We start from the raw sequence: 144,179 nt of genomic DNA on the forward strand, positions 1-144,179 counted from the left end.
TATCAAATGTGTTTATGAGGGATATGTGTCTATAGATTCATCATCCACGTTAAGTTGTAAATGATTACTTTCTTAAAGTTAAGTACATATTTTATTTCAAAAAACTTTTTTTCAATCTACTATACAGAGCTCCACTTTGTTATAATTGGTTAATGTTGTATGCAAACCAAAGTAAAATTATTAAAAAAGCAATTTGGGATGGCGGAAACAACATCAATCTTGGTATATTCCTGGTTTTCGTGATTTCTGTAAATGGGACAGAAATTACTTTGTTCCTTCACATTTTCTAATCTGTCACCACTGAGAATATAATCAATTAATCGTTCTCCAATCTAAACTGGACACAATTACAATTTACCACATTCAACTCTATTTGCCATTTATTTCCCTCTTCTATTGATGTTCCTGTATAATTTCCTCTAATTTGCGAAACATACTTCAACTCCCAACTTCGTGTAATCTCTAACCCTGAGTATAGAACTCTCTGTTCCTTCTTTATGTGTTATCATCTCCATGAATTCGATAAAACTAAACAAATAAATTCACTATATATCTCCAATTGGCACAGAGCAGGGCCGTGGGGGGAAGCAGGGTGATTGGCATCATTTCACTCTTCGTAAAATTAATTTCACTTTATAATCCCACCATAATCAATATAAATTCAATCAGAATTAACAGGTAAATTGTGGTGAATAAAACTAGAAATCACAGTTTGAACAGTGGCTATAATAAAAACGGATGTCAGATTTTGCGGGTAATATACTCAGTAGATGCAGCAACAACTTTGGTCACAATTTCCCTCAAAATTGGAGTAGATTTCCATTTCTTTTATTTTGAACAACTAGCCATCAAGTTCGACCAGGCAACAAATTCCATCGGGAGAATTTCCACTGGAGACACCTCTGATTACAGATCCAACCCTTTGCCTTATTTTCCAACTAACCCTATTCAAACAGGTATAAAATTCTCACGTAAAACCAAAAAATAAATGAAAGATTAGTCGACTTTAAAAATATGCTGTGTAAATCAAAGAGAAAGCGCACATTTGACCTTGTCCACACTTATTGATGCGCGTGGTCCACTCCTTTCATTATTCACAAAGTGAGGAACTGTTGGTATAAGGGAAGGTGAACAAGCACATGCAAGTTATGCTTCCAGCAGATGCAACCCAATTAGCTTTAAAGCTTTTAGAGCACAGAAAAATGCCCTTTTGCACATCGCATCTGAAATGTAAATCAAGTACCTATATGTTCTAATTCCATTTCGATTGCTTGCTCCGTAGCCTTGTATGTTATCACATTTCAAGTGCTCATCTAAACGCTTCTTATATGTTGTGAGAGTTCGCGCCTCTGCCATCCTTTAAAGCAATGAGCTCTGCATTCCTAAAGCACTCTAGGTGAAAAGATTTATTTTCTAAAATGTCCTCCAAATCTACTGCCCTGCCTTAAACTAATATCCCCCTGCTTATGGACACCTCTACTAACCGTAAATGTTTGTACCTATCAAATTAATCTATTTCCCTTATAATTATGTACAAATCAGTCACTGCCCCCACCAAATTATCTGCTCAAGGTAAACAACCATAATCTAACCAGCCTCTCTGCATACTTGCAATGCTGTGGCGCAGACAGCATCCTGGTGAATCTCCTCTGCACCCTTTGTAGTGCAATGATATCATTCACCTAATGTGGGGATCAGAACTACACACAGTTCTCCATCTAATGAAAATTGTACTAGTGGAGTCATAGAAAACAGCTTCTGGTCATTCGTCTCTTTCAGCCTGCTCCACCATTCATTATGATTACGGCTGATCGTCCTACTCAGTAGCCTGACACTGCCTGCCACGCCATTCTCCCTCCGCCCCTCCCCCCGCCCACACCCCTCCCCCAATTACCTTGCACTTGCTTCGGCCCAAGAGCTATATCAAACTGCTTCTTGAAAACATATAAAATGCTGGCCTAAGCAGCTTAAAGTCGTAGCCACAGTGTTATTATTCTCTGGGTGAAGGATTATTTCCTCAACTCAGTCCAAAAGGGCTATCTCCGTTTCCTTAGACCATGAATGCTGGTTCTGGACAACCGCAACGTCGGGAACGACCTTCGTGTATCCACCCTCTCTAGTGCTTTTCGAACTTTATATGTTTCCATGAGATTCTTCCCCATTCATCTAAATACGTGCAAATATAATCCCAAGCGACTCAATGTCGTCTCATACAACAGTCCCACCATCCCGAGAAACAGGCTGTAAACCTTCTCTGCATTCGTTCATAGCAACAACATTCTGCCTCTTTTAAGTAGTTCAAAACTGCACACAGTATTACAGGTGTGGTCTCAGGAAGTTCCTGTACCGTTGCAGTAAAGCATCCCTGCTCCTGCATTCGAATCCTTTCTCTATGAAGACGAATATGCCATTTGCCTTCTTTGCCGCCTACTGCACCTGCATGTTTACTTTTAGCTACTGGTTCACGAATGGAGTTGGGTGGAGACAGCAAGTTCACGTGATACGTTATAAGGAGGTAAGTAGTCATTAAACTTGCTTTCAGTGTTAGCTAAATTAGTTCTTTTTTGGGAAGTTAAATTATGTACTTTAGTGCATTCCTGCAACAGGCATCAGCTGAGTCAGGTCTTAAGTGAACTTGGCAGGTTAATTGGAAACTAGTTCAAACCAGTTCCAGGGCTTTGTCAGTTGGGTCTATAAAAGTAACGCCTCACAATGCTGCCTGAACTGCGCGGGGAGTGCTGCCTGGCTGTGAGGAGTGCTTTTGAAGTTGGGTGGAAACTGGGATTTTGGTAAAACAGGCAGCAGAGGCTACAAAGGGGAGCGCTGATTATTAACTGAGTGCTACTGTTGATTCTCTGAAACTGATAGTGAGTTCGGACTGAAAAAAAATAAAAAAACGTCATCACAGGAGGGCTGTGAATTGATTGGCTAACAGAGAGCTGTGCTACATTTGAAAATCCATTTAAATTACTGGTTAGAAGTTGCGTTGAGACTGAGGTAACAGGAGATCTAAAACAAAAACAAACAAATAAAATAAAAACCAATTTTAAAAACTAATTAAATAAAATAGAGTTGGAGGGTCAGATTTGTTCATGCATGATGGATCTGGTGGATCCCATTGTGGTTCCCAGTGAGCACGTCTGTAGTAAGTGTTGGTTGCTTGAGGAACTCCAGCACAGAGTGGATGAGGTGAATTCTGAGTTTCGGACGCTGCAACATATCAGGCAGTGCGACAGCTACCTGGACAGGAGGCAGTCACATCCCTGAGAGTAAATACCTTGAATTTGGCAAGCGGTCAGGGACAGGAGGGTGTGGCTGCGAGTGAGGCATGTAGATGGATCCAGGAGGTAGGGTTGCAGGAGCCTCAGTCCCTGAATTTGTCCAAAAGGTTTGAGATTCTTGCTCGCGGTGTGGATGGGAACGGGTACTGCAGGGAGGATGAGCAAACTGACCACGGCACGGTGGTACAGGAAGCCGTTCAAGTGGGGGGAGAAAAAGGAAATGTAGTCGGAATTTGGGATAGTATAGATAGGGGCATTGACAGTGTTCTCTGCGACCACGATTGAAAATCCTGAAGGTTGTGTTGCCTGACCGGTGCTCACGTTCGGGATATCACATCTGGGCTGCAGAGGAACTTGGAATGGGAGGGTAAAGATCCAGTTGTTGGCGTCCACGTACGTACCAACAACATAGTTAGATCAGGAACGGAGGTTCTGCTAAGGGAGTATGAACAGCCAGAAGCTAAATTTAATAAAAGCAGAACCAAAAAGGTAATAATCTCTGGATTATTACCTCAGCCACCAGCTGAATGGCACAGGGTCAATCGGATTAAGGAGGTAAATGCGTGGCTCAAAGATTGGTGTGGGAGGAATGGGTTTGACTTCATGAGACATTGGGACCAGTAATACTGTTCCGATGGGACAGTGTTCATCTGAGTCATGCTGTGACCAGAATCCCGACGATTCGTATAACCAATGCTGTAAATCGGGCTTTAAACTAAACAGTGAACTAAATAGTGTGTGACGAGGGAGGGAGGGACTGACGAGGGAGGGAGGGAGGGACTGACGAGGGAGGGAGGGAGGGACTGACGAGGGAGGGAGGGAGGGACTGACGAGGGAGGGAGGGAGGGACTGACGAGGGAGGGAGGGAGGGAGGGACTGACGAGGGAGGGAGGGAGAGACTGACGAGGGAGGGAGGGAGGGAATGCCGATGGAGGGAGGGAGGGAGGGAGGGAGGGACGAGGGAGGGAGGGAGGGAGGGACGAACGAGGGAGGGAGGGAGGGAGGGACGAAGGGGGGAGGGGGGAGGGGGGAGGGGAGAGGGAGGGACGAGGGAGGGGGGGAGGGGGAGAGGGAGGGACGAGGGATGGGGGAGGGGGGAGGGAGGGAGGGGGCAGGGAGGGGGAGGGACGAAGGGGGAGGGGGGAGGGGGGACGGGGAGGGAGGAGGGAGGGGGAAGGGAGGGAGGAGGGAGGGGGAGGGAGGGGTAGGGAGTGAGGGACGAGGGAGGAGGGAGGGACGAGGGAGGGACGAGGGGGGAGGGAGGGACGGGAGGGGCGGTGGCGGGGGCTGGCGGGCGGGCGGGCGGGCCGGGGGCGGGGCGCGGCGGGCGGGGCGGGTGGGGGGGGCGGGGGCGGGGCGGGGGCGGGGCGGGCGGGGGGGGGCGGGGGGGGCGGGAGCGGGGCGGGCGGGGGGGGCGGGGGCGGGTGCGGGGGGACGATGGGGGGACGGGGGGGATGGGGACGGGAGGGGCGACGCGGACGGAGGCGGATGAGACGCGGGGGGGACGGGGGGACGGGGGGACGGCGACGGGGGGGGGGGGGTGGACGGGGACGGGAGGGGGATGGGACGGGGGGGAACGGGGGGGGGGACAGGGGGTGGACGGGGGGGGGACGGGGACGTGGACGCGAGGGGAGACGGGGTGGACGTTTGGGGGGGCGGGGACGGGGACGGGCGGGGGACGGGGACGGGGACGGGGGGGCGGGGACGGGGACGGGGGGGCGGGGGCGGGGATTTACCGTCTCTCAATCAAACACTCGCAGGAAAGATGCAGTATGGGTTTAGATGCAGAGGAGAGCTCTCTCTGCATCGCATTCCCCCTGTCTCTCGCCTTAAACAATTACTGTCACTTTTATCATTGAATCTATGCCGACGTTGCAAAAGAACATCAGTGATTTTTATAAACCATGCTAATAGCGTGAGGCTCGAATGCTCGTAGGACATGACTCAAGATTTACGGTTTGCTCAGGATTCTAAATACCTGACAGTGAGCTAGTTTACATCAACCTACAGGACACCTGTATACGTCAACTAAGGCATTAAATGTTCCGAAAGCATTTGAAGTAATTACTCAGATTTGTAAGAATTAACATATGCTAAATGATTTTTTTCGCTACTGAGGCTTGTACCGGATCATAGAAACCCTACAGTGCCGAAGGAGGCCATTCGGCCCATCGAGTCTGCACCGACCACAATCCCACCCAGCCCTACCCCCACATATTTACCCGCTAATCCCTCTAACTACACATCTCAGGGACATTTTTTAACCTGGCCAATCAACCTAACCCACACATCTTTGGACTGTGGGAGGAAACCGGAGCACCCGGACGAAACCCACGCAGACACGAGGAGAATGTGCAAACTCCACACAGACAGTGACCCGAGCCAGGAATCGAACCCGGGACCCTAGAGCTGTGAAACAGCAGTGCTAACCACTGTGCTACCGTGCCGCCCTACATCGTTACACAACAGAACTTAAAATACAATGTATTAATTTTTTCTAACTTTACTACCCCAGCTTGTAAGGATCAACATAAACTACAACACTTAAAATACATTAAATTAAAATGTTCTTAAATATACCAAACTGTAAACTACACGAGATAGATCTCCGGCTTCTCTGGTCGCTGATTCATGCTCGATCAGATAAAAAGGAGTATCTTTTCCACGTTAAAACTCCCATCACATCCGGGCAGACAAACATAGTTGGAAATCTCTCCGTAAAGTATATTCAGCGCTGAGCCGTCAGGACTTGCGTCGGAGGTTTTTGAAAAGCACGCTTTCCGTGCCCGTGCTGGTACAGCACAACTTCCGCCTTGTTGCGTTGAGGATTTGCGGTGCACACAAGGCATAAGACGACATTAGGACCAGAAGTTACAGGCCAAAGTATGGATTTACTGCTTCGGTTTCAGTGTCGAAGAAGCATGCAGCTTGTCGCTGTGGATAGACTATGGATGACGGACAAGGAATAGCCACAGTTGCAGGGATGTCAGTCAGTTAGGTGTCTTCTGAGCTAGCAACTGGTCCAGGGCACCGAGTCTGTGTGAACTGTATAGTTCCTGAGCCCAAATTTTCAAAACAACAATGAAAATATTATTTTAAAAATCTGTACCAAACAAAGGATATGCCAGCTGAAGATTGGACTTTCGACATCTGAGATGCGGAATATTCTGACTCTGATCTAAATATATTTTCCACTTTGTCACCAGCTCCCACACCACTGAGTGAAGTATCTGTCCACTGATCAAAGTCGTCCTTTAACTTACAAGTGCCATGCAGCTCGATAGACTAACTGTTTCTCTTTCTCCTGGTGCTGAAAGAGTACTGCCCTTGCTCAGATTTTTTCTGAACCCTCAGGATGTTTCCAGTATTTCTGAATAATTCAGTATCTAACACTAACTGCAGTTTTCATTTTGTTGGTGCAGTGCTGCCCTGGTAATAAATAAAGAAAATGCAGAGAGTGGTAAATATCGAATTCAATGAAATTCTATGCATTGGTCTTTCACTAATACGACATACAACTACCATGTGGGAGAGCGGATTGAATTCCTGATCCATACACATTCTATTGCAACATCGTATTTCATAATTCAGCGGAAACCTACTTTCTCATGGAGCCTTTAATAGAGCTATTGTGGGATCTCGAGTTTGGATCGGATCAGGTTCCGAATGTATGAATATTCATAATTAACATGATGACATTTGCAAGTGGATTTTCTGTGTATCTGTGCTGTTTCTAAAAAAAACGTTACGCCTGAAATCAAAATAATCTGAAATGGGGAAAGAATGCAAATCCATGTAACCAACATAGGGATCAATCACATTTATATCCAGCACATAAGTCAAAATCACATCACGCTGAGACTTTTTAAAACATTGTTTTAAGCCATGATCTACAGGAGCTCATTGAGCAGAGTAGTCGCGGCCGAGGTGATGGGCTAAATATCCATTGGGGTCTTCCTGCACAGGTTCGAATCCTGCCAGCTATGCTTTCCTTGTTTCTCGTTCAGTTTCACCACTTTCCTTGTGCACTTATCACGCCTGATGGGGAATGGTGACACACACCTGTCAACAACAGGGATTGTTGTTCTTATTCTTGAAATCTGTACTATAAATACAGCAAATATCTGCCAAATTAATGATAGTCATCTTCCTGATCCTCTCTTCTTTTGTCAAAGTCAATTATATATGTGTCTGCATGTATGTGAGTACTGTAAGATGCTTGTCTTCAAATACCTGAGTATAAGTGATGTCTCTGATCCGGTCCTCTCTATCTTTTGTCACTGACTTAATATCCACGATCCTTAGCTATTGACCTACAAACAGAGGGATTGTTCTCCCTGTTTATTCGCTCCAAACTGTGTTTCATCTGGAAACCCACTAATGGTTCATCCTCTAATCTTCTATGTTCTCAACAACAACTCAAACTTCTCCAACAATTCCTCATCCTTGGAAACCTCCCAGAAAGCGTCCTCTGTCCTATTTCTAATGTCTTTACTGAAATGTGGTGACCAGTATTGACTACAAGATTTCATCCTCACTTACATTCCGCTTGTCCTATTTCAGTCCCTCCCCCATTCCCATAGCATACATCTTCCATGATTTTCTTTGAACTCAGCTATGATGAAGGGTCATTCAGATTCAAAACGTTGGCTCTACTCTCTCTCTCTCCACAGATGCTGTCAGACCTGATGAAACCCATTGTTTGTTCTGAATTTCTAGACACTACTAACAATGATGAATTTTGTGAACACTTTACACAAGGTGTTAAAATTGAAGGATTCTCCGGTGCAAAACTGAAAACAAAACCAAAATTGTTGAGTCACTTGATTATTCAGGTCTGAATATCATCAGGTCCGATTGTGGAGGAAGAAATGTTTGCCTGTTCTGTTTGTGGAAGAATGTTGCAAACATCGTTGTGATTGGAAAAACCCTGATACACACTCCCGAGTGAGAGCTTTCCATTGACTGTCTGTGGAAAGAGCTTTACACTGCATGAAAAAAGTAGCACTATTCACAGCGGAGAGAAAACTTACGCATGTTCTGTGTGTGGATGTGGCTTCAATTGATTGCCCAATCTGGAGAGACACAAGACCACTGGAACAATGGTGAAACTCTGGCAATGTGAAGAACCTGGGAATGGATACATTTATCGACTCTTGCTGCATATCTATCGACTTATTCACAATTGAGAGAAACCGTGGAAATGTGAGGATTGTGGTAAAGAATTAAACCATCCATCTCTGATGAAAACCCGTAGTGACACAGTCACACAGGTGAGAGGAAGTGGAAATGCGAGAACTATGGTAAAAAGACTCAATTATGAACATCTGCTGGCAGTTCATCGAAGAAGACACACTGTGGAGCCACCATTTGTCTGTTCTGTATTTGGGAAGGGAAAGTCATTCTGCTTCATGATACATCAGCGAATTCACACTGAGGAGAAGACCTTCAGCTGCACTGCCTTTGGGACAAGGTTCAGGCTTTTAGCGAAGCTCAGTTCACATCAGCAAGTTCCCATTGGGGAGAGACTCGGTGTGTGGGGAGGAACTCATTCAGTCAGCCAGCCTCACGTCGCACAAGCAAATTTACACCGAGGAGAAGCCTCATACTGTGGAAAAAGTTACAGGCATCTTTCCACCCTCAGTCACATTAAAGTATTCACAACGTGGAGAGCCAATTTCCCTGCTCTATCTGTGTGAAGGGATCCATTCAGTCATCTTAAAATTCTTGCAGTGCAGAAGGAGGTCATTCGACCCATGCAACCTGCACGGACTCTCCGAAAGTATATCTTATTCAGTCTTTTCTAAAGGTGCCTGAAGGCGCAAGACATTATGTAAACACGCTCAGAGCAGAGTGAACCAGAAATCAGTTGGTCAGAAGTCAGTAGACCGCACGACCATAGCAGCAGAATTAGGCCACTGGGCCATTCAAATCTGTTCCGCCATTCAATCACGACTGATACTTTTCTCATCCCCATTCTCCTGCCTTTTCCCCATAACCTCTGATTACCCTATTAATCAAGAACCTATCTATCTCTGTCTTGAAGACAATGACTGGCCTCCACAGCCTTCTGTGGCAATGAGTTTCATAGATTCACCACTCTTTGGCTGAAGAAATTCCTCCTCATCTCTGTTTTAAACGATCGTCCCTTTAACCTGGGGTTTTGCCCTCTGGTTCATCTCTGCCAAGGACATGCCTGCAACTCATACTTTGAAAAAAGCCAAGGCTCAAAGGGCGAAAGTCTCATGCTCCAATATGTAAACCAGCTGTCTGCATCAATGTTCAGCATTTGGTTGGATTTATTGTTATCGCATGTATTAGTATACGGTGAGAAGTATTGTTGCTTGCGCGCTATCCAGACAAACCATTCCGTACATCGGGAAGGAATAGACAGAGTGCAGAATGTATTATTACAGTCAGAGCGAGAGTGGAGAGAAAGATCAACTTAATGCGAAGTAGGTCAATTCAAAAGTCTGATGGCAGCAGGAAAGAAGCTGCTTTTGAGTCAGTTGGTAAATCATGTCAGACTTTTTTTCCGATGAAAGAAGGTGGAAGAGTGTATGTCCGAGTTGCGTGGGGTTCTGAATTATGTTAGCTGCTTTTCCGACGCAGCAGGAAGTGTAGTCAGTGTCAGCTTATAGGAGGCTGGTTTGAGTGGTGGACTGGGCTTCATTCACCTTTGTAGGTTCTTGTAGACTTTGACAGAGCAGGAGCCATACCAAGCTGTGATGCAAACAGAAAGAATGCTTTAAATGGTGCATGTGTAGAAGTTGCTGAGAGCTGTAGCGGACATGCCAAATTTCCTAAGTCTCCTGAGCGTCAATATATAGATAATAATGAAAATAGGAACGGCACGTGGCACGCCGCTGCCTTACAGCGCCAGGAACCCGAGCTCAATTCTGACCTAGGCGACAATCATACAAAGAAGAGTAGAAACCTTACAATACAGAAGAACGCATTCGGCGTATCGAGTCTGCACCGACAACAATCCCACCCACAGCCCTATCCCCACAACCCCACACATTTACCCGACTAGTCCTTCTAACCTGCAAATCCCGGGACCAGAAAGGGTAATTTTGCATGACCAATCAACCTAACCCGCATATCTTTGGACTGCGTGGACGTTGCACGTTCTCCCCCAAACTATGTGCCTCCCTGGTTCCCACATACAAGATTGCAACTAGTGAGCTGGGCGGCACGGTAGCACGGTGGTTAGCACTGTTGCTTCACAGCTCCAGGGACCTGGGTTCGATTCCCGGCTTGGGTCACTGTCTGTGTGGAGTTTGCACGTTCTCCTCGTGTCTGCGTGGGTTTCCTCCGGGTGCTCCGGTTTCCTCCCACAGTCCAAAGATGTGCGGGTTAGGTTGATTGTGCATGCTAAAATTGCCCTTAGTGTCCTGAGATGTGTAGGTTAGAGGGATTAGTGGGTAAATATGTTGGGATATAGGGGCAGGATATGGGTGGGATTGTGGTCGGTGCAGACTCGATGGGCTGAATGGCCTCTTTCTGTGCTGTAGGGTGTCTACAATTTCTATGAGCTCGCTCTCCGGGTTATTTCACCGCGGGGTAAATGCAAGAGCTGTGGCCTCGTATTTGGGTCCTCAGACTTACACCATAAGCTTGTAAAGTTCCCAAGACCTCCGTCGTTTCTATCCCTGCACTGTGTTCACAATCCCCTTCCCAAACCGTCCGCTGTCCTCCAGCTTTTCAACATGGCTGACATTGAGCATGCTCAGAGTACACACCGTTCCAACACTTGCGCGCTGGCGTCCTATAGTCATTGATAGGGGATTTGCTGCTGCTCCTATTGGTCCACCATTGATCTACCATTGATGACATAAAAGTGATTGGCATCCCAATCAAAATCGGTTCCAGAGCATAGCCATAAATTAATTCTGGATCCGAATGAGTTGAACACCACCTCTGATGCAATCTGTTCAATTCACTATCCCTCTATATTTTAAGATCCAAAAGTGCCAGTATTCTGATCCACAAGCATCAGGGTTCGTACCACTTTATTCATCTTTTACATTCGTGATCTGGACTTGGAAAGACGTACTATCACAAATTGCAGTGGAAATCACTTTTGTGTTGTATAGCTAATTATTGATTGATACACTGTGGAGGTGGTGATGTAGTTGTCTCATCACTTGCTGAATCATCTAGCGACACAGCTTCAAATTCTACCGTGGTCGGATTCCACCCTCCATCTCTCCACTCCCTTACTTGCCTCACTCTTTCTCTCTCCTCCATCTCCACTCTCTCTCTCTCCGGTACCTCTGCCCCTGTAAATTCTACCCTCCATCTCACCCTCTCCGCCCTCTCTCCCGTCCCCTGCCCTCCCTCGCTCTGCTGCATCTCATCCTCTCTCTTTCCCTTCCCTCTATCTGCTTTCTCCATCCTCTCCCACCCTCTCTCCTCTCGCGCTCTCTGCTCTCTCTCTCCCTTATCTCTCTCCCCTCACACCATGAGCTCCCACTCTACCCTCCCTCTCCGTCCGTCCTCTCGCCCTCCCATCTTTCCACGCCCTATCTTCAACTGCAGCTACAGACAATTGTTTTGAGCATATTCCAGGCAACTACGTTAAACTTGTCACTTTGTATTGTACCTATTCTAGTCACAGAATCACAGCATATTCCAGTGCAGAAGAGGCCCTTCGGCCCATCGAATCTGCACCAACGTATGAAATGCGCTGATCTGCCCACCTAATCCCACTTGCCAGAACTTGGTCCATTGCCTTGATTATGAAAGCGTGCCAATTACTCATGTACTTATTTTTTAAAAGATGTGAGGCATTCGCCTCGACCAGCCTCCCAGGCAGTGCATTCCAGAGCGTCACCACCCTATGGGTAGACACGTTTTTCGTTTAATCCCCGCAGACCTCCCAACACTCACTTTTAACTTGCCTCCACCCGTATCTGACCCTATAAATAACAGGGACAGCTGACCCCTATCCACCCTGTCCATGCCCCTCATAATCTTGAACACATCAATCAGGTCGCCCCTCAGTCTCCATAGAAAATAACTCAAACCTATCCAACTGCTCTTTATAAATTAAATGTTCCATCCCAGGCAACATCCTGGTGAGTGTCCTCTGCATCCCTCCCAGTACGTTCACGTCCTACCTATAATGTGGTGACTAGAACTGCACACAGTACTCCAGCTGTCGCCTCACCAAAGTTCAATTAAACTCCATCATGACATCTCTGCTTTTGTAATCTATAACCCTATTGATATAGGCGAGTGTGCCGTCAGCATTTTTCACCACGCTGTTAACCTGCCTTTCCACCTTCAGAAATCAATGGACAAACACTCCAATTTCCCTTTGTTCTTCAGAACTTCCTAGTGTCAGACCTTTCATGGGAAACTTCCTTGTCAAATTACTCCTTCCAAAATGCATCGCCTCACACTTTTCTGGATTAAATTCCATCTGAAACTTATCCACACATTTTAACATCTCTACTATATCTTCATGCAACTCAAGATAATCAAACTCACTGTTAACCACCCGAACAATCTTTGTGTAGTCGCAAATTTACTGACCCTATCCCCCAACATAATCGTCCACGTCAATTATATAAATGACCAACAATAGGTGGACCAGCACTGATCCCTGTGGTACGCCACTCGTCACTGTCTCCAGTCACTAACTTCGGAACAGGCTGTTGCGAAAGGGAGTGGCTTTTGCTACCAAATAAACTTGTTGGACTTTAACCTGGTGTTGTAAGACTTCTTACTGTGTTTACCCCAGTTCAACGCCGGCATCTCCACATCCAGTCACTAAAGCAGCCATCTGTTATCACCGCCTGTTGTCTACCGCTAAGCCAATTATGAATCCACCTTATCATATCACCCTGTGTCCCATATGCAGTTGCCTTCTTAATAAGTCTTGCATATGAGACTTTGCCAAAGACTTGCTGAAATCCATGAAAGTTACATGAACTGCACTACCCTCACCCACACACTTGGTTGCATGCTCAAAAAGTCAGTTAAATCTGTTATGCATGTCCTCCCTCTGACAAAACTATGCTGAATGTGCAATCTCCACACAGATAGTGACCCAAGGCGGGATTGAAACTGGGACCCTGGCGCTGAGAGGTAGCAGTGCTAACAACTGTGCCACCATGCCGCCAAATTGATTTCTTAAGCTCCATCCTGCACTTTCCGTGCTCCACTATTGCCTCCACAGACTTACTCTTCATACTTATTAAAAACTTCTCTTTTCCTTCTCATTATATCCTGAATATCTCTGGTTACTTTTCATAACCACTATGCCAGCATGCCGTGGCATGGACCTACCTCGCATTTAGTGGAACTTTCTCGACAACCTAGCTATGCCTGCACCAATGCACTCTTCATTCTCTCCTTTCCTTCTCTATGTATGGTATACTTTGTCTGTTTAGTGCGCGACAAAATCACGTTTTTCTGTATACTAATTGATGTAGCAATAATAAATCAAATCAAATCAAATCAAATCATGGAGAACTGGCTTGGTTATAGAAGACAGAGGGTGGTAGTGGAAGGGTCTTTTTCCGGCTGGAGGCCTGTGACTAGTGGTGTTCCGCAGGGCTCTGTATTGGGACCTCTGCTGTTTGTGATTTATATAAATGATCTGGAAGAAGGAGTAACTGGGGTGATCAGTAAGTTTGCGGACGACACATAACTGGCAGGACTTGCAGATAGTGAGGAACATTGTCAGAGGCTACAGAAGGATATGGATAGGCTGGAAATTTGGGCAAAGAAATGGCAGATGGAGTTCAATCCTGATAAATGCGAAGTGATGCATTTTGGTGGGAATAATGTAGGGAGGAGCTACACGATAAATGGCAGAACCATAAAGGGTGTAGAGACGCAGAGGGACCTGGGTGTGCAAGTCCACAGATCTTTGAAGGTGACGTCACAGGTGGAGAAGGTGGTGAAGAAGGCATGTGGCATGCTTGCCTTTATAGGACGGGGCATAGAGTATAAAAGTTGGGGTCTGATGTTGCAGATGTATAGAACGTTGGTTCGGCCGCATTTGGAATACTGCATCCAGTTCTGGTCGCCACACTACCAGAAGGACGTGGAGGCTTTGGAGAGAGTACAGAGGAGGTTTACCAGGATGTTGCCTGGTATGGAGGGGTTTGGTTATGAGGAGAGATTGGGGAAACTGGGGTTGTTCTCCTTGGAAAGACGGAGGATGAGGGGAGACTTAATAGAGGTGTATAAAATTATGAAAGGCATAGATAGGGTGAACGGTGGGAAGCTTTTCCCCGGGTCGGTGGTGACGTTCACGAGGGGTCATAGGTTCAAGGTGAAGGGGGGGAGGTTTAACACAGATATCAGAAGGACATATTTTACACAGAGGGTCGTGGGGGCCTGGAATGTGTTGCCGGGCAAGGTGGTGGAGGCGGACACACTGGGAACGTTTAAGACTTATCTAGACAGCTATATGAACGGAGTGGGAATGGAGGAATACAAAAGAGTGGTCTAGTTTGGACCAAGGAGCGACGCGGGCTAATTGTTCTTTGTTTCTCGTTTCAAGGCTTCATTCTATGATCATCTTGCTGGTGCCAGTCCAGAGCGAGACTGCGGATAGTTGGGAACCTGTTTCGGGGGCAGGGAATTCAGATGGCGTTCGTAAAGCAGAAGTGGAAATGAATAGGGTTGGGAAGCATTTTCTGATCAGGGCCAGTGTGATCTCCTGGACTCGTTTCGATCGCCTCAGGGGGTCGGAGTGGAATTTCCCAGATTTTTTTCCCCCATATTGGCCCTGGGGTTTTCACTCTGAGTTTTCGCCTCTCCCTGGAGATCACATAGAAATCATAGAAATCATAGAAACCCTACAGTGTAGAAAGAAGCCATTCGGCCCATCGAGTCTACACCGACCACAATCCCACCCAGGCCCTACCCCCATATCCCTACATATTTACCCGCTAATCCCTCTAACCTACCCATCTCAAGACACTAAGGGGCAATTTTAGCACGGCCAATCAACCTAACCCGCACATCTTTGGACTGTGGGAGGAAACCGGAGCACCCGGAGGAAACCCACGCAGACACGAGGAGAATGTGCAAACTCCACACAGACAGTGACCCAAGCCGGGAATCGAACCCAGGTCCCTGGAGCTGTGAAGCAGCAGTGCTAACCACTGTGCTACCGTGATGGAATGGGGGGGGGGGGTGGGGGTGAGTTAATAGGTTGTGATGAACAAAACATCGTGGCTGTGAGGGACAGCTCGGTGGATAGGATATTAGGATGTAGATAGGCTGGAAAATTGGGCGGGGATCCTTGATTCAGGATTCAATCCTGGACCGGGGAGCGGCGCAGGCTTGGAGGGCCGAAGGGCCTGTTCCTGTGCTGTATTGTTCTTTGTTCTTGTTCAATCATTATATTACCCAGCTGCACTTCCATGGCTTATCCCGTCACTCTGCATATTTACCATGCCTACCCAACCTAATCTACACATATTTTGTCACTAAGGGACAATTTAGCACGGCCAATCCACCTAACCATCAGGCCATTAGGACTTTTATTATTTCTCCGGAATTTCAGAGTCGATGCTTGCAATGGCCATGGAGAGGACCTAAATTTCAAGCACGGTAACAAGTTGAACTTTCTTGAGAAATTTCAAGTTAACAATGCTAGATTGTTTCAATAACCTTAATCTTACAGCCTCTTGAAAATATTGCACACATTACAGGAAATAAAAATGTTTTGGCTGAATTGTTAGCCAGAACGTACGCTTGCCTCAGTTTGCAACCAGCCGCAGAAACTCGAAAAATAGTAGATTGCTATATGAAGGTCAGAAGGTGTGCACAGCATGCATGTATGTTTTTTTTTCCTGTTTAACAGGATAATCAAGAAAATATGTTTTCAAATATATATTTCCAGTGGGGAAAGCATGTCGTGCTCAGTACAAACATGAGTTGATTGCATATTGTGGACCGTAAGATTATACTTTCTGGAAATGGCCTCAAAATGTATTAATATCTCCGGAATTTAACATGAGACAGCAGATAATTGAACTGTGGAGAGTATTTGATGGTGTGGCAAAAGTTTTGTTCAGCCTGGGTCCGAATAAAGGAGTTCATACCCACCTATGATGTTTTACCATCTTGGAATAATAATTCAGTGCTTGAAAGATATGTGATCAGGTGATGAAGGAGCAGGGCTTTGAAAGCTCTTGATTCCAAATAAACCTGTTGGATTTAAACTGGTGGTGTGAGACTTCTGACTGATATAAAATTGGGGGCTAAGATAAAACTGATATAACTTTGTCAACTGATATTTTATTGTGCTGATCTGCAGCCAGAGTGTTAACCCTGTAGTCATATATTCCAAAATAATAATCAGGAACGGCAGTATGAAGCAAACTGAATAAAGCAAATCATGTGTGCAAAACACATCTGAACGAAAAGAAACACCTGCAGCAGTTGAACCATTGTCGCTGAAAGCCTACAAATACAGACGAAATGTTCTCATTGTTCCAGCTTTCAAGTATACAGAGATCCAACTTTTAGGCTCTTCGTATTGAAGGATCTTTGAAGATTCGTGAGAGCCTTCGTTTCTAAAAGACCTACACTAGGACTGAAGTATCACCTCAGCTAAGAAGTCATCAGGCCTGCATTTATACAGAACCTGAGTCACAATTTTTATTTTTGTAATTACAGTTTTAACTTCATTGGTGTCTAATCTTTGTGTGTGTGTGACTGGCATGTGAGATGAGTGAATGAGGATTTGCCTTGGAAACATTCGGGATACGTGTGTGTGATAATTAATAACTTTTATGGACATTTTGTATTCTAGTGCATAATACTCTGAGAGTGAGTTAAAACACACAATTTGCTTAAACATATCCCGATTAAGAACTTGAAGGGACTACACAAAATCATTTCTGGAAAACCATTTAGCCCTTGATCATGATGCACAGGGACATGAACCACAGAGGACGGTTCCTTGGAAGAGCAAGTAAGCCATTCAACCGCTTGACTGACAGAAAGGAACGGGCGGGCAGCCATATCACCATCCATTCAGTTTCACGCGACAGCAGGAGGTAATTATTTCCTAAAACGTGCTAAACAAAAACGGAAGAAGGCTATTCAGTCCTTCTTCTTTGCTTTACAAGATGGGCAGGTAATTCGGCGTCCTGAATTCATCCAATTTCATTTTACGGGTTGCATAATTCATTTAAATCATGACTAATTTACACCTTAATAGCAAACAATATATTTTATTTTTGTTTAATTCATTGTATGGGATATGAGGGTCGCTGGCTGGGCCAGCATTTATTACCTATTCCTAATGACCCTCCATTCCGGAGTGCATTTGAGAACCAATCACACTGCTGTGCATCTGGAGTCACATGAAGGCCAGACCACGTAAGGAAGACAATTAATCCCTAAAATTAAGTAGTGAACCAAATGGGTTCTTAAAACAATCGGCAATAGTTTTATGGTCAACATTAGACTTTTAATGCAGGAGTAGTTATTGGAGTCAAATTCCACCATCTGTCGTGGTGAGATTGAAACCCTGGATCTTGTCCTGGGTCTCTGGATTACAAGTGCAGTGACTACGTCACGACGCTACTGTCTCTCTCTTTACTGGGCCAGTCTCATTACTTATCCTGATTGGCATAACACATTGATCCATTACACCTAAATCTCTTATGTTGAACAAAATATCAGTATAGTCAACTAACGTATTCCCATAATTGAACACCTTTAGCAGCAGCTGTAACCATGTTCCAGCTATATTCACTCAATGCCTATGGTGCATTAAATTCCACCAGGAATCGTTTGAGGCTGTCGTTTGTCATATTCCACAGGAGACTATTCAGTTTTTCATGCCATGCACCATTTCCAACCTCATTGTCAGCTGTCGCAGACTTCCCACTCTGTCTGGGACCCGGCTGGTTCCTCTCCAATCCACTCCCCTCCCCTTGATTACCAGAAAAGGAGCTAGCACAGAATAAGCTTGAAAAGTTAAATTTGAAGTGAATGGGAACACCCGCTCCATCTCTGGGGAACTGAATTTCTGAGTTTTGAAGTGCCTCAAGTATAGCTGGTGTTTGACCATCACACGACGTGACCATGACCTGGGGAATGATTGTGCTATCCTCAAAATAGGGTTTAATATAATTGAGGTTCACATTCTCCAGCAAAGAAACTGCTGACGATGTTGTCGTTACACACAGACAATTACATTGTTTAATACTGGTGTGATGCGCGAAAAATAGATCGAAGTAGAACAGTAAATCTTCATTAAATTCCACAATGGTGAGAGAATATGGAATTCGGAAACCCTCTTGGTGATTGATTTCATATTGAATAATTGAACAATCATTCTTGCTCCCTGCACTCTGATCCTCAGAACTGCCAGCTACTTTGAACCTGATCTGATCAGTCCACTCCACACCCAGGATGTAATTGATCAGTCCATTGATCAAGTCATATTTCCCTGATTCCTCTTTCCCAATGACAATGATGGTCCGAGAATTGGCCGGGCCCTTGTCTTCTCCAAAGATAAACTTTCTCCAGCATTTCAACTTCGGTGACTCGATCAGATTAATAATCCCATTGTTCCACAGAGGGTACACATCTGGCATCGGGCCGGGTGGACGGAGAGGGAGATAATACTCTTCCTCCATTTCCTCTATCAAGGGAAGCTGGTAGACTTCTGGACACCCAGCATTTATCAGCTTGCTCATTTTGCGTACACGTTCTACCAATTGAGTTGGGACCCTCTCTCTGCAGGTTACAATCACCTTCTCCTGACTTGAAGTACCGATGCCAGCTTCTCCGCAAAGAGCGGACACCTGGACCCTGTAGGAAATGTCAGCGTCAAGGTTGCCCAATGTACATGCACAAACCGGACCTTCGGTTCTTTGCTCCGACCATTTGTCCTGCTGACAATTCTGTTTCTGATATTTGATTAAGTAACAGTCAATGTTCACGCCATCACCAACCCGTACTGGAGGGGCCCAGGTCATGGTTAGTGATGTTGGTTGAACATTGGATACGGAAACCTCAGTCGGCGAAGCAGCAGGAAGAGTCAGGATAGAGGCAGTGGGATCGCTGAGCAAACCTACCCATGCCTTATAAATATAGGCCGACCTGAACTGGTACTGACGGTATGGTTGCAAACCAGACACTGTAAAGGTCTCACTACAATCCGCCGTGCTCTCCACAGACCAATCCTCATCTTGTTCACACCTGTATTCTACCCTAAACATTAGCACTGGTTCAGTATTACCTACAGGAGCCTTGAGATGTAGCGTGACAGTGGAATCGCTTGTCCCTATAATCTGTGGAATCTCAGACTCCTGTGGTTTAAACGCCTTATTTACCAATATTCCCTGTTCATACAGGAAAATTGATGCTCCAGTGCAACTTTTATCATCTATTGAAACGACTGCGATCTTGCAGCTCTCAGCGTGCAAATTTCCCCCATTAGATATGTTGGATTTGGTGAATTTCAGGAACAGTCTCGCCAGTTTTCTCATTTGTTGGGAGACTGAAATGACATCGAACCAATCCTCATTCGGTTGACATGTGTCATCTTGCGATGTGTGACCTGGCTCCTTTGAAGTTGGTGATGCGTTCAGGTAATTGCCCAATACCTGTAGATATGTATCTTTATCACACAGTGAAGTGAAGGTGAAACAAACAACGTTTTCAACCATTGGATTCACCAAGAAACTGTCCAACTGTCTCCTTGTCAGAATGTCCACTCCTTGCAACATAGCCAAATATGCGCTCACTGTGATAATCTCCTTCTCTCTCTTCCCAATCCAAGTCGTCAGTGAATGGTTGCTGAACGGAGATCGCTCTTTCTTTTGCAATAGATCGGCCAGACTGCTTTCCTCTTGTCCTGTTCCACGGATGGATGGCAGAATTGTTCCCAGAGCTTTCTGAAATACTATTTTGTATTCCATACACATTGCCTTGAAAGCTTGAATTTTTGTCTCTAACTCGGGGAATTCTTTGGCGGCTGTGCTCTTAATTAGATCATTGCATCTTATTTCTGTGTCATGGAGCTGGTCCAGAAGTAGCTGCGAACGATTGACCAGGCCAATACTGATCTCCCGCACTAGCTGGGCAGCTTTTGAATCTAGCATCTTAAGAGGATACAACCATACTCTGAGGGGCACAGCGTTCTCCCCGTTTTCGCCCAATAATTTTGGGAGTGTTGTGTAAACGCGGAAAGCATCTTCATAGCTCACCGGATTACTGTTGAGTAGAAAATCCCCATGAAATGTACAACTGAACTTCTCGACAATTTTCCTTTCATTATCCGATAGTTTCAAAGAACCCTTTCCCTCGATGCTAACGAGTGGGATCTTTTTAATCATCACCTCCAGACTGCCTTCAATTTCCTGCTTATTGTCGCTAGAATAATATTCTCGGTCGAAAACGAAGAACGCCTGTGCGCCGTACATCACGGCTGTAACAACGTGAGTTGCTGAGCCCTGGTCAAAAACATACGGATAAGTGATATTATTGGGTCCCAGTTGACTCATGGTTAGCTGCTCGAAACGAGTTGTCGCTCGATAGTTGAGGGTGACTCGAGCTTGCTGCTTCGATTTCTTGCTATCATTCAGATATTTGGCAGAGCCGCTCACCTCCACCAGCCCCCCGAGAAAACTGGCCTTCAGTGAGGCTTCTACATCTAAATAGGACGCTTTTTCATCCATGGCGTCTGAACAAATTATGTTAAAGTTTGTGTTAGGTTTTGGCTGAATGTCGAGGTTCTTCAGGAGTTCATCCAAATCCCACAAGGTGACGCCTGAAACAATAGAAGAGAAGATAACAATAGAAATGTAACACTGGCTAAAGAGCATAACTAATGGACGGCTGTACTATTGAATTAATTGTACTGAGTGAGTACGACACTAACCGACAGACGACATTGAGATAATTGTGTATTGAAAGAAGGCTCATTCTGAGGGATTGCCGAACTATTAGAGGAGCAGTGTTGAGGGTGTAATGCACGTCCTACGGGTCACTACTGGCAAAGATTTACACTGTCAGACCACAATGGCATTGTGTTGCCATGTTGAGAGGATGTACACTGGATGATTAAAATGTCAGGGAATAGTACTTGGATGATCTGAACTGGCTGATGTCAATAGTCAGAAGTGCTGCACTTGGGGTGAAATTATTGAGGGAGTGCAATTTTTCATTCTTGAGGATATTACCATCATTTCCTGGATGATTGTAACTGATATTTTTTTTAAGTTTATTTAAGTCTTCCTAAATGATAAACATGTTCAATGCGAGAAACAGCTATAGCTAACAAGTCATGACACTAAATAGAATTATCTCCCCAGTGAACAGGATTGAAATGTCTGCTATTCGATGGGTAAGAGCAGATGGGTAAGCGGACACATAAAGGAAGACTTATAAAGGTAGAAGCTCGAGAAATACTGCAGAGGAACGAAGTGCTTAACATGGGGATTGGTAAGTGAAGGAGCGTTAAGATTGATTTATTTCTAAAATTGAGTAAAGTTTGCATTTCGCATTAAAATTATGTTTAACAGTTAATTGCAGTTTTTTTTTCAAATCTTGGTGAGCAATCAATAGGCGCAATGCTGGAGTCAGTTGCAGTTAATCAATTAGGCAGTTAGTAAGAATTAGGATCACAGAGAGCAGTGATTGACTCAGTTTAATGGAATTTAAGTGATTAGAAATACAGGAGGTGCAGCAGTTGCACAAAGTAAATTGCACTAACGTGACTGTTTAATAATTTGTGCAACAAGTGTGTAACTCTGGAAATTTGCTAAGTGATGCAGGAGATGCAGGGGATGGAGTCTGTCATGACATTTCGCAAATTAAGAGCGACCCAAGAGATGGAGCGAAAGCAAATTAGATGCAACAGCTAAAACCCAGAGACATTAATTCGGTGAGAAGTTAGTGGCTTAGTGAGATTTATATTTTTATTCTCTGAAACCTTAGGCATTATTCCAAACTGGTGCTGGAGTGGTTAAAGCATTATATTAAATATATGACATGTCGAGTGAAACGCCACAATATTATTATGGAAAATCCTTGAGTGAAATTTCTAAAATAAGAACATAATTAGTTAAGTGAAACATAACAAAGATGGCAGGCAGGTGATGCATTGCACCCACAGCTTGCAGATTCAGAGAGTGCTATAACATTCCGTGCTATATAATTTTATAGTTAATGGAAATTAACTCAGAACTGATGGAATGCAGAACAAATAGTAGACACTGCGATGCATCACGCAATGGCAAAGCTACCGAAATACTTCGTTCCTGGAGCAGTTACAAGCCTTATGTAACGTAAATCATATTACTCTATTCTGTAGCACTGGAGACTGTGGCTTCAGAGAATCATGTATCTAAATTCAAAAGTTAGAAATCGATAATCCCCAGGCCTTGAAATTGTTGAAGATAATTGGATTTCTTGCAGTTTACGGGATGAGAGAAGGACCTGGAAGGAGAAGCAAACTGACCACAGCACCATTGGCAGGGCTCTATTCAAGTATGGACGTAAAACTAAATGTAACTGTGTTCGGGCATAGGAGTGTAATTAGGCGGACTGATATTATTCTCCGCAAGAACAAATGAGTTGTCCGTGTTTGCCCGGTGTCAGCGTTAAAGGCTGGAGACGAAACTGGGATGTGAAAGGAATGATCCAGTTTTTGGGGTCCATGTGAGCACCAATAACCTAGGTATAACTAATCAAGGCGTCCTGCTGATGGAATGTGAGCAGCTAGGCAATAAATTAGAAATCACAATCATTCAGATAAAATCTCTGAAATACAACCTAAGCCAAACGCAAATTGCCATAGGATTAGGGAATGTGACCCACGTCCCAGCCCTTGTTTTGCGAGAAATAGATTTTGATTCAGAGGGCACTGGCACAAATATTGCTGACTGAGGAATCTATCCAGTGATGTCGACCTTCATCCAAACCATGCTAGGAACAACGACCTTGCAAATAATGCCATGGGCACTATAGAGAATTATAAACTAAAGGGTAGAATAAGAGTAGGTTTTTATAAAGGAAAATTTGAAAGTTTACAGAACAAGGACAAACCATAGTTTTTTTTCTGAGCAGCAGGAAACAGGAAACCGGAAAAGGTACTTACCTTCGAGGTTTCGACCTCATTGTTCCACCGGAGCAAGCAGAGAGGGGAGCGATTCTTTTGAAGAGAGCTGGAAGGGAAGAGACTTTGATTTTGAACTCACTTTTTCAGAGTTTTGCTTCCGAGCAGCAGGAAACAGGAAACCGGAAGTGGGCCTCGGAGAGGCCTGGGAAGGTTTTTGCCCAATAAATTTGAACGGGGAGGAAACCCGAGAGATTATACGTGAAATGTCTCCCCCCCTCCCCCACCCCCCTCATCTAACCTAAAAAATGGATTTCGAGTGAGAGACCGTAAGCTTTTTTTTTCTCTTTCGATTCTTAGCCAGGGAAGTTAGCAGGGATGTCAGTGTAGGCAGAGCAATGTTCCTCCTGTGGGATGGTTGAGGTGAGAGACACCATTAGTGTCCCAGCTGAGTACACCTGCAGGAAGTGCACCCAATTCCAGCTCCTTGAAGACCGTGTTAGGGATCTGGAGCTGGAACTGAATGAACTCAGGATCATTCGGGAGGCAGAGACACTTATAGTTAAAAGCTACAAGGAGGTCGTTACTCCGAGAAATGAAGAGACGTGGCTGAATATTAGAAGGGGTAAGAAGCAGTCAGCGCAGTGATCCCCTTTGGCTATTCCTCTGTATAACAAGTATACCGTTTTGGATGCTGTTGCAGGGACGACTTATCAGGGGTAAGCCATGGGTAGAGGGCTCTGGCACAGAGTCTGTCCTTGTTGCTCAGAAGGGAAGGTGGTGGGGGGGAGAGGAGTAGAGCATTATTCATTGGGGACTCCATAGTTGCGGGGACAGATAGGAGATTCTGTGGGAATGAGAGAGACTCGTGGTTGGTGTGTTGCCTTCCAGGTGCCAGAACAAAGCACAGAAGATCAAAGAACAATACAGCACAGGAACAGGCCCTTCGTCCATCCAAGCGCGCGACGCTCCCTGGTCCAAACTAGACCACTCTTTTGTATCCCTCCATTCCCACTCCGTTCATGTGGCTATCTAGATAAGTCTTAAATGTTCCCAGTGTGCCCGCCTCCACTACCTTGCCTGGCAGCGCATTCCAGCACCCCCACCATCCTCTGTGAAAAATATGTCCTTCTGATATCCGTGTTAAACCTCCCCCCCCCCCCCTCACCTTGAACCTATGACCCCTCGTGAACGTCACCACCGATCTGGGAAAAAGCTTCACACCATTCACCCATTCTATGCCTTTCATAATTCTATACACCTCTATTAGGTCTCCCCTCGTCCTCCGTTTTTCCAGTGAGAACAACCCAAGTTTACCCAATCTCTCCTCATAACTAAGCCCCTCCATACCAGGCAGCATCCTGGTAAACCTCCTCTGCACTCTCTCTGAAGCCTCCACGTCCTTCTGGTAGTGTGGCGACCAGAACTGGATGCAGTATTCCAAATGCGGCCGAACCAACGTTCTATACATATGTAACATCAGACCCCAGCTTTTATACTCTATGCCCCGTCCTATAAAGGCAAGCATGTCATATGCCTTATTCACGACCTTCTCCACCTGTGATGTCACCTTCAAGGATCTGTGGACTTGCACACACAGGTCCGTCTGCATATCTATACCCTTTATGGTTATGCCATTTATTATTTATCTCCCCCCTACATGAGCTCTACAAAAATGCATCACTTCGCATTCATTTGGATTGAACTCCATCTGCCATTTCTTTTCCCAAATTTCCAGCCTATCTATATCCATCTGTAGCCTCTGACAATGTTCCTCACTATCTGCAAGTCCACCCAATTTCGTGTCATTCGCAAACTTTACTGATCACCCCAGTTACACTTTCTTCCAGGTCGTTTATATAAATCACAAACAGCAGAGGTCCCAATACAGAGCCCTGCGGAACACCACTAGTCACAGACCTCTAGCTGGAAAAAGACCCTTCCGCTACCACCCTCTGTCTTCTGTGACCAAGCCAGTTCTCCAGCCATCTAACCACCTCCCCCTTTATCCCATGAGATCCAACCTTTTGCACCAACCTACCATATCAAACGCTTTACTAAAGTCAATATAGACGACATCCACGGCCCTTCCCTCGTCAACCATTCTAGTAACTTCAAAAAACTCCACCAGGTTAGTGAGGCATGACGTCACTCTCACAAAACCATGCTGACTATCGTTAATGAGTTTATTCCTTTCTAAATGCGCATACATCCTGTCTCTAAGAATCCTCTCCAACAACTTCCCGACCATGGACGTCAAGCTCACCGGCCTATAATTACCCGGGTTATCCTTCCTACCATTCTTAAATAACGGGACAACATTAGCTATCCTTCAATCCTCTGGGACCTCACCTGTGTCCAGTGACGAGACAAAGATTTGTGTCAGAGGCCCAGCGATTTCATCTCTCGTCTCCCTGAGCAGCCTTGGATAGATTCCATCAGGGGATTTGTCAGTCTTTAAATTCTCTAACAAACCTAACACTTCCTCCCTTGTAATGGAGATTTTCTCTAACGGTTCAACACTCCCTTCCGGGACACTCCCAGTCAACACATCCCTCTCCTTTGTGAATACCGACGCAAAGTATTCATTTAGGATCTCCCCTACTTCTTTGGGCTCGAGGCATAATTCCCCACTTTTGTCCCTGAGAGGTCCGATTTTTTCCCTGACAACCCTTTTGTTCCTAACGTATGAATAAAATGCCTTGGGATTCTCCGTAGTCCTCTCTGCCAAGGACATTTCATGACCCCTTTTTGCCCTTCTAATTGCTCGTATGAGTTATTTCCTACTTTCTTTGTAATCCTCTAGAGCTCCCTCCGTTTTTAGCTGCCTGGACCTGATGTACGCCTCTCTTTTCTTTTTGACCAGTTCTTCAATTTCCCTGGTTATCCACGGTTCTCGAATCCTACCCTTCCTATCCTTCGTTTTTACAGGCACATGCCTGTCCTGCAGCCCTAACAACTGTTCCTTAAAAGACTCCTATGTGCCAGTTATGAATTTACTCTCAAACAGCCTCTCTCAATCAACAGCTGCCAATTTCTGCCTAATCCCACTAAAGTTAGCCAATCCAACACCTTACCCTTGGGACACCACTCATTCTTTTCCATCGCTATCCTAAAGCTAACAGAATTGTGGTCACTATTTGCCACATGTTCCCCTACTGAAACTTTGAGGACCTGACCGGGCTCATTCCCCAGTATTAGGTCCAGTATAGCCCCCTCTCTGGTCGGGCTATCTCCATATTGTTCCAAAGAACCTTCCTGTACGCATTTTACAAATTCCTCCCCATTCAGAGTCCCAGCTCGCAGCGATTTCCAGTCTATACCAGGGAAATTGAAGTCTCCCACTACAACAACCCTATTTTTCCTGCACCTATCCAGTATCTCCTGACATATCCGTTCTTCCAGGGTTAGTGATGTCTCAGATCATGTTTTCGGTATCCTTAAGGGGGAGGGGGACCAGCCCCAAGTCATGGTCCACATAGGCACCCAAGACATAGGTCGGAAAAGGGATGGGGATGTAAGCAGAAATTCAGGGAGTTAGCGTGGAAGTTTAGAGCTAGAACAAACAGCGTTGCTATCTCTAGTTTGTTACCCGTGCCACATGCGAGCGAGGATACGAATAGGGAGAGAGAGATGTAGAGGGAAGGATTGCAAAGATGATTCTGGATAGGAGCGAAAGTAGCAGGGTAGTTGTCATGGGGGACTTTATACTGCAGGGCAAGAGTTATAGCTGGGGGAAAGCAAATTATGATACGAATAGGCAAGATTTAGGATGCATAGGATGGGGAAGGAAACTGCAGGGGATGGGCACAATTGAAATATGGAGATTGTTCAAGGAACAGCTGCTGCGTGTCCTTGATAAGATGTACCAGTCAGGCAGAGAGGAAGTGGTCGAGCGAGGGAACCATGGTTAACTAAAGAAGTTGAATCTCTTGCGAAGAGGAAGAAGGAGACTTATGTAAAGATGAGACATGAAGGTTCAGTTAGAGTTCCTGAGAATTACAGGTTTGCCAGGAAGGACCTAAACAGAGAGCGAGGAAGAGCCAGGAGAGGACATGAGAAGTGTTTGGCAGGTAGGATCAAGTAAAACCCTAAAGCTTTCTATAGGTATGTCAGGAATAAAAGAATGACTCGGGTAAGATTAGGGCCAGTCATGGAAGTAGTGGGAAGTTGTGCGTGGTGCCTGAAGAGATAGGAGAGGCGCTAAATGAATATTTTTCGTCAGTATTCACACAGGAAAAAGGGCCGGATGGGATTTATCCTAGGATTCTCTGGGAGGCTAGGGAGGAGATTGCAGAGCCTTTGGCTTTGATCTTTATGTCATCATTGTCTACAGGAATAGTGCCAGAAGACTGGCGGATAGCAAATATTGTCCCCTTGTTCAAGAAGGGGAATAGAGACAACCCTGGTAATTATAGACCAGTGAGCCTTACTTCTGTTGTGGGCAAAGTTTTGGAAAGGACTATAAGAGACTGGATTTATAATCGTCTGGAAAGGAATAATTTGATTAGGGATAGTCAACACGGTTTTGTGAAGGGTAGTTCGTGCCTCACAAACCTTTTTGAGTTCTTTGAGAAGGTGACCAAATAGGTGGATGAGGGTACAGCAGTTGAGGTAGTGTATATGGATTTCAGTAAAGCGTTTGTTCAGGTTCCCCACGGTAAGCTATTGCAGAAGATACGGAGGCATGTGATTGAGGGTGATTTAGTGGTTTGGATCAGAAATTGGCTAGCTGTAAGAAGACAGGGGGTGGTGGTTGATAGGAAATGTTCATTCTGGAGTTCAGTTGCTAGTGGTGTACCACAAGGATCTGTTTTGGGGCCGCTGCTGTTTGTCATTTTTATCAATGACCTGGATGAGGGCGTGGAAGCATGGGTTAGTAAATTTGCGGATGACACTAAAGTCGGTGGAGTTGTGGACAGTGTGGAACGATGTTGCAGGTTACAGAGGGACATAGATAAGCTGCAGAGCTGGACTGAGAGGTGGCAAATGGAGTTTAATGCGGAAAAGTGTGAGATGCTTCACTTTGGGAGGAGTAACAGGAATACAGAGTACAGAGCTAATGGTAAGACACTTGATAGTGTGGATGAGCAGAGATCGCGGTGTCCATGTGCATAGATCCCTGAAAGTTGGCTCCCAGGTTGATAGGGTTGTTAGGAAGGCGTACGGTGTGTTAGCTTTTATTGGTAGAGGGATTGAGTTTCGGAGCCATGAGTTCGTGTTGCAGCTGTAGACAACTCTGGTGTGGCCGCACTTGGAGTATTCCTTACAGTTCTGGTCGCTGCATTATAGGAAGGATGTGGAAGCATTGGAAAGGGTGCAGAGGAGATTTACCAGGATGTTGCCTGGTATGGTGGGAAGGTCTTATGAGGAAAGGCTGAGGGACTTGAGGTTGTTTTCGTTAGAGAGAAGAAGGTTAAGAGGTGACTTAATAGAGGCATTTAAGATGATCAGAGGATTAGATAGGGTGGGAAGTGAGAGCCTTTTTCATCGGATGGTGATGGCTAGCACAAGGGAACGTAGCTTTAAATTGAGGGGTGAGAGATATAGGACAGATGTCAGTGATAATTTCTTTACTCAGATAGTAGTAAGGGCGTGGAATGCCCTGTCTGCAAAAGTAGTGGACTCGCCATCATTAAGGGCATTTAAATGGTCATTGGATAATCATGTGGATGATATTGGAATAGTGTAGGTTAGATGGGCTTTAGATTGGTTTCACAGGTCGGCGCAACATCGAGGGCCGAAGGACCTGTACTGCGCTGTATTATTCTATAGGGCAGGATAGAGATAGGTGGGATGACAATCAAAGCAAGCCAAGGCGTGAAGGTCATAAAACAATAACAACATACAAATACATAATTTCGGAGTATTATTAGGTGATAAAATGAATCAGAATAAAGTGGGTTTTTTGTAATGCATACAACATTCGTAACAATGTGGATGAGTTGATAGACAAATAGAAATAAATGAATCAGAATGAACCCATGAGAGATATGGTTGAAAAGTGACCATGCCTAGAACCTGAATATTAAAGGATATTTATCATTTTCGCTTGGCAGGCGGAAAGTAAAATGAGGAGGTATAGCTCTTTGAAATCAGTATCATCATGAGAAATGGTCTTGGTTCAAAGGGTGTAGAACTGCTACAAATGTAGAAATAGTTTGGGTGGAGATAAGAAATAATAACGGCAATACTCACTGATGGTAGTGGTTTCTAGTCCCCTTGACAGTAACTGCACTGCAGTACAGAATATCAAGGAATAATGTGATCTTGAAAGAAATTTGCTGAATACTCACAAGGAATTCAAATATTCATATACCATAGATAATTCTGATTGACAAAGTTAGCTTGGAGGATGAATTTATAAAATACATCTATGATCGTTTCATTTTAAAACAGCACATTATCAACTCAACTGGAGAAGAGCCTATTTTAGATCTGATAATGTGCAATGAGACAGAGTTAATTAACGACCTCATAGAAAAAAAAAACGCTTCCTCTCCATAGAAGTGATAATAATATGATAGAATTTCACATTCAGCTGTCAAAGGAGGCTTGGTAACTTATCTCATGTCCCTTTCCCCAACACCTCCCTTCCCCACCCACTCCCAAAGCGTGTCCACAATCTACAAGGCACAAGTTAGGAGAATAATGTGATGTTCGCCAATTCTCTAGATGACTGCAGCTCTATCTAAATTCAAGAAGCTTGACACTATTCAAGGCAAAGCAGCCCGTTTGATCAGCAGCCCATCCATCAGCTTCAACATTCAGTCCCTCTATCTCTGACGGCAGTGTGTACTATTTAAAGATACACAGCAGAAACTCACCAAGACACTGCCATGACTGATAATCGCCTTCCATTTACAACTGAAATATTCAACCGATTAACAAAAAGATTAGGAAATTCACCACCACCTCATTTCAGCACTATCCAGAATAGAATGGAAAGCAGATCTGGCAACAAGAAATCGAGCAAACCCTGCACGACAAAAGCAAGCTGATCCCCGAGTAGAGACACACACCGATTGAATGAACGGGAAGTAGGCCAGTTGAAAATTTAGTATCACCCTGCGCCCAAACTACTCTTCCAACAGCAAAAAACAAACATGAAGCATGAGGTAACAATAAATGCGATTGCAAATCTCAAGCTAACATTTCATTTTGATGAGACTCACAAACTATTTCCAGTGTTACGCATTGGAGAGCCAGAAACGATACAAACCTTTATGCTCTCACCCAAATCTGCCCATGCGGCAACTTGGGACTTTCGTGGAGAAACTGTCATCTCATTTCTACATTTGTACAAGGAAATATACTGGCATATATGTCGGTGTCTACAGATAATGAAAAAAAACTGTTCACTCTCAACGGACGGCTGAACAGGAGAATGCGATCTCACCAGTTGCACAGAATACAGAACGACTTGCACTCCAAAAGGCCCAATTGGTCCCAACAATCGAAATGAAACAACAGAAGTATGGAAGCCAAAAACCAGTGCCATGGGAACGATACTCTCCGGATAAGAAATATTATCCAGTCAACGGGGCGGCACAGTGGCACAGTGGTTAGCACTGCTGCCTCACAGCACCAGGGACACAGTTTTGACTCCCAGCTTGAGTGACTGTCTGTGCAGAGTCCGCACATTCTCCCCGAGCCTGCATGGGTTTCCTCCAGGTGTTCCGGTTTCTTCCCACAGTCCGAAGACGTGCCGGTTAGGTGGATTGGCCATGCTAAATTCTCCCTCAGTGTACCCGAACAGACACCGGAGTGTAGCGACTGGGGGATTTTCACAGTAAATTCATTGCAGTGTTAATGTAAGCCTACTTGTGACACAAACGTATCAACGTTAAACTTAAGAAAACAGGAAATAACAATCAACAGAGGTACCATTCAGTTATTTCAGGATTTAACGACTTTGTATGCAATGCATGTGCAGGAACTGACGAGAATATGGAACAGTTTGGAATGCATTGGAATGGTGGATCTATAAGGGGTAAATTGCATAATCTGGTTACATATGATTGCGCATGTAAATATGCCTTATGTTCATTGGGATTGAAATACAGACAAGTAGTAAAATGTATGTACTGCTTGCCGTAGTCATGTGACCGCTGTCATGCGGCAGAGAGCCCGGGTTTGGCCTTGTTACAAGCGGTTCGACCCAATACCTTGAATTGAAAGCAAAACACTCTTTGAGCTGGTAGAAGGGATGGATGACGGAAATTACGGAGAAAATGTCATGGTGGGTGGGCAAAGAGGACAGTTTGGTGAAGGGGACAGAGGAAATGAGGGAGTATTAGGCTAAACGGGGAGTGTGAACTGAGGGCTGGGGTAAGGGAACATGTGGGGTGAAGGGGAGAGAGATAGCAATGTACAAAGTTTTAAAGTTTATCATTAGTGTAGGCTTACATTAACACTGCAATAAAGTTTCTGTGAAAATCTGCCAGTCGCCACACTCGGTGCCTGTTCGGGTACACTGACGGATAATTTAGCATGGGCATTCCATCAAGCAACACGTCTTTCCGACTGTGGAGGCAAACCGGAGCATCCGGAGAAAACCAACGCAGGCACGTGCAAACCGTGCAGACTCCGCACAGTCACCCAAGCTTGGAATTCAACTTGGTTCTTGGCGCTATCAGCAAGCGGTGCTAACCACTGCAATGAGTGAAACACTCGTTGAGAAGGAGGTAAGTGGAGGAGAAGCATCTCTTCCAAGAGTGGAGGGAGCGGGGAGAAGTGGCCGTTCTGGAACGGAGGTGCTGAGTCTAATTTACCATTGTCACGCTTCGGAGTTCATATCTGCTTTTCATTTTTGTGCGCAATTGAGCAGGGCCATACTTGTGACAGGCAGCTGCGTGTCACGTCATTAGCAGTGGGTTAGCGCTGGTACTGGCGCATCACTCACTGCATATGCGAATGGGTGAGTGCTCCACAATCTACTGATTCCCTTGCCAATCAGCGCTGAATTTTAATTTTCTCTTCTGATTCTCACAAACCACTGATCTAATTCTCATTGGCTGTTGGTTGCACTTATGGCCTCGTCTCTTCTCGTCTTTGCATTTTCACTCTTAATGTCAATTTCCATTCTTTTTTGTTCCCTGCTCTGTCTCTCATTTCCATTTATTCTCCAGAAAACCTCAGCTCCTGTTCTTTTACATAATAACAAAATTATCAATTATTCACAAATCCCCTGAAGCTCCCCTAAAACCAGAAGTAACTATGGGATATCGCAGTCATGTTCTGGACTTCTTTGGAGTTAAATCATGTCTGATGTTGGGATCATTTCTTGGATGGATCGCGTCATCTGGGATTATGTTTGTTTTATATCTTGGGCAATTATTGTCGTTATGACGTGTATGAAAGTAACATTTTCCAGTGGATGGCATTGGCTTTATTTAAGATATATCGTGAAGACGTTTTGTGTTATATCTTCAGTGATATTAGGATTATTTGCTGAATTATATTGAGGTTATATCCTGTTTGATCTTAGCAATACCTGGGATGAAGGTATCACTCCGTCGATCATATAACATTCCTATGCGTAGGGGTCTTCCAAGAGTTGGCATTTCGAATATGTCATTGCTTCCTTCAGCCATTGTAGCAGAACTATTCACTGAAATGAAGAAAAATATTGTCTCTCACCCTTACAATTCAATGACTGTTTTAAACAAATTACATCAGTTGCAAGGTGTATCCTTGCTCTGAATTACTTTAAAAAAACATTATCATGCTGATTAATTATCACAGACACACATGATTGTTACACTGCCAGAGGAGACCATTTGGCCAGTCGTGTCTGCACTGGTCCTCTAAACGAACAACATGACTTCGTGCGATTCTCCTGCCTTTCCCACTACATGTGCACATTGTTTCAATTCAAATCATCATCTAATGTTCTCTTGAATATCTCGATTGCACGTGCCTCACACATTCGTCCAGGCAGTGTACTCCAGAAAAGGTCCACACAATGTCTGAAAAGGGTTGTCTTTTCTCCCACCACATTTGCTTCTTTTGAGCGTATGAGGGTTTGTTTATTAGAGCAACCTGCCATGGAGCCAAACAGAGAACTGGCTATTTTAGCTTTAGTATTACGCGACGAGGAAGGGTTGATAAATGCTTTTGAAGGTAATGATCCTCTTGGAAAGAGTGATCATTACATCCTAGAGTTTCAATCTAAGATAGAAAGAGTGAAGACAGAGTCGCATACTAGAACTTTACCATAGGGCAAAGGTACAGGCCTGAGGAAGGAGTTGGCCCTTGTGGACTGAGCAAAAAAAGCAGGACAATGGGCGCCGACAATGGGCGCAACGTCAACCTAAATCTTTTAAATATCTCACCATATCGGTAGCGAATTCAGCAGGGCAGTTTATCCCTCCCTTAAATTTCCCCCCTCCTTTATATATCCCCCCGCCCCCCGTCTCCTGCATAACGGAGGCGTCATTTAAAGCTTCTCCATGAAAGTCTGCCCTTGACGTGGCAGTAGTGAAAGGGACAGAGGGGGGAATATCCATCGAGCTTCAGTACGTGGAGTGCGGGAACGGGAGGGTGTCGAGCGGGAAACCGGAGATACCTATTAACAGCAAAGTTGCCGGGTAAGTTGGGGGACTTGCATGGGTGCTGCACTTTTTTTTTTTGGGGGGGGGCTATGTTGTTCTCAGGCTCTGCAGGCCGGTGGTTGCCGCTCGCACCAGGTTCATGGTGAGTGCACTGTCCTGGCTTCAGATAGAACGCCGAAAGTGTGACTCAGGTCAATCAGCAACCTCATGACAAATGACGAGCTTCTCTGCTACCTGTCTTCTTGAACTGCACAGTGGCTGACTCCAGACATTAGATCCCAGGCCCCATTAACTGTAACATGCAGCACCGCTGGCAGCTGCTGCCCAATCAAAGAAGTTCACCAGATGTTAACACAGATCCTCTGACTGCATGGACTCTGCAGTGCTGCCTTCGATGGGTACCCGTCTCCTGATATTCACGAGCTTGCCCTTCTCCTGACTCTGAATTACAAATCATACCTGCAAGGCAATGCAATGTTTGCACCCATGTCAATGCCTCATGTGTCCGCAGTGAGCATCCCTGCACAGTTACCCATACGCTCTCTCTGCGTGCCCTGGCCAGTATGTCAACGGTAGGCAAACCATTCAGGTGATGCATAGCACCCCGGATGGCGTTGGGTTGGCAGCATGCACACGACATTGGACACTGGCAGCGAGTGGGCGGCAGGGATGTGCAGCCATAGGAAATGTTTCTCACCAAATCCCCCTCTCTGTCATCCGCACCCCCTTCCCCCCACTGGTTAAATGGACTTAGGATTCTTAGCCAATGGGATAGCCATCATTGTGGCGGCCGATGAGGAGAAGGAGGAGGAGAGAGCCGTCCTGTCACTGCAAGGTCAGGCAGGGCCCATTGCCAAACCAGGAGGGTAGGGTCCTGGCAGCAAGGATCAGGGTGAGAAAATGGGTGGGAGACAGAGGAAGTAAGAGACAGAGACCAATGATCTACAGCATGCACAGGTTATTGGACGGATGACAGAAGCTATGTGCCAGTATAGGCTCCGAGTAAGTAAGGAGACAACGTGGCAGCCGTGTCAACCCTCCCAGACCTGGAACCTCGAGTGACTGTAGGACTGTAGGACAAAGGCTCCCGGTGGAGTTGAAGGTCAAGGCAGCACGCAGATTCTACACCACCGGCTCTTTCAAAGCATGTAATGAGGAAATCCGTGGCATATCGCAAGCCTCTATGCACAGTTGTATCCGTCAGGTCACGGATGCCCTTTATGCCCAAGTCGACCGTTACAGACACTCCACCGTGGGCCAGTCCCAACTAGAAGGTCTGGCTACAGGTTTTGGCGCCATTGTTGACTTGCCCTATGTGCAGGCGATTGTAGGTGGCACACACGACACCATGCGTCCCCGCTCAGTTAGGGAGTGTAGTTCATCAATAGGAAAGGGTTTCAATCTCTGAGTGAGCCGATTGTGTACGACTGCAGGCTGATCACCTTGCACGTGTATGCACACCACCCGGGGAGTGCGCATTCTCCGGGTTCAGGCATACCTGGGCTCTTTGGGAACCAGCCCAGGCTGATAGGATGGCTCGTGGGGACGAGGGATACCCACTGAGGGCTTGTCGGAGGCCAGAGACCGAGGCAGAGACCCACTGCAATAATGCCCATGTTGCCACCCAGACCATCATGGAGCAGTGCATCAGGCTTCTGAAGATAGGGTCCCTGGACCTCTCTGGTGCTCGCCAATACAGCCCTGTGCCGGTTTCCAATATGATTGTGTTCTGCTGTGCGTTTCACAAAGTGATGCAACAGTTGGGAGGAGAAGAGGAGCAGGAAAATGACGGACAGCACTAGGGGGTGTGTGGAGAAGGATGCAGTGGAGGAACCGGAGGATGAAAGACCCGCAGCAATTCTATGGGTTCGGCAGGGCAGTTGGTGAGGGAGGCATTCATCGCAGCCAGGTTCCCAGAATAGCTGCCATGCAGTCCGGCAGCTACTACTCCCACCTGCCCACCATACCCTGGGGTCACCCCACCCAAAACAGCCCCAGCATCTCCCTTTCCCAGCTTCGTGCCACCCCTAACCCACACCATACGCCAGAATGGCATCACACCACGGTGAGGGGGAAGGGTTGACTGTGCTAGTGAGTTTTTGGTCCAGGCTGGATGCTGATGGCATGTCACTATGAAGCACACTGTGGTGCTGTCCTGGTGCCACACAAGTCTGACTTCTATTCTCCGACTGCATACTGGCACCTGTGTCCACGTATGAGTAAAGGTTGTGTGTATGATGGTCGCGGGCAATAGGTCGGGGAGGGGGTGCATATTCCTGGGGGTGGGGTAATGACATAGGGTCTGCTGGATGCTAGGAAATCCAGGGCAAGCTGCCTGTCAGTTTTGGCTGAGGGGCCGATATCACGCAGCATGACTCTCCGCACCACAGTGCGTGGGGTTGGGCGGCGAGGGAGGGGGGGGGGGGGGGGGTGCGGAATCAGAGACAGAGCGATGGAGTGCAATAAAATTTGAGAACTGAATTTCAAACTGACAATTTATAAAACCCACCTTGTGCTGCTGGTCAGCCGTGAGGCAGTGCACGCAGCAATACCATACAGCCGTAAATTGCACCAGATCATAGGCTCCCCAGAAAATTGGCCGATTTATGATTTCACGGAGTCTGTGGGCCACATTTATGTTCAATGTTATAGGCTGCACTTATTTTTTGTTGTCTCAAAACCCTTTTTCATGTTTTGTTTGGACTTCAGTCCCATGCTTCTTATTAATGGGTACTTGGTGCGGAGGCGGGCGGAGAAGGCAGAGGACCTATTCGTGAATCTGCTCCTGGGTCCAGCGAAATGAACTACGAACAGATCCGTCAGAGGGCGACCGGTTGGGAAATTAGGTAGTCGTCCGACCCGACTATCTATATTCGGGGCCGGGGGTCACTGAAGAGGGAGCTTGTATGGCCTGAAGGCACAATTCAGGCATGTAGTGCTCGGTGGGCACTTCAGGGACTGGGCTGTGCCGTCGACGACCTTAACCACATGTTGATTTAATGTTTTAAGTTTCCTTTTTGCTTTGTCTTTTGCTTTGGGCGCTTCCCTTCTTTTTGGCCCTGCCCTTTTTGATTTTTCCATGAGGTTAGTTAATTTAGTTTATTCGGTTGGCTCAAAAGAAATGCCATCTTGCTGCATGAAGGAAATTGGAGACACCTGAAACCTGTTGATTGCTGCAGTTTGCAACTGAAACTTGAGTAGTTTGTTTTTGTTTTGCAACTGTTCTGCTGCTGTGCCCGTTGCTGTGAGATTATTTGCTTTTGCAACTGCTGCTGTGGGAGTTTGGAGCATTTGGCTTTTGCTGGAAGTTTTCCATGCAATAATCAATGGAAATACAGAGGAACTGAAAAATGCACCTTACATGGAGGCGGGGTGTGGGGGGGGGGGGGGGGGGGGGTGGAGGGGGCGGTGGTGTTGGGGGATGTTGGGGCGGGGGCGAGGTGGTGGATCTCAGAGGCCAAGGTTAGAAACATAGAAACATAGAAAACTACAGCAAAACAGGCCCATCGGCCCCACAAGTTGTGCCGAACATATCCCTACCTTTTAGGCCTACCTATAACCCTCCATCCTATTAAGTCCCATGTACTCAGCCAGGAGTCTCTTAAAAGACCCGATTGAGTTTGCCTCCACCACCACTGACAAGGGAAAACTTGGGATGGGTGCAGCACAACCCAATGGCGATGACAGCATTTTCGCCAGTGGTTGGGCACTCTAAGGCCACCTATGTGGGATTGGCGGCATCCTTAACCACCGCCACTCCCGCAGTGCTGCTACCTTTCATGGCTATTAACCAAGCACCTGGTGGTGACGTGCTACACTAACCCCATCAAGGCCATTGAGTCTGTAAAGGCAATGGCCGTGGTAGCGTCTTTTGGTACGCGTACAGCGTGCAGTGCATGCAAATAGGAAGGGCACGTATGGAGGTGTTGCCCCACCTTCAAGGCCACCGATACATTTGTGCAGCCGCAGCTGGCACCGCCGCCCCCTCTTCCTCCACAAGAGGAGAACTTGCCCATGGCAGCTACAACCTTGACTGCCATGCGGATGGGGCGGTGGGCGGGGGGGGGGGGGGGGGAGGGAAGGCGGTTGACTGTTCACATGGCTGAATGGTGCGTCGGAAAGAAAAGGGGGCACTGACACACCCGATGGAAAAACCCCCAACACAATAACCGTTTTAAACTGCATTGCACAATGTCATAAATTACCGTGACTCAAACGGTTGATGAAACCTTCTGTTTTCTTGCCCATTTGACACTTGAATTTATGAGGGCAAATTCTTACCACAATTTCTAAATTTATTGGTGACGCCAAATTGTGCGCCTGGGGAAGGGGGAGACCGAGAGTAAAGCAGTCTGCAACAATTGACAGGAGAATATTAACACATTTGCAGAATGAGCAGCTAATTTTCAAGATCAGTAGTGGGATGGATCAGTAGTGGGAGGGATATTTTGGTGTTAAGAACTGGCATGCAACTAATTGGGTGGCACAGTGGTTTGTACCATTCTAGCCTCTGGTGAGTTTTCACATTCTCCCCCTGTCTGTGTTGGTTACCTTTGGGTGTACCGGTTTCATAGAAACATAGAAAAACTACAGCACAAACAGGCCCTTCGGCCCACAAGTTGTGCCGAACACATCCCTACCTTCTAGACCTACCTATAACCCTTCATCCTATTACGCTCCATGTTCTCATCCAGGAGTCTCTTAAAAGACCCTATTGAGTTCGCGTCCACCAGCACTGACGGCAGCCGATTCCATTCGCCCACCACCCTCTGTGTGAAAGACCTACCCCTAACATCTCCCCTGTAACTACCCCCCAGCACCCTAAACCTGTGTCCTCTCGTAGGAGACATTTCCACCCTGTGAAAAAGCCTCAGAGTCCACCCGATCTATGCGTCTCAACATCTTATACACCTCTATTAGGTCTCCTCTCATCCTTCGTCTCTCCAAGGAGAAAAGACCGAGCTCCCTCAGCCTATCCTCATAAGGCATGCCACTCAATCCAGGCAACATCCTTGTAAATCTCCTCTGCACCCTTTCAATCTTTTCCACATCCTTCCTATAGTGAGGCGACCAGAACTGAGCACAGTACACAAAGTGGGGTCTGACGAGGGTGTTATATAACTGCATCAATTATCCCCGGACTCCTAAACTCAATCCCTCGATTGATAAAGGCCAGCACACCATACGCCTTCGTAACCACCTCCTTCACCTGCGGGGCCGATTTCAGAGTCCTATGGACCCGGACCCCAAGGTCCTTCTGATCCTCTACAGTACTAAGAGTCTTTCCCTTTATATTGTACACCTTCATCCCATTTGACCAACCAAAATGGACCACTACGCACTTATCTGGGTTGAAGTCCATCTGCCACTTGTCCGCCCAGTCTTGCATCCTATCTATGTCCCTCTGTAACTTCTAACATCCCTCCAGACTATCCACAATCCCACCAACCTTCCTGTCGTCGGCAAACTTACCAACCCATCCCTCCGCTTCCTCATCCATGTCATTTATGAAAATGACAAACAGCAAGGGTCCCAGAACAGATCCCTGGGGCACACCACTGGTGACCGACCTCCATTTAGAAAAAGACCCATCTATACCCACTCTCTGACTGCTTTGGGCAAGCCAGTTCTGGATCCACCGGGTAGCAGCCCCTTGGATCCCATGCCGTCTCACTTCTTCTAGGCGCCTAGCATGGGGGAACCTTATCGAACGCCTTGCTAAAATCCACATAAACCACATCTACCACCTTCCCTTCGACAATGTGTTTAGTCACATTTTCGAAGGACTCCACCAGGCTCGTAAGGCACGATCTGCCCTTGACAAAGCCATGCTGAGTATTCTTGTGCATACTAAACCTCTCTTAATGCTCATATATCCTGTCCCTCAGGATCTTCTCCATCAGGTTCTCGCCACAGTCCAACGATGTGCAGGTTGGGAACATTGGCCATGGTAAATTGCCTATTGGTGTCTCAAGATGTGCAGGATAGGTGGATTAGCCACGCTGATTGTGTGCAGTTATGGAGATAGGGCGGAGGAGAGGGCTTTGGTAAGATATTTGTCAGAGCATCCGTGAAGACTTAATGTGCTGACTGAGGAAGTGATGAATATGATTGATGAGGTTAGGACACTGGATATTTTCTGCATGGACTTCAGCAAAGCCTTTGACAAGCTCCCTCATGGCAGACTGATGCAGAAGGTGAAGTCGCATGGGATCAGGGATGAGCTGGCAAGATGGATACAAAACTGGCTCCGTCATAGAAGACAGAGGGTAGCAGTGGAAGGGTGTGTTTCTGAATTGAGGGCTGTGACAAGTGGCGTTCCTCAGGCATCAGTGCTGGGACCTTTGCTGTTTGTAATACATATAAATGATTTGGAGGAAAATGTAACTGGTTTGATGAGAGATGACACAACCGTTGGTGGATTTGCGGATAGTGATGAGGACCATCACAGGATACAGCAGGATATAGATCGGTTGAACGCTTGGGCGGAGAGATGGCAGATGGAGTTTCATCTGCGCAAATGTGAGGTAATGCATTTTGGAAGGTCTAATACAGATAGGAAATATGTAGTAAATGGCAGAACGCTTAAGAGTATTGATAGATAGAGGAATCTGTGTGTACAGGTACACATGTCACTGAAAGTGGTAACGCAGGTGGAGAAGATAGTCAAGAAGACATACGGCATGCTTGTCTTCCTCGGCCCGGGCACTGAGTATAAAAATTGGCAAGTCATGTTGCAGCTTTATATAACCTTAGTTAGGCCGCACTTGGAATATTGTGTTCAATTCTGGTCGCCACATTACCAGAAAGATGTGGAGGCTTTGGGGAGGGTACAGAAAAGATTTACCAGGATATTGCCTGGTATGGAAGTCATTAGCTATGAGGAGAAGTTGGGAAAATTTGGTATGTTCTCACTGGAATAACGGAGGTTGAGGGGCGACCTGTTAGAAGTCTACAAAATTATGAGGGGCATGGACAGAGTGGATAGTCGAAGCTTTTTTCCCAGGTTGGAATAGTCAGTTTCTTCGGGGCATAGGTTTAAGGTACGAGGGGCAAGTTTTAAAGGAGATGTACGAGGCATTTTTTTCACAGAGGGTGGTGGGTGCCTGGGAGGTAGTGGGAGCAGATACGACAGTGCGTTATAAAGGTCGTCTGGACAAATACATGAATAGGATAGAGAAATATAAATAGAGAGATGTCGTCCCTGGAAGGGTTGGGGTTTTAGTTCAGTCGGGCAGCATGGTCGGTGCAGTCTTGGAGGGCCGAAGGGTCTGTTCCTGTGCTGTAATTTTCTTTGTTCTTGACTGGCTTTCTTCTGCTGTGTTCTGATTCTGTGAATTAGATGGACGGTTTAAGTGTAGTCTGGGTAGAGGAATGTAGGAATCGTGGTGATCCATTTAAATCATTTACATCACATATGAAGGGGGTTTAAGAAAAGGGGATTATTGGGGAACGGGAGTGGTGGGCAGCAATGAGGACCTGCAATATATTCCAGCGCTGGACATTATAGGATCGAGGAGGCAAAATGTTGGAAGTAAATAATTTTAACTGTAGCTGGGCACATTAATCTGAGGATACACAACCTGGTTGATGTTGGATGTTGTTCCCTCGAAGCTCCAGCTCCAAGCTGTCTCCTTTACCTCCACCATCTCCCCAGTCACGTTCCTGAGGCAGACAATTCCTTAATTTTATTCTGACTGATCTGGTCAAAATGAGTGGCAGACGGTCCGATCTCACGGACTCCATCTTCCCCGGGTTACAGAGTCCATTTAATCGGTTTTACCTTAGCTGCTTACACACATCCAATTTCAATGGTTCCATTCTTCCTGGGATACGCACAGTCTGATCCCTCTGGCGCCATCCTCTCGGGCTACACGCTGACTGATCTCACAGGCTCTATCCTTCCAGGGATATGCACTGCCATAGCAACGTAGAAAATATGAAGCGGAGGAGGCTCTTAGAGTCTGCTCCGCCATTCATTATGATCATGGCTGATCAACCACTTCAATAGCCTGATCCCGCCTTCCACCGATATCCTTTAATCCCCTGCGCCCCAAGAGCAATATCTAACTGCTTCTTGAAAACAGATAATGTTTTGGCCTGAACTACTTCATGTGGCAGCAAATTCCACAGGCGACCACTCCCTGTGGGATGAAGATCTTTCTCTTCATCTCTGTCCTGAATGGTGTAACATGTATCCTCAGATTGTGGCCACTGTTTATATACATCCCCATCAGTGGGGACATCATCCTTGTCTTTACCCTGCCTAGTCCTGTTAGAATTGCAAAATTTTCTTTGGGACTCCTCCTCATTCTTATGAACTCAACTCAACACTATCTCACTGACACAATCTCTAGTTATATGTCAGACGTGCCATCCCAGGAAATCAATCTGGTTAACCTTCTCTACCCCCTCTATAGCAAGAACATCCTTCCTCAGATAAAGAGACCAAAACTGCACACATTATTCCAGATGTGGCCTCACCAAGGCACTCTATAATTGTAGCAAGAAACCCTTCTCCTGCGCTCGAATCCTCTCGCTATGAAATTCAACGTAACATTTGCCTTTCTTACAGTCTGCCGCAATTACATGCTTACCTTCAGTGAATGGTGCACAAGGACATACAAGTCTCGTTGCATGACCCCCTTTCCAACTGTCTATTCTGTTTTTGCTTCCAAACTGGATAACTTCACATTTATCCAAATTGTACTGCATCTACCATTAATTTGCCCAATAACTTAACTTGTCCAAATTATATTGCATCCCTGTCATAACTCACCCTCCCACCCAGTTTTATCCATCTCAATACACTCCCTCTAATTCCACGCACTTTAATTTTACACGCCATTTTCTTATGTGGGATTTCGTCTAAAGCCTTCTGAAAGTCCAATAAACCACATCCATTGCCCCGCTCTCATTAAATCTGCTAGTTACATCTTTGAAGAATTTCAGTTCATACATGAAACATGATTTCCCTTCCTTAACTCTATGCTGCTCTGTTCAATTCAAACACTGTTTTCAAAATGTTTTGCTATAAAAATTTTGACAATTGATTCTAGAATTGTCTGCACCACTAAATTTTCCGCATCAGGTTCACTAGATTATAATCCCCTGCTTTCTCTCTACCTCCCTTTTAAATAATGGGTTTACATACCCTCACCTCCAATCTGTAGGAACTGTTCCAGACTCTGTAGAACCTTGGAAGATGACCAGAAATGACCAGTGATGATCTCAGTGGCTCGGGCCACTTCCTCAAGCACTCAGGGATGTAAGTTATCCGGCCCTAAAAAAAAAAATCAATCTTCAATCCCATGAGGTTCCCCAAAAATATTGTTCTACTAATACTGATCTCCGTCAGTTCTTCCCTCTCTCTGAGCCCTGTGCTGGCCCACAATTCTGATATGCTATTTGTGTCCTGCGCTGTGAAGACACAACCAAAGCATGTTTTCAGTTGGTCAGCACATTTCTTTGTTCTCCATTAAAAATCCCCCCTTTTCTGACAGTAAGGTTCCTTCATTTGTCTTCAGCAGACTTTTTCTTCTCACATACGTATAGAAACAATCAGTTTTTAAGTTCCCCGCAAACTTACTCACGTACTGTCTTTTCCCCTGACTAAGCAGATCGTTGGCCCTCCTTTGCTGAATTCGAAACTGCTCCCAAACGTGATTTTCTTTCCATGTGCAATTTCTATGCCTCTCCCTTGGATCTAATACTTCCTAAAATTTCCCTTGGAAGCCATGGTTTCGATATCCTTGCATCAGACAGAAATAAATAATTCTTGCAGTTCAACCATGAACCTTGACTGTTAGCAATTGCCTAGGCAGTGTCATCCCTTAGAGCAACATTTCCTCACTTTCCAGCTCCATCTTCCCTGGTTACACGCTGTCCGATCTCACTGGTTCCTTCATTCTGGGGATAGACTGTGATAATTTCACTGGCTCCAACTTCCCTGCGTTACACACTCTGAAATCTTACAACCTCCATACACACTGGCTTACATACTGGTGCCCTGTTGTTGTTTAAGGAGGTTCGTTTGGCTTTGGGTCTGGATCTGTCCCCAAAAATGAGGACGTATATTTATGGTGAAACAAAATGACAGGTGAAAATTTTAAACGAAACTGCAATGAATGTTTAGCTTTCGATTGCATTGAACATGAACATGCTGGAAGTTTATTTAAATGATATTTTCAAAAGAGAATTGGATAAATACAGGAAAGGGAAATGACTGCAAATTGTTGAAGGGAGGGACAGGTGAATTAGGATTGCCCTCATAGAGATCCAGAAAAGATTTGACAAGTTGCATGTTCGCCTTTATTCCTGCAAATGTTCTATGATAGCACGGGCGGCAACGCAGCACAATGGTTAGCATTTCTGCTTCACAGCTCCAGGGACGGAGGTTCGGTTCCCGGCTTTGGTCACTGTCTGTGTGGAGTTTGCACATTCTCCTCGTGTCTGTGTGGGTTTTCTCCAGGTGCTCCGGTTTCCTCCCACAGTCCAAAGATGTGCGGGCTAGGTTGATTGGCCATGCTCAAAATTATCCTGAGATGCGTAGGTTAGAGGGATTAGCGGGTAAAATATGTAGTGATATGGGGGTAGGGCCTTGGTTGGATTATGGTCGGTGCAGACTCGATGGGCCGACTGGCCTCTTTATGTACTGTAGGGCTTCTATGATTTCTTTCAATATTACTTAACTACTACATACAATCCACGACTGGTCAGTTTGCAATATTAAAACATGGTAACAGTGGTCACTATTTTGTAGGTCCTTCCTTATGCTGATGCACCTGATTCTGAGAGAATGGATAGTGTTGTGGACTCTGTAGTTTACGGAACACACCCTGTGTAAAGTTCAGTTACACATCATAATCATAACGGCGATCTTTAATTGAGCAGTAAAATGCTCTCAACCCTATTCTCTGGTACAACGGTTGACTTAAATGAGACACAGCATTCTTTCTGTTGAATGTTTCTGCTAGATTGCTGATATTTTCTGACACACCAATTAATACTGTGTGTGGTAAATCTCCTTATCTTCAAACTGTGGCTCAATGGACCTTGTAGATTAATCATGTCCTGTGTGCAGGTTTGGCCGTAAAACCTTAGTTTAATTTTAATGTAACTATGTAACCTGATTATTATCGAAATACAAAAAAGACAGATATCAGGAGATCATCAATCGAAAGTGAACTATCACAGATGCTGGCAATCTGAAATGAAAATCGAGAAGGCTGGAAATGCTTACAACATGTCAGGCAGCATCTGCGGTGAGGGGGCATAATGAGTTATGATGAAAGATGATCGACATTGTTGACAGAGAAAGAACGAATGCAACAATGATTTTAAAAACAATACTGGCAATATTGGCTTTAAAAGGGCTATTCTGGCTGGGAGTGAGCATGCTGAAATTTTTGGTGAAATTAAAGTTAAGACCAGTTGCAGTTTGTAACGTTGCTGTGAAGCATGATTTGGCCTGGGAACTGTGATCTGAAGCTTCCTGTGTTGACCTAGTATGGAAAGTTGTGTACTTTTGGGTAGACTGGTGACAGCAAGTTTTATGCGGGTTACGTGCAATCTGAACCAAGCATAATGGTGTCATTTCAAGTCATCTCATTGTCTGTTCAAGTCAAATAATCGGTTTCCGATTACACAGTTGGCTGGATGCATGTAAAATAATTTGTAGGTAAAAGATATGTGCAGCCTGTGTCTTCAGCAATATCTCCATGACGATCACCATCGTAAGAAGTATGCTCTGAAGGAACTTCTTTAGAGAAGACTACGAAAATAAATTCTTTATCAGAAATGGACATGACCAGTTTATCTTTTAAACCTAAAATCGGTGGCATCTATTTTCAGTTTAATTCTTAGAGTTAGAGTTAGTGTTAATGTTCAGTAAAAGAGTCAAACGTGTTGAAACTGTTTGAATTGATAACTAAAGAGTTGAAAAAAGGGAGATTGCTGAACGAATTTGAACGATGTTTAAATTAATAGCCAAGCAATAACCCGAAACACCAACTGTTCACTCTCCACAGAAGCTGCTTGATCTGCTGAGTATTTCCAGCATTTTGTTTTCATTGCCAAGATCAGTATTTGTTTATTGGGTTCAGACACAAAAGGAAATATTGGGTTCAGATATAAAGTGGAAGAGTACAATGAACTCTCCGAGTTCAAAAGTCTTTGAACTTGAACACCAGCTGTTCTTTCTTGTCTTAATTTTAACTCTGATTACATGATAGTTTTTGGACAAAGCTCTGTTAGTCTCACTTTCGAGATTACGTTGCCTTAAATTCGAATAACTTCCATGATTAATTATTTCCCCATTGGTAACAGAACATTAATTATAATCTCCAACATTAATATTTAGTTAATGAGTAACAGTCTGGTCAGCACTAGAATGTACTCAACCCTGAAAATGTTGCTAAATTGAGAAAGTTAAGGGAGTTAGATAATGTTGGAAATACTCAACTCAGCAACATGCAACTTCTGCAATAGTCTGCAGTTCATTGTGTACATGTTTCACTTCCTGGAATGGAATTAGAAAATAGGTTACGAAAGAAGGAACCGGATTGTTCCTAATTTGTTAACTTCCTGCCCTGCCAAAGCATTTCAAATTGCAATGCAATCTTTCTCTTCACAGTTTGTCAGTAGATTCAAATTATAGAGAGAAAGAGAAATTCTGAACATGAAACATTTGGCAATTTGGTTGCTCACAGTCTATCTGTACTGCCCCATTCACTCGTATTCGTGTACATACCAAGCAGAAACTCGATAATATCCACTGCTGTAATGGAGAACTGATGTTTCTATGTCTATCGTCTATATTTCTCCCAATACTTCACATCAGCACAGTGTAGCGAGTTTGTAGATTTTCTGTGTCCTTCTTATCATTACCCTCCTCATAAGGTGGAAGTCATGATACTCAAACTCTCAAAATGCATACAGTTCCATTGGCTATTAAATTATAATTTTATGTTTCATCATTAATATTGGGGTCCCATTAGGTTTTCATGTCATTTGAACTCAAAATACTTCTTTAGAATCATACAGAACAATATCTTCAACATAATTTGGCATTAACCGGCAGCATCATACCGTCTCCATCCTCCTGGGGTTATACACTGTCTGATCTCACAGGCTCAATCAACACCGGGTTACATACAGTCTGATCTCACTGGCTCCATCCACATCACTTTACACACTGTATGATCTCACTGGCTCCATCCTCCCAGGGTTCCACAGGCCAGTATCACTGGCTCCATTCTTCTTGGGTCACACACTATCTGATATCACATGCTCCATCCTCCCCAGGATACGCAATGTCTGGCTCCAACTTCCCTGAGTTACACACTATCTAATCTCACTGGCTCTATCCACACTGGCTTACACCCTGACTGCTTCAATCCTCCATGGACCTGCTCTTGGGCAAGGAGGTACATTGTGCTTTTGGTCTTGCTCTTTCTCCAAAACTAAGAACATCCATTTACGATTAACCAAAGATGGCAGGTTGAGCTATTTAAACTGAACTGCACTGTGTTGTTTGGTTTTGGACTGCACTGCCATGACTCTGTTGGAAACTGACTTAATTGTTATTTTCAAATGGGGATTGGATAATAAAGAAAAGGGAAATAACTGTGTTGTGACGAAAGGGAGCCGGAATGGAAATAGTAGCATTGCTGTCTTAGAAAACCAGCACAGATTTGATATCCTGAGTGGCCGCTATTATTCCCGGAACCATTCCAGAACTGGAAATCTAGAAAATTGGAAAATATTGCTTAACTAATACACCGAAACCATAATGGGTCGTTTGCAATATTAAAAATGGTAATAATAGTCACTATTTTCTTGCTCCCTCCGTTATGCTGATTCTCCTGATTCTGAGAAAATGGGTAGTGTTATGGATTCTGTAGTACCCTGGGAAAAGGTCAACTACACATCATAATCATACAGATATCTTTCAATCGAGCAGTATAATCGTCTTCGCCCTGTTCTCTGGTACACAGCTGGATCTGAATTGCAAGAAGTATTGTTTATTTTGAACTGTTAATCCTGTATGTGGTATCAGTGATATTACATCACTTTCCCTTCAATTTGCCGTTCAGTAGACCCCGTAGAGAAATCAAGTCCTGTGGGCAGATATGGTTGTGTAACCTCAGTTCAGTTTTAAAATAATCTGATTCTTATCAAAGTAGAAAAAAGGCAGACATCAGGAGGCAACGATTACCAATCAAAAGCTGAATAATGCAGATAATGGAAACCTGAAATAAAAACATAGAGTACTGTAAATACTGACTACAGGTCAGGCAGCATCAGTAGGAAGGGAACAACATGAATTTTGATGAAAACTCATCGACCTGAAACATTAACTGTTCACTCTCCAAAGAAGCTGTTTGACCTGCTCAGTATTTCCAGCATTATTTTTATTGCAAAGATCAATGTTTGTTTGTTGGGTTCAGACACAATCGGAAACAGTACAGTGAGCTCTCTGAATTCAGAGAGAGATGCCTTTGAACTTGGATCACTACCTGTTCTCACCTGTCTTAATATAAACTCTGTGATAACGCAATGGTTTTGAACATTGGTTTATTAGTCTCAGGAGCCAGATTCCTCTGCTTTGAATGTGGATAACTTCCATCATTGATTATTTTCCCATTGGCAGGAGAACACTGATCATAATCTCCTAGATTAATCCTTAGTTGATGTGTAACAGTCTGGGCTGCACGAGAATGTTCACATCAATGAACTAGTTGAAAAATTGTAGAAAGCTAATGGAATTTGAAAATGCTGGAAATATTCAAATCAGCAATTTGCGACGTCTGCAGCATTTTGCAGTTGTGTTATGTCTTGGTTTCACTTCCTGGAATTGAATTAGAAAATAGTTCACGCAAATAAGGAACATTATCTTGTTCCCAGTTTGTTCATTTTCAGTCTGTTAAAGTGTTTCCCATTGTGATGCAATCTTTCTCTTCACAGCCTGTCACTGGATTCAAATTTTATAGAGACAGAGAAATTCTGAAAGTAATTTATTTGGCAATTTGGTTATTCAGAGCCCATCTGTCCTGTCCCATTCAACCAGATTCTTAAATATATCAATCAGACTACTCGATAATATCCACTGCTGTAATGATGGATTTTTGTTTCTATGTCTATTATGTATTTTTCTCAGTGCAGAGAATTTTTAATTTTCTATAACCTTAGTGTCCTTATTAGAACGTGGAACATAAGCATTAATACAATTCTATTCTGTTTCATTGTTATTTGTTTTGAAAAATCATTTTATATTTCATCATTAATGCTGAAATCCCATTAGATTGTCAGGTCTTTTCAACTCAAGATGCTATTTTAATATCCAACAGAAGTATATGAGGGACTGGTGCAGGGGGCAGGGATTCAGGTTCCTGGACCATTGGGACCTCTTTAGGGGCGGGTGTGACGTGTACACAATAAACGGGTGGCAATTGAATCCCAGGGGGTCCAATATCCTGGCGGGAAGGTTGGCTAAGGCTACTGGGGAGAGTTAAACTAGATAGGTTGGGTGGAGGGTATCGAGACGAGGTGACTGGGAGCGAGGAACTTAGCTCGCAAACAGAGAAGGGTTATAGACGGTGCAAGAGGGAGGATGGACGGGGGATAGAGAAGGGGAGAGCTCAGACCAAAGGATTGAGATGTGTTTACTTTAATGGCAGGAGCATAGTGAATAAAGGGGATGAGCTCAGAGCGTGGATCGATGCCTGGAAGTGTGATGTGGTGGCCATTACGGAGATCTGGATGTCTCAGGGACAGGACTGGATACGACAGGTGCCGGGATTCAGATGTTTCAGGAAGGACAGGGAGGGAGGCAAGAGAGGGGGTGGAGTGGCACTGCTGATCAGGGATATTGTCACAGCTGTAGAGAAGGTGTATGCTGTGGAGGGATTGTCTACAGAGTTTCTGTGGGTGGAAGTTGGGAGTGGGAAGGGGTCGATCACATTGCTGGGAGTTTTCTATAGGCCGCCCAATAGTGACAGGGAGGTGGAGGAGCAGATAGGGAAACAGATCCTGGAGAGTTGCAATAATAGCAGAGTTGTTGTGATAGGAGACTTTAATTTCCCAAACATAGATTGAAATATCCCTAGGATAAGAGGATTGGATGGGGAGGAGTTCGTTAAGTGTGTTCAGGAGGGTTTCCTGACACAGCATGTGGACTAGCCTACAAGAGGAGAGGCTGTACTTGCTGATACTGACCAATGAGTCTGGACAGGTGTCAGATCTCTCAGTGGGAGAGCGTCTTGGGGATAGCGATCATAACTCTATCTCCTTTATGCTTGCATTGGAAGAAGAGAGGATCAGGCAAGCTAGGAAAGCGTTTATATGGAGTAAGGGGAAATATGAAGACATAAGGCAGCAAATTAGAGGAGTAAATTGGAAGGAGGTATTCTCGGGGAAATGTACTGAAGAGAGGTGGCAGTTTTTCAGGGAATGTCTTTCTAGGGTGCTACAGGACAATGTTCCGAGCAGACAGGGAAGAGTTGGTAGGTTAAAGGAACCGTGGTGTACGAAAGTCGTGCGGGACCTAGTCGAGAAGAAAAGAAATGCGGAGAAAAGGTTCAGAGAGCTTGGCGAAGATAGGGATCTAGATGAGGAAGGGACTAAAGAAGGAAATTAGGAGAGCCAGAAGGGGTCACGAGAAGGCCTTGGCAAGTTCTATAAATATGTGAAGAGTACAAGGATGAGACGTGAAGGAATAGGGCCTATGAAAGGTGAAGGTGGGAAAATCACGACGGAACCAGTAGAAATGGCAGAGGTGCTTAATGAGTATTTTGCCTCGGTTTTCACAGAGGAGACGGACACGGGTGGATGTACTGTGGGCTTGCGGTGGAATGAAAAGATTGAGTATGTTGACTTAAACAAAGGGGTTGTGCTGGAATCTTTGAATGGCATCAAGAAAGATAAGTCGCAGGGTCCGGATGGGGTGTACCCCAGGTTACTGTGGGAGCCGAGGGAAGAGATTGCATAGCCTCTGGCGATGATCTTTGCATCGTCGATGGAGACGGGAGAGGTGGCGGAGGATTGGAGGATTGCGCATGTGGTTCCTATTTTCAAGAAAGGGAATAGAGATAGCCCAGGAAAATACCGACCGGTGAGTCTAACCTCAGTGGTTGGTCAGCTGATGGAGAAGGGCGGCACGGTAGCACAGTGGTTAGCACTGCTGCTTCACAGCTCCAAGGTCCCAGGTTCGATTCCCGGCTCGGGTCACTGTCTGTGTGGAGTTTGCACATTCTCCTCGTGTCTGCGTGGGTTTTCTCCGGGTGCTCCGGTTTCCTCCCACAGTCCAAAGATGTGCGGGTTAGGTTGATTGGCCAGGTTAAAAAAATTGCCCCTTAGAGTCCTGGGATGCGTAGGTTAGAGGGATTAGCGGGTAAATATGTGGGGGTAGGGCCTGGGTGGGATTGTGGTCGGTGCAGACTCGATGGGCCTAATGGCCTCCTTCTGCACTGTAGGGTTTCTATGATTCTATGATTCTAAGATCCTGAGGGACAAGATTTATGAGCATTTAGAGAGGTTCAGTATGCTCAAGAATACTCAGCATGGCTTTGTCACAGGTAGATCGTGCCTTGCGAGCCTGGTGGAGTTCTTCGAAAATGTGACTAAACACACTGACGAAGGGAAAGCGGTGGATGTGGTTTATGTGGATTTTAGCAAGACATTCGATAAGGTCCCCCATGCAAGGCTTCTCGAAAAAGTGAGAGGGTATGGGATCCAAGAGGCTGCTGCCCTTTGGATCCAGAACTGGCTTGCCCAAATGAGGCAGAGACTGTGTATAGATGGGTCTTTTTCTAATTGGAGGTCGGTCACCAGTGGTGTGCCGCAGGGACCTGTTCTGGGACCCTTGCTGTTTGTCATTTTCATAAATGACCTGGATGCGGAAGTGGAGGGATGGGTTGGTACGTTTGCCGACGACACGAAGGTTGTTGGGGTTGTGGATAGTCTGGAGGGATGTCAGAAGTTACAGAGGGACATAGATAGGGTGCAAGACTGGGCAGAGAAGTGGCAGATGGACTTCAACCCAGATAAATGCGTAGTGGTCCATTTTGGCAGGTCGAATGGGATGAAGGAGTACAATATAAAGGGTAAGACTCTCAGTACGGTAGATGATCAGAAGGACCTTGAGGTCCAGGTCCATAGGACTCTAAAATCGGCCCCGCAGGTGGAGGAGGTGGTTAAGAAGGTGTATTGTGGGCTCGCCTTTATCAATCGAGGGATTGAGTTTAGGAGTCCGGGGATAATGATGCAGCTATATAAGACCCTCGTCAGACCCCACTTGGAGTACTGTGCTCAGTTCTGATCGCCTCACTATAGGAAGGATGTGGAAAAGATTGAAAGGGTGCAGAGGTGATTTACAAGGACGTTCCCTGGATTGAGTGGCATGCCTTATGAGGATAGGCTGAGGGAGCTCGGTCTTTTGTCCTTGGAGAGTCGTAGGATGAGAGGAGACCTAATAGAGGTGTATAAGATGTTGAGAGGCATAGATCGGGTGGCTAATTCTCAGAGGCTATTTCCCAGGGTGGAAATGGCTGCTACGAGGGGACACGGGTTTAAGGTGCTGGTGGGTAGGTACAGGGGAAATGTTTGGGGGAAGATTTTTACACAGAGGGTGGTGGGCGAGTGGAATCGGCTGCCGTCAGTAGTGGTGGAGGCAAACTCAATCGGGTCTTTTAGGAGACTTCTGGATGAGTACATGGGACTTAATAGGATGTAGGGTTATAGGTAGGCCTAAAAGGTAGGGATGTGTTCGGCACAACTTGTGGGTCCGAAGGGCCTGTTTTGTGCTCTAGATTTCTATGTTTCTATGTTTCTATACTCTCAATATGGTTCGGCCTTACCCGTCAGCATCACACTCTATCCTCCACAGGTTACACACTGGCGCCATCACCTCCGGGTTACACAACGTCTGATCTCACTGGCTCCATGCCCCCGAACGACAGACTGTCCGAACTCACAAGCTCCTTCCTTCCCGGGTTACGCACTGTCTGATCGCACTGTCTCCATCCTCCCCGGATTAGACATTGTCTGATCACATTGGCACCATCCTCTTCTGGTTGCACACTGATCTCACGAGCTCCACCACCAACCCCCCCTCCCCCCCCCCCCCCCACCCGCCGCCCCGATTACACATTATCTGAGCACACGGGGTCTATCCTCCCCGGATTGCACACTGTTTGATCTGACTGATTTCTGTGAAAGGCGGAATTAGCTATTTTCCCCCCAAAATTGATTCAGGAACCAGTCCGCTTCTTAATGTGAAGCAATAATATCACAGTTCATCACGATTAAAAAGCTGCAAGTCCTCCATACTCAGTCCCTAATATAAATATTTACGTTGTTTTCTCACCTTCAGTCAAACGGACTTCATAACGCCGAAACGCCCCGAAAGAAGCAGCTCTGCGATTGCGTGTTGTTGTTTGTGAAATATAACTACACGCGCTCAATGAATGAGCCCGGCGCATGCGTATAGGGAGCACCTCTTCTTCGCCCCTCCCCCTCCCCCCTCCCCCCACCCCCACCCAGAGACAAAGAGCCAGCGCAGCGCGCGAGACTTGAAGTTCCTTCCGTGTTGTCATGCTCGCGCACAGGCAGTTTCAACCCGAACGCGCCGCTGCCGGACAGTGAAGGGCGGGGCTGCAATGTACTCACTCTCCCGATTTGTTGTAGCGGCTATCAATCACCTCGTCCCAGCCAATAGGAAGGGCCGTCTCATAAGTGTATTGTCTTTCCTCCAGTGGCAGATTTCTTGGGTGTGGATGAAGCAGACTTTGAACAAGGAAGAATTAGAAATTTGTGCTCAGGTCATGCCAACAATCACTTTCGTTGAAAATGGCTTTCAAAGGAATCGCAAGTCGGGGATACACTTCCTTTACTTCAAAGCACCCTGCTCTACATCCTGGCAGATTAAATCTATTGGTCACAAACAATGGTTTTCCTTTCCTGAACCATTTAATTGCTGCCCTGGCACAGATGTTTCACGGTGCTTCTGGGTGACAAGACCAGATTCTTCACATAATATTTAACTCGGCTTTACCCCAAACATGTTCACCTGTACATCAAATTACGACCTTCAACTTCGTCCTGGCAGTTTTATCTACACAGATGTCATCATCTACATTATCATGCAAGCTCTGATATTGAAAAGCTGGCTGCCTGTCGCAACACATGGTTCCTATATCTGAGAACCAGGAAAGCAGTCAACAGCATATTTCACCTTCACAATACCAGCGCTAAGATGGAATTGGATATCATGCTGGCTGTCACAACAGACTCAAAGTCCCAAACTTGTTCATCGAGGTGTATTTCTTGACAGGACCCTCGGCTAAAAGCAGCACCTCCTCAGGACTGTACAGAAAACCTCCAACAAACTCCTCTGGAAACTGGCTCCATCCTCATTGGGATCATATGCCAACATCCTCAGGACCTCTGTTTTTGGTAGCACATATGGTTGTTGGAGGTCAGTCATCTCCATTCTATGGAACTACTGCAGGAGTTTATCAGGTTAGTTTCCTAGGCCTAACTGCCTTTGGCTGCTTCATCAAGAACTATTCTTTCAAATTATCGTCTGAAATGGTTATGTTCATTAATGATTGAACAATGTTCAGCACCAGATACTGAAGCAGACCATGTTCAAATGTATTAAGAATTGGACAATATCCACTTTCAGTTTGACAAATCACAAGTAGCGTTAGCGCCACACCAGTGTCAGGCAATGACTACCTCCAACAAGAGATAGTCTGTCCATTCCTCCTTTGATGTTCAATTGCATTCCCATCGCTGAATTGTCTGTTACCGACACCCTGGGATGTACTATTGGCCTGAAACTGAACTGGATTACTCATTTAAATACTGTTGCTCCAACAGCAGGTCACGTGGGAGGGGATGTGTGCACGTTGTACTGTCATCAGTGTAATAATCCAGAGACACAGGGCCAGAATGATGAACTGGGACCCGTTTTCAAACCCCATGAAACCATTGTCAATTGTTGTGAAAAGCCATCTGGTTCACTGATGTTCTTTACTCAAGTAAATCTACCATCCTTGCCTGGGCTGGCCTTCATGTAACCCCTGACTAAAAACAATATTGTTGACTCTGAAAATGCCTTCTGAAATGACCTAACAAGCCATTCAGTTCAAGGGAAATGAGAGATGAGCAATAATTGCTGGCCCATCCAGCGATGCCCAGATCCCATGATTAGAAATAACCGATGGCAAAATATCACCTCCTGACTTTCGAAAGCCTGTCCATCAAGGAACCAGGCGTTTGATGGAGTACTGTGTTTTTTTTTCGGGATGAGTACAGCTCCAACAAAGCAGCCCATTTGATTGGCATCACATCAAGAAATATCCACTCCCTCCATCATCAATGCACAGTGGTAGCAGTATGTACAATCTACCAGTTGCACTACAGGATCTCATTAAGCCTCCTGAGATAGCAAATTCCATACCCAAAACCACTGCCACCTAGAATGAAAAAGGCAGTTGACACATGGGAAAAACACCACCTCGATATTTTCCTCGAAGCCACTCAACATACTGACTTGGAAATACATTGCCATTCCATCACTGTCATTAGACAGGAATCCTGGAACTCTTTCCCAAACAACACAGTATGTTTACCCACACTAAATGGACTGCAGCAGTTCATGAAAGAAGATCACAACGACCCTCTCATGGAATTGGACAATAAATGTTGGCCTAGCCAGCAAGCACCACATCCATTGAATTAATAAAAAAAAGTGGATGGTGCCCAGCTGCCCAAACCAAATTTGCAACTCAATTGAACAATGTCTATCATCACAGGGTGCCTTGACCAACTCACTTCCTTTTGCTCCCAGTCCTTATCAACATCGGCAACTCCCTCCACCCCTGACGTCACTAAGGTAATTGCATCCAGAAAGAGAAGGTCTACTCCAACCCAGCCTACCTGACTTCAACTTCTCACCAGCAGTTTCCCTTGGATTGAATTAACTTGAAATTTATTTTGCATCAGTCTTCACTATAGAGAACAGTAGTAGCATCCCAGAAGCAGTTATGAACCAGGAAATGGAAGGCAGGGAGGAAATCAGCAATATTGCAGTCACCAGGAAAGTGCTATTGAAAAAATGTTGCAGCTATGGGCTGACATATGCATCCTCCTGATCGGCATCATCCTTGAGTCTTAAACGAAGTCGCTGGTGAAATAATTGATGCAATGCTTTTAGGTTTCCGAAGTCCATAGTTGGCGAAGGTCCCATTAGACTGGAAGAAAATGTAGCTCCATTATTCAAAATGGAGGAGGTTAATAATTGGGAAATTTTAAAAGCTATTATTCAAGAAGCAGCTACAGGGCAAGATAATCAGACAGAGTTAACACGATTCCATTGATGGGAATCATGTTTAACCAACTTGTTGGAGTTATTTGAGGAATTAACATGTGCTGTGGAAAGGGGAACTGGACGACGTGATGTACTTAGATTTTCAGAAGGCAGTTCATAAAGTGACACATCTGTGGTTATTATGAACAATAAACGTTCATAGTAGAGGGGACAATGGATGGACAAATGTCTGGCTAACAGGAAACAGACAATAGGCACAGAACGGTCATTTTTAAGGCTGGGAAGATGAATCGAGTGGTGTACCACCAAGATTAGTGCTTCGATGTTTTATAATTTGTATCAATACTTGAATCAAGGGATCAAAGTTATGGTTGCTAATGTCACATTCATAGTTAAGAAAGTATGATGTGATGAGTACATAGGAAACTATAAAAATGTATAGAAATGTTAAGTGAGTGGGCCAATATCGCCAGATGACACATAATGTGCGTAAATGAGGATTTGCCGATTTTAGCTGGAAGAAAAAAGACAATCAAAAGGTGATAGGCTGCTGAGCTCTGAGCTGCAGAGGTATCTGAGTGTCTTAGTGCACGAATCGCAAAGGGCTAGTGTACATGTAATTAGGTAGGCTAATAAAATGTTATCATTTATTGAGAGGAAAAATTAATAAAACAGTAGGGAGATTATGTTTCAGTGAGGGCATAAGTGAGACCACATTTGGGGCATTGTGTAGAGTATTGGTCACCTTATTTCGGATAAGATGAAAATGCATGGGAAGCTGTTCAAGGAAGGTTTACCTTCATTCATTCAAGTATTGATACAAATTATAAAACATCGAAACACTAATCTTGGTGGTACACCATTCGATTAATCTTCCCAGCCTTAAAAATGACCGTTTTGTGCCTATTGTCTGTTTCCTGTTAGCCAGCCAATTGTCCATCCATTGTCCCCTCTACTATGAACGTTGGAATGGGTGCGTTGCTCTGTGAGGAAAGGCTGGACAGGCTGGTACTGTATCTCTAAGTTCGAATTATTTGAACTTACTTTCTAAGCATGATCATTTGAGAATCTAACCTTTTGGGTAACAGGAGACGGTTTGGTGAAGTACTTCAGGAAATAATTTGTTGTCAATTTTCTGTTAAAGGCAGGCTGTGAATTGGCTAGACTCTTACATTCTCGTTCAGTCTTGGGCACAGGTTGACACTCTGTTCTCTCTCCGTAACTGTTACCTCCATCAGGGCAGCAGTCACTTATTGTGCAACTTGCTCAGTGAAGGCCTCTGCTTATTGATCCACTCTAAGCCGCAACTCACAGTATGATCAATGGCGTTATTACATTCTGATTGGCCTGGATGAGGCAAGGCTAATTGTCTTAATGGCAATGATCAGTCTGTGATTGGGTAGTGGGCATGATCAGTTTCGAACTGGTTTCTTGAGAGTGATGATCATCTTATGACGTCAGTCCTCATTGTTCCCTGATCCCTCGACGTTGTCACTTACCTGTGGGACCATCCCAATAATTAAAGTTTGTTTGTTACTTCAGTTGATTCTTGTCAAGATAAAATAATTTTCATGATATCTGACTTACCAATTTGTTTGGATGGGAGAATATGTTGTCATGTTCCCATGATTATTATCTTGAACTCCCAAACCGTGAACCCAAACTACTTACAATCTATATCAATGACTTGGATCCAGGGATATAAGGTAGCATAGCCAAATTTGCGGATGGCACAAAAGTAGATGGGACACCAAGTTGCAGTGAGGAAATATGAAACTTAAAAATGGATATAAATCGGTTAGACGAATCGGTCAAAATGTGGCAGATGGAGCTTTACGTGGCTAAGTGTGAGGTTATCTATTTTGGCCGGAAACGTAGAACGGTAACATTTCTCTTTCTCAATGGAGAGATACTTCAGTGCAGCGGGATCTGGGTGTCTTTGTGCACGATTTGCGGAAAACTAGTATGATGGTACAACAGATAATAAGGAAAGCAAATTGAATTTTGGCTTTAATAGTTTAAAGGAATAGAGTATAAAAATAACGAAGTGTTTCTGCAATTATATGGGGCACTGGTGAGACCAAGTGAGAATACTATGTACAGTTTTGCTTCTTTTATTTGAAGAAGGATGCAGTGGCATTATAGGCAGTTCAGAGGCAGTTCACTGTATTGATTCCAGAGATGAGGAGTTCATTTAGAAAGAGAGATTGAGCAGTTTAGGCTGCTACTCTAGAATTCAGAATCATGAGTGGAGATGAAGTATATAATATGATAAACAACATTTGGTTTAATAAATTTGGACCTGATTTTGTCTGTAAAATTATCGCCGCATGAATGGAAACTGCAATCTTCTGATTATAGTATGACTTACAGGTTATCAGATGCCTTATTGATTAAGCCATGCGACTTATCTCAGTTGGCTGGGCAGCTGCTTAGCGATGAAAAGCGATACCAAAAGCATAGACTCAATTCCCGTACTTACTGAAGTTATTCATGCAATCCCACCTTCTCAACCATGCCTGATGGGTGGTGATCCTCGGGTTAAATCACCGTCAGTCACAACTTCTGTTCACCTGGGACGATGACGACTTTACCTTCCACCAGTAAGATGATAAAAAATATTGACAAAACAAACGAAAAATGTGTTTCCTCCAATGGGACAATTTAGAATGAGAGGCCATAATTTTAGGATGAAGGGTAGCTGATTTAAAACAGAGATGAGAAGAAAATACTTCTCTCAAATGGTGAATCATAGAACCCTACAGTGCAGAAAGAGGCCATTCGAGTCTGCACCTACCACAATCCCACCCAGGCCCTACCCCCATATCGCTATATATTTTATCCACTAATTCCTCTAACCTATGCATCTCAGGAATGTAAGGGGCAATTTTATCATGACCAATCAATCTAACCTGCACATCTTTGGACTGTGGGAGGAAACCGGGGCACACGGAGGAAACCCACGCAGACACGAGGAGAATGTGCAAACTCCACATACAGTGACCCGAGCCGGGAATCGAACCTAGGCCCCTGGAGCTGTGAAGCAGCAGTGCTAACCACTGTGCTACCGTGCCGTTATGGATCTGTGGGATTCACTTTAATCATTGAATTCTTACAGTGTAGAATCATAGAATTACGACAATGTAGAAGGCCATTCGGCCCATTGAATGTTATTCAGTTATTAGTCTCTCCGAGTTAAATGTTGTGTTTTGATGTCTCAGTGAGACTTTTGCAGAATTTCAAATTTTAAATATGTATCCTGATATTTCAATGAAACATTTCAGAATTTTGTAAACTTTAATGTAACGCATTTATTAGCCAATATGTTGTAAAAACAAAACTTTGATACCAAGTTAACGTTTAACTTAACATTGGTGTTAGCAGCTGCAACATGACAATTCAACCAATAATTACGTGAACTTTTCCAAATTTCTTTGAATAGAAAATATTATTTTACTCTAACTGTTTGTTTGGTTTTAATCTCAGTTCAGAGTCTCCCCCCCTCCCCCCCTCCACCCCTCCCCCCCTCCACCCCTCCCCCCAGTCCCCTTCTCTAACCTAAAACAAGGACTCGGAGTGAGAGCAGGTAAGCTTTTTTTCTCTCTCTTTAGTTTTTTAGGAAGGGACGTTAGCAGGGATGTCAGTGCAGGCAGTGCAAAGTTCCTCCTGTAGGATGTTTGAGGTGAGGACACCAGTAGTGTCCCAGCTGAGTACCCCTGCACGACGTGCATCCAATGCCAGCTCCTTGTAGACCGTGTTAGGGATCTGGATCTGGAGCTGGAGGTATTGGTTGTCATAGACAGAAACTTCAGGGATGCAGTTACTCCGAAAAATGAATATAGATGGGTGTCGGTGAGAGGGGCTGGGAGGAACCAGTCAGTGGAGGGATCCCCATGTGGTCTTTCCCCTCGGCAACAAGTATACCGCTTTGGATACTGTTGGGGGCGGGGGGGGGGGGACCGACCAGTGATAAGCCACGGTGACCGGATCTCCAGCGCTGGGTCCGTCCCTGTGGCTCAGAGGGAAGGGGGGAGAACAGGAGAGCAATAGTTATTGGGGATGCGACAGTTGGAGGGACAGATAGGAGGTTCTGTGGCAGCGAAAGAGACTCACGGCTGGTATGTTGCCTCCCGGGTGCCAGGGCCCGTGACGTCTCGGACCGTGCTTTCAGGATCCTTAAGGGAGACGGGGAACAGTCACAAGTCGTACACATCGGTACCAACGACAGAGGTAAGAGAAGGGACGGGAATTTAAAACAGGAATTTAGGAAGCTAGGGTGGAAGCTGTGAGCCAGGACAAACCATCTTGTCATCTCTGGATTGTTGCCGGTGCCACGTGCTAGCGAGTTGAGGAACAGGGAGAGAGTGCAGATAAACACGTGGCTGCAGGGATGGTGTAGGACGGAGGGTTTCAGTTACATAGATAATTGGAGCACATTCTGGGGAAGTTGGGACCTGTACAAAAAGGACGGTTTGCACCTGAACCAGAGGGGCACCAATATCCTGGGAGGGAAATTTGCTACGGCTCTTCGGGGAGGGGGGGGGGGTTCAAACTAATTTTTCGGGGGGATGGGAAACCGAGCTGTAGTCCAGAAGCCAGTGTTGAGTGTAGTGAGGTACTGCAGAGGGTATCAAGTTCGCAGCAATGTCCCGACAGGCAGGTGGGTTGGAGTGTGTCTACTTCAATGCAAGGAGCATCTGGAATAAGGTAGGTGAACCTGGAGCGTGGATTGGTACTTGGGACTACGATGTTGTGGCCATTACAGAAACATGGTTAGAACAGGGACGGGAATGGTTGTTGGACGTTCCGGGGTATAGATGTTTCAGTAAGAGTAGGGAAGGTGGTAAAAGAGGTGAAGGAGTAGCATTGTTAATCAAGGATAGTTTAACGGCTGCTGAAAGGCAGTTCGAGGGGGATCTGCCTACTGAGGTAATATGGGCTGAAGTTAGAAATAGGAAAGGAGCGGTCACGTTTTTGGGGGTTTTCTATAGGCCCTCAAATAGTAATAGAGATGTAGAGGAGGAAATTGCAAAGCAGATTATGGATAGGTGTGGAGGTCATAGGGTGGTTGTCATGGGTGACTTTGACTTTCCAAATATTGATTGGAGCCTTTATAGGTCGAATAGTTCGGATGGGGCAGTTTTTGTACAGTGTGTGCAAGAGGGTTTCCTGACACAATATGTGGAGAGGCCGACAAGAGGTGGGGCCACATTGGACTTGGGACTGGGTAATGAACCGGGCCAAGTGTTAGATTTGGTTGTGGGTGAGCACTTTGGAGGTAGTGGCCACAATTCGCTGTCTTTCATTATTGCAATGGAGAGGGATCGGGCAATATGGCAGGGCAAGTTTTATTATTGGGGGAGGGGTACTTATGATGCGATTAGGCAAGAATTAGGTAGCACAAGATGGGAACAGAAACTGTCAGGGAAAGGCACAAATGAAAAGTGGAGCTTGTTCAAGGAACAAATTCTGCGTGTCCTTGATAGGCATGTCCCTGTCAGGCAGGGAGCAAATGGCCGAGTGAGGGAACCATGGTTCACAACAGAGGTTGAATGTCTTGTCAAGAGGAAAAAGGAAGCGTATCTAAGGATGAGAAAACAAGGTTCAGTTGGGTCGCTTGAGAGTTACAAGGTAGCAAGGAATGAGCTAAAAAAAACAAGGGCAGAGGAGAGCTCGGAGGGGGCATGAGAAGTCCTTGGCGGGTCGGATCAAGGAAAACCCCAAGGCTTTTTACTCTCATGTGAGAAATAAAAGAATGACCAGGGTGAGGTTAGGGCCGGTCAAGGACAGTAGTGGAAACTTGTGCATGGAATCAGAACAGATAGGAGAGGCGATGAATGAATACTTTTCTTCAGTGTTCACCAAGGAGAGGGACCATGTTTGTGAGGATGAGAGTGGGATACAGACTGATAGGCTGGAGGAGGTAGATGTTCTCAGGGAAGTTGTATTGGCAATTTTCAAAAACCTGAGGGTCCCTAGGATTCTTTGGAAGGCAAGGGATGAAACCGCAGAGCCTTTGGCTTTGATCTTTGGGTCCTCACTTTCCAGGGGGATTGTGCCAGAGGACTGCAGAGTGGCGAATGTTGTTCCTCTGTTCAAGAAAGGAAATAGGAATGACCCTGGTAAATATAGGCCGGTTAGTCTTACTTCAGTGGTCGGTAAGTTAATGGAAAAGATCCTGGGAGATAGGATTTATGACCACTTGGAAAGATGCAGCGTAATCCGTGATAGTCAGCACGGATTCGTGAAGGGTAAGTCTTGCCTCACAAATCTGATTGAATTATTTGAGGAGGTAACGGAGTGTGTAGATGAAGGTAGAGCAGTTGATGTCGTACACATGGATTTTAATAAGGCGTTTGATAAGGTTCCCATGGTAGGCTCATGAAGAAAGCAAGGAGGTGTAGGATGGAGGGAAATTTGGCCGATTGGATAAGTAACTGGCTATCTGATAGAAGTAAGAGTTTTAACGACACCAGGTTAAAGTCCAACAGGTTTATTTGGTAGCAAACACCATTAGCTTTCGGAGCGCTGCTCCTTCGTCAGATGGAAATCTGGCTGGTTGTAGGGATTCGCATTCTAATCAGTATTCTGTAACTTGATTTCTGTGTCTCTGTGCCCTGTTTGAGAGCACATTTCCACTCCACCTGACGAAGGAGCAGCGCTCCGAAAGCTAATGGTGTTTGCTACCAAGTAAACCTGTTGGACTTTAACCTGGTGTTCTTAAAATTCTTACTGTGTTCACCCCAGTCCAACGCCGGCTTCTCCACATCATATCTCATCTGTTCTAACACAGAGATCAACTGAACATTTGTTTAATTGGACGAAACTCTTCTGTTGTCTTTCTGTAAAATTTTCAGACTGGAGACCAGTTACCAGCGGTGTACCAAAAGGATCAGTGCTGGGTCCTCTGCTATTTGTGATTTTTATCAATGACTTGGAGGAGGGGACTGAAGGGTGGGTCAGTAGATTTGCTGATGACACCAAGATTGGTGGAATAGTGAATGAGGTGGAGGGCTGTTGTAGGATAAAAAGAGACATTGATAGGATGCAGAGCTGGGCCGAAAAATGGCAGATGGAGTTTAACACTGATAAGTGCGAGGTGATTCATTTTGGGAGGACACATTTGAATGCGAATTACTGGGTCAACGGCAGTGTTCTGAGGAATGTGGAGGAACAGAGAGATCTTGGGGTTCATATCCACAGATCTCTGAAGGTTGCCACTCAAGTGGATAGAGCCGTGAAGAAGGCCTATGGTGTGTTAGCATTTATTAACTGGGGATTTGAGTTTAACAGCCGTGGGGTTATGCAGGACCTTGGTGAGACCACATTTGGAATATTGTGTGCAGTTCTGGTCACCTCACTATAAGAAGGATGTGGATGCATTGGAGAGAGTGCAGAGAAGATTTACCAGGATGCTGCCTGGTTTGGAGGGTAGGTCTGATGAGGAAAGCTTGAGGGAGCTAGGGCTTTTCTCTTTAGAGCGGATGAGAATGAGAGGCGACTTAATAGAGGTTTATACGATGATGAGGGGGATAGATAGAGTGGACGTTCAGAGAGTATATCCTCCGGTGAATGTAGGTGTTACTAGGGGGCATGACTATAAGGTTCATGGTGGGAAATATAGGAGGGATGTCCGAGGTAGGTTCTTTACTCAGAGAGTGGTTGGGGTCTGGAATGGACTGCCTGCTGTGATAGTGAAGTCGGACACTTTAGGATCTTTCAAGCGGTTATTATATCGGCACGTGGAGCACACCAGAATGATAGGGAGTGGGATAATTTGATCTTGGTTTCGGACAAAGCTCGGCACAACATCGAGGGCCGAAGGGCCTGTACTGCGCTGTACTGTTCTATGTTCTATGTTTTATATTCTAACACAGAGATCAACGGAACATTTGTTTAATTGGACAAAACTCTTCTGTTGTCTTTCTGTAAACGGGGAGTGAAAGAGGTAAATGGAGGAAGGGACATATCGTTAATTTTAAAAGCTCAACGTCCATAAACAGCACCTGTCAGGTGAACTTATGATCAACGTTTCACTCTGCAGTGCATTATGGAATACATATCAGAGAGACAATTGATACCAGCTGGCAGGGGGCTCACGTTTGTCATCTTAAGGATTACACTTTAATAAAGCATTTGAAATTACCATGTTGCGTATTTTCCACTGTAATTGCAGATTACATTTCACCCGATATCAAACTCACGTCGTAAGAGGTTTCCAAAAATCAAAATTGCATCAGGTAGGCTCTAAAAATTGGAAGAAACGACGTTGCTTAAAATACATAAAAATGAACTTTAGCTGAAACTTATGACAGTACTTCAAACCCACCTTGTCGCACATGAAAGTACTTTTTAAAAAATGAATTAACAGCAGAATGTCAAGACAAAGGCATAAAAGCATGCCTTTCTTTCACTTTCTGTGCACTGCACTGCATATATTTTAAGCATCTTTTAAACACATTGATTAAGAAAAGGAAACACCCAGAAAATAGCCTATACCTGCCATCCTTAATCCCAAAAAGAGAAATTGCATTGCCGGACAAAACAATAGTACTAATGCACGGATATGCGTGCCGAAAGTTGACCAATTTTTATCCTCCGCTTGAGCTGTTAGGATTGAACTGCTGCGCTGAAGAGCTTGCAAGAAAAGTAACGGAACATCGATAACTTCACTTACTTGCCCCAGTGATATGTGTGTATTTACGCTTATCTATTTAGGCACCTTTTTCTGCTGTAGCTGCAGCAAGTAGAGGCAGCACGCAATTGCAACAGAACATACGTACCTTAATAATATAATCTCTGTCTTCAATACAGAATTGCTGTTTCAAAGCTGGACCTCAATGGGTGTTCCCGGTCAGGACCTCTCCTAAGGGGGCGTGGCTAGAGTCATTGTGCGTCATGCTGGAGCCTGCGCAGATTGCATCGCTGAATGCCAAGTCTGCTGCTCGCATCGGGAGTTGGATCGCGATTTTATAGCACAGGTAGCGCACAAGACGGAGGAGCGAGCACGCGAGAGGGAGGCAGACAGGGGGCAGAGGGATGGGAAAGGGGAACGGACAGGAAGGCAGGGAGGAGAGAGGGGACAGACGGGGGAGGGAGGGCAGAGGGTGACAGTCGGAGGGGGAGGGGACAGACGTAGGAGTGAGGGGGCAGACGGGGGAGCGACGGAGGAGGGGGACAGAAGAGAGAGGGGGAGAGATAGGGGGTCATATAAGGAGGAAGAGGAGGGGAGGGGACATTAGGATATATAAGTTTTACATGTCCAAGAGCGTCAGCTGCCACCCAATCACGAACTGCCCTTCCGTCGTCACCTGGATCCCGGGTTTCTCCATCTACACCAGGCGGTGTGACTTCATCAAGTTCTATATAGCCCTCCTCCAGCTCCACCGTTTCTGGTGGCACGTCATCTGCTGGGTGAATGCTCAGTCGATGCTAAAAGGCAACGTTGTGCAATGCACAAAACTCACAACAATGTTTGCGAATATCCCCGGTGCTTACTGCAACGTACCGCCGATCTATCTAGATACTCAAAGCGTGGTTTCAAAAAAATAATTGCCCCAAAACATTACCTGTCCTCTCCAAAATCTGACAGGTTGCTACAGGAGCACAGTTGTGTTCTCCCTATGCTACATTGTCGATCCTCCAGAATAGTGCCATCAGCCATGCTTTCTGTTGGTATTCCTTACCACCCAGAAACCAACATGCAATTCCTGTAATTGCTGTCATGGCTCAGCGTAACTCTGAGTTTGTAAGGCCAAATGATTCATGGGCACTTCCCCACTTATCTGTATTCACAATGATGATCTTCATGAGTGCATCCCACACTATCATAACAGATAAGGATTGGAAAAACATCCTGTTGATGCATGAAACAATGTCAATGTTGGGCGCCTTCAATGCAATATGTGTTCCATCAACAAACGCGATTACTTCTTGGAAACCAGCAATCTTGTGGAATGTGATGGGCCTCTTCTTTCATCTTCACAGGGAATGTGTCAAACATGATAAGATTGGAAGTCATACCATAAATTCTATCAATTACCTGGTGAATGCAGGTGCTCACAGCATCCTGTGAAATGTTGCATATGTCACTGATTACATGTTGAAAGAACCCAGACACAAATAAATTCAGCTCTGTCATGAGTTTCATCTCTACCGTTAAGGCAGTGCGGCAGTTTGAGTTCGGTTTCAGGCCTTCCTTCAACATTTCACGAAGTTACACTCTTCCTCCCTTGCTGAAGTCTAGTCTCCTGGCTTGCATCTCCTTTCACATCGTTTCATATGATGTCCTTTGCCTGCACACTCTGAGAGGTGAAATGGATTCACTTCCTCACCGGGTGGACATGTAACCTGAATCTTCTCATGATATTGGTGCTTATGTCAAAGCCTCAAAACAATAAAAAATCAGTGATTTTAATCATCCAAGCTAAAAGTGCTGTGTACCAGCTGTCCTGCAACTTGACTCCAGATTTTAATTTTACACTGGATTCTGCTATACTTGCCAGAGAGGTAATTCACATCAGCTGATGGGAGGCTTGCATATGTCAACTTTCCCATAACACATGCAGTAATCATTGAGGCTCATGATGATCACGTTTACAGCAGGGAGAGCCTTCAACATCACAGATTAAGTACATTGCAAAATCAGCATTTACTTCAGTTGAAGCTTCTTACTCACACTCCAAACCCACTCTATCTATCATGGCTCCTAATAAAGATTATAAACACTATTACAAAAGATTATCTCCATCTAACCAATCCTCCCAGATATGGCTCCTGCCCCTGCTGGGTGCAAGGAGGCCAATTAGCTCTGTCTCTCTTATTTCCATTCAGCTGCTTCAGACTCTGATGTTTGAATGTGACGCGATTTCAGCGCGTCTTCGATCATAGAAGCATAGGATAGGGACAAGAGTAGGCCTTTCACTCCTTAGACTCCGCTTTGCCTTCCATGAAGCTTAGTGGCCAGTTAGCCCATGTGGTTAGCCCTCAAGTCGCGAGTTCAAACTCCATCATTGCCCATTTGAAATAGTTGTGTTATGTCCAGTTGCCATTGGTGAATGCGGTATTGCATGAAGCTTTCTACCAAAGACTCGTACACCAATTGCAGTGTATTTCAGCTGAGGTGTTTTGATGAAGCTGGATAAAATGCTTATATGGCCGAATACTCGATTCCAGATCCTCCCTCTGCGAGTTTCCACCTGCTGCAACTCACTTTCACTCCGTCCAAAGTCTCCTCAATTCCATACTTTAATCAAAGCTCTGCCCCTACGGCGACGAAATTTGACAAAGTGCTTTATCACGATTGAAAGATTCGTTTGTATCGAGTTTCTAGTTGTTAAAGAGCACATATGAAGTGAGGATAGGAACAGAATTTGAAACCATGTCCTGGAGAAACAGGCCGAGGGATCGCTCAGCTTCTAGCTCAGGATCTCCTATTCACTGCACAGACACTTTCCCCCACTGACACACAGCATCGACTAACAAGAGAGCATTGTGGTGAACTATTTTGAATTATTTGCCTCAATCTTCCTACAATGTCATTAGAAATTCTTCATCTGTTATGGACTGTATGGGAGTGAGATTCGGCGATAATCCAGAAGCTGCAATTGAGGCGGAAGATCAGCCAGCAAGTTCTTGAATATTTGAGAAGCCGCAAATTCGTTGATACACCTGTCCTTATTTCTCATGACATTACAGACATTACCCAGAGGAAGCTCCGGGATTATATTAGCCTTGGGTGTGTCAGCAGTGGGAATTCAGAGATTTGTTTGGGTTACTTTTGGATCTCTAGTTCCATGATTCTAGAATCGTATACACAAGGAATGGGTACAGCAAAGAAAGAGGGCATTCAGTCCGTCCTCTGTCACTGGTCTCTCAAGGAGAAATTTACCCAGTGTCAATCCTTGTCTTCTCCCTTAGCTCTATTATTTATTCCTTTTCAAAGATTCCCCATTTTCTATTTTCTTCAGTAATGAACAATGAAGAGCGATCTAGTGCAAGTTTTTACCTTGTGAATGTGAATTGTTCGAATAAACACTGCGAAACTGTTATGAATGGGATTGAATCTGAACATAATTTTGCTGCTGATCCATAGAGATTCCAGAACGAAGTCAGAAAAAAAAACCTGTTCACACACTAGCTTAAAATCGAGCAAGAATTGTTGAAAATGCTGCAGCAATTCAGCGAAATTGATGCCGCTACGTTTTTTTTTACACTTTTGTTGAATCGTTCATTACTGGTTTTGTCTGTCGGTGGAACACCTTCAGCTAACAACAACACGCAGACAGGGACCTGAAGGCTGGACCCTCAGGTTAAAAAATGCCCCCCCCCCCCCCGCCAGGCCCAGGTAAACAACTTTCTTGTGGCTGTCTTCACTGTCTTATGAGAGGCATCAGAGCCTTTGGTAATTTGTACACGCTCAAGCGCATTTATCTTACAGACAGACTGGCAGCCTCCCTTTAGCTTCATTTCCCGAATCTTCTAAATTGCATCAACTACTCGCTCCTTACCAGTGGCGTCAGATGTGACAACACGGTTATCTGCACTGGGCTTTCACAGCATTAAACATTTCAATAATTTGAGATGCAGGAATTGGAATGAGAAGCGACAAAGGCACAGAGTTGGATTTCACGAGTGGGTAATCAATTTTAAATGCTGCATGTTGCGGCAGAGTGTTAATGCCAGACAATTGGGTGCAACATTCTATTTTTTGCCAATCACAAATTCTGGCGATGCTTCTTCATGGAAAACTCGTTTTGCTCCCTACCAACTCTGTTGTGCAAAACAGCGAGTAACACGAACCGGATAATTCTAGCTCTCAGTGATTTAAGCAATTATTCAAAACTGGCGGTTCGGCATTGAGTTCCAAAGATGGAACACTTCTACATGAAATCACCTTCGTCCCAAAGGTATTCCCATGCGGTTGTACATTAAGGCCCTGTACTGACCAAACAGACCAAGGCACGGGTGATCGTTGAACTCTTACCGGCATATAAGAAGCTCGTAAGATCGCGCCAACGAGGAATGCCATTCTGCGAGGCTCGCCCGCCCCGATTTCGGGGTGGCCGTCCCGGTAAAATCAAGGGTCTCCTGTTTACGAAGCAGGCGATACAATCAACTAAACGCCATTATTCAAATCTTCAGCAAATGCATAATGTTGAGCTAGACAACTTTGATTTGAAAGAGAATGAAGTTGTTGCGCAGCAGCTTTGTGAAGACGGGGACATTCAAAAGATTTGGAGAAAAAAAACAAATCCTTACAACTCGTTGATAACCTGAAACTTCGAATTTAGAAATGACGGAGTTATAATGTTCCAGTTTATGCGCGATCAGTCAGCAAAGAAGAATGCCGAACTCTCCAATCGCTCAATTAAAAAAAAAACAATGGTCACAGTAGGGAAACTTCACATGAAACAGAACATGTTAGAAAAAATCAGAAGGTCTGGCAAGATCTGTGTAGAAAGAAGCAAAGGATACATTTTGAGTCCTTATAGACCTTCTCCAGCGATGCTGCCAGATCTGCAGAGTGTTTCCATTATTTTCAGTTGTTTTTTATTTCAGATTTCCTGGCTCCTCTGTATTTTGCGTTTTCATTAGCATACCTACATAACTCTGCACAAAATTGTGAATAACATTGTAACTTAAATCAGATATTGTGACGTGATTTGGCTTAAATTTGTATTTTTCATTCTGCTATTGAATTAGTTGCTATGAGTTTTTCTGTGTGTTTGACACATTCCCTTTCAATCCTATCATAGATGTGATCTGGGCGCTGGGATTTATCTTCAAAAGTGCTACTGGGACTGAGCTGGAGTGAAATGGAAACGAATTCTTTCTCTGCTGTTATGTTTGAATGTTAAATTAAAAGTACCTGCCTGGAACATGGGATGAGAGTGGAACTGAATGCACCTGCTGTCTGAGCCTGTGGAACTGATCAGTTGTCTGTGTCTCTGAGAATGATAATGTACCTCTTTGTATGAGAAGCAATTGCCTGTGCCCCTGTGTCTATGTCAGCGATCATGTAGCTGATGTTTGTGAGACGGAGCTGTCTGCATTGTTCACTGTATCTCAGGTGGAGGGTGGAAAGAAGAACAGAGGAAAAGTCGGTAATGGGGTGAAGGGCCGGAGAGATTTAATGATGAATGTGACAGTAATGGCGTCAGGCCAGAGAAAGGGGGAAAGGAATAGTAAGGAAACAAAAATGGGAGTATGAATGCAATACTTCACGGCAAGATGATTAGTTGCTGCCGAAAACAAAGAAAATGAAAGAGGAGAGATTTCAAAAAAGAGAAATTCGGTTAAAAAGATAACAGAAAACGCAACCTCTCTTACTCTGATCCGCAACAACATCGCTGTTTGCAAGATGCACGTGTATGTCAGATTATCATTAAATTGTGACCCTTTTTAAATTATTAATCCATTATCGCTGGTTTCTCTCTGTTTGAAATAATCTTCTTTCAGCAAACTGTCCCGATTTGGAGCTAGCGATCCACAGATTTTACAGAAATTCCTATTCAGCCCAGTTCAGGTGAAACAGACACACATGGAAATATGACCTACCTAACTAATCCGATTTACCCCAGTTGGCCCATAGCCTTGAATGTTATGATGTGCTAGGTATACATCCAGCTACTTTTTAAAGAATCTTGGACAATCCGTCTCCACCACCCTCCCAGGCCCCCAGACAGCGCAATCCAGATCATCACCACCCCCTGGAATTTTTTTAACTCACTTCCCCCGCCAGCACATCCCCCACCCCCTCGCTTCCAACCTATACCCCTCGTGACTAACCCTTCAACTAAGGAGAACAACTGCTTCTTATCTATTCATCCATACCCCTCATAATCTTGTACACCTCAATCAGGCTTCTCTGTTCCATCGAAAACAATCCAACCTTCTTCATAGTTTAAAATTTCCATCCCGGGCAGCATTCTGCTGCATCTCCGCTGCACCCCCTCCAGTGAAATCACATCCTCCTCTAATGTGGCGAACTGAAGTGCACACAGTACTCCGGCTGTGGCCTCACCAAAGATCTATGCAATTCCAAGATGACTTCGCTGCTCCTGAAATCTTGGCGATTGGACAGCAATGCTCAGTCATCTGGCTTCAAATTTCATAGTCTACAGTCTGAAACTGGGGACTACAATATAGATGCATATCTCCAGAGTCCAATTGGAGGAATATCACCCATTCCGGACACCACACTTTAGGAAAGGTGACAAGGTGCTGGAGACACTGCAGAGGATATTTACTAGGATAGTACCAGAAATGCGGGACTACAGTTAACTGAATATAATAGGAAGCTGGAGTGTTCTCCTTCCAGCAGAAAAAGTTAAGATGAAGTTTATTGGAGCTGTTCAAAATGCTGAAGACATTCTGAAGTAACTGAGAATAACCTGTTTCCCTTGAGTGGAGAGGCCGTGTCCAAAGTGTAGAAAATCAACAAAATAATCATTGGGGAAATAAGACTAGTTTCCTTAATACAGCACATTTTTAAACCCTGCAATCTACTGTATAAATGGGTGAAGGAAGCAGATTGAATAAAACTTATAGCATGGATTTCACTAAATTTGTGATGTTGGGCGGTTACAAGGTGCATAGAATCCTAGACGCTTTCAGCACAGAAGGTGGTCATTCTGTTCATCGTGTCCACACCAGTGAACAAGATCTGAGTACACTCATCCAAATTTCCAGCGCTTGGTTCCTAGCCCTGGAGGTTATGGCAGAGCAAGTGCATATTCAAATATTTAAAATATTATGAGATTTTCTAACTCAAACCCCCTCTCAGGTATTGCGTTCTAGACTCTCACCACCCTCACGGCGAAAAGATTTCTCCTGAACTCCCCTCTGGGCCTTCATCCTTTATCTGAATTCTAGCCTCCCGCAGTAAAGGAAAACAATGGGGAAATCTTGGTAAAACCATACAAGGTGCCATTTAGCCTTCACCTAGAATACTGTGAACAGTTTTGGTCTCAATCTGCAATATAGGCATGGGACGTAGAGTGTCTAACAAAAACATGTTGAAGATTATCGGATGAGTCATGCTCTTATCCAATGGCGGAGCTAACTCAATGGGCCGAATGGCTTAGTACTGCTTCTAAGTCTTTGAGTCTTAGTGGGCCAGAAATTCCGATCAGCGTCCGAAATGACTGGTCCGCCAAAAATAGAAATAAAATGCAGACTTATATTTCCGGAGCAGCTCCGCCAAAACTGGCGTTGTCTGCAGCATCCGCGGATCAACAGCGAAGCCCTCTGACCAGGCCCCAGCGTGTCGCAAGAAATTACTAACCACGCAACCCTTATGACCCGGCAAGCCTTGGAACGCCCATTGAGCTCCATGTTCAAGTAACTCCGGAGATCTCAGACAATTCTCACCTCCCCAGACTGGGCAATCACCAAACTTAACACGTCAACTCCGCACCTAAAAGCCCATTAAACAGAATGACCATAGCAGAAACCAAACCATTTACACATCAACTACGGAATACTACTATAACTATAACCCGTTTTGGCGGGCCTTCAGAGTACCTTCGGGACTGTTAGTGTATGTATGTCCTGATATGTCCTCCGTCGACATAAAGCAATAAAGCTGTGCCATTGTTGAACCTGACTCTGGGTCCGTAGTGGTCGTATTCGCCCACTCGCGCTAACAATGGCCTTAATAGGATGGACTTTCTTCCTGTTTATAAACGAAGCACCGTCATGTTTTGCTGTCTTCGGTTCAATATGTGTTCCAACAACAGGTCCAATTAACTTTGAAAAACCAACAAACGTGTGTAATGCGATGGATCTCTCCTTCATTTTTGCAGGGATCCCTCAAAATTAATAAACTCAGAAGACCTACGAAAAATCACATCAATTACCTGCTGAATGCACATCCTCGCAGCATTTTGTGAAATGTTACAAATGTCTCTGATGCCATGCTGAAAGGACCCATATGCCAAAAAAAGAACAGTGCTGTTGTGACTTTCACCTCGACTGTTAAGTAAGTGTGGCAGTTAGCGTTGGGTTTCAGGTGTTCAGTCAACATTTCACAAAGGTTTACGATTGCTTCCTTGCTGAAGTGCAGTCTCCTGGCGCACATTTCCTCTGCCATCATTTAATATGATTCCCTTTGCCTGTAAACCCGAACGGGTTTCCTTCCTCGTCGGGCAAAGAAGTCGCTAACTCTTCGTTCATGATCTCTGCACCTACGCTGACGCCGCAAAAGAGTACTCGTGAATCTTAAAATCATTGCTGATAGCTGGAGGCCTCAATGCTTATGGGACATGACTACAGATTTACAGTCTGCTTTAAACTTCCCAAAGGCATTTAAAGTAATTACTCAGGTGTATAAGAATCAACATAAGCTTTTATTCAATTATTCATCTATTTCTTAACTTAATCGTGTAAGAATCAACATAAACTATATTATTAATTATTTATGCATTTCGTTACTGAAGCCTGAAAGGTCACACAACGGAATTTAAAATAAATTGCAATTGTTAATTCACTACTGAGCCTTGCAAAGATTAACATGAACTACAATACTTAAATTAAAATGTTTTCAAACATACCAACCTCAAAACTACTTCGCTGTCCACTGATTGTAGACCAGAAAAAAAGGTATACATTTTTCAGGTAATACCTGACTTAACATCCGGGCAAGCCGACCAAGTTCGCGCTGTCTCGTTGAAGTATATTGTGCTGCTTCAGCGCAGCGATGACCCATCAGAACCCGCACCGGAACTTTGTTGAAAAGCGCGCTTCGAGCCCAAATGCACAAGTGTTGGGAGTTCTGGGACGTCCCACGCGCATGTTCGGTGTTCCAATAGTGAAAACCGGCATTTCGGACCGGAAGTTGTCTTCTTAGCGAGTATGTACAGTAAGAAGTCGCACAGCACCAGGTTGAGATACAACGGGTTTGTTTGGAATCAAGAGCTTTCGGAGCACTGCTCCTTCATCAGGTGATTGGAAAGGTAGGTATCACAAACACCTCATACAACGACAAAGACACCGTTGCAAGACAATGTTTGAAACGGGAATCTTTTCATGTGAACAAGTCTTTGCAGGTGCAGACATGGCGAGTGGAGAGAGGGATAACCACAGGTGAAAGAGGTGTGAATTGTCTCAAGCTAGGACAGCTATTCGAATTTGGCAAGCCCAGGCCAAATGGTGGTGGTTACATGTACTGTGAGATGACATCAAGATCCTGGTTGAGGCAATCTCATGCGTGCAGAACTTGGCTTTCAGTTTCTGCTTGGCAATTCTGCGTTGTCTTGTGCTTTGAAGGCCGACTTGAAGAATGCTTACGCAAAAATTGCAGGTTGAATGTCCTTGACTGCTGAAGTGTTCCCCGACTGAAAGGGAGCACTTATGTCTGGCGATTTTCGCGTGGTGTCTGTTCATCTGTTGTGGTAGCGTCGGCATGTTCTCGCTGATGTGCCACGCCTTGGGCCATCCTTTCCTGCAGTGTATGAGGTGACAACGTTGGCGGAGTCACATGAGTATGTGCCATGTATCTGGGTGGTGTTCTCACATGTGATGGTGGTATCCATGTCGAGGATCAGAATCGCCTTGCAGAGATTGCCGTGGCAGGGTTGTGCTATATCGTGGTTGTTGTTCTCCTGAAGGCTTGGTAGTTTGCTGCGATCTGTTTGAGGTTGCGCGGTTGTTTGAGGCAAGCAGTGGGATATGGGGATGGCTATGCTGAGACACTCGGCTTCATCAATGACATGTCGAAGGCTATGAAGGAGATGCCATAGTTTCTCCGCTCTGGGGAAGTAATGGACGATGAAGGGTACTCTGTCGGTCATGTCCCTTGTTTCTCTTCTGAGGATGTCAATGCGGTTTTTAACTGTGGTGCTTCGGAACTTTTAATCGATGAGTGTGATATCCCGTTATTATGAAGGGCTCTTTCAGCGTTTGAAGATGTGTTGCCTTCCTCCTCGTCTGAGAAGATCCTGTGTATACAAAGGGCTTGTCCGTAGGGGATGGCTTCTTCAACGTGTTTACTGTCGAAGCTGGAGTAGTAGAGCATCACAAGGTTATCCTTGGGCTTGCAGTAGAATGAAGCGCTGAGGTGACCGTCGTTGATGGAGATGCGTGTGTCCAAGAATGCAGCCGATTCTGGAGAATAGTTCATGGTGAATCTGATGGTGGGATGGAACTTGTTGATGTCGTTTCAGTGATTATTCACCGTGAGTCCAAAGGTGTATAGCGTTGGTTGAAGTTCGTGTGCAGTGAAGACGTCATGTTCGACATTTTGCATGATGATGTTGGAATATTGAGGTGCATATTTGGTCCCCATGGTTGTGCTGTGTGTCTGGATGAAGAGTTTGCTGTCGAAGGTGAAATGTTGTGTTCCAAGATGAAGTGGGTGAGTTGAAGAATTGCGCCTGGAGATTGGCAGTTGTCGGCGTTCAGTACTGAGGCTGTTGCAGCAATGCCGTGGTCATGGGGGATGCTGGTGTAAAGTGCTGAGAAGTCTATTTTGGCGAGGAGTGTTCCTGGTTCAACTGGTTCATGGGTACTGAGTTTCTCTAAGAATTCCGTTGTGTCGTGACAGAAGCTGAGGGTTCCTTTTTCGAAGGGTTTCAGGATGCGCTCGATGTAGCCAGACAGACTCCCATTCCAACCATTATCTTGCAATTGTGTCTGTATCTATATATGCTGTGCTGGGTAAACCTATCTCTCCACTCACATGATGAAGGAGCAGTGCTCCGAAATGTGATTCCAAACAAACCTATTCGACTTCAACTTGGTGTTGTGAGACTTCTTACTGTGCACACCCTAATCCAACGCTGGCATCTCCACATCATACCGAGTGTGTGTTAGCATTAGAATAAAGGTCAGCACTGGGTGACGGCGCAAGAACATCATGTGTTAGATCAGAATAAGTATAAAAACGTTCTGTCCAAAGCAGAACATGAAAGCAATATCCAGGCTGTAAGTTGTGTTGGGTCGAATCAAAATGGACGATAGAGTCCACGAGGTTGCTTAATTCAATCCTGAGCCCGAAACGATGTATCTTTCTTTTGGAAGATGTTTATTTTCTTGCAGTTTGCATTGCATTTTATTGTAACATTCAGCTTGCCCGACAGCAATGTGGGCATGACAGCAAGATGGTGAATTGCAATGGCAAGTTACGGAAATGTCCAGTCATGCTTGCAGAGTGAACAAATGTGTTCCACAAACTGGTCACCCAGTCTGCATTTTGTCGGCCCGCACTAGAGGAGGCATTTAGAGCAGCGAATCCAGGATTTAGAATGAGGTGTGATTATCAGGAAGAAGGAGCAGAAAGATTCCATTTGAACCGAGTGTGTGCCCTATGCTGAAATATCAAAATCTCTGAGGCCAACTCGGTGAATCGTGTTAGGCAGTTTAGAGAAATGGTAACCACTTGTGGCTTATTGTTGAAGGGATGAAATAGTCACATTTAGGCACATAAACCGGTGAAGATGGGCAAAATTGAAAAAAAAAACAAATCATATACGATGTGAGAGTTGTTGTTCAGCCATAATTTATTATGCAAGCTGGATTGCCGTTAAAAAGGTGAGAGTATGTCATTTGTTCAAACCGATGCTGTGTGGGTTAATGTAACAGGTTAAGAGGGAGCTCTGGCAGTGGAGCCTAGCAATTGCTAAGGAATCATCATACAGTGCAAAGTCGGGATGGTGTGTTCCTTGAAGGGGAACTGAAGGTGGCAGTTTCCACATTTACCTGCTTCCTTTTTCTTTCTCGATGATAGAGACAGGTTCTGAAGATGGCATTGAAGGTGCCTTGCTAAGTTGTTGCAGTGCATCCTCCAGATGGGACACAACGCTGCTAATGTATGCCGGTGGTGTGGAGTGAACGTTTATAGAGATGGTGGGAGTAATTTTCGGTAAGGCTTCTGTTCCTGGATGATTCCAAACTTGAATTATTAGAGCTCTCGCCATCACCACAGATTCAATGTGATTGCCTGTGAGGAAGGAATGTATCTTTGCGTCTAAATGTGAACAAGCTAATTTGTTTACAAGAGAATTCTCGGAAGTAAAATGAAGAATCGCATATAGTTTGAGTATGTGGTAGGGCAGGAAGTGGTTTCAAAATAATTCAAATTGTGAAGCTCAGGCTGAAAGAAGGATTTGACACAATGACAATTGTCACTGTACAGGATAAATAATAAATGGGGAATCAGAGTATCTCAGAGCCCGCGCGAGACAGTCAAAGATGGCAATTCCAGCATAATTCTGAGCACCACACTCGAAGAACTAGATAAGCACTTTCGGAATGATGCAGATAAGGCTGGAGAGGGATTTGGTCCAGGGTTATGGGTCTCCTTCTGCGCGGATGGATTAGATAATCTTAGGTCGTTCTCCTTAAATACGTTTGATAGGAAATATTTCAGAGGTCACCAAATTCTTAGGGTGGCGTTGCTGTGACACAGATGGAAGAGAGACAAGTTATTACCATTGCAAGACATGTCGAAAATCCAAGAACGAAGCTTGACACTGTTTTGCAAACGATTCAGTGACAAGATGTGCAGAAACCCATTTTAAGTCGATGGTTAGGAACTCAAATTAATTTCTTGACGGAGTGGGTGAATTCAGATTCAATCAGTAGGCAATTCGCTAAGCAACTGATGGGACAATTTGCAGGAAAATGATAAGGAGATATATGAGTGACATTAGCTTAGCTGATCTTGCAGCGAGTAGAGATGGAAAAAGGTAGCTCAATTGGCAAAGAGCAGTATGGGCAACATTATATGACGCTCTGCTTGATTTTGTGATTTATTCGGCTGAATCGCAGCAGATAAAGAAAGCAATCAGGTCCCAGAGTGCAGAGGAACAAACTTGACAGAGCACTATTAGGTTCGAATTGTAGTTACTGAATGGTCATGAAGGGTGAAGTACATCACGAAAACAACACGGGTTCTGTAGATGGGGGTCAAGATATTGGAAGGGACATTTCCAATGCTCATTAACACAACTTCCGATTTTTATTTATTTATTGATTGACTAGTGTCAAAATTAGGCATTACGTTACAAATTCATTAACAGTGCATTGAAGTCACTGTGAAAACCCTGGAGTTGCCAAACTCCAGCGCCAGTTCGGGTTCACTGAGGGAGAATTTAGCATTGTCAATTTACCTAACCAGCACGTCTTTTGGACTGTGGCAGGCTAACCAGCACTTTTTTCAGTTTGTGGGAGGAAACCGGAGCACATAGAGGAAAACCACGCAGACACGGCGAGAAAGTGCAGAATCCACACAGACAGTGAATCGAACCTGGATGCCTATCGTTATGAGCCAACAGTGCTAATCACTGTGCTAACGTGCCGCCTCATGTCAATGTACGTGTTGTTGCATGTAAACTTTCCAGTCTTTCAGCTGGGGATCTGGGATCAAGTAAATCTGAGTACTTCATATATATTCTCTCAACAGGGAATTGCAACAAATGCCGTAATTGCTTTTAACCAAATATTGGGGTGGTTTGGGGGGGGGGGGGGGGGGGGTCGGGGTGGTGGTGGTAAGTGAACGATTTTGCAATCTCAGTATCCCTGTGGAAACCCTGAAGGGTATAAATTAATGCACAGGGAACTTCAATTCAGAAAAATCGTATGCTGCAGAAAGGGACAGATTCACTTCAAACACAAAATGCATCGACCAATTCAATGGATCAGAAAAATATTCTACATGGTCCTTGCCGTATTTGGTGTTCCTGGTAAGTGTCCGAAGTCAATGTGTTTTTTTTTAGCTTTGTGTTTGAGATGGTTTCTGCAATTCCACTGAGGAAAATAATGTTACGTTCGATCAAAAAGTCACAGTTTTTCAGGTGCAAATTTACAAATGTAATCCCTGAATTATCTGTGCAGCTGTATTTTGTTGTTCCAAGTTATTCTAGTCGTGACGCACTCCGTATTAAGAACATAAGAAATAGGAGCAGGAGTAGGCCATCTAGCCCCTCGAGCCTGCCCCGCCATTCAATAAGATCATGGCTGATCTGACGTGGATCAGTACCACTTACCCGCCTGATCCCCATAACCCTTAATTCCCTTACCGATCAGGAATCCATCCATCCGCGCTTTAAACATATTCAGCGAGGTAGCCTCCACCACCTCAGTGGGCAGAGAATTCCAGAGATTCACCACCCTCTGGGAGAAGAAGTTCCTCCTCAACTCTGTCTTAAACCGACCCCCCTTTATTTTGAGACTGTGTCCTCTAGTTTCATCTTCCTTACTAAGTGGAAAGAATCTCTCCGCCTCCACCCTATCCAGCCCCCGCATTATCTTATAAGTCTCCATAAGATCCCCCCTCATCCTTCTAAACTCCAACGAGTACAAACCCAATCTCCTCAGCCTCTCCTCATAATCCAAACCCCTCATCTCCGGTATCAACCTGGTGAACCTTCTCTGCACTCCCTCCAATGCCAATATATCCTTCCTCATATAAGGGGACCAATACTGCACACAGTATTCCAGCTGCGGCCTCACCAATGCCCTGTACAGGTGCATCAAGACATCCCTCCTTTTATATTCTATCCCCTTCGCAATATAGGCCAACATCCCATTTGCCTTCTTGATCACCTGTTGTACCTGCAGACTGGGCTTTTGCGTCTCATGCACAAGGACCCCCAGGTCCCTTTGCACGGTAGCATGTTTTATAAAGGTGCTGCATTTATTAGAATGCTCTGTCCTGTTGCGTAAAACGGAAAGCAAGAATCTGGCTGAGTGGAAGGTTTTCTTAGGATTATCTGTCCACGTAGAATACTATTGAGCGTGGTCACAAATGCAGTTACCCGCTATTATTTTGCATAGTTCATTTGCCCACTCCAAAGATTTTTTTTTGTGATGTGAAGAACAGAGCTGTTCCCAAAACTTTAAGTGAGTTGTAAATCAGCTTTCTATATAACTTAATACAAACTCTCTTCATTTAGTGATCTTCACATAGAAATAATCCTATTTGGTCACAATTGCACTGTTTCGGTACACATATGGGTCTGTAGTATGGTGGAACAGCCAGAGGGAAAAGCCCAAACTGGATCTTGTTCTTCCAACTGAGGGGAGGCTTCATACAGGGAAAAGGGTCTCGAAACGCAGAATGTGATCCAAGTCCATGCTGAGTTCCCCCCACTGAAGTGGTATGAGACCAGGCATAGTTCTCCAAACTACCACTTTTTTGCCTTCTCGGAAACAATTTTAATTCATGACCTGTTACCTGGAAAAAGTCCACAGCCCTCTCTCTAACATAAGTCAAATTTGGAATTGGACGTGCCAGAGGCAAGCTGAGATCATTGCTGAGTTCATAGTTGAGGTGCTTTTGTCAGTGATCTTATCCAAGCCCTCACCATTATAATGCCATTTCCTTACTTTTGAGTTTAAGAACACATTGTTTCAGTAATTCCCAGTCTCTTTCCCCCTTCTCTCTCTCATACAGTTAATGTAGTGGCAATTGTGATCCTGTCTCGTGGAAAGTGCGACCTCTCGACCTGCACAACTCGCTACCTGGCAGCCATGGCAGCGGCGGATCTCCTGGTCATTATTACTGAGGTTGTTCTCCAGCGAATCAATGATTATTGTTTACCAATGAATTTCCTATGGATTACCCCTGTGTGTAGTGTTCGCTACGTCCTTCTCCGTGCAGCAACAGACTGCTCTGTCTGGTTCACTGTCACTTTCACTTTTGATCGATTTGTCACTATTTGTTGTCCGAAGCTAAAATCGAAATATTGCACAGAGAAAACTGCATCTGTGGTCCTCGGAACAACTGGCACTTTGCTCTGGTTAAAAAATATTCCCATCTACTTTAGATTTAAACCTAGAAGGATTATTGACGATGTACCGTGGCGTTCTGATCATAAACAGAGCTATTTCAAGGATCCTAGATGGATTTGCTTTCGATATTTTGAAATGGTTTTAACGCCATTGTTCCCATTCGCTCTAATTCTGTTGCTGAACACTCTGACAGTCAAACATATTCTAGTGGCTAGTCGAATCCGTAAAGGACTGAGGGGTCAGAACATGGGACAGATTCACAGTGACCCAGAGATGGAGAGCAGAAGGAAGTCTATCATTTTACTATTCACCATATCCGGCAGCTTCATACTTCTCTGGATTGTGTATGTATTATAGTTTTTTCATGTTCATGATCACTTTGATGATTATTCTTCTCATAACTTTGGAAAAGTTGCACGGTGGCACAGTGGTTAGCGCTGCTGCTTCACAGCTCCAGGGTCCCGAGTTCGATTCCCGGCTTGGGTCACTGTCTGTGTGGAGTTTGCACATTCTCCTCGTGTTTGCGTGGGTTTCCTCCGGGTGCTCCGGTTTCCTCCCACAGTCCAAAGATGTGCGGGTTAGGTTGATTGGCCAGGTTAAAATTGCCCCTGAGATGCGTAGGTTAGAGGGATTAGCGGGTAAATATGTGGGGGTAGGGCCTGGGTGGGATTGCGGTCGGTGCAGACTCGATGGGCCGAATGGCCTCCTTCTGCATTGTAGGGTTTCTATATATGCTGCGGAATTTAAGTTGCTGTACAAACACATTGATTTATGTGGCGACTCAGTCCAAATTCAGAGAGCAGTTGAAGAACGTGGTGAAATATCCGTTTACTTCAATTATGAAATTAATAAAGAAAAGAACAGGTCGCAGCCCAAATATCTCCTGTTAAGTGGGAAGAACAAACCACAAAAAGACCACAGATAAATGGTCTGGAGAAGCAGGAAATATCAAAAATGTTTTCACGATGGGTGAGAGGGAACAGGGAGACAGAGATTGGAACAAAATTAGCAGCAGGTATCTGATACGGAGTAGAACAGTAAGTCAGGAGGAAGAGCAGGCATTCGAGGACAGGATGCAAAGGAGCAGAAGCAATCCGACACAACAATGAGCAGCGGGACAAACAAATGAGAAACTTTCAGATGACGTGCAGTTACTCTGCAGTCAGAGTCACACACACCAAAGGGCAGTGGACAATGCCGAGAGGTGGCATGCGGATCCAGGAAGTAAAATAGCACATGAATCAGCGGACAAGAAAGCAATGACCACGGGACAAGAGTTGATATCCGGAAGAGTGGACGTTAAGGATACTGAAGGATAGTGAGAAAAAAAAAAGGCCTGAAATTTAGGAAGTAAAGCAGCAGACACAGTCTCCCCTACATTTCCTGCAGTTGAATTTCCAGCTACTCACATCTTGTCAATAAATTAAATGAGTTTTTAAAAAAGGAAAACGCTGTGAAGCTGGAAATCACCTTTTGACAATGTGTAATTTAACAGTGTATTTGCTAACTTATGACAACATTTATTAAATCTGTGTACGCAGCGATTCACCTGTTTGAGCTGTCCTTTCCTCCCTTCCCTTCTCCGTCCGCAACGATGCAAACTGTTGTTGGGTGTCTTTAAGATCATGTCCGAACAAGCCCAGCCAGGGTCACCATTGGCAGGAAAGAAATACGGGGAGGTTTGGGGGCCGGCTGGGAGTCGTGGCGGGGAAGACATCAGAGAAATCGAGGGAAGGAAAACGTTCTTGTTTGGAGGGGATCAATTTACCTGAGTTGGTGGATGTTCATCAACTCCATCCTCTCCGTGGAAAATGTTTCTGGTTTTCTTTGTTTCCCAGGGTGAAGACGGATGACACCTGACACCGAAATGATCTTCGAACCATATATTCGCAATGCCATCTTTTACATCTCGATAACGCCGCCTGACTGTCTCCCTGTTTCGTATAGTGGCTGTTCTAACCGTGGCCCATACCATTGTTACATCTGGGCTCGACTGCTCCAACGTAATACAGGCAGTCTCGCGTTTTCATCCTCCATAACCTCGACTATATGGAACTCTGTGACTAAAATTACACTGAGTTCCATTTAACAAACGGATAAAAGCAAACTACTGCAGATGCCAGAATCTGAAACCAGAAGAGAAAACGCTGGAAAATCTCAGCAGGTCTGGCAGTATCTGTAAGGAAAGACAAGAGCTGACGTTTCGAGTCCAGATGAATCTTTGTCAAAGTTCTTAACAAAGCTTTGACAGAGGGTCATTGCACTCGAAACGTTACAGATGCTGGTTCCATTTAACAGCATCCCCTTCACTCTCTGAGCTGTATTGTTTTCAGCCAGTGACATCTGCAATTAAATACACTTATATATGCTTTCAATATTCTCCAGGTCTTCGCTCCTTCCTGTCTCTTGAAACTTCCCCAGTCCTGCAGCTCCTCCCTATCTTTGGAACGTCGGAACCTGGAGTAGGAACAGGCCAATTCAGCCCCTCGTGCCATAGGCAGCTACATGGAGATAGGCCACAGAGCAGCCATGATCTTATTTAATGGCGGAGGACACCATAGGCCCATGTCCCTTGGCAGCCCTGCTCAATAAAAAAAAACGATCTCAGACTTAATCTAACAATTGAACAAGCAGCAAACACCATTTGAGAAAGGGAGATCCAAACGTCCACCACTCTCTGCGTCTAGAAGTATTTTCTAACATGACTCCTGAACGGCCTGGCCCTGAATTTCAAATTGTAGCCCCTGATTCTACAGCCCTCAACAAATGCAAACAGTTTACCCTTATCTACCCTGTCCTTAACTCTTTTGTAGATTTCACACATCAACCATTTGAATTTGAGAGAATAATGGCCTACTTTGTCAAATCTCGCCTCTTAACCGGTGAAGTCCAAGTATCATTCTTGCAATCCTGATTGAACTCCCTTAAGTGTGGCACAGTGATTACTGCTGCTGCCTGACAGCACCATGACCCGTGTTTGATTCTGGGCCGTGGGTAATAGTCTATGTTGAGTTTGCATTTCCCCCCTGTGTCTGCAAGGGTTTGGTGCAGGTGCTCCGGTTTCCTCCCCCTCAGACCAAAAATATGCTGGTTCGGTGCATTGCCCATGCTAAATTCTCCCTCAGCTACCTGAACAGGAGCCAAACAGTGGTGACTTGGGGATTTTGACAGTCAGTTCATTGTAGTGTTATTGTAAGCCTACTTGCAACATTAATATATTAACTGAAATAAAATCCTTCCTAAGATGTGGTGCCCATAGCAGCTCACAATATTCTAAGTGGGGTCTAACTACGGTTTTGTACAACTGCAGCATAATATTGCATCCCTATACTCCAGCCCTTTAGATACGAAGACCAGCTTTTCTTTCGCTTTCCTGGTTCTTTTCTGCACCTGTTCGTGGCGCTTTAATGAGCTGTGTACCTGACCTTCCAAATCTCGTTGGACATCCACTACATTTAAAGTTGTGCGTTCTAAAAATGCCCTCATGAATCCTTTTTTGATCTGAAATGGATAACCTCACACTTGTTTGTATTAAATCTCCTCTACGCCGCATAATACTTGCTAACTCCGTAACCCACCGCATTTCCTTCATCTCTCCCTATCTCTGCAAACTGCTTCAGCGTTAAAAAGCCCTCTTTTCTTTAAATTCCATTAGCCGTTGCGATCCTTCCTATCTCTGTAACTACCTTGAAGAACCAGCCAACTGTGTATACTTTTCACCCTACTTCACTCCTATAACCCTTCAGGCTCTCTGTTCACCTCCGCAATGGTCCCTCGTATATTTCCATTGTCAACCACTCCACCAATGTCGCTTTCAGCTTTCTGAACACTTTTGTTCAGAAATTGCAGCACTTCCATAAATGTAGTCCAGGTTGTCATTCTATTCTGCTTGAGAAAGCAGGGATGATGGGCTTTCTAATAATCCGACGGGAAGGAGAGATAGTGGACAATGGGATTTTAGATTGCTGTGGAATCAGAGTGAGGAAATTGGACGATGGACCATAGGTGTGGTGAATGGGAGGGACAGTTGTCACGGCATGCGTTTTGGTACAAATGGGGCAGAAGATGAAAGATTAATTATTTTCCTCAGAAAAGGGTCGAATGTCTGTTGGATATGTGAATAAAGCTCTAATATTCCTTTGACTCCCAGTGTCTCGGTATTTTTTTTATCACAGAAGCAATTGGGTAATTGGTGCAAAGGGGTAGTTCAACATATTCTTCAGCTGCTTTCGGAAAGTAGTCTGAGTCACGCCATAAATAATAGTGTTGGTAAAGCAACTCAGGACATGAAGCATGACGCCGAAATCCAAAACAACATCTATCCAAAAAGATTGATACCCCCAAAAGTACATCCGTCTCCATATGAAACAAACCATTAACGTTGACCATAACAGGATGAAATTGGCTGAGATAACAAAGAGCAACATTGTTGATTTCTTTCGACTCTTCATTTCTGGGTCTCTGCGACTTTCACCATTGCTGTGAGCCTGGAGTCTCCTATGAGCTCTGCTGGTCAGTACAATCTGACTGATGGTGAAAATATTGGGCAGCAGAATCGGGCCAAGTGGGACACATGGGTTTAAAATGTGGTATAGGAACTCGATTGTAACCCACATCTGAGAATATAGAATAAACATTGTGTATTTACAAAACCAGGGGACGTTGGTCAGCCAATATCCACCTTCTAACATGAAATACCAAAAAATGTTAATTCAGAAGCTTAACACAGCCACGGTCCCGAGTACCAAAGCTGCCTTTTCCTCAGTGCAATATTTCTGTTTCAACTTCGGACAGCAAATTGCCACAAATCGATCAAAGGTGAAAGCGATGGTGAACCAGACAGAACAGTCAGTGGCTGCATAAAGCAGGATGGCAAGGGTATTGCATATACGGCTGGGTCGCATGAAATAAAAAATGTCATTAAAAACAATTGGAATGTCCCTCAATATCAAGTCGAAGATAATGACCAGTAGTTCTGCCACTGCCATGGACACCAGGTAACGAATGGCACATTTGAAGAGCCCACATTTTCCTCGCAATAGTATCACAATCGTCAATACATTAGCTGTGAGGAAGGGAAATAAACATTAAATTATGAATTAGACTGGGGACACATTTTGGAGTTTCATTCACATGTTAGTCCTCCTTTACAACTGAGAACTGCCGACATCCACAACAGACATCTGAATGCATTCCGCTTCAGCTACAAATGCACTTAAGAAAATACGATTTGAAAAAAAGAACATGCTTTTGGATTTTTAGAATTGTGGAACAGAAACGGGTCAATTCGATACTCCATAGCATCATGTTTACAGTCATTGAATGCCTGAAGGATGCTACCCTCTTTTCTTGAAGGCACATTGAGCAGATAGATTTCTGGATTCCTGTACAGACTGTGGTTCAGCCTTTTTTTTGAAGACACGAAACAGCAGGTAAGACATATTTGGTCCCTTCAGCGACTGAGCTGACATCCCGACATTCTTATTTGCTGGAGAGGGATTTGTTACCTCAAGGTCATGCTTTCATCAATTAACTAAATTCCGGACATTTAGAAAATTTCAGATATAGATTGTTTCAATCATTTTCTTTCTATCAGTTGTAAAGTGATTTTTTTCCCCTTTGATCATAAACCGTTTGTCTCTCCTTGTGAGCGGGGTGTTGGGTTTCTATTGGTCACACACAAACAGTCCGGTTATTGACAACGCCCTTCATTCTTCCAATAGGTTCTACGGGAATATGGCGTGAACGTAGCAGAGTCCATTCATTATGAGGAGGATAAATATTTTTTTCATCCTTTGAGTTTCAAGTTTTGACAAAAGCCTATTTTACCACTGTTCTTCAAGTTTTTGGTCTCCTCATTTAAGAGAGAATATTCTTACATTGTAAGCACTACAGTGAATGTTCACTAAATTGATCCTTTGGATGAGTGATTTGTCCTATGAGGCGAAATTGAGTACATTGAAGATGAGGTGATCTCAATGAATGATACAAAATTCGGGAGAGGCTTGATGGATTGGACATTGCAGGATTATTTCCGTTCATTATGAATTTAAGACATGGAGGAACAGACTCAGTGTCAGTAGCCAATCAAATTGGACAGAGAAGAGGAGAAATGTATTCATTCGATTGGTTGTGTATCTTTGAATTCTCCACCCCACAGGGTGATGAATAATCGATCGTTGAACACTTCTAACGTTGGGAAAGATAAATCATTGGTCTCTCGGGGATTTTATTAATTATGCGGAATATAGTTACGGCTAATGATCGGATATGGTCATTTTTAATGAAATAATTGTTTGACAGAGCGCTTAGTTTGTTTCAGCTCCTTTTGTCCTCTGGACCTGTGTATTCAGATCATCAGGCCTGTTGAATCAGAATAGTTGGATTTCATTCCGCCCGCACTGGACACGAACAGTGGAGGACATACAGACTCCTAAACATACAGCAGAACATCATAAGGAAGGAATCCGGGTAAAGAAGATGCCTCCCCCAATTCCAAACGATCACCTTCTCTCGCCCCTCTACTTTTCCCACCTTGAGACAACTAAAGCTTACCTATTCATGGAATCCCAGGAGCTCGGCTTTTGCGAATGCATGCTGTGATATTCCTGTTCATTGCAACGTTTGGAATTGTAGGGGCTGGAGAGCTGCATTGAAGTCTGATTGACCACTAATTGTCAAAGGTGGGACTTTCTCCCGGGAGAGGGGCCAGTCAACAAACGTTCGTTGAAATTTACAATCAGCAAAAGAAATAGGAACTGGGAACAGGAGTTGGTCATCTGTCCCTTCCAACCTGCTCCACCATTGAGTATAAACATCGCTGATCCTCTAACTCAATGCCATAATATTTATTTTATTCATTCGATGGATGTGGGAGTCGTTGGCTGGCCAGCATTTATTGTCCACCCCGAGGACGATCATATCATGCTCTCTCCTTAAACTCCTTGACGACGTTAACATAAAGAAATTCATGTTTTTCCTTCTAAGCAGCGTGAAATGTCTGCTGGAATGAAAACGTTATTGGGATGGCGAGAAAACATGACATGCAAAAATTCTGTCATATACATCGTGCCAAATACTGCCAGGGTAACAGTCTCCCCACCTTGGATTCTGGGTGACTATCTAGCTCCACCCGTCATTTATCCTCAGAGCAAGGCTGCTCCCCTGTGCAACTGGTACGGGTTCTTCTTGAACTCTTCTTTATAATGAGGCCATGACGAAGGAAACGTCGGCAGTCCTGCACATCTACTCGAATAGCGGGAAATTTGAATAGATATTCGATATTTCCCACCCTACTCTCCGGGCGAAAACCCGGACCACTTTCTGCTGATGTCCAATGTCCATGGTCGTTTTGATTAGCAACTTGAGCTCCCAAATGCATTCCCACATTCTTTCTCTTATCCCTTGCCCCAATTGCACGATGTTCACTGCCGTAAAACTGTCAGTATTTTTCGCCACGACTATATAATGCACAGTGCCTGGAAATGTATAATCTTTCTTGCCCACACAACATGGTGCACCCTGCACCAGGCCTGACTCTGCTTTCCACTCCAGACTCTGTGCTGCACCAGAACTGTCTTTGCATTCCAGCTGGAAGTGCATGATGCACGCTGCTGTAGGGCTATCTCTGCTCTCCAGCCCAGGCTACTGAGTGTGCCCTGCACCATGACTGTGTCATCGTTCTTGTGCCGAGCACATGTTGCGCCCTCCAACTGTTGCTGTTTTTGGGTCCCCATTACACTATGCACACTGCCGCAGGACTGACTCTGCTTTCTACCACCACGTCCATGATGCACACTGCCGCAGGACCGCCTCTGTTTTCTATTCACCATTATATGGTGTATAGTGCTGCAGCACTATGGCTACATGGCGTGCACTGTCCCACGGCTGCTATTCCTTTCTGTCCCCAAGTGCCACAGTCTGCCGCTATTTTTGTCTCCGACTATATCGTGAAAATTCCCATTTTTCCTGTCGGGACCCCAAGCCTGTTGCACATTGGCCAAAGACTGTCTGTGGATTAAGGCTCTGACAGCATGATGCGCCCTCCATCAAGGCTGACTCACGTTTCTGGCCCGACGACATAATGTGCACTGCCCCAGGATTCTATCTAATTTCAGGTCTGACAAGTTTTGCACAATGAGCAAGGACAGTATCTGACTGCTGGCTTCAATTGCGTGACGCACATGCACCCAGGGATGTTTGCTGTCAGGGCACGGGTACGTGGCATTTGATGCCCGGGGCTGCCTCTGCATTTTATCTCTGACTTCATGTTACTCACTGTAACTGGACAATTACTGCGTTTTGACCCAGACTATTTGTTGTGTACAGCGCCAGGAAATACTCTGTCCTTATCTTTGACTCTATACTATCCAGAACTGCTTTCTCGCCACGACTACTGTTTTCGATCTGCCCTATGACTGCCTATGGTTTCTGCACCAGGCTATTTATTCCACAATGTCCAGCATTGTCTCTGTTTTTTAACTCCAACTACATAGGGCGCTTTGCCCCAAGAATGTGTCAGTGCCCTGGTGATGATGCACATTGCCCCAGGGCTATTCCGGCTTTCTGGCCCCGACTATATGTTGTGCATTGTCCCAGGACACTGTCTAAGTTCTGACTCCTACGACATAGTGCACTCTTCCGGATGTTGCCACAGATTTCTTGCTCCAACTAAATGGTGCACACTGCCTTAGGACCACTTGTGCTTTCTTGAGTCGACAAGGTGCCGAACTGTGTTTGTCTTAAAAACTCAAGCACCTGGCACGCATCTCCCCAGGACCTTTTCTACTGTATACCCTTAGCTGCATGGCGTGCATTTCACCAGAACTGTCTCTGCTTTCCGACCCAGACTATATGCTGTGCACTGATCCCGAAAGTATATGCTTCCTGGATCAAATCAGCAGCTGCAAACCGCTCACAGACGAAGCTACTGTCGTTCTGTTGCCATGTGATAAACGGTGAACACGGACTGTCGGGTTTCTGGCCAGATACTTAGGTTGAGCATTGTCCCATGTGTGTAAATGATTTCGCGCTCAGATTTTATGGTTAGCATTGCCCCAAGACTTCTGGCTCTGACTATATGGTGTACACTTCACCAGAACTGCGACTGTATCTGAGGCAGACTGTGTGTTTTTCATGACCTCAAAACTTTTATTTTCCTTGCCGAACTACCAGCATTGCATTGTCTCAGAACTAACTTTACTTTGTGGCACCGACTCCACGCTGCATATGACAAAATATCAGTATTGTGTTTTGCCTTGATTACACGTTGTGCACCTAATAATGTGTGCATGTGTTTGCTTCCCAAAAATAGATGATGGGCTTTGCCCCAGGACGGCCTCTGATATCAGAGCCCCACTACATGATAAACGTTATCGAAGGTCTGTCTCTGCATTCCGGTCCTAAGATGCACTCTGCATCTCGGCTGTTTCTGCTTTCCGTTGACTACTTGGCACACGTTAGAACATAGAACAGTACAGCACAGAACAGGCCATTCGGCCCAAGGTGTTGTGCCGAGCATTATCTGAAACCAAGATCAAGCTATCCCACTCCCTATCATCCTGGTGTGCTCCATGTGCCTATCCAATAACCGCTTAAATGTTCCTAAAGTGTCTGACTCCACTATCACTTCAGGCAGTCCATTCCACACCCAAACCACTCTCTGCGTAAAGAACCTACCTCTGATATCCTTCATATATCTCCCACCACGAACCCTGTAGTTATGTCCCCTTGTAATGGCTCCATCCACCCGAGGAAATAGTCTTTGAACATTCACTCTATCTATCCCCTTCATCATTTTATAAACCTCTATTAAGTCTCCCCTCAGCCTCCTCTGCTCCAGAGAGAACAGCCCTAGCTCCCCCAACCTTTCCTCATACGACCTACCCTCCAAACCAGGCAGCATCCGGCTAAATGTCCTCTGCAGTCTTTCCAACGCTTCCAAATCCTTCTTATAGTGAGATGACCAGAACTGCACACAATATTCCAAATGTGGTCTCACCAAGGTCCTGTACAGTTGCAGCATAACCCCACGGCTCTTAAACTCCAACCCCCTGTTAATAAAAACTAACACACTATAGGCCTTCTTCACAGCTCTACCAACTTGAGTGGCAACCTTTAGAGATCTGTGGATATGGACCGCAAGATCTCTCTGTTCCTCCACAGTCTTCAGAACCCTACCTTTGACCCTGTAATCCACATTTAAATTAGTCCTACCAAAATGAATCACCTCACATTTATCAGGGTTAAACACCATTTGGCATTTTTCAGCCCAGCTTTGCATCCTATCTATGCCTCCTTGCAGCCTACAACAGCCCTCCATCTCATCCACTACTCCACCAATCTTGGTGTAATCAGCAAATTTACTGATCCACCGTTCAGCCCCTCCTCTACGTCATTAATAAAAATCACAAAGAGCAGAGGACCAAGCACTGATCCCTGCGGCACTCCGCTAGCAATCTGCCTCCAGTCCGAATATTTCCCATCCAGCACCACCCTCTGTCTTCGATCAGATAGCCAAATACCTATCCAAACTTTCCCTCTATCCCGCACCTCCTTACTCTCATCATAAGCCGACCATGGGGGACCTTGTCAAACGCCTTACTAAAATCCATGTATGTGGCATCAACTGCCCTACCTTCATCAACACACTTAGTTACCTCCTCAAAAAAATCAACCAAATTTGTGAGGCACGACTTGCCCTTCATGAATCCGTGCTGAGTAACCCGGATTAATCCACATCTTTCTAAATGGTCGTAAATCCCATCCCTAAGGACCTTTTCCATCAAGTTACCAACCACCGAAGTAAGACTAACCGGTCTATAAGTACCTGGGTCATTTCTATTCTACATTGTTCCAATATTCTCTCTGCTTTCTGACTGACTGCAGGGTGCACATTGCCGCAGGGCTGTTGCTGATTACTGGGTCTGACAAAATGTTGTCTGCCCTTTGAATTCAGCCCTGGAGGTCAGATATTCTGAACACCTCGAGCGCGTCCCTGCAAGCGTCATTTCCCCCAATTGTAATTTTGTACTTTCCTCCACACTTGCTGCAGTAACTGGGGAAGCAGTGGATAGGAGTATGAGGCAAGTTTTACGAAACCCTCAAGACAGCCACCAAGGGCATGCAAAGAGATAAATAGTTCAGGTTAATGTGTAAAATTTCATGGCTTTTGAACATACATATTAAAGACTAGGTTTTTGCATCAGATTTTTTTTTTTGCAAAATGTTTCCCAAGGTTAATCTTTGGTGCGGCGTTTCAAATGGATGTAACATTGGAGAATGGAGGTCTAATTGTGCGGGAGGGAAGTTGGCTGATGGGAAACGCGATCATATTATGTATTTCTCGGATAGCTTGTCTGTGTCGAATGTGTTCAGGAAACATTGTCGCTACATTCTCCTCCTTCTGCAGAATAGTTCTCGGGATTTTGAGTGATAGTGTCCCTGTTCTGATTATGCTGATTATGTGAAAGATGCAGCCGGTCAACATAAACAAGTACATCCTTTCCCAGCATTTACGACAGGGCACAATCTGATGGGGTCAAGAATCAAAAGCCTTGTTCCATCACATCGATGATCTGAACTATGAAGTTCATAGTGCCGCCATTGCTAGAGATAAACATGTACTATTTTCACGTGGTGAGCTGGCGTTGGGGAGTGGGGAAGCGTGGGGCATTTGAACCGTGTATTGACGGGACAACCTTCACCTCCAGGAAGCCATCTTCTGGTTATCTGCTGATGTTGTCAGATGGTGGGAAAGACTAACGTTTTGAGAATGACTGTACCATGCCTGTTTCCGGCGTAATGAACATTCACGAATATAATATACTGTGCATGCTCCAATGCCAACTGCATTTTAATGGGGTGAGTGTTCTTTCAGTTCTTTTGCTCGCCATTAACATATGGACTCGGCAGAGCCACATACACTATTACTCATCCCATTATTCTTGGAAAACCATGATGTCTATCACCCTGATTCACTCTTGCTGAATGAAAACAATGTATTCAGCTCTCGATTTCTCCATTGTTTTTGTCAGATCATGTATACATTGATGAAGAGCATATTGGGAGATAATGTCTATATCACCTGATCCTGACTGGAAGTTCCAGAATCATTGAAGTACATATAAATTGTGACAACAACTGACAGTATCCTCGACACCGTGGTGTGAGATTTCAGGTCGTGTTGAAGGAGGTGAAACAGCTTCCTGAGCACCTTCTTATTGAATTATCCACCTCGCAATCTGTTCTTGGGTTAGATTTAGGTTTCAAAGTTTTCTTGGGTTCCGGTGGATGCATTGGGTGGAGACTCACTTCCTACTCCTTCCTTTCATAGCTTCTACTCTTTGCAGCCTATGCTCTATCTTGTTGATCGTGATACACACTCAGATGCACTGTAACCAAAGAACCGATATCTTTGTTCATATTTGGGTGACCAAGTCCTCTGACCCCCCTCATTGGATGCCGCATCTTAAATTGTGTGTCACCAAAGGAACCCAAATGATTTCATATTTTCTGAGGTCTGTCACGCCAGCACCAGTGCATCTATGGGTCCAAATTCCAAGTGAGATATGCAGTAAACCAAAACCACATCAATTGAGAGATTATACCTGGTCCTAATTTATGAAAATTAGCAGGGATCTGAGAGTTAATTACGTGAGCAATTGGAGACGTGATGTCGCACAACACCATCAAACAGAAGAGTACGAATATGAAAATTCAGATGTTCCTAGATCAGTTGAAAGGCTTGGCAGTGTTACAGTTGCGTCCAGCCTGACAGTATCAACCCATGCAGAAGATGATATCTGCCCTTAATGGAGAGCTCAACAGGGCAAATGGAAGGAACCGGCAGTGCAGTTCACACAACTTGTGGATTCAGATTTTCAATGCAACAGTAAAAGTGGTGGGAGGGGGCCGTAAATGTGAAAACCCGTTTCCGAGAGATGTGGGTGGGGGAGGCGGGGGGTGGGGGGGGGGGGGGGGGGGCGGTGGTGCAGGGATGATTTGCGGTGGCCAGTGTAGGGGGCTGATTTTATTTGAATATAATTAAGAACAACTATAATTAAGTTGGTCGGTGCAACATCGAGGGCCGAAGGGCCTGTACTGCGCTGTAATGTTCTATGTTCTATAATTAAGTTGTCGGCTGATTGGAAATGGAGGTCATGAGGCAATCAGCGGGACAAAAACATTGACGAATTTAATCACATGATTGAGATAAACAATATTACGGAATTCCTAGAGATGTCGGCTCGTGAGCACAAGGTTGATGGTTGAACAGAATTTGCTGTGAGTACGTACATATAAAACAGTCATTTGGATTAGATTTGCGCCTGCAGCATTAGAACTGAGAATTAGTGCTGCATGTGGGGTGTAAAATTGCTTCGCACATGACATCAGCTGTCGCATGGTTAGGAGTCATATGACTGTGGCAAACCACAGAAGACGACAGGCGACCGAAAAGAAACGCATTTTTCCATTATTTTGTCATTGTTTTGTCTGGAATTATCAAAGGCACAGTTGATACTGTAGATGATTGAATCCAGACAACGATACCCTACAGGTCATATTAGACAAGATTGGGGATGAAAAGTGTACCAGATCTGAGGGCAGTAAAGGAGTAAAGGGACCAGTCCAGTTGTGATGTATCTGCAGGAGTCTCAGATATTGGTAAAATGCAGCAATTGAAGTCAATAAATAGAGAACAGTTTGTGTGACCGGAACTGATGTAAAGTCTCTCCATGTTTTCCATACTGGAATAACTAGGAATGTAATAAAATCAAAAGTGGATTACAGACATAACAACTGAAGGCATAAAACTTTCAGCAGCCCACCAGAAGAAAAGAAGAGACAGATAATTACGGAAAACACCAGAACCGTTCACAGTGGTTTGTGCAGTTAATAGCTGGATACAGGGTTTCAAATTAAGAAACAACAGCTGCAAATGGAGTAAACGAGAAGAGCAAAAGTACAGATAAACCTGTTTTATAACACGAAAGAACTATAGAGAGACTTAGCAGGCACACCAAAAATAGCGAGGATTGGATAGTAGAAGCATTGAACAATGGAAATTGCATAGAGGATCCGATCAGCTAATGTTATCCGCCAATTATCGATAGAAAGCATTTGGACAAAATATGATATACTCCTGCCAATTGTTGCAACATTCGAAACTACAGTTCTCAGATTCTGATTCATTGTAGCAACATTCCAATACATTATGCTTAAATTCTGTCCCATTGCAGGTACATTACAATCTAATGTGCTTAGATTCTGACCCATTGCTTTAAGATTCGGATCTATTGTTCTCAGTTCCGAATCTTTCCCCTTCAAATTTCGGTATTGGCTGATCTCCGTTAGTGTCAGATATGGCGCTCCCGCTGGCCCGATGGGACAACACGTTGAAAGCAATTCCCTATCAATAGAAGAGCATACCCCTCAGTTAACACAATTAGAAGCGATGGGGAATGACATTAATTGCAATCAGTGAACAAACAGTTTGACAACGATACCCTGCAGGTCATATTAGACAGGATTGGGGATGAAAAGTGTACCAGATCTGAGAGCAGTAAAGGAGTAAAGGGACCAGGCCAGTTGTGATGAAACCCCTTTCGATCCAAAGTGAATTGCCTCGCAATAAATTAGATATCGGGATGGGATCATAAGAGTTGGTGAGGTCAGGAATGTTGGAAAGAGCGAGTGCAATAACATCAATCATTAAATCCTCTTTGGGTGAACAAGTGAAGCCATAGGATAGGAAGGTCGTAAATTTTCGGTTCTGTATAAAACATGTGATAGTGATAAATAATCTGACATTCAGGATAATGTTAACCATGACGAAATCTCGAAAGGACAGAATCCTGCATTTAAAAATATGTTATTTAGATAAACGAGTGTATAAATGGCAGGTGGCACAGATATGCTAATGTTAAATAGCATCGCACAAATCGAAAGGAAACATTTGTAGTTATGGAGAGTGTTGTTGAGGCGAGTGCTTTTGAAGTTTCGTGGAACGACTTTAACAACGTGTGAAATAAATGTAATTTAAATGAGTCGTTATGGACATGTTACAATGGATAAAATATACAGTTAAAGTATGGATAAAATAGTGGATAAGAGAGAGAAAGCAGAGATAAATTGTCACCGATGGTTATTCAGACGGGGTGCGAGTTTACGTACATTTAAATAAGTGCACTGCAGTTTCCCCAGGCAGCACCTTCCAAATCCACAACCGCAACAATCGTTAAGGACAATGGCAACAAAAAATAGGGAAGAGGATCTATTTTATGTTCGCTCCAGACCCTAGTCAAACTGGCTTTGAGATATGTCGCTGGTCCTTTGTTGTCATTGCGCCAACATCCTGGCACTCCCATCCTATCAGCGCAGTGTGTGCAATTACACCCCATGGAATGCAGCGGTTTAGCAAAGCAAAAAAAAAAGACCATCTGCTGGAGGGCAATTAGAGAAGTGCAAATAATCATGGCCCATCCAGTGGTTCATACATTCCATAAATTAATTAATGGTACTTAAGTAACTATGTTTTCATATGCAAACCATAACTTCAATGTTTGCGGATGAGACACAAATCAGGAATGTAGTAGATCAGGTGGAGAACGGTAACAAACCTCTGGAGAATACAGATAGCCTTATAAAATGGACGGGCACATTGGCAAGGTAACATTAGCATTGCAATGTGAGAAGTGATGCATTGTGGATGAAAGATTATGGACATCACCAAAATGTAAATGGCCAAGTGTAAAACCAGTGTAGAAAGGTTAAAGATGCAATAGAATTTCTATTCATTCATATAATTTGTTAGTACAATCTGGGATATTATATTCTACAGAAACAGGATATTTGATGTTGGCCGGCTTGGGGATGTGGGATGACGGTGGGGGGGAGGGGGGGTGGTGGCGGGTGAGGGGAGGGCTGGTGGGGCGTAGATGGTGCTTGAGTGGACATGCAGGTTTCGATTGATTAACGGAGGTGAAGCTGAGACTATAACGACATCAGTAATGGCCCAATTGAAGAGTGCAACAGGCTTGAAGTGCCAACAAAAATATACTGGCTCCGAAGTTCTTTCTTCCTGCTCATTCAGGTTTTCCTCTTAAAAAAACAGTTTGGAGGAAACATCTTGGACAATAAATTGCTTCCTCCATGCCTATGGTTCAATTTTCTAAACGCATGAAGGGAGCAAAGAGATGAAATATTGAAAGCAAGAGATCGCAGTTGACCATCAAGATAGAATATATTAGCAGAAAGTGACGATGAACATATCAGGTATGGCACCATCTTTGGAGAGGGAAAGCGAGTTGCCATTTCGAGTCCAATATGAATCATACTCGTATTGACTATTTTAAATTAATGAAGCTTTCAGAATATATGAGATATGTCCCGGAAAACAAATGTTACAGAAAATGCCATATTGATCATTATGAAATAATGTGTCTGTGAAGCAAATAAATTAATTTCCTTCATTCGTGGGACATGACCAACATTCCTTTCCCATTCTTAGTTGAAAAGATGGTGGTGGACTGCCTTCTGGAACTTCTCCACTCCATGTGATGTAGGTGCAACTACGGTGCTGGTACAGAGGAATTACCATGATTTTGATCCAACGACAATGAAAGAACAGCGATTTGTTTCGAAATAAGGTTGCTGTGTGGAGCGATGTGATAATTCAAGGTGATAGTGTTCCCAGTTGTCTGCTGCAATCCCCCTTCTGCACAATAAAGGTTGTGGGTCTGGAAGGTGCTATCAAAGGAACAAAGATGAGTTTTTGAAGTGCATCGTGTTGCTGATATATTTCTGCATTAAAGGGGAAAATAATTGTGGAAGATATGCCAGTCAAGCTTCTTCCTAGATATTTTCAAGCTTCTTGAGAGGTGTCCGAGTTGCGCTCATCCACGCAAATGGAAAGTATCCCATCGGACTACGACAGGTTCTGGGCAGCATTTTGAGTTGCTGGCGGGGGGTGTGGGGGGGTGGGGCGGTGGGGGGGGCGGTTCGGGAGAGGGCGGGGGGCGCTCAGGTTGTGAGCTAGTCACCGAGGACCCCGGTTATCTGACTAGTTTTTGTAGTTGCAATATTTATGTGGCCTTCTCAGTTCACATTCTCGTTCAATAGTAACGCCCAAGATCTTGGCATTGGGCGATTCAGCGATGGTAATATCATTATCATGGCTGAGTGCAAATGGTGCACTCGTGTAAATCAAACAAATTAAACCCTACTCTGAAACACCAAGGGATACCAAAAAAAAAAGCATAACTCCATTAACTCAGATTAAGAGAAACAGCAGAATAGCAAGGAGCAACTGTACTTCTGCATTCTCAGCATATGTCCTGCCTGGAGCAGACAGATTTGCACAAAGCTGAATTTTAACCTCTCCTTCACAAGAGAAATGAAACAGATACATTTCCGAAAGGCACAGTATGGACACAAGCGGGCTGCTGAAAATCAGCAGCATTGAACTTCAGAATATTTGAACTAGGAGCAGGACGAGGCAATTCAGTCCCTTGAGCCTGCTCTGCCATTCAATGCGATCACAGTTGATCTCATTGTGGTCTCATCTCTACCTTCCTGTGCACTTTCCATAAATCGTCATGTCGCCACTGAGGAAAAATCTGTCTATTTCCTTCTTAAAATTATTTCGAATTCCGGCGTCCTTTGCACTCTGGGGAGGAGAATTCCACGAATTCACGACCGGTTTAATGAAGTAATTCCTCCTTATTTCTGTTTTAAAGCTGTCACCCGTTCGACTAAAACTATGATTTCACGTTCTGAAATTTCCAGCCAGGGGAAAAGTCTGCTCCACACCGATCATTTCAAACTCCTTTAGCATTTTATACATCTCAATTAGATCTCTTCTCAATCTTCAGAACACCAACAAGTAAAAGTTTAAACTTCTCAACCACTCGTCATAAGTGAAGTCCGTCATTGCAGTAATCAATCGAGTCAACCTATTCTGAAGCGCCGCAAATGCACGCACATCCTGCCTCAAGTGAGGGGAATAAAGTTGTGCCCAGTACGCCAGATGCAATCGCACCAATGTCCTATGAACTTGCAATCGCATTTTCTCACTTTTATATTATATTCCACTGGGAAATTCAATTTTTCCCATTTTACATGCTACACTTGAACAAAGAACAGTACAGCACAGGAAACAGGCCCTTCGGCCCTCCAAGCCTGTGCTGCTCATTGGTCCAACTGTACCATTCGTTTGTATCCCTCCTTCCCCAGACTGCTCATGTGATTATCAAGTTAAGTCTTAAACGATGCCAGCGTGTCTCCCTCCACCACCCTACTTGGCAGCGCACTCCAGGCTCTGATATCTGAGTTATACCTCGCCCCTCTCACCTTGAGCCAGTGACCTCTCGTGATCGTCACCTCCGACCTGGGAAAAAGCTTCCCACTGTTCACGCTATCTATACCCTTCATAATTTTGTACACCTCTATCAGGTCTCCCCTCATTCTCCATCTTTCCAGGGAGAAGAAGCCCAGTTTACCCAATCTCTCCTCATAGCTAAGACCCTCCATCCCAGGCAACATCCACGTAAACCTTCTCTGCATGTCTTTCTGGTAGTGCGGTGACCAGAACTGGACGCAGTACTCCAAACATCCTCGTAAACCTTCTCTGCACTCTCTCGAAAGCCTCCATGTATTTCTGGTAGTGCGGTGACCAGAACTGGACGCAGTACTCCAAATGTGGCCTAGCCAACGTGGCTGCAACATCAGACTCCAGCTTTTATACCCTCTACCCCGTTCTATAAAGGCAATAATACCATATGCCTTCTTCACCACCTTCTCCACCTGTGCTGCCACCTTCAAGGATTTGTGGACTTGCACACCTTGGTCCCTCTGTGTTTCTATATTCTTGATGGCTCTGCCATTTATAGTATTACACCCCACTACATTAGTTCTTCCAAAATGCATCACTTCGCATTGTTCTGGATTAAATTCCATCTGCCATTTCTCCGCCCAATTTTCCAGCCTATCTATATCCTGCTGTATTGTCCGACAATGTTCATGACTATCCGCAAGTCCAGCCAGCTCCGTGTCATCCGCAAACTTGCTGATAACACCAGTTACACCTTTTTCCAAATGATTTATATATATCACAAATAGCAGAGGTCCCAGTATAGTGCCCTGCAGAACACCACTGGTCACAGGCCTCCAGCCGGAAAAAGACCCTTCGACTGTTACCCTCTGTCTCCTGTGGCCAAGCCAATTTTCTACCCATCTAGCCACCATTCCTTGTATCCCATGAGCCTTAACCTTCTTAACCAACCTGCCATGAGAGACTTTGTCAAATGCCTTACTGAAATCCATATAGACGACATCCACGGCCCTTCTTTCGTCAACCATTTTTGTCACTTCCTCAAAAAACTCCACCAAATTTGTAAGGCACGACCTCCCTCTTGCAAAACCATGCTGTATGTCACTAATGAGATTGTTCCGTTCTAAATGCGCATACATCCTGGGTCTAAGAATCCTCTCCAACAACATCCCTACCACGGACATCAAGCTCACAGACCTATTATTACCCGGAGTATCCCTGCTAGCCTTCTTAAATAACGGTACCACATTTGCTATCCTCCAATCCTCAGGGACCCCACCTATGTCCAATGAAGAGACAAACATTTCCGTTAGAGGCCCAGCAATTACATCTCTTGTCTCCCTGAGAAGTCTCGGATAGATGCCATCAGGCCCTGGGGATTTGTCAGTTTTAATGTTACCTAAAACACCTCACACTTTCTCCCTTGTAATGGAGATTCTCTCCAACGGGTCAACACCTCCCTCTGAGACACCCCAATCAACAAGTCCCTTTCCTTTGTGAATACCGATGCAAAGTATTCATTTACGATCTCCGCTATTCCCTTGGGTTCTAAGCATAATTCCCCTCCTTTGTCCCTGAGACGTCCGACTTTTTCCCTGACAACTCTTTTGTTCCTAACATATGAATAAAATGCCTTAGGATTCTCCTTAATCCTATCTGCCAAGAACATTTTGTGAACTCTTTTTGCCCTTCTAACTCCCCATCTGAGTTCTTTCCTACTCTCTCTGTATTCCTACAGAGCTCCATCTGTTTTCAGTTGCCTGGACCTAACGTACGCCTCTCTTTTCTTTGTGATCAGATCCTCAATTTCCCTGGTTATCCACGGCTCTCTAATCCTACCTTTCCTATCCTTCCTTTTTACAGGCACATGCCTGTCCTGCAGCCTTATCAACTGTTCCTTAAAAGACTTCCACATGCCAGACGTGCACTTACCCCCGAACATCCTCTCCCAATCAACGGCCATCAATTCCTGCCTAATCCCGGCTATAGTTCGCCTTCCCCCAATTTAGCATCCTACCCTTAGGACAACACTCGTCCTTGTCTATTACTATCCTAAAGTTAACAGAGTTGTGGTCACTATTTGCCACATGTTCCCCCACCGAAACTTGGACGACCTGACCGGGCTCATTTCCCAGAACTAGATCCCTCTCTAGGTGGGCGATCTACATACTGTTCCAAAGAACCTTCCAGTACGCATTTTACAAATTCCTCCCCGTCCAGACGCCCAGCCCAAAGCACTTTCCAGTCCATACCAGGGAAATTGAAGTCTCCCACTACAACAACCCTATTTTTTCTACACATATCCAGAATCTCCTGACATATCCGTTCCTCCACTTCCCGTGGGCTGTTGGGTGGCCTATAGTATACGCCCAGCATAGTGATTCCACCTTTCCTGTTTCTGAACTCCACCCACAGCGACTCATTACATGACCCCTCTAAATTGTCCACCCTCTACACCGCTGTAATGTATGCTCCTTAACAAATACCGCTACTCCCCCACCTTTTTAGCCCCTCCTCTGTCTCGCCTAAAACACGTACACCCCGGACTATTCAGCTGCCAGTCCTGTCCTTCTTTTAACCATGTTTCCATCACCGCAACCACATCCAAATTCCACGTAAGCATGAAGGCCCTAAGTTCCTCTTTCTTACCTGTTACACTTCGCGCATTGAAGCAGATGCACTCCAGACCTCCTAGCCCACTCAGGCCATCCTGCTCCAGAATCCTCTTCTTCTTATCTAGCCTTGCCCTAGCCGCAGCCCGACCCCAGCCTCAGTATTTACTGACCTAAAGTTTTGATCCCCAACCCCCTGCCACACTAGTTTAAACCCTGCCGAAACACTCTAGCAAAACTCCCAGCCAGGATATTTGTGCCCTTCCAGTTAAGGTGTAACCCATCCTCTCTGTACAGGTGCCATCTTCTCATGAAGACTTCCCAATGATCTATGAATTTGAACCTCCCCCCCCCCCACACACACCACCCGCCTCTTGCACCAGTCCTTTAGCCACGTGTTCAATTGTACACTCTCCCTTTTCCTAGCCTCACTAGCACCTGGCACTGGGAGCAGTCCAGAGATTGCTACCCTAGAGGCCTTATTTTTTTAGCCTCGCACCCATCTCTCCGAATTGCTCTCGTATGACCCCCCTGCTCTTTCTACCTACGTCATTTCCACAAATGTGTACATTTACATCTGTTTGATTACCTTCCCTTTTTAATCTGCTTCCTACCCTCTCAGAGACATCCAGTACCCCGGCACCAGGAGGCAGACTACTATCCTGGAGTCTCGATCACGCCCACAGAACCGCCTGTCCATGCCTCTAACCATCGTATTCCCCACCACTATTTCTCTCCTAATCCCCTTCTTTACCTTCTGGGCCTCTGAGCCTGTCTCGGTGCAGGCGATCTGATCCTCGTGGCTTACCCCTGGAGGGTCATCCCCCTCCACAGAATCAAAAACAATATACCTATTTTGGAGGGGAACCACAGAGAATCCCTCCAATGACTGCTCACTCCCTTCCCCTCTCCCATCTGTTGCCCAGCCCTTACTATTGGAGACTGCCACTGGGGTACTTTCTGGTGCATGACCCTGATGACCTTCACCCTTCCTAACTGTGACCCACTTGTCTTCGTTCTGAGGCCCCGGTGTGACTACCTGCTTATAACTTATCTCTATCATTTTCTCATTTTCCCTGACTAAACTGAGGTAATCGAGCTGCACCTCCAGCTCCCTTACAGGGTCCCTCAGGAGTTGTAGTTCCATGCATACGGCACAGATATGGACCTCCAGGAGGCAAGTCGTCTCCAGGAACTCCCACATCCCTCACCGAATGCAGCGAACTGGACTCTCACTCATACCTGCCATTTCCTTTATAGTTTTGGGAAAAAAACAACAACCTTCCTTGCCTCCGCCTGCTTTCACCGAAGCCCTGTGAGCCAAAGCCCTTATAGCTCTCAGTCTGCTGCCTGCTCACTCCACTGCCCGCTACAACGCTGCCCGCTCAAAAGTGCGGCCTGCTTTTAAACCCACGAAAACCTTCCCAGGACTCTCCTGGGCCTACTTCCGGTTTGGGTCGAAAACTCCGATTTTAAACCCAATAATCACAGAAAAAATAAATAAATCAAGTCCAGAAACAAACTCTCTTACCCTCAGCCTGCCCCTGTGGAACAATGAGCAAACTTGCAAACTAACTTTGCCTGATTTATGCACGAGGGCACCCAGTTCCCTAAGATCTGAGAGATTTTGAACTTTCTCTCCATTTCTCCGAACAATTTGGATATTGTTACGTTTGTCCATGTTAAATGCCATCCACCAAATTTTGAGTCATTCATCTAACCTATCCTTCCAGAATTGAAAACTTATTTACTCATTGCAACTTGTTTTCCCACTTATAGAGCGTTGATTGTAAACTTGGCTCTTTTACATTCTCTCCGTGTATCCATGTCACTAATATAGATTGTAAATAGCTGGGGCTCGAGGACAGAACCCTGTGGTACACCACTAGTTATATCTTCGCAACCAGTAAATATCACGTTGGTCGGTATTCTTTGCACATCCTTAGCATGCATAAGTAACTTACTGCCCATCATTTTTGAAACTTATAGTTCAGGAGTAAAAAATGCAAGTAGATGTAGAAAAGAAGATTGTGCCTTGGAGTAAAGTATGTTATAGACACCATCTCAAAAAATGCCAGGGGGCGTGCAACCATCTGTATAACTGGTGCTGCATGAAGGCTTATGTTGTCATTTAGAATGTATTCACTGGAAAGAAATTTGATGCAAGCAGGCTTTGGGAGTTGAACATGGTGTATTAACAATAAAACTAAAAGGTTAATAAAAATTTCATAAGATGTGCTGTGGCACAGTGGTTAGCACTGCTGCCTCACAGTTCCAGGGGCCCGGGTTCGATTCCCGGTTTGGGTCACAGCCTATGTGGAGCTTGCACAATCTCCCCGTGGGTTTCCTATGGGTGCTCCTGTTTCCTCCCTCAGTTCAAAAATGAGAGGGTTTGGTGGATTAATTAACCCTTAGGTGGCTAAATTAAACGTATTGTCCCGGGAAGTGATGGGTTAGAGTGTAGCTAAGCGGGTAAAGGACCTGGATGGGATTGGTATTGATGCAGACTCGGTGGGTCGAATGACCTCCTTCTGTCCTGTCGGGATTCTATGATCTATGAGTTGCCACGGAAGAAATGGGATGAGCAGCATGCCATGTCGTGCATGAGCAAGGAGCACAGGATTTTAAATAATCTTCATGTCAGGATCGAGAGTGGTGTGCAGAGAATTACAAAGCAGTTCATCAAGGCAAGTTTGAGCGTTTGTCTCTCAGCAGTAGGCCAATGAAAAGTCAGAGCTATCTTCGCAATTACAGCAGGCAATGTACCAGTGATTTCACAAAAGTGGCACCGACATCAGTTCAGTGCAGAGTTTGGCATTAAAAAGATACAACAGTTATTCGAAAGGAGATGCATTGTCACCTCAGGTGTACATATAGTGCGTACAAATCACGAAGAATAAATACCATACCAAATGTATGAGTGTGTGCACTACTAGTTGTTGAAAAGCACGTTCACATCTTCCTCAAGGAGTTCAACTTGCACCAGAGAAAGATGGCCACCAAGACAGAAGGGATTTGCTCACCGTCAGTTTAAACTAGTACTGAATTAATGCTGTCAGCTCCAACTACAATTCTGCCATCATTGCATTACATTTTTTCACTGCATCATCTGAAGTATTTGAGGCACTACAATTGAGTCAAGAACCAGAGAGAACGACTAGTAACGGAGTGATCAAGTTTACCAGTCTGGTAGGAATAGGGCCTTTACCAGCATTGCAGCATTTCACGTTAAATTTATAAACAATTAACTGTTTGTGTTTTACTCTAATATTTTCTCATTTCGATATCAACCTTTCCTCTTAAAATTAAGCATCAGACAACAACAAATATCAACTCAATAGAATCCGTCCGTTGAAGGATGTTTTGAGGACAATGGATAATATACCTGCCTCTGAGCTGAAAGGTCTGGTTACAGTCCCAGTTCCGGACCTGATGGCCACGGACCTGCGTTCACAAATCTTCCAACCGGTAACGCAGGTGCAAGAATTTCTCCCGATCCGGCTAAGGGTCACGTGGGTTTGGTCTGTGAGGACATTAACTTTTACCTTTACTGTGCTGATGGGCACCGAGGGAGGTAACATCCGAAATTAAGGACAAATAAGATCTCATGAACGTAAATTGGTCAGAACGTAAGTTGCTATTGGCTGGGGTTGGTTTCAGGAACGATTATTGATTGATTCGTATTCATGTTCACTGAATTATTGCCCAACTGAGAGCTGGGAAACATGATTTTGAGAATGCATAATTGCCCTCGCGGAGGCATTGTATTTCAGAATAATATTGGTTATGTACTAGCCTCCTATTGGCTGTGCCATTTGATGTCATTCTCTCATTCGATCGATTGGTCAATAAAGTCACGTCTTAAAATCAGTACACTCAGTTCATGAGTCTCCGCATTTAGTTTCAGTTTTAACAATACAGAACCTCAAAAGAAAACCCCGCCAACACTAACACACTCTGTTTGGAAAGGTATGTAAACACTGACAAATTTTCTGGGAAGGAGGCTCTCTCACGACTGATGGATTCCCTCGAAAAGAAAATCAAAGATCCGACTCATTTCAAAGGAAACAACGAGAAAATGCTGACACATTGTCCTGGAACAAGATATTTAAACGAGGAACGCCTCCAAATCTAGCATTACCCCGCGGCACACTTGCAAGTTATTCACACCGGTGAAAACCATTGTCCCAGATTGTCAATAGAAGATACGAACTCCTGAGGGTGCTTGGATACTCTAGGTTTGAGGACTTGGGGTATTTGAAAGTGGCTTTCAATCTGACAACCTAACACGCCACCTGCAGAACAGGCTCCTCGTTTGCCGGTGAGACACTTAAGCAACAGACCGCTGTCTTCTACTTGGCTGAATTTTGTAGTTCTGTTTGATTTTTTTTTAAACACAAAGTCCATTGAGTTGCACAGTGGCACACTGATTGCCTCACATCGCTTGCGACCTTGAATTTGATTCCAGCCTTGTGTGATTGTCTTTGTGAATGTTTCACACACATTACGAAGATGTGCAGGTTAGATTGACTGACATGCGTATTTATCTAGGGAAAGAGCAGGTTATATAGTTGGGGTTATGGGGATAGGGACTGGATGAGATTGTTGTGGGTGCAGGTTCTATGGACCCAATGGACTCCATCTGCACTGTACGGCTTCAAAACTAATGTTTCCGATCTCAACAGAAACAACACAGCTGTTATTTAGAATCCCCTTAGAAATATGAGCCATCTCAAAGATTTCACATAAAATTATCCCATCTCAGCGGACTCGAGAAATTAGAGTCCAATGGTGCTGTGAATCAGTAGGTTCAAGAAATATAAATTTGCCTATCAGCAAATTCAGAGCTACAGCCTTTGACTGATGCTCCCACAGCTTCTCTGCTCTAAGGGGACCAGCGCCAATTATCGAGGATCTTCATTTAAATAAAGGCACGAATCGCTGATAGACATTCGGTACAAATATTCTTTCGTTCCCCTGGCCTTGCAGGTGTTTCAAATTATCGGACAGAATATAAAATTCATCGGAAAATCGCTGGATCCACTCTGTTTTGCTCTTGATCACCAGCCACGGGTTTTCCTGACAGTGAGCAACTAACTCCGTTATAAGCAGTTTTATCAGAGAGTTCACAGCACTGGAAGAGACGTTTCTGTCCATCGTGTCTGCCCCGGCCATCAAGCACATATTTATTCTAATCCTATTTCCAACATTTGGTTCATAGTTTTGTGTGCTATTGTTTTCCACGTGCTCATCTAAAAGCTTCTTAAATGGTGTGAGTTTCGCTCCTCTAGCAAACGTTCAAGCAGCGAGTTCCAGATTCCTACCACCCTCTGTGTGAATAAGTTCTTTATCCTCAAATCCTCTGCCCCTTATCTTCCAGTTATTCCCCTAGTTATTGACCCCTCACCTTAGGGGAACATTATCTTACTATCTACCTGAACTATGCCCTCATAGTTTTGTGCCCCTCAATCAGCTCCCTCCTTAGCCTTCAATGCTCAAAAGACAACAACTCCAACCTATCCAGTCTGTCTTTCATAGCTTCACATATTCTACATGTTTCACTTGCATCACATTGGAATAAAGCAATATTCCTGCTCGTCCCCCTGACAGTAAGGGGCAATTTGGCTTGATCTGTCAAACTCAGCGAAAATCTAGTCATCTCTGCCTGAATTTTAGATTTTAACCAGCCGCATTTTTGCAATAACTCATTTTCGGGCGAGGTTGTTTCCAGCAGTGGGCTTTGGCTATGATGGGACCTTATTCAACTGCGTTCCTTTTTCCAATTATCACTATGGATATAACATTTTTCCTTTGATGTCTCCCACTCTGCATGCAATCTTAATTCCCCTATCTCTCCACTTTGAAGTCACTTCTTCTGTCCCCAATATTTTGCTCTAATCACCTTTGCCCCAGGAGTATGCTCATTCGCCCAAAAAATAAATTTCAGATATCTGCATGTGTTGATCCCCTCCACCCCTTTCTTTATTTTATCCCAGTTTCATTTTCATGCTAATTTTCTGATTTCTTAAAATCTTCCTTTTTTTTTCAAATGTTCTGCCATAATTTGAAAGACGATTTTATTTCTCAACCACTTCCTAGTCGTGTTACTTTATCTAGCAATTCAATGATTTAGCAACATGCAAAAACAAAGAATGTACCCCAAAGTATTTATGCAGCATGGCCTCTGTTACACTCATGACAGCGCATCAGCAATGATGCTTTTTCTCCGGCCCACCTGAGTGATATTCGAAATAAACAGTTGTAGTTAGCAACTACATCTAACTAAACTGGTGTTCCATTTCAAAACCTCTCCAGAAAGTTTGAGGGGATTATGGTGTGTCCGCATAACTGTTTTTACTGAATCGCCGACAACATCAATCTCAAAATGTTGTAATGCCAATGGCAAACTTAAGTTTATTTTTGAATTGGAATATGCTTCTTTCATTGAAATTTCCTTGTCAAATACCCGTCTGGCTTCTCAATTCAAAGTTCAAATTCCTGTAACAACATAATCCCGACACCAATGCCACTTGCAATCACGGCCAGTTTAAACTGTTTTTTTCATAATTTGGTGCATCTTTCATCTGTTGCTGCTGTCAACACATTTTTAAATTTTGGAAGACAGTTAGGCGATCCTCCATCGAGTTAAATTTCTGTTCTTCGTCAAGAGTTTTTCTCGTGGTGCTATTACTCAGCTTACATTCAACATAACCTTCTGGTAAAATCCGCTCATTTCAGAAATCTTAAAATCTCTTTTCTTGTAGAAAGCTCTGGAAAATCCAAAATGACCTGTAATTTTGCATCTCATGGTGCCATCTTGCCATATCCCACGATTTATCATAAATGCGAAATTTGAGCTTGAGCAACTTCACATTTTGCCATATGCATAACAAGATTAGTTTATTTTAAGCGTTCAAACAGTCATTTGATTGTAGATGTTCTTCCCAACTTCGATTAATTAGTACTGAACAGTCAACGTACGCTGAACAGTGACTCAGTCCTTGAATAACGTTACTCGTTGGTCTCTGAAATGTTATGGTCCATTCTTCATCCTGCATGGCACAAATTTAAATTGATAAAGTCCATTTGATGTCACGAATGATGAGATTTTATTTGCCCTGACAATGTAAGCAACTTAGCAATATTACATAAGCAAGTCTTTTTCTCCAATGAATTTAGGCCATTCAACTCTTTCAATATAATCATCCAGTCATAGTATAGGAAACGAATCCCCCTTGATGATGACATTCTCTTTCTTGCCTTTAGTGCACACAAAATCGTTGCCTTCCATCAGGCCTTCGTACAATCACAATAGGCGAACTCCAATCACTAGAACTCAATTCAATAATGTCATTTTGGAACATATATTCCATTGCCTTCTGCATTTGTGATAAATCCTATACCGATGATGCTTTGTTGGAATTGTTCCACCCACATCTACATCATGCATAGGTTTCTCTGCGCTACCTAATCCCGCAAATATATTTATAAAACTGTAACTCTATCAGTCATCTAATTCGCTTCAGCTTCCTTCTGCAAGGAAACATAGCCAGTTATTTAAATTTTCCAGTTCTTCCTCGTTAACCAAGATTATTATTATTTTATTAAATGAGAGGAAAATGATTCCCATAATTTAACTCTTCCTCTTCTCCCTTTTTCATTACTACCAATACAAAGAACAAAGCAAGAACAAAGAAAATTACAGCACAGGAACAGGTCCTTCGGCCCACGAAGCCTGCACTGAACATGATGCCCGACTTAACTAAAACGCCCTATCATTTCGGTGACCATATCCCTCTATTCCAATCCTACACATGGGATTTGTCAAGATGCCCCTTAAAAGTATCCGCTTCCAGTACCTTCCCCGGCAACGAGTTCCAGGCACCTACCACGCTCTGTGAAAAAAATCTGCCTCATACATCTGCCTTAAACCTCGTCCCTTGCTCCTTAAACCTACGCCCCCCCCCCCCCCCAGCAATTGACTCACCTTGGGTAAAAGCTTCTGACTATCCACTCTGTCCATGCCTCTCATCATTTGTATGCTTCAACGAGGTCACCCCTCAACCTCCGTCATTCCTTTGAGAACAAATCAAGTTTCTCCAAACGCTCCTCATAGCTAATGCCCTCCATACCAGGCAACCTTGTGGTAAATCTTTTCTGTACCCCCTCCAAAGCCTCCACATTCTTCTGGTAGTTTGGCGACCAGAATTGAACACTATATTCCAAGTGCAGGCTAACTAAGATTCTGTAAAGCTGTAACATGACTTGCCAATTTTTAAAATCAATGCCCCAGCCGATGAAGGCAAGCATGCCATATTCCTTCTTGACTACCTTCTCCACCTGCACTGCCACTTTCAGTTACCTGTGTACCCAAATGCCTTTGCCTATCAATACTGTTAAGGGTTCTGCCATTTACTGTATATGTCTGATCTGTATTAGACCTTCCAAAATGCATTATCTCACATTTGTTCGAATTAAGCTCCATCTGCCATCTCTCCGATCAAGTCTCCAACCGATCTATATCCTGCTGTATCCTCTGATGGTCCTCATCACTATCCGCAAATCCACCAATCTTTGTGTCATCCGGGAAATTACTAATCTAACCAGTTACATTTTCCTCCAAATCATTTATATACATTACAAAAGCAAAGCTCCCAGCACTGATCCCTGAGGAATGCCACTGGTCAGCCCTCCATTCAGAAACGCTCCCTTCCACTGCTACCCTCTGCCTTCTATGACACAGCCAGTTTAGTATCCATCTTGCCAGCTCACCTCTGATCCCATGCGACTTCGCGTTCTGCACTAGTCTGCCATGAGGGATCTTGTCAAAGGCCTTGCTGAAATCCATGTAGACAACGTCCACTGCCCTACCCTCATCAATCATCTTCGTCACCTCCTAGAAAAACTCGATCAGGTTAGTGAGACACCACCTGCCCTTCACAAAAACATGTTGCCTCTCATTAATACGTCCACTTATTTCCAAGTGAGAATAAATCCTGTCTCGAAGAATCCTCTCCAATAATTTCCCTACCACGAATGTAAGGCTCACGAGCCTGTAATTGCCTGGGTTATTCTAGCTACCTTTCTGAAACAAAGGGACATCATTGGCTATCCTCCAATCCTCTGGGCTCCCCTGTAGCCAGTGAGGATACAAACATTTCTCTCAAGGCCCCAGCAATTTCCTCTCTTGCCTCTCTCAATATTCTGGGGTATATTCCGTCAGACCCTCGGGACTTTTCTACCTTGATATAGCTCAACAACCCCAATACCTCATCCTTTTTGATCTCAATATGACTGAAACTATCTACACACCCTTTCCCAGAATCATCATCCACCAAGTCTTTCTCTTTGGTGAACACTGACACAAAGTTCTCATTTAATAGCTCACCCATTTCCTCTGGCCCCACGCATAGATTCCTTCCCTTTCTCTGTGAGTGGGCCAACCCTCTTCCTGGCTACCCTCTTGCTCTTTATATATATATATAAAAACCTTGGGATTTTCCCTGAACCTGCAGGCCAATGCTCTTTCGTGACCCCTTTTAGCCCTCCTTACTCCTTGCTTAAGTTTCTTTCTACTTTAACTCATGCTTGTCCTTATCTCATCTGCCCAATACCTGTTAAGCACGTTAATATGACATAATCTGTGACAATTGTCTTCATGGTGTGCACACTAGATTATTTGCTTCATTCAGTTTTCTTTTAATTTGGTACAATCCACGAAGTCTCCATTCAATATTTCGCCGAACACAGATAATGACACTGACAGTGGCCATCCCACAGCCCCCCACCTGCTACAAAACTATGAGCCTGTGCTCTCCGATCAGCTTACACATTTATTCCCTACTGAACTATCTTCAAACGCTTCATTGGCAGTTCACAAGAGCCATTCAATCTTTTTGTGAACTTCAATATGTAGTACAAAAGTGCAGTTCCTGATTTCTTATTTAATAACTTGTCTTTATTTAAATGTAATAAACCTCTAACTTCACATTCACAAACCCATTAGAAAGGACTAAATCTTGTCGCATTCCTAACGTAAATAATACACGTGGAATTTCTCTGTCACAATGATGAGAGTAATCTTGACTTCTGCTCTCATAATTCTTTTCAGAGTTGATGCCAGCTATCTAATGCATTTTGTGATTCTGCATGGTACCCTGATGATTCAAATGTTTTATTTCCAAGCAATTCCTGCCTTTCCAAATAAACCTCATATGAAATGTGACAATTGATTCTATTGGATCTCTTATGGTAATTCATATCTTGTAAACAGATTTTTAAAATATATGACTCCCTTGGCTGTAATGCTTCTTAGTGGTATGATGTAAGGAAATGTCATGAATATATCCATAATCGTTTCCAAGCATTGATTTCCACTTTCTGTTTTCAAATGTGGTCCAGCACAGGTGACGAGAATTCTTGCAAAAAGTTTCTTCCAAACCTGGAATAGGGATCAAAACGGCTTGATTTATTGCAGCTCCTTGTTTCCCTGTTACTTAACATTTATGCATGATTGACAACATTTCAGTGCATCGTTGTGTAGTCCGAGCCACTAAAACTGTTCTTTACCTTTGCTTGCGTTTTCTTTATTCTGAAAAGTCCTCCAGATGCAACTTTATGAACTGTCCCGAGATTTCCTCACCTTTCATCAGGAGGCAATAAAACTTGATGTAACTCCGCCCATTTTTCGCCTGCACCAATATGTGTAGAAGGCCATTTCCATATTAGCATGATATCCTTTACATAATAACAGCCAGAAATGCACTGAAAATCCAATTCTGAATAATCCAGCTGCGATATTTGTTTTAACTGGGAATGTCCCTGCTATAATTCATCCAACCCTTTTGAACTAGAAGCATCTGCTTATTTTCCCTCTCTGTTTCTTCTTTATTCAACTTAGTAACTATAGTATCAGATAAAGTTAGCTCACTTTTCTCATCCAGTCACCTTAACTCTTGCTTCTTTAGTCTTATTTTATGTGCCTGTGATCTCGTTACCATACAACCAGAACACACTCCAGGATGGTCAATTTGCAATTCGTCTGTTGCTTGCTTTTCTTCAGGCTGTTCAGCCACAGGAAGCATAATTATTATCTATGATCCTGCTAAATCATTCGCTGGAATGAATTGAATTCCTTCAATAGGCAATGTTTTTAACCATTTATGCAACCACTTCTCCCCCTTTTAAGCCTTCCTTTAAGTTTCATTCACCGAAGGATAACAAATATCTTTATCCTGCAACAAAGTATCTTTATCCTACAACATCAGCGGTCGCCTTCCTTGTGTACCTTTTAAAACTTTATTATCTTTCACCATTAAATATTTTACACTTGAAAACTCTTCATTTTACATATAAAATCCTTAAACACATCAGTCACTTTCTTTACATTCTTTCCCTATGCATGCTGTGCACACATTTTCACACCTGTTGTTTGTTTTTATCGGTGTACAAACCGTACCAGCGTCTCTTGTTCTCCAGCTTCTGATCTAATATTTCCTTTATTAAGGCATATAACACCAACCAAATTGTCATTTAAACACCAGCATAAGTGTATACTGCCCAGTTTATTACAATGAATTATGGTAACTATTCTTATGCAGCTCATTGCCACAGCACTGTGTTTATTCTTTAAGGCGAGTTCCCCTTGAAATTGTCAACCACTACCTTTTCCTGTTTAACTGACATTTCTTGCACCTTCCCTTTTTCTATCTCTCACAGATTTAAACGTGTGTCAGGAAAATGCTTTGACCTATAAACAATTCATTGTCATCAGTAATCTCCGTGGTTTGCCTCACAGTTTCAAATCTTTCTTCCTCCACATTAGGGCGGCAAGGTGTCACAGTGGATACGCTGTTGTCTCACAGTGCCTGGGTTCAATTCCAACATTTGGTGACTGTCTGTGTAGTGTTTGTGCATTCACCCCTGGACTGGGTGGGCTTCCTCCGGGTGCTCCGGCTTCCTCCCAAACATCAAAAATATGCAGTTGACTGGTCATGCCAAATTTCGTCTGAGTGTCAGGGGGACTATTAGTGTAAATACATGGATAGGGTCCAGATGGGATTGTTTTCAATGTAGGTTAGATGGGCCGAATCGCTACCTTCTGCACTGTAGGTATTCTAAGATTCATGAATTCTTATCACTGCATCACTGAATTCTGCCAGCAGAGTTACTTATCTGAGAACTTCAAATGTTCGTTTAATTTTAAAGCTCATCTCCACTTTGCAAAATTAATTACGCTTTTTAACCCTTTCAAATTCAAGTTAACTCTTTCCAGATTGTTTGCTCACAATTCGAAGTTTTATGTCGGAAGCTTCTGGTTCTTATTCGTGAGCAATTAACATAGTTTTCTTAAATGTGCCATTCTGCCGAAACCTTTCCTCTCCAAAAATTGATAGACTTCGTTACCTCAAACTATGCTTCTTTCTCTGTAAGAAAAGCATCCAAATATCTTGGCGCCATATTGTTTATCTCGCTATTTTCACAAATGTTTTTTTCTAATGCTTCCAAATCCCTTTCTTTAATTTTTGGATGTCCCTGTACGAATCAATATTTTTCACAAACAGATTTACGAGGTCCATGAGCTAACCCGAGCAAGTATTGTCCAGGTCCGGGAAACCCGCTTGCACTCTCAACCATGGAGCAATTTTCTTGGTTTGAAGTTGGGATTTTAATCACTCAATTTTTTGAAGTAACTTGTTTTCAGGGGAGAATGCATTTTGCAGCTCACTGTGGATATTATGATAGCTGTCTCTACTGTGTCCGTTTCTCCCGTTATGGTCACTGATGTAACATATTTTCATTTCATGTTACTAACCCTGTGGATCCCGTTTTTAGCATATAAGTGTCAAATCCCGTTTCTGTGCACTCTGACGTCACTGCTTCTGTATCCCAGTTCTCCCCCGTCACGGAGTTAAACATTTGGTTTTGAACTGGTATGCTAATTTGCATAGCTAGTCAGCCATTCAGACAGCTGCACTTAACAGTCACCTTTTTGATTTAATTCTATCCCCTTTTTTAAAATCTTAATTTTATTCAATTCTGAACAAATGATTAGATTGGTAGAGATTGAATTGTGGAACTCAGCTGAGAATTTGTTTCGGGGATTTGTTAAAATGTATTTTACGATTTCAGAAAACCTATTTGCAAAAGCACATCGAAATCTATTACCGCAACTGATTATAACAAATGAAGTTAACATTGTTGTGGTTTTCAAAGTGTGTAACAATAATCCAGCCGCTGAACAGCGGCATTGATCCTTTATACTCCAAGAGGCTTTGTAAAGTACAATATATTACATCACTCATTGGACATATTGTAATTAAACTCGCGCCAAAATTGCAAATATGACAATTCTCCTTATGATTGGGATTAGGAAATTATCACAATTTTTGGCCTGAAAGGCCGATGTGAATTGGAAGCTGATTCATTTAGAGATCTTGCATTTATCAGTCTGAACAGATGTTGTGCATTATTGTCCCTCTCCCCTTCCCCATAGAGGAAAGCTCTTTACTGTTTTTTATTCGCTTAAAGCAATTCCGTCACCTCACATGTTATTTATTAATATTTGTTTTATATAGTTTGTTCTCAAATTACCCATGTTCCTTCAGTCACACCTACAACATTATGCTTGAAAATGAAGCATTATTTTATGTTTAGAACGGCTAGAGGCATTGTCTGAGACATTGAAACAAATTAAATATTGCAAAATTGTTCCACTGTGATAATGTGTATACAGATTCTTTGAATCAAAAGTTTCTAGCATTGCACGGGAGATATAAGTTGGCTTGCAGTATGCAGATTAAGGAACTTTCTGATATTTCCATATCTATTGAACCTCATTGTGCATGGAATTAAGAGGAACAGCATGCCGACAACAATGACATAATTTAGATTCTATTAATATTCAGGGTCTTTACTCAGGATTCGTTGTTTAAGATCGATGAAGTGCTCTCAGAAATACATATCGAAAATGTTTGATATTTCTTTCATTGAATAACCTTATTAGGTTAGACGGTATTATAATGTCAGTTCATTTTTTTAATTTTAACTATCTCTTTCTCAGATGAAGCTTACAGTGGTAGACGAAGAAACAGTGATAGTCTATATTCTGCTATTTCAGAGAAGTCAGTACAGTTTTGAAGCTTACCTCATGCTGTCATTCCTGAATGTCAACGGAAAATGTCATAGCCAGTATTCACTGTTCTTTGCAGGTCGTGATATCACTCCAGGAAACGTTCAGCTCACATCATGCCAGTGAAATAATACTACAGCATATTGTCCGCACTTCGTTGTGTGATCATATTGGGAGTTGAATCACATCTTGTGTGCGTATTACATTAGCAAATTACAGAAAACAATATGCGATGCCAAGGTCCAGCTGCCAAACGAAGCAAATCCACTCGTTCAACTGCGTTTGAATTGCCCATTCCGGGGAAGGGTGGCACAATATCAATCTTATTCAATTAGAAATCATAGAAACCCTACATGCAGAAGGAGGCCATTCGGCCCATCGAGTCTGCACCGACCACAATCCCACCCAGGCCCTACCCCCACATATTTTACCCGCCAATCCCTCTAACCTACGCATCCCAGGACTCTAAGGGGCAATTCTTTTTTTTTTTAAACCTGGCCAATCAACCTAACCCGCACATCTTTGGACTGTGGGAGGAAACCGGAGGACCCGGTGGAAACCCACGCAGACACGAGGAGAATGTGCAAACTCCAAACAGACAGTGACCCGAGCCGGGAATCGAACCCGGGACCCTGGAGCTGTGAAGCAGCAGTGCTAACCACTGTGCTACCGTGCCAACCCATTCAGATGCCGGGCTATTTTTGTGGAAACGCGAGTTTGAACCCAGCAGGGCTGCTGGAAAATCTTAAGTTACATGAATTAATTTAAACCTGATGTAAAATGCAACTTCCATTAGGAATGATCAAGTAACATTTAGATTCTCATGACAATTTTCAAGTGGATTTTTTGCAACCTTTTGTGTGATTTCAGAGCCACACAAATATTTTAGCTGCCATTTTAATCGCTGGGAAAGTCAGTCAGTTTCATCAAGTCCCGAGAGACCAGCAAGCATAAAATCGAAGGGGCCAGCTGTAATCAAATTGGGCACCGGAAATGACAAAATATAACAAATCTCAATTGACACTCCAGAATGCTTCGCGTCCAAATCTTCTGTCCGATTGCATGTTCTGTGTATGCACGCGAGCTCTGAAAATTTCTGCGATCCGACCATCTTTTGCGATTTTTCAGCCCGCATTTCCAACACTCATTGAAGCATTCATGGGTCAGAGATGTCCTCCAAGGGAAAGAGTGAAAAGACAGACAAAGGGCGTATGAAGAAAGGACTCATATCCTTGTCAGCACAGTAGCTGATATTTTGAAATAGAGAGCGATAAGATCAGTGGCAAATACGGTTCAATATTCAAAGGAAATGACATAAACTCAGATACGTGTATCTGACACTCAATGATCGATAAGACACATTCCAAATTAAAATTTCGAAACAAAATTGGCCAAATATTTGAAGGGGGCTTTTTAATTCCATGGGGAAAGAGAAGTAGAATAGAACGACCATAAATTTGCTCCAGGCCCAATGTGGCGAATAGCTTCTTCGCATGTTATTTCATTCCATGATTCCTCATGAATCAACAAATCCTCTGGACAATACTAAAGGTTCAGAACCAACATGGAAATACCTTGGTGTCTAGGCAGGATCTTGAATCTCAGAGTAGCAAGACGAAAGTATTTCAATTTGTAACGTTCAGAAAAGATAGAAAATAAAACTGTGGCCACTCAAGCCAATAAGGGTTTTATGAAAGTGCTAAACTTGTGAAAAAAATATTGCTTTTAGATAATGCATTCAACATAGTGGGAAATTGTTCCGGAACGTTATCTAATACAATTTGACACGAAGAGCCACATAGAGACATGTTGAGACAAGAAACTAAATGTTCAATAAAAGATTTACTTTTTAGGGAACATCTAAGATGAGGAAAGGAATTGGTTGGGATGAAGGAGAGATTCGGAACAAAACACTGCAAGGGAGCTATGTCACGATGGAATTGATATATACAGAATTCAGCAACAAATAATCAACCAATAAAATTCTCGATAGGTTTTGAAGCCTAGTGACGGAAGTAATATCGAGGAATAACTGGGGCAGTTGCAGAGGAAGAAACTTAGAAGTGATATAAGATATGTATTTTATTCCTAACAAACATATTTGAAGTGTTCTTGTAGTACTGCAGGAGCATCGCTATGATTCCTAATTATGTTGGAAGTAATTTTCAATGGATTCTAATAAGTGTGGAAGATTAATCAATGAATTGCCTTAGCCGAGAGTTTCTTAGGTAGACCATTACTGCTACACGGGCATATTTTAATTATATCTCGTTAAAAGCCATAAGTACGTTAATTTGAACGTTATTTTAACAATTTCAGACATTGTATTTCAGATCATAATGACGCACTGCGAAATGATTTTCTCTTCACACTTCTGATTATTTTGTCAAATGATTTAAATCTGTGTTTTCAAGCATTTTGCCATTGAAATCAGTATCGCCCAGTAAACTCAATCAAACCATCTTATGGTTTTGAACTTCTCAGCCAAATCCTCTCTTATCCTTCTCTCCTTGTTCTACACAGAATCACCGTAGTGGGGGAATGGGTTTGGCGATGCGTCAGACCTGGCTGGAACAATGTATGAAATGGGAGCTTTCACATCACGCATCAACTACAAAAAAAGGACTGAAATTGATCTTCCAGCAACTACCCACAACCATTATGTCAGCATCAGCAATTCATGTCAGAACAGCCGGAGAAAACCTTGAGGAAACATCATCATCAGGGACAGAGGGAGAAACGGGGGCCAATGATTTCCTGACGGCTCACCACCTTTCAATGAGATAGGGACTGTTCTGTGACATGCCTTTATTTATCCGTTTTTCCCCGAATAACTTCAGTTAGATCTGTCAATATCAGGTTTGAATTTGGAAATTGATAAGAGTATTAATTGCCACTCGTGGAATTGAAGGCCAAGTTTTTGTGACAGTGGATTTGTAAAGAAACATCCTAACGACGTTCCTCATATGCCTGCTTCCAAATGTTAGTGTCTGTCCATTTGACCAAGATTCCACTAGTATCAGGACAGTTTTTTTTCTCTCTCGCGCGATCGCAAAATCAAGCAATACGACCATTAACACTTTTTTAAAAAAACTTCATTGAATTCAATCCTATGTTGTGCAATGTCGCCTTGCAAATTCAATCATGCTGCAAATTATTGATGTCATTAATTTCATTAATTTCTGTTACATGCAATAGTTTACAGTGAAAAAGTATCATTTCTTGTGCGTTATAAAATAAAGCATACCGTATAGAGAAGGAAAGTCCAGACTGCAGAATGTGGTGTTCCATTCATAGCTGGCGTGCAGAGAAATCTCAACTTAATACGTGGTAGGCCCATTCAAAAGTCTGATAACAACAGTGGAGAAGCTGATCTTGAGTCGGTGAGAACGTTTCCTCAGACTTTTGCATTTTTTTTACGACGGAAGAATGTTGAATCGAGTATGTTCGGAGTACGGTGGTCCTTGATTATTATGGCTGCTTTTCAAAGGCATCGGAACATGTAGAACGTCTCAGTGGATGGGAGGCTAGTTTGCGTGATAGACTGAGATTCAGTCACGACCCTTTGAAGTACTTTTGCGGTCCTGGCAGATCAGGAGCCATTGCTGTGACAGGAACAGAAACAATGGTTTCTATGGTGCATCTGCAAATGTTGGTGGAAGTCCGAGTGTACATGGAAATTGTCCTTAGGCCGCTAAATAAGTAAAGGCATTCGTGGATTTTCTTGAATATAGCGCCGACCAAAAGGGAGTGGGACAGGTTGTTGGTGACCTTGACAAAGAGAAACCTGAAGCCCTCAACCACTTCAACATGGGACCCTTTGATGAAGACAAGGACATGTCCTCCATTGCGTTTCCTGAAGCCAATGACTACCTTCTTCATTTTATTGACATTGAGGGAGATATCATTGTCGTCGGAACAGTTCACCAGATTCTCTACCTCTTTCATGTAGTGTCTCATTGTTGTTTCAGATCCCACCCATTAATGTGGTGTCATCAGCAAACTTGACAATCGATTTGGAGGGGAATTTGCCATCCGGTCATAGGTGTATAAGGATAGAGGAAGGGGCTAAGGACGCAGGCTTGTGGGGCAGTTGTGCTGAGGATGATCGTGGAAGAGGTCCTTTTGCCTCTCCTGAATGATTGCTGTTTGTGGTAAAGAAGCCGCAGATCCAGTCGCAGAGGGATGAACCAAACAGCAGGTCATCGATTATGGAGATTAGTTTGTTAGGAATAATAATATTGAATGCTGAGCTGTAGTCAGTATATAGCAATCTGGCATTGGTGTCATTATAAAGTGGGTGTTCCAGGGTTGTGTGAAAGGCCAGGGAGATGGCGTATGCTGTGGAATTGTTGAAGTGATAGGCAAACTGTAGTGGAGCCGGGCAATCTATGAGGCCGCAATTGACTCGGACCATGACTAAACTTTTGATGCACTTCATAAAGATTGTTGTCAGAACCACCGGACGATTGTCATTAATGCACGCGGTCAAAACTAAGGAGAAATTGCTTGGCAGGTTGGAAGGTCTAAAGGTGGATAAATCACTCAGACTGGATTGACTACACACGAGGTTTCTGACGGAAATAGCTGGGAAAATTGGAAGGGCATTGGTGGTGATCTTTGAGGAATCACTGGAATATGCGATGGCCCCAGAGTACTGGACAAAAGGCGAATGAAACACCCCTGATAAAGAAGGGAGGGAAGCAGAAGATGGGAAATTTTAGAACAGTTAGACTGATCTCGCTCGTGGGTAAGACCTTTCAGTCCATTATTAAGGATGACATTGCGGAGTAGCTGGAAATGCATGGTAAAATAACGGGGCCGAGTCAGCACGGCGTCGTGAAAGGGAGTTCATGTCTGAGAAATGTGTTACAGTTATTTGAGGAGGAAGACAAAGGAGAGCCAGTGGACTTGATTTGCTTGGATTTAGAGAATGTCTTTGCGAGGCCCGTTGCAGGAGGCTGCTAAATAAGCTAAGAGACAATGATGTTACAGGAAAGGTACTGGCATGAATAGAACATTGGCTGACAGACAAAAGGTAGAGAGGGGGATAAGTGGGTCCTTTTCAGGATAGCACACGGTGACCAGTGGTGTTCCGCAGGCTTCACTGTTGGGATCTAAACTTATCACTATATACACTGCAAGATGAAACTGAGGGCATGGTTGCTAAATTTGTGGATGATACAAAGATATATGGAGGGAGATGTACTGTTGCCGAAGTGGGGAGGCTGTAGAATGACTTGGAGAGGCTGGGAGTATGGGCAAAGAAGTCGCAGATGGAATAAAACGTGGGAAAACGTGACGTTATGCAATTCGGTAGGAAGAATAGAAATATAGCTGTAGGCTATTTTCTAAATGGGGGAAAACTGAAGCACAAAGGGACTTGGGAGCTCTGGTTCACGGCACCCTTCAGAATAATATGCAGCTTCAGTTGGTAATTAGGAAGGCAAATACAATGTTAGCATTCATTTGCAGAGGGCGAGGATACAACAGCATGCATAAGGCTCTGGTGCGATCCTGTTTGAAATACTGTCAAGATGTGGAGATGCCGGCCTTGGACTGGGGTAAACACAGTAAGAAGTTTAACAACAGCAGGTTAAAGTCCAACAGGTTTATTTGGCAGCAAAAGCCACACAAGCTTTCGGAGCTGCAAGCCCCTTCTTCAGGTGAGTGGGAATTCGGTTCACAAACAGAGCATAGAAAGACACAAACTCAATTTACATGAATAATGGTTGGAATGCGAATACTTACAACTAATCAAGTCTTTAAGAAACAAAACAACGCGTTATCGGGCAATGGGACCCTGTGCGAGAACCTCTCCGGCTATGTCGAGGGCATCCTGAAACCCATTGTACAAAGAACCCCCAGCTTTTGTCGCGACACGACGGACTTCCTACAGAAACTCGGCACACATGGAGCAGTTGAACCAGGAGCGCTCCTCGTCACAATGGATGTCTCGGCACTCTACACCAGCATCCCCCATGACGATGGCATTGCTGCAACGGCCTCAGTGCTCAGCGCCAACAACTGCCAGTTTCCAGATGCAATTTTACATCTCATCCGCTTCATTCTGGACCACAATATCTTCACCTTCAACAACCAGTTTTTCATCCAGACACACGGAACAGCCATGGGGACCAAATTCGCACCTCAATATGCCAACATCTTCATGCCCAGGTTCGAAGAAGACTTCTTCACCGCACGGGACCTTCAACCGATGCTATACACTAGATACATCGATGTCATTTTCTTCCTTTGGACTCATGGTGAACAATCACTGAAACAACTCTATGATGACATCAACAAGTTCCATCCCACCATCAGACTCACCATAGACTACTCTCTGGAATCGGTTGCATTCTTGGACACACGCATCTCCATTAAGGATGGTCACCTCAGCACCTCACTGTACCGCAAGCCCACGGATAACTTCACGATGCTCCACTTCTCCAGCTTCCACCCTAAACACGTTAAAGAAGCCATCCCCTACGGACAAGCCCTCCGTATACACAGGATCTGCTCGGATGAGGAGGATCGCAACAGACACCTCCAGACGCTGAAAGATGCCCTCATAAGAACAGGATATGGAGCTCGACTCATTGATCAACAGTTCCAACGCGCCACAGCGAACAACCGCACCGACCTCCTCAGAAGACAAACACGGGACACAGTGGACAGAGTATCATTCGTTGTCCAGTACTTCCCCGGAGCGGAGAAGCTACGGCATCTCCTCCGGAGCCTTCAACATGTCATTGATGAAGACGAACATCTCGCCAAGGCCATCCACACACCCCCACTTCTTGCCTTCAAACAACCGCACAACCTCAAACAGACCATTGTCCGCAGAAAACTACCCAGCCTTCAGGAGAACAGTGACCATGACACCACACAACCCTGCCACAGCAACCTCTGCAAGACGTGCCGGATCATCGACATAGATGCCATCATCTCACGTGAGAACACCATTCACCAGGTACACGGTACATACGCTTGCAACTCGGCCAACGTTGTCTACCTGATACGCTGCAAGAAAGGATGTCCCGAGGCATGGTACATTGGGGAAACTATGCAGACGCTGCGACAACGGATGAATGAACACTGCTCGACAATCACCAGGCAAGACTGTTCTCTTCCTGTTGGGGAGCACTTCAGCGGTCACGGGCATTCGGCCTCTGATATTCGGGTAAGCGTTCTCCAAGGCGGCCTTCGTGACACACGACGGTGCAGAGTCGCTGAGCAGAAACTGATAACCAAGTTCCGCACACACGAGGACGGCCTCAACCGGGATATTGGGTTCATGTCACACTATTTGTAACCCCCACAGAGTTTCACTGGCTGTCTTGTCTGGAGACAATACACATCTTTTTAGCCTGTCTTGATGCTCTCTCCATTCACGTTGTTTTCTTTCTTAAAGACTTGATTAGTTCTAAGTATTCGCATTCCAACCATTATTCATGTAAATTGAGTTTGTGTCTGTCGATGCTCTGTTTGTGAACAGAATTCCCACTCACCTGAAGAAGGGGCTTGCAGCTCCGAAATCTTGTGTGGCTTTTGCTACCAAATAAACCGATTGGACTTTAACCTGGTGTTGTTAAACTTCTTACTGTGAAATACTGTCAGCAGTTTTAGGTCCCATACCTAAGTAAGGATGTGCTGGACTTGGAGGGGTGCATGGCGCTGGAGCGAGGTGACTTCTTGCAAGCTGTGCCCAGCATACCTTCTAATTCTTTTACTCTCGTTCCTTGCTACGAAAACTTCAAGCTAACGCTTTCAACTCTCCAACAATCAAAAATGAATGATCCCAAGTCTGTCATATGAGAAGTGGTTGAGGAGTCTGGGTCCATAGGTGATGGATTTTAGAAGAATGAAAAGGGATCTAATTGAAAATTCCACAGTACTGAGAGGTCTATATAGAGTGGATGTGGAGAGGATGTTTCCACTGCTGGGAGAGTCAAGAACTCGAGGGCACACCCTCAGACTGAAGGGGTTCTCATTTACAACTGAGATGAGGAGGAATTTATTCACCAGAGCGTGGTGTATCTGTGTTACCCCTTTGCATAGAGGGCTGTGGAGGCCAGATCACCGAGCGTCTTTAAGACAGAGATAGATAGGTTCTTGATGAATAATTGAATCGATTGTTATGTACAGAAGGCAGGAGAACGGTGATGAAAATCATATCAGCCATGATTGAATGGCGGAGCAGACTCGTTGGGCTGAAAAGCCCAATCTTGCTTCTATGAATTATGGTCTCATGGTTTCTCTTCAGAACTGGGCTGATGGTTGCCTTCTTGAAGTAGATAGGGACCTCAGATTCGAGTAAAGAGGTGTTATTGATGTCTGCTAATACCCCCACCAGTTGGTCTGAGCAGGATCTGTGTGCTCGTCCAGGTACCCATCCCGACCAGTCACTTTCCATGGGCTGACTTTCGAGAAGGCTGCCCTGACGTATGCAAGGGCCACCTCGTATAAATGTTCGTCCGAGGATTTCGGGATAGAGGGTGTGCTTTCGCTGTCCTCATGCTGAAAACAGGCATGGAATGTACTGAGCTCATCGGGGATGGGTGCATTGGTGCTGGCGCTTTTACCTGTCTTCATCTTGAAGCTGGTATACCTTGCAGACTTTGCCATAGTCAGTGAGAGTCCGTCTGACTTTCTTGGGTTTACAGCTTGGTCCCGTATTGCCTTCTGCCATCTTTGATGGATTTCAGTAGATTATAACTGGATTTCTTGCGTTGGTCAGGGTCGCCTGACTTGAACGCCTCAGACGTGGACTTCAGCAAGCAGTGGATAGCCCTGTTCAGCCATGGTGTCCCGTTGTGAAACACGCGGATCTGTTTCTTTGGCACACTCCCTTCTACACTCTTACAAATGAAGTTAGTTACTGCGCTGGCATACTCGTTCAGTTTGGTCGCTGCGTTTTTACACATTGCCCAGTATACAGACTCGAAGCAGTCTCTGAGGCAATAATCCAATTCCACAGACCAACATTGCATGAGTTTCATTAACAGATTCTCCCGTTTCACGTATTGCTTGTAAGCAAGGATCAGGAACACAGCCTTGTAGTCTGATTTGCCAAAGTGTGGGAGGGGGATAGAGCGGTAAGCATGCTTGATATTTGTGTAGCGGTGGTCGAGAATGTTTGGGCCTTTGGTGGACTTGTTGGTGGTGTCTTGGTAGGACGCTGTTGATCTTGGTCTGATTGTCGTTCCCGACTTCGATGAACAAGGTTTAGGGATGTTCCATCTCAAGATGAAATGTGGTAGTGTATGAATCGTCCAGCGAGATCTTCATGTCCCCATGGGGTGGGATGTAATCTGCTCTCAGGGTAGCACAAGTGAACCCCCGTGGAAACAAGTGGGGCAGCCTTTTAGAAACCCGACAGTGCAGAAAGAGGCCATTCGGCCCAACGAGTCTGCACCGACCACAATCCCACCCAGGCCATATCCCTACATATTTTACCCACTAATCCCTCTAACCTACGCATCTCAGGACACTAAGGGGCAATTTTAGCATGGCCAATCAACCTAACCCGCACATCTTTGGACTGTGGGAGGAAACCGGAGCACCCGGAGGAAACCCGCGCAGACACGAGGAGAATGTGCAAACGCCACACAGACAGTGACCCGAGCCGGGAATCGAACCCGGGACCCTGGAGCTGTGAAGCAGCAGTGCTAACCACTGCGCTACCGTGCCGCAGCGTCAGTTAGTCTAGGTCCTGGTACGAGAAACCCTCCAGTGTTGCTACGTCGAGGAATCAGGATGTGTTGACTGGAAGGCTGATCCCACCTCCACGAGCCTCGCCTCAGGCCGCTGTACTGTCCATTTGGAGGACTGTGAAGCCCCCTGGTTGTCAGACAAAATCCTGTAAACCAGGAGTGAGCCATGCCTCCTTGAAACAAAGTTCACAGCAGTCTCTCAGTTCCCTTTGAAAGCCGAGTCTGCCTTTAATTTCATATTTCCTTCCGCAGCGACTGTCTCTGACCCCGAGTCACCCCACGTGAATTCCAAGTGAAGTCCCACACATCATATGTTGAATCCACCCAGGATTACAGGTATCTCCTGGACATACAGCGCTCCTCGGACTGCTGTTCTCGCCGAGAGAGGGGAATGCCAATGTGTATGGTGAATAAACGGCAAGGGCTGGAGTTAGGAGGGAAGGGATCCGAGCGATTGGGGAGAGGTTGGGGGTATGGTGAGTAAGTGGCAAGGGCTGCCTCCCAAACTTGCTGCACTTTGCTCTCTTCCGACCAACACTGACATTATCATCAAAACCGCCGGCAAGTTGTTCTCTGGCGTATGGATCTCTACCTCGCACAGGCTGAGCAACAACTCTCGGAAGCTGACCTTCCTTGGGACCATGACCTGACCACCAAGGTCACTGTTTTCAGGACTGTAAGTGGCCTCATTTCTTCCGGAGATCTTTTCTTCACAGTCTCCAACCTCACAGTCTTCCAATCCCTGACAGGCCGCTTCTACCTTCTTCCCAAAATCCACAAACAGGTCTGCCCCGGTTGACCCATCATACCATAATTTTCCTGCCCCAAGGAACTCATTTCCTCCTACCTTGATTCTATTCCCTCTCCTCTTGTCCAGTCTCTTCCCACCTACATCCCCGATTCCTCCGTTGCCCTACGCCATATCAACGACATTCAGTTCTCCAGCCCAATCCACCTCCTTTTCACCATGGATGTCCAATCCCTCTACACCCCCATTCCCCAGCAGGAAGGTCTCAAAGCACTTCGCTTCTTCCTCGAACAGAGTTCTAAACAATCCTCATCCACAACGACTCTCTTTCATCAGGCTGAACCAGTTATTTCATTCAACAAATTCTCCTTCAGTCGTCCAGCTCTGACGAAGGACGAAATGAGACTCTTTCGCTCTGCTCTCTCCCCGCAGATGCTATGAACAGCGTGTACACACAGAGACACGCATATACACACATAAACACACATAAACACACAAACAAAGACACATTCGTACACACACGCACGCCGTGCAACATCAGCAACTTCGCTCTGATGGACCGTCTCTGTATTGTCAACACAGAAACTTACACAAAGTCACTCTCAGCTTTCTGAGCTTGGAATATGGAAGACTCGTACATAGTCTCGCCCGCCAGCCCTCAAACAAAATGCCTCTTTCCCCCACCGATCACACACACACATATTCATCCTCACCCTTTGCTCACACTACTCTTCTCCCATCCCTCGCAAACACTGTCTATCCATCCCGACCCCCATCCTTCGCACACATTCTCTCGACATCGACCACTCATGCACGTTTTATCTTCGCCCCACCTCCAGAGGACACTCTGTCTTCTCGTAACCCCTCCCATTTGCTGTTTTCTATCTGCAGCCCCCACGCTCAGCGCAAGTTGGGATAATATTTAACTACAGAAGCTGTGAAACATTGTGCAAAACATATCTCTCAATATTTAATTACATTGTTTTCCTATGTGTCAACCATTATAGTCATCAGTCATCAATAAAAATGCTTTTGCACGAAAAATAGTGACGTTGACATTTTATTTCAAATCATGAACCATTCGATCATTTGACGGTGCAATCGCTACAAATTCAGTATGCAGCAGTTATCATCCTTTCATAATGTACATTGTTGTTTTTGGATTGGAGAATAGAATAAATGAAGCAGTTTATAAAACTTCTGGGATCGTAAGCAGCCACTATCGTATCATATAATTTGAATTTCGTTGCCCAATCTCTTGGTACTTACAAAATATTTATTGAGTTGGAAAATTGAAAGAGGTTGCAGTGCTGGCGCCGAGGTTCTATGATAGAGGCCATTGTTTTGATTCATTCCTGATTGGGATGATACGCAAGACATGACATTAATCCAAAAGCTGAATACATTGTTGTTGCTGAGGGAATGCAGGATTAAAATTGACAGACTTGACCTCGCCACCCTATTCGAGTGAAAGATTTACCCGCTGAATGCGCGGCTCTATCTCGATGAGCTGGTGGTGCAATTCTGTATGCGATATACTACTGTGATGACGGCTTTCCGTTCACCAATTCCTGTAGACAACTACAATGCAATGGCAGTTTGCACCTTCTCTCGAGGAGGCTGCGGCCAGGATCGTCTCGCTACTGAAGGAGGCTGAAAACAGACGGCCCTCCCGTGCACACACATTTTCGCAATCCCATGCGATGAGCGTTCTTCTCTTAGTGTACAAGCGGTGTTAAAGCAGGGTGGACGTGAAGGAGTTGAATGGAAATTAGGTCTGGAAAATGGTGTTGGCGGGAAGGTGTGGGGGTTGGGGGAACCGGATTGAGAGGAGGAAACTGGATGGGTTGAGGAAGGAGGTCCGGTGAGGGAGTGGGTAGTGGGTGAGGGAAGGGGCAATGAGGTTGAGTGAGGGATTATGTGGTTGAGCAGGTTGCTGGGGCTGAGATAGGTGTTTGTGGGTGAAGGGGAATCAGAGTGGGCGGTTGGGTTTTGCGAGTGAGAGAGAATGGGGTGAATATGTGTTAAAATGGCGTGTTAGGATAGGGCATGTAGCTGGAGGGTGGAGTGGTGAGGATGGAGAGTAGGAATGAGGGTAGACTATTAGAGGATAATGAGGAGGAGGTGAGCTTCGCGACGGGGAAAGCGAGTGACCGTGATGGGGAGGATAAGCAGGTAAGAGAGGAGTAATCTGGAAATGAAGGAGAGGGGATGAGATTTTAAAGTGGTGTGGAGAAGCGGGATGGGGTGGGTGCGGGGGGGGGGGGGGGGGGTGGGGGGGGGGGCTGTGGGGGTGTTAAACGGCTGCCAACCTGGTTTCCACCGCCAGAGTCTGGGATTTAGAGTTGCACCCATCCAATCCCAGCCCTGCCCACGCAACAGCCACTGCTACTCGCGCTTTTTCAGATTCAATCTCCAGAATCGGGGAACTAAACTCTGGATAATCCAGTCGGTTTAAATGCTCCCATGACAGCTGATGAAATTTAAATGTAAAATAAAAGTCTTACATTTTAATTTTGCCTCAGGCACGATGACCATGAAACTAAAGATGTTTGCCGTAAAAAAAAACTCTGCTGCGCACAACAGAACTGTACTCTTCATGTGCGCCCCATGGGTCACATGTCGTCCGGAAAATTAAAGGATGACAGATATCTTTCCATAATGGACAGTAATTAAGTATATGTTATTTTACGAGAAAGAACGATAGTTACAAGATCACCTTTCCAGATACAAGGTTACAATTTTAGATTTAAATTTGAAATTAGATTCCATCACCTGTTGTAGGAGCATTGAAAGACTCTGGATAACCCCGCGAGTGGCATGCCACCACACCTTCTTTCTCTTCCCCATCGACAGTCCCCCCACCACTTCACAATACAATGAAACGCGCGAAGTTACTAATTTGTGTGAGGAAACGATATATATAGACAGTATTCAACAAAGGATACAAACCTAAAGCACTTACACAGAGACCTGGAAGGGTATGCGCATAGCCATTGAAGATGACAGGACAAAGTGAGAGTGAGGATGTTAAAACATTCTGTACTTTATCATTAGGTCTGCAGAGCACACGGTCAATGAAGATGTGCTGAACGTGGTCAGATACTAGGATCTTTCCTACTTTTATTCTGCCACGGCCAGTGAATGTTATTGGCTAGGCCTGTATTTTAATGACCATCCGTAGTTGCCGTTGAAATGGTGGGAGTGAGCTATCTTCTTCACCCTATTCAGTTCTTGAGGTATACGTGCACTCAGTGCCTGGAGTTCCAAGATATTCACCTCGCGGCAGTGAATGAAACGTGACATACTTCCAATTCTGCTCCGTCGCTTTTAGGTGAACTGGCAGCTGGTATTGTTCCAATGCACATGCTTGGTATATTGCACTTGATCCATTCAAAAAATGGGGAGAGGAATAAAGGTGATTCGGAACTTGCACTGTTCAGCAACCAAAACTTGGAAGCATCGCGAACTGTGAGGAGGATATTGTGGAACTCGAAAAATACATGGACAAGTTGGTGGAATGGAGAGACATGTCGTAGATAGAACATAGAACATTACAGCGCAGTACAGGCCCTTCGGCCCTCGATGTTGCACCGACCAGTCGTACCAATCTAAAGCCCCTCTAATCTACACTATTCCAATATCATCCATATGTTTATCCAATAAACACTTGAACGCTCTCAACGTTGACGAGTCCACCACTGCTGCAGGCAGGGCATTCCACGCCCTTACTACTCTCTGAGTAAAGAACCTACCTCTAACATCTGTCCTACATCTCTCACCCCTCAATTTAAAGCTATGTCCCGTGCTAGCCAACACCATCCGAGGAAATAGGCTCTCACTATCCACCCTATCTAATCCTCTGATCATCTTGTATGCCTCTATTAAGTCACCTCTTAACCTCCTTCTCTCTAACGAAAACAACGTCAAGCCCCTCAGCCTTTCCTCATACGATTTTCCCACCATACCAGGCAACATCCGGGTAAATCTCCTCTGCACCCTTTCCAACACTTCCACATCTTTCCTATAATACGGCGACTAGAACTGTACGCAATAATCCAAATGCGGCCGCACCAGAGTTTTGTACAGTTGCAGCATGACCTCCTGGCTCCGAAACTCAATTCCTCTACCAATAAAAGCTAACACACCGTACGCCTTCTTAACAACCCTATCAACCTGGGTGCCAACTTTCAGGGATCTATGCACATGGACACCCAGGTCCCTCTGTTCATCCACACTACCAAGTATCTTACCATTAGCCCAGTACTCTGTACTCCTGTTACTCCTTCCAAAGTGAATCACCTCACACTTTTCCACATTAAACTCCATTTGCCACCTCTCAGCCCAGCTCTGCAGCTTATCTATGTCCCTCTGTAACCTGCCACTTCCCTCCGCACTGTCTACAACTCCACCGACTTTAGTGTCATCCGCAAATTTACTAATCCATCCTTCCACGCCCTCATCCAAGTCATAAATAAAAATGACAAACAGCAGTGACCCCAAAACAGATCCTTGCGGTAAACCACTAGTAACTGAACTCCAGGATGAATATTTTCCATCAACCACCACCCTTTGTTTTCTTAAAGCTAGCCAATACCTGATCCAAACCACTAAATCACCCTCAATCCCATGTATCTTTATTTTCTGCAAAAGCTTACCATGGGGAACCTTATCAAACGCTTTGCTGAAATCCATATACACCACATCAACCGCTTTACCCTCATCCACCTCTTTGGTCACCTTCTCAAATAACTCAATAAGGTTTGTGAGGCACGACCTACCCTTCACAAAACCGTGCTGACTATCCCGAATCAAATTATTCCTTTCTAGGTGATTATAAATCCTATCTCTTATAATCCTTTCCAATACTTTGCCCACAAGAGAAGTAAGGCTCACCGGTCTATAATTACCAGGGTTGTCCCTACTCCCCTTCTTGAACAAGGGGACAACATTTGCTATCCTCCAGTCTTCTGGCACTGTTCCTGTAGATAATGACGACACAAAGATCAAAGCCAAAGGCTCTGCAATCTCCTCTCTAGCCTCCCAGAGAATCCTAGGATAAATCCCATCCGCCCCAGGGGGCTTATCTATTTTTTCCCTTTCCACAATTGCTAACACCTCCTCCTGATGAACATCAATACCATGCAGTCCAACAGCCTGCATCTCAGTACTCCCCTCAACAACACTATCCCTCTCCATTGTGAATACCGATGAAAAATATGCATTTAGTGCCTCTCCTATCTCTTCAGACTCCACGAACAACTTCCCACTCCTGTCCTTGACTGGCCCTAATCTTACTCTAGTCATTCTTTTACTCCTGACATACCTATAGAAAGCTTTAGGGTTTTCCTTGATCCTACCCGCCAAAGACTTCTCATGTTCCCTCCTGGCTCTCCTTAACTCTTTCTTTAGGTCCTTCCTGGCTAACTTATAACTCTCAAGCGGCCTAACTGAGCCTTCACATCTCATCTTAACATACGTCTCCTTCTTCCTCTTCACAAGAGATTCAACCTCCTTAGTAAACCACGGTTCTCTCACACGCCTGCTTCCTCCCTGCCTGACAGGTACATATTTATCAAGGATGCGTAGTAGCTGTTCCATGAACAAGTTCCACATTACAATTGTGCCCATCCCCTGCAGTTTCCTTCCCCAACCTATGCCAGCTAAATCTCGCCTAATCACATCATAATTTCCTTTCCCCCAGCTATAACTCTTGCCCTTTGGTATATACCTATCCTTTTCCATTGCTAAAGTAAACGTAATCGAATTGTGGTCACTGTCACCAAAGTGCTCGCCTACCTCCAAATCTAACACCTGGCCTGGTTCATTACCCAGTAGAGAACTATAGCTTTTCCAGTCAATATTTGTAAAGTTAAAGTCCCCCAGTACAACTACCCTGTTACTTTCGCTCCTATCCAGAATCATAGGTGAAGTCCAATACCGAAGTAAAATGGTGGAATTATTTATTTCGATCGGAAGATCATCGAGGGAAATATAACCTGAAGGATATAACTCTAAAACAAGATTCAGCGATAGAGTGCCTCGACTGCATCAGTTGGTGAAGTTCACTTAAGGTCAGCAGGACAAGCAAAGAGCGCCGTGAAAAATCTACAAAGCTCATTGGGCTTGATCAAGAGGGTTGACAGTATTGCAACAAGGAGGTTATGCTGACATTCGATAAAAAACTAGCTTTATCCATTTAAAAAAATGTTTCAGTGACGTTGGCGTCGCGAGCTCGGCCAACATTTATTGTCCTTCAACAATTTCACTTGAGAAGGCGGTGATGAGCTGATTTCTTGAACCACTGCGATCTACGTGGTCCATGTTCATGCATAATATTTTCAAGGATGAAAAAACAGGAATGTCACTAAGTAGCAGTGAAGGGACATGAATATGATTCCAAGTCATTAAGATCTATCTTTTGGACGGGAACTTGCAGATGGTGGCGTCCCCACATATCCCACCGTTGTCCTTCTAAGTTTTCGATTTCCTGGGTTTATGAGGCGCCTCAAAATGAGCCTTGTGGAGGTACTGCATCCAACGTGTGGATGGCACACACTGCCGTCACTGTGCAATGGAGGGATATACTTTGCCATGTAGCTGATGGGTTGCCAAACAAGTTGGCTACTAAGTGTCTGGATGGTGTGGTAACGCTTGAGTGCTATTGGAGCAGCACACATAAGTCAAGTGGAGAGTGCTTCATTAGAATGTGTGCCTTTTGGAAGCGTTCAAAAGCTCATTGGCTAAAACGGTGACAATGCAGCAGACTGGCACAATGGTTAGCACTGCTGCCTCACAGCGTGCCAGGGAGCAGAGTTCAAATCAGCCTCAATTGACTGTCTATATGAGGTTTGCATAATCTCCCCGTGTCTGCGTGGGTTTTCTCCGGGTGCTCCGGTTTCCTCACACACTCCGAAGAAATGTGGGTTAGGTTGATTGACAATGCTAAATTGACCCTTCGTGCAAGTTACAGGGATCGGAATGGTGTCGGTGCAGTCTCGATGGACAGAATGCTACTTCAGGGATTCTATGATTCTATTGGATGGCTTAACAATCGCTTTATTCACGTGTATTCAATCACAATGAAGCAAAATAATTCCAGACTAAAGTGCGTATACTTAGGAAGACATGTTCTTGTCATTTCGCTGGCTTTCTGCATCATTGTTCTCCCACTGCTCCCACAAATGCCTCCCACCTTCACGCAATTTTGCTGTAGTAACAACTTTCTCTCTCCCCGGACTTCTTTGTTTACTCTGTCATCTGGTATCAATTCTCACCATCAATAACCAATTTATTGTTATTCCAAGCTTCCAATCGCGATGCAACGTTTCATTCCATTGTAACCAAAAGGCCAAGAGGCTGTTCAGTCACGAGAAGGAGATTTGATGCTTACCGTAAGAAGGTAGTATAATGACTCATGTGGAGAACGAGAACAGACAAACTGGGCCGAATGCTATTACATTTTTAATTATTTTATTGTATTTGCTCGGAGCTGTTTCCGCGGTCCCTCACTCGAGGAAATCCAGTAAGCGGTTAGCACTTGGATTGAATTCAGGGCAATGTTTGTTGAAGGACTTCAATTCTGATTGCGGCTCCGCTGTAAGATTCATTGTCTCGGCTCCAGGCAGGATCAGGGCACAACGGAAGAACGCCGTCTGGATGTCGAGTCACTAGTTTTGAATTGTAGGTCCCACGTTTTAATTGGTTAATGAACTGCTAAGCTATTCACTTATTTGGTTTATCCGACTGTCAATCACTATGTGGGTAGGGAAAGTGTTGCCAACGTGTTGGAAGTGCTCCATTATTGAGCAAAATCAGAAGCATCGTTCCCAGGCTACAGCAAGGCGTTCGCTGCATTCCGATTGATTAACACAGCTATCACACAGAACCCAAATCGCTCAAATTGGACACGAAGGATGTCGCGCACACTTTCCATTGGTTGCAACACACTCAGTCTTAGTGTGGGCACTCTGAATTAGGTAGAGGATCGGATTGCTAAGTCTTATCGTTTGAGGACAATGTCAATCAAGGAAAACCGTTCACTGAATGGCTGGGGTTACTGTCACTGAGCATTTACGGAAATCTGATTGCTGGAAATGTAGAGTCACATGACGGGCATTCTGATTGGCCGACCCTATTGTCTGTCAAGTGCAAGTCCTGCCCTGAGCTGTTGAAGCTGTTATACTTCAGAACAAGATCTCCCTGTCCGCATGAAACATCTGTCAGTCATAGTCTCAATCTCACTACTTTGCTGCGAGTGTTGGGGGGGAGGGGGGGGGGGGCATGTTTACAACTGTGGTGTCCGCGCGTCCAGCTGTCGACTCTTTCTTCAATTTCATAGACTCACCATTCGGCCCATGGATTCTGCTGCATCAACTACCCCATCCAGGCCCAATTCACCTAACCCAATATTTACCTTGCTACTCTCCCTGACAACAAGGGGCAATTTATCATGGCCCATCCGCCTAACCTGTACATCTTCGGACTCTAGACGGAAACTACAACACCTAGATGAAACCCAGACAGACACAGAAAACTTTCCCTGACTTTCTAATCTGTCTCTCTTGGGAGTTTGAGACCATCTTTTCCTTTCATGACCTGTTAGCACGGGGAGCTGCCCTGGGCTGTTCTTATTTGTTGCGTTTTTTTACTAATTGAGTAATTGATGTAATCGAATATTTCCCCACATTCTTGATCTGTTCTCTGAATTTCGACTGAGTTACCACATAAATAAACGTGTTCGTGCAGCAATTCAAATTACGAAGCATCTGTGCAGTTTGTGAAAGTATAAATTCAGAATCAGTGTAATCACTGGTATCTTTTCCTGCAATTGTATAATATAGGAAATGTGTAACATTGACCAACCATAAAATGATGAAACTTCCAGATAAGGAGAAGACTAAAATCATTGATTTCCTTCTACTCTCCATCTCTGGGTCACTTCGATTCTCTCCCACACTCTGACCCCTTAATCCCTTACGGACTCGGCTGGCCAATAAAATATGTCTGACTGTCAAAGCGTTCAGTAACAGAATCAATGCAAAGGGGAGAAAAGGAGTTAAAAGTGTATCAAACCAGTCAAATCCCACCCATCCGGGATCAGTGAAAACGCTTGGCTTTGTATCACAGTACCACGGTACACTGTCGATTATCACTCCAGGTTTCTGTGTAAAGTACCAGGGGATGTTCTTTATGCACAATATAATACCGGATGCTGCCAAAACCATGGACGCAGTTTTCTTGGTGCAATATTTTGTTTTTAGGTTCTGGCAACAAATGGCCACATATCGATCAAAGGAGAAAGTCACTGTGAACCAGACGGAACAGTCTGTCGCTACACGAAGCAGGACGAGGCGAACGCTGCACACAGGGGTGATGTACAGTAAATTCCATGTGAGATAAAAGATATTGATCTGTCTCAGTATTATCTCAGTAACAATAACAAGGAGATCTGCCATTGCCATTGCCACCAGATAGCATGTGGTGCAGGCCGAGAGACCACACTTTCCATGGGATAGGATTACAATGGCCAACAGGTTAACTGTACGTGTAATAAGGGAAGAAAATAGAGAAATTACTGATCTACCATTCTCCAGGTCTAACAAAAACAGAAAGGATTGGCATTTAACCAATTGCTGTGGTGATTTGATTTGTAAATTTGAAAGTTGAGGAACACAATACTGGCCTTAACTAAATTTAAATATTTCCTGGAGATCTCACTACAGGATTAATACCTACCAGCCGTGCTTCTTTAAATGAACTGCGGCCCATGAAGAGACCTCTTGAATCAGAAGCATAATACCGAACAATTCCATCAAAAAATTTCTGACCTTCACCAGGTTTTGGCCGATGCATCCGATTTGAGCTGAATGCGAAATTCAGATAATCGACAGAATTGAAACGTTCCCACCCTTGAAGCCCCGACGAAATTCACGGCGTATCTAACATCAGACTTTGTCCGTTCTTTACCATCCCCGCTTTTGAAAAAAAGACACCAAGTTTGGATAATCTCTGGATTTCGACCTTCCAGTCGTTTGGACAGTCCCTGAGCTCGGAATTTCATTGATTTTATTAAGGCTCCCTCGGTTCAGACTCTAATCTGGTTTGGACCAAAAATGTGTCTGGCTCCTTGACATTATCAGACACTCCCGCAGTTCAGACCATCGCCAGATTCGTGTTTTTCCCAACTATAGATATGCACCAGGACCGGCATTTTTTCATGTTCCGAACATCACCATGTTCGGATACTCCACAGTATTACACCTACCCTTGTGTTTTTTTTTATTCACGAGATTCAGACCATCGCTAGTTTTAGACTGATCATGTGTTTATACCATCAATAGCTCCTCTGTTTTGACCCTCTCCAAATCAAGGTGGTAACGGGGCTATGATATTCCCGATATATAGGCCAACACCAGATTCTCAAACTTTCCATATTTACAGCTACGCCAGCTTCTGATATTATCAATATTTGGACACTTATCCGGCTCTGTCATATCCCATGTTCATTCACACCAGGCTCTGATGTGCCCCATATTCAAGCCCCAGGTTTAAAGCCAGCCCAGTGAGAGACTTCACCAGTTTGACACACTCCCAGGGTTTGTAATCATCCCAGAATCTTTCCAATTCCGCTTTCAGACCGTCAGCAGGTTCAAACCCTTCATCAGATTCGGCCCTCACGGATTCAGACACATCCCAGGTTCAGACTGAACAAGTTCAGACCCTGCACTGATTCTGACCAATCCTGATTAAAACCGTCAGCATGTTCGGGTACAGCACAGTTTGTGCCCGACTCATACCTGATGTTTTCCATGCTAAGATATGGGGCCTCAGCTGTTTTCAACTCCCAGTGTTCGAAAGCATCAGAGCTTCCGCTGCTCCGCCGGTATGGGTCCACCCCACATCCGGTGTTCGCATCCTCCCATATACTACTCTCACCGGCCTCAGTCCTGTGCGAGCTTCTGCCACTCACAGGGTTTGCTTTCTCACAATTTTGGAGCATTCCCGCATTCGTAGTCACCCACTTCACATGCATTCACCAGCTCTCGTTCCATCCAATTTCCGAACCGCCACAGATTTGTACCTTCTGAATCTACTCAAACTCCCTAATTTTGGAACATAGCCCTTGTTAGCATAGTCCCACAATTGGAACTTGCTTAGGCTACGTTTAGACTCTACCAAGCTTCAGGCCCGAAGGATCTTTGGATAATCTCCAAGTTCAGATACTCCCTAAATTAAGACCCTTCCTCCGTTTCGAATCGACAAATGTTCGCCGCCTTCCTGGATGATCCCCATTTACTGACATCCGGCCCAGGCACCCTCCGTCACTATGTATGGACAATCCCTGATTTCAGCACTCACTAATTTCAGACCCGCACCATTTGTCCACCCTCTCGAGCTTTAGACATTCATCAGAATTCAAACCTCATCAGGTGCAGCCTCCCTAGGTTTGGATTCCTCCAACGTATGGACTTTCACCCGATTTGCACCAGAATGAACGATTTGATGCAACGGTGTCCCGAAATCCTAGGCCCATTCTTGCTTCGGATATTCCCCGGGATTGGCTCCCATCTTGAATATAAACCTCCAATCGGCCGGATTGGAGACACCCAGGCACTGTATCCAATCCATGGTTAAGTTCCTCCCAGTAACAGACCTTTGCTGGTTTGAATCCGCCTCCTTGACATGGACCACTTCTGATATTCGGATATCCGGGAGATCAGACACACCTGAGTATATACCCCATCCCATGTATCAGAGCCACACAGGATATGCAACCCTCCCTGTGCTCAGAAAGCACAACAGGTTTGATCGCTTCATTCTAATCTGATCACTACTCCGCCTCTGCGTTGACATGGGACCCTATTACGGAGATAACGGGGCACTAATTGGGTTTTGGAATGCCGTTTGGCCCTATCCCAGATCTAATATGAGAGACCGCCCCTTCCCGTCTTGGGATGCTCACTCTCCAAAAGATTTGTAAAGTATTTCAGTCGAATAACAGCTTAGGATGGGAGAAAGAAAGATGCAAACGTAGAGCAGGATCTAGTGGTCTGGAAAAGTGTTGGGATATGGAGGGTATACAGGAACGGTGTTCACTAGTAGGCCAGCTGTGTACCAATAGCGAATACCCTGCACCATAGACAACAAGCCTCGCTGTTTGCGTTGACTTTCGTGGATCCATCCTTCACGAACCCAGTTTGTGAGTGTGTGATGGGGTAATTCGAAACTAATAATCTGGGCTTTGAGTCCAACAGGCAAGTGCATGTTGAATCGAAAAAAATAAGTTTTTTTCCTGGTTCAGCTTCCTGAACCTGTGCAGGTTGCAGGGGATAAAGTGGCCAGATAGGGATCGCGATGTTGAATTAAAGTGACAAACGATTGGAAACTCGAAGGGACTGGATCACTGTTACGACGGGGAGAACAATTGTGGCTACCAGTGTCAATGGGAATTAAGGAAGATGGTCAAAAGTCCTGTTAACCAGAATAAATTAAGACGTGGACTGAGAAATTATGAAACTATTCCTGAAGCATGTTTGGAGACACTGGAAAAGAATACTTTCTGGAGGCGGGGTGAAAAGAATTATCGTCAGGCAGTTGCGCGAGTGGGTCAACTTTCAGTGAGTGTTGGTTGACAACTGATTCTCTGAAACCCGTATAAAAAAGTAGAGAAGGGAAGAGACGAGACAGTGTCGTGGAAGAGGAAGTTGGTAGAAATTGAAAGCAACGTGGATCAAATGTTATAGTTTAAAAACAAAGGAATAAATTGCACCATCAGAGTTATCAAAGCATTCAGAAGCCTGAGAAGGATTGCACCAATAAATGGTCCATCTAACCGACGCAAAGACAGCGTATCTAACGCCTACGTAGGCTCTCTCAGAGGGACAATTTAATGGGGAAGTCTCCCTAAGTTTACTTTGGAGTTGCAAATATCTACACTTCCGAACATACTTCATGAGCATAAATCAAGATCACAAAACTGCAAGTCAGAACCCACAAGGGAGAGTACTGTTCCATCTGTATTTGAGAGCAAACAAAACTGAACAATTCAGTTGCAAAATAAGTGTTCTGCAGCTCCCAGAAGGAGATAATGGAGAATAACTAACTACGAAATAGCCTCATGTTGTTGGTTAGGAGCGATCGTATCCCCTGTGAATTTAATGTTGGCAGACTGATAAAAATAAATGTAAATTAAATCATGGGAACAGCTCCGAAATCAGAAGAATGTCAGTCGATGGTTCTGTCAGTCAGTCGGAGAAGAATGAAGCACTGGAACAGGATTCAGACTCTGAAGACGGGACAAAGATCTACAAGGCGAGGATATCAGCTGTGGAATAATACTGAACAATTGTGACCCACACATAGTAAAATTCTACATTGACAACTATTCCTTGCAATACTGGGTTACTGTGCTTTCACATTGCTCTTCGATTGGTGATGAAAACTCAGTCCAATTCTACATTGACAGAAGTTCCAAGTCATGATGGTCACTGGAGTCATATTCCACTTTGGCTAATGCATTCAATGTGATCTCACTCTGACACCTATTCATGTGCTTCATCGCAGTGTTTGCCTCCATTGGGTTACACTCCTTATTTTTTACACTCCTTATATTAAATGATATTCCCTATATGCAATATATTGATAACTCAAAGATTCAGTGAGAGGCGAGCATGGGTTTTTTATCAGTTCCATAATTGAATAAAACCACGGAAATAATTTAAGACCCTTTACTTAACCAAATGATATCACTGACAGTGTGCCTGCATATCAGCGACCAATGCACCTGCATGTAACAATATCAGTCATAAAGCAAAACCAGAGCGGAGATCACACACAGAGTTACACAAATTCAATTAGCATTGCCACTTACCAGGAACACCAATAATAGCAAGGATCATATAATATACTTTCTCAACCATTTGAATTGGTCGATGCATTGTAGGTTTGAAATAATATATACTTCGTTGCTCAGGAATTATTCTCTGTTAGACTCAGAGCGGTTACTTTCTTAAGGCTTTAACTTATACTCAGCATAATCACCTTGGGGTATTAAGATTGCAACATCTTTCACGTAAGATATTTTTAATTGCAAAAACAGTGTGCTACATTCAGTTCATTAACGGAATATAGTCATATCTGCAATTAATTTCCTACTTCTGAAAAAAAAAGATAATTTCATGACTTTTTTATTCAAATGGAGAGTTGCATTCTCTCATCAATGGTGCTGTCCACTCAGCAGGATCAATAACATTACTGGATCTGATAAAGTTTCAGAAATAATTTCGACATTGACCATTCAGTAACTGAATTGGAAATGATTGATGGTCTCAGGGTTGTATTCCTGCACTTTGGGATGCAGTTGCCCTTTGTAAATGTGCACACTCACTAACGTGATTGAAGTAACTCGTGATGGTCTATTGCAATTTTGGTGATGATGGTTGTTGACAGAGAAAGAACGGTGGCAACAATGGTTAAACAACAATAATGGAAATAGTGGCTTTAAAAGAGTCTATTCTGGCAGAGACTTAAGCATACTGGGAGGCTGTAACCTGGGAGCTGTGATCTGAAGTTTCCTGTTTTGGTCAGATCAGGGAAGTTTTTTACATTTACCCAGACATAGCATCTCCGGTTTATCTGGCTGCTGTATGGAGTATGCAGCGTGAACTAAGTGTAATGGCATTGTTCTCAATTAATTTTATTGGATGTTCACGTCATGTGATAGATTTCTGGTGAGACAGTTGGTTGGATGACAGAGAATCGTCCAAAGAATTGTGGATAAAGAGCCATGCGAGCTCTTGTTTGCTAGCTCTAACTCGCAGAGACCAAGCATCGCAACAAGACCTGTACCCTGAAGGATGCTTCAGAGAAGGAGAAGATAGTTTCGACATCGATGATACTTTTTCGCCAAGGTTTTCCTAAACTCGGTAGCATCTATTTTCAGTTCAATATCTAAAGTTGATGTTCAGTTAAAGTTAATATGCAGTTTAAGAGTTAAAGTTCAGTTGCAAGTTGATGACCAGTGAGATTGAAATTTCACTAAAGTGCTAACGAGGTGCAACTGTTTATGTTTGAGTTGGTACTGGAAGTGTTAAATAAAGAAATATATGCATTTCTGTCCCTGTTTGTTTCATTAAACTGGAACGCTTGGGAGGTGTTTAAATTAAAATATGTACAACAGAATGGCACCCCACACAGATCTCGATAAGAGGTTGCGACAGTTACCCCACGATCGAAAGTTTTAATGAAGTGATTTGAAGTGATCCAGATATTTCATTTCGTGGGACGAAACAACAGCAGAACTAGTTTAAATCGGGGAGTTGGTAATTCTGTAGCCGGCCTTGAGAGGGGATTAAATATCTTTCAGTAGTGTTGCGGGAGAGGGGAAGGGGGTTAGGTGGGGGGGGGGGGGGCGTGGAGGGGGGGTTGGATTGATTCACGTTCCTGGTACCCCAGATGTCGGGGGAGTAGGAAATAATCATCTAACGTGAGCACTGTTCCTGGGCTAAGCGCCTGTCTTTCTTCCTTAGTTAAAGTCGAAGTGAGATTTTGAAGTAAGGTTAGTCAAGGAGAAGAGTGAGCACTCTTGTCGACCATGAGGCAAGGCTAAAACCAAACTTTGTAGTTCATCGCGCTCTTGATACTAATTGAATTAGAGGGACTGATTGGTGTCTTAGCAGGTGCTGCAGCCTTTCAGTCACTTCTTGATCCCGTGGGAGTAACCATAGTGAAGTGCATAGAATACTACAGTAAATCTATCGGGTCTGGGATCCGTGAGTCAGAGTTGTTTTAATAGGAGAAATAGAGATGAAGGAAAATGTTCGATCAAATTGAGGAAAGTTATTGCGAATATTAGTTTTCGAAAAGGTACACTGTGAGAAATCAGAGAAAATTAAGTTAAAAGATGAGTTAAAAAATAGGAGAGAAGTTTTCGGAAGAAAATGAGTGCTTACGTGGAAAAGTAGGAAAGTAGGAACAGAAGTTTGAGGTAAATATATTGTCTATGACTCAGATTAAAGTATATCAAGTTAGGGAAGTGGATCAAAGATCTGATTACTCCAAGTTCCAGCAGGAGATTAATCAATTGAAATCTCAGTTGCCAAAGCAGATAGGGATGATATCTGCATTTGAGGCAGTTGAGTCTGAGGAACATGGTGATTGTGGGGAGGGTTCTGGATTGCATCCGTTTTGCACGTGGCGTTGACTGGGGACCGCCACCTCCTTTTCCGGAGGCATTTAATTCCTCAGTAATTTTAAAATGTTCCCCTGGTACAATGAATCCTGCGACTATTAGGCAGAAGAACGGCATGGAATTAACAGGTATTATTGATTGGGAAAGAATAAATGTTTCAAAGAGTTCCAACACTGCATGTAGCTCTGAATGTAGAATTATTCCCCCCCCACCCCCACCCCCGCCCCGCACTCCCCACGCCCCGTCACAATGAATTGTCTTTCGTGACACAACAGGGAACTATTATCTGTTCATTGTAATTAATCATGACATGAGCAAAATGGCAGCGAAATTGAAATATGCATTTATATAAGTCCAAATAAATAGAGACCAATTATCACAATTCCATGGATATCAAAAAATATTCGAGTTTAAAGAGTGATAGAAAACAACATTTAGAAACGGAACACGAATAAAACAAACAGCGCGAAATCAAAATGAATGTTCATATTTTACTAACACTATTGATTATGGTAATACTAATCACAGATTTTAGAATAAATGAATACAGTAGATGCAAAACACTTGGATTTTCTGATGGCATTTGTTACCTTAAACATAAGTCAGGGAAGAGGAATTAAAATGAGTTATTCAGATTGGTGGAAGGTAGAAAGTGGCGAGCCAGACGAATGAGCTCTCCATTTTTGAAATAAATCATATGGATTTGACGACCAGAAAGTTTCACAGTCGTCAAAACAAACAAACACCCTGGCCACATTAAGCATCACAATGTTTCTTTCGATTTCATTAATTTTGCTGCAGCAAAGCTCAAGGAGAAGTTTTGATGGCAATTATATTTTTCCGACTTCTCCTTGGAAAATAATTGCATGAATGGGGCAGCACGGTTTAGGGTTTCAGGAGAGTAGATTCACAAATCATGTAGAAGTTGCAAAATAGGTCAGAGAAATATAATTTGGGTTAATTTCTCGATGAATAGACGGCCTAAAATATGTAATGACGTGGAATGCTGTAACAGTGCTGTTTCGTTGTGCAAATGTCTAGAACGAGTTGCTATTCGTTTCTGCTGCAACAGTTCAACAGCAACCAGAGAAATGATCCGGAATTTCACTGTACACGAACGTTACCAAACATTTTAAAGTAACAACTTTTGGCGTTTTGAAACTTAAATTAGTAAAACAGAAATTCGTCTCCATTGGAAGGAGATAGAATGCAACAAAGAAATCTAAATACAACGAAGACGAAGTTACTGACCCATACTCGGCAGAATCCCACATTGACATATTCGCCCATTAATGCATCTTCAGTGAGGTCAAGTATTTTACTGTCGTTCATGAGTACAACTTTGCACCGTCAGATACTCAAAGCAGTACATAATGTCCGTGATCAGGTATTGGGCTATGTTTATTAGTCCACGCTGTCTGTAATCATCACGGTCAGATAGTCACATTAGCATATTTTCACAGGGAGACCATAAGACCATAAGAC

General features: G+C 44.4%; 1 protein-coding gene across 3 annotated transcripts; it reads right to left on the reverse strand.

The window, feature by feature from the left end:
- Positions 1 to 17,478: 17,478 nt before the first annotated feature.
- On the reverse strand, positions 17,479 to 54,710 carry LOC144505540 (uncharacterized). Of its 3 annotated transcripts, XM_078231667.1 has the most exons (5): positions 54,633 to 54,710; positions 46,357 to 46,413; positions 43,054 to 43,176; positions 32,834 to 32,950; positions 17,479 to 21,048 (listed from the first exon to the last, which is right to left on the reverse strand). In XM_078231667.1, exons 4-5 carry the CDS (start codon positions 32,931 to 32,933, stop codon positions 18,029 to 18,031), a joined length of 3,120 nt encoding a protein of 1,039 aa, XP_078087793.1. In that variant the 5' UTR covers positions 32,934 to 32,950; positions 43,054 to 43,176; positions 46,357 to 46,413; positions 54,633 to 54,710; the 3' UTR covers positions 17,479 to 18,028. The 3 variants fall into 3 exon arrangements, with proteins under 3 accessions (XP_078087793.1, XP_078087792.1, XP_078087795.1); XM_078231666.1 differs by lacking the exons at positions 46,357 to 46,413; positions 54,633 to 54,710 and adding an exon at positions 53,260 to 53,342 and having other exon boundaries at positions 43,048 to 43,176; XM_078231669.1 differs by lacking the exons at positions 43,054 to 43,176; positions 46,357 to 46,413; positions 54,633 to 54,710 and adding an exon at positions 41,477 to 41,529.
- Between the last annotated feature and the right edge of the window lie 89,469 nt (positions 54,711 to 144,179).

The sequence above is a fragment of the Mustelus asterias genome, chromosome 16 (genome assembly GCF_964213995.1).
Source record: "Mustelus asterias chromosome 16, sMusAst1.hap1.1, whole genome shotgun sequence".
Lineage (NCBI taxonomy): Eukaryota > Metazoa > Chordata > Chondrichthyes > Carcharhiniformes > Triakidae > Mustelus > Mustelus asterias.

Coding starts and splice junctions, on each gene's coding strand:
- LOC144505540 (XM_078231667.1), bottom strand. CDS start 32,933: ATGGCTGAAGGAAGCAATGACATATTCGAAATGCCAACTCTTGGAAGA. Junction 21,049..32,833: donor GAGTGATACCTTCATCCCAG/GTATTGCTAAGA, acceptor CTATTGTTTCAG/GCGTCACCTTGTGGGATTTG.